This window comes from Camellia sinensis, unplaced genomic scaffold (assembly GCF_055761805.1).
Source record: "Camellia sinensis isolate YWXY unplaced genomic scaffold, ASM5576180v1 Unanchor1, whole genome shotgun sequence".
Taxonomy (NCBI): domain Eukaryota; kingdom Viridiplantae; phylum Streptophyta; class Magnoliopsida; order Ericales; family Theaceae; genus Camellia; species Camellia sinensis.
Window position 1 is genome coordinate 25,770,711 of NW_028128987.1, and position 144,179 is coordinate 25,914,889.

At 39.3% G+C, this 144,179-nt stretch overlaps 1 protein-coding gene across 4 annotated transcripts; it reads right to left on the reverse strand.

The window, feature by feature from the left end:
• Positions 1 to 32,273: 32,273 nt before the first annotated feature.
• Positions 32,274 to 85,445, reverse strand: LOC114256119 (putative CoA ligase CCL12). Of its 4 annotated transcripts, none has more exons than XR_003627063.2 (15): positions 85,033 to 85,349; positions 67,360 to 67,489; positions 67,029 to 67,288; positions 66,317 to 66,518; positions 56,391 to 56,645; positions 47,474 to 47,514; positions 45,955 to 46,083; positions 45,800 to 45,873; positions 45,489 to 45,709; positions 44,429 to 44,523; positions 44,039 to 44,350; positions 43,693 to 43,818; positions 41,791 to 41,889; positions 35,945 to 36,151; positions 32,274 to 32,674 (listed from the first exon to the last, which is right to left on the reverse strand). XR_003627063.2 is itself a non-coding variant. In XM_082910904.1 (15 exons), the coding sequence occupies exons 1-15, from the start codon at positions 85,305 to 85,307 to the stop codon at positions 32,561 to 32,563; spliced, it is 2,445 nt and encodes an 814-aa protein (XP_082767030.1). In that variant the 5' UTR covers positions 85,308 to 85,345; the 3' UTR covers positions 32,274 to 32,560. The 4 variants fall into 4 exon arrangements, 3 of the variants coding, with proteins under 3 accessions (XP_082767030.1, XP_082767032.1, XP_082767031.1); XM_082910904.1 differs by having other exon boundaries at positions 44,134 to 44,350; positions 85,033 to 85,345; XM_082910906.1 differs by lacking the exon at positions 85,033 to 85,349 and adding an exon at positions 69,516 to 69,983 and having other exon boundaries at positions 44,134 to 44,350.
• Positions 85,446 to 144,179: the final 58,734 nt, after the last annotated feature.

The following is a 144,179-nucleotide window of genomic DNA, read 5'->3' on the forward strand; positions in this document are numbered from 1 at the left end:
CCTTTGTCGGCACCATCGACCTTCGAAGGATGATTTTGGTCTTCTATACCACCTTCGAAGCTTGTTACTAGTCATAATTCAAGACATCTAGTCATAATTTCATGCTCATTCGAAGCACTTTATTGGTGTTATTATATCATTCTAAGCACTTTGTTGATATTATTCGAAGCATTTTGTTGCTTAGATTAGTCATGTGCTTGGTTCGACCCTTCAAAAATTCAAGTAAACATCATTTTTAATGGCTGAGGGGGGTAATATTGGCATTATAAATCTGTAATTTTTATTATTTATTATTTATATAAATAATAAGGACATGTGGCACCTCTTACTCATTTTGGAGATTATGAGAAGTTATGAAATGTGGAAAGATGATGGAGAACAAAGTGGAGAACATGGTGCATGAAGTGGAGGTTAAAGGAAGTTATAGAAGATCATGGAGTATGAAATGGAGGAGGTGGAGGAGTGGGTAGTGTTACGTAGTTTTAGGTAGTTTTTTCCTACAAAATATTTTTCTATAAATAGCCATTAATGGCTACATTGTAAAGGACACAGACTCAGATCCAAAAACCAGTTTATTTTACTTCATTTTCTTTCTAGTTTTACATTTCCAGTTCTTTACATTTCTAGCACTTCAATTCCTGTACTGCACTTCAATCCCTAAGAGTAGTTTTTTTAGTGGTTTGTTGCTGTGAACCTCGTTGAGGCTGGATCATTGTAACTTCATTGTAAGTTTTCATTTGCGTAATGAAATTCGATTTCTGAATTACATTTATATGTCACTATTCATAATTTTCTCTTAAAATAAGCCACCAGTAAAAGTCCTCTTCATTGAGACTGAAAGAACTTCAACACAGTCGCTTGATAATTGGTTGGCAATTATAAAATCTGTAAGGACTGCTTGATTCTTATTGGCACGCTTAAATTTATATTATTAACCTTCGAAAACCGAAAAAGCCAACAATATTACAGACGGTTTATGGAAGGATTCTCCCATATTGCTTTACCACTTGCCAATCTCTCCAGGAAAGGGGTAAAGTTTGAGTGGAATGATGATTGTGAGCGTAGCTTCCAAGAGTTTAAATAGAGGTTGACATTAGCTCCAATCCTTGCCTTACCTACAAATGGTGGTAGTTTTGTGATTTATAATGATGCTTCATGACAGGGTTTAGGATGTGTGCTCATGCAGCATGGGAGGGTGATTGGTTATGTGCCACGACATCTGAAAGTACATGAGAGAAATTATCCTACACACGACTTGGAGCTAGCAGTAGTGATTTTCGCTCTTAAGATCTGGCGACATTATTTGTATGGAGAGTCATGTGAGAGTTACATTGATCATAAGAGTTTGAAGTATATTTTCACATAGAAGGAACTAAATATGAGGCAAAGAAGATGGCTTGAGTTTCTAAAGATTACGATGTGAATATTTTGTATCATCTGGGAAAGGCAAATGTGGCGGCAGATGCCTTGAGTAGAAAAGTCGCAGTTGTTGATGTAGATGCTTTGTCTACTGAGAGTTATTTGGTGGAAGAGATCAGGTGTTTTAGGCTTGAGGTTCTTACGCCTGGTGATAGGGCTTATTATAGTCAATTGGCAGTTCAGCCGACCTTGAGAGAACGGATTCGTTTAGCTCAGGAGATTGACTCCCAATGTGAGCGTATTAAAGGAGAGATAGTAGAGGGTAAGCATGCAGACTTTGTGGTTAGTGATGATGGGTTGCTTAGATTCCGTAGCCGAGTTTGAGTTCCTACTGCTAGCAATTTGAGGAAGGAGATTATGATAGAGGCACATAGTTCTAGTTACAACATTCATCCTAGAAGCACTTAGATGTATCGAGATCTTTATGAACATTTTTGGTGGAATGGTATGAAGGGAGATATTGCAGAATTTGTGGCTCAGTGTTTGGTGTGTCAACAGGTTAAAGTAGAACATCAGAAACCCATGGGGAAACTACAACCCTTAACTATACTAGAGTAGATTGTTAGATCATATTACCATGGACTTCATCTGTGGGTTACCTTGTACTAGTAGTAATCACGATGCAGTTTGGGTAGATGTTGATAGATTAACCAAGTCAGCACATTTTATTGCAGTACGGATGAACTATTCTCTAGCTCGATTTGCACAACTATATGTGAAGGAGATTGTTAGATTACATGGTGCACCTGTGTCAATAGTATCATATAGGGACCCTTGTTTTGTGTCTAAGTTTTAAGGTGTGTTACAGTCAGCTATGGGTACTCGGTTAAATTTTAGTTCAGCTTATCACCTTCAGACAGATGGGCAATCGGAGAGGACTATTCAAACCCTTGAGGATATGTTGAGAGTTTGTGCTTTGGAGTGGAGAGGTAATTGGGATGATTATTTGTCGCTCATGGAGTTTGCATATAATAATAGTTATCATTCTAGTTTGGGAGTAGCTCCTTATGAGGCTTTGTATGAGAGGAAGTGTAGGTCTCCTTTGTGTTGGTATGAGATTGGTGAGAGGCAAATGTTGGGACCTGATTTGGTGAAGGATACTACACAAAAAATTGTCACCATCAGAGAGAGATTATTGACTGCTCAGAGTAGACAAAAAGTTATGATGATCATCGTAGAAGAGATTTAGAGTTTCATGTGGAGAATATGGTATTCTTGAAAGTATCACTATGGAAATGAGTCACCAGGTTTCGAAAGAAAGGAAAGTTGAGTCCTAGATACATCGGACCATTTGAGGTATTGGAAAAGGTTGGTGAGATTGCGTACTGTGTTGCTCTACACCTTATGTTGGCAGGAGTGCATAATGTGTCTCACGTGTCTATGCTGAGGAAATATGTGCATAATTCGTTGCATGTGATTGATTATGAGTCGCTTCAAATTAGAGAAGATTTTTTGTATGAGGAGACGCCTGTTTAGATCTTGGATTCAAAAGAGAAAATGTTACGTACAAAGGTCATTAAATTGGTTAAGGTACTGTAGCGTAATCATCTAGTTGAAGAGGTGACTTGGGAACACAAGGACGAGATACGCGAGAAGTACCCACATCTATTCTCATGATTTACTTAGGTTAGTTTCGAGGACGAAACTTTTCTTTTAGGGGGAGAGAATGTGAGAACCCGAATATAAAAATTAAGTAAATAATTAAATAATAATAATTTTACAATCTCAAATTTTTTGATGGTGAATCCTAAAGTGCAAATTAAATATTTGGAGGGTTAATTTTAAACCTAAAATAAATTTATGGTGAAATTCTTTAATTTAGAGGCAAGATTTATTATTTAAAAAAAAAATAGAGAAGAGGGTGTGACTTGAACTCTAGACTACAAAATTAATAAATAAGGCTCTTACCATTTGACTTACATATAACTTTTATATATATATATATATATATATTGTATATTTATCTATTTATTTGACCCATGCATTATGTGTGCCTACCACTAGTATAAAATAAAATAAATACAAACCCTACTCTCTTATTTGTTCACCACATATAGCAACAGCAGCAGCCACACTACCATGAGAGAGAGATTGAGAGTGAAGAAAAAAAAAGTTGCAATAAAAAAAGAACTTTTGAGTGTGTGGTAGGTTTCTAGCTTTCTTCTTTCTTTTATTTTTGTTCTTTATCCTTATTCTATTTTATAATTTAAATCATTGATGGAGTGGCTGTAGGTGTATGCATTTTGTGTATATATACTGTTAAGAAATTTGAGGAATTAAATTTATGTATAAAGAATGGGTGTAATTCTTAGTCCAAACATTCTGCACAGAATCACAAACTTTACAAATCAAGAAATCATATCAAACGGATGAATTTTGAACTGAAATTTTTACAGTAGATTAATTACATATTGACTTACATACCAGAATTTGCTTATAATTTTTGGGAGTCAAAATCCATATAAAATGATGCGTTCAATTCTGTCCAGAAAACTAGTACAAAACAGTAACTTCGAAAGTGTCGTTCTCTTTGGGTATAAATCCAAAAATTATCAAATTAGTGTCATTAGAACCGCTTACGAGTCTAGTTTCTTAAATTTTTGGCATTGCATTGATTTATCATGTATACTAAGAGAACCATTAGTTTCTTTAAAGTGCTGCAGAAAGCGACGTGTTTGGATATAATTAATTGTAAATAATTATTTTGACAAGAAAATCAAGTAAAATCAATTGGGTTTGAAACTTAGGATATATTAGTTGATATCTGGAGGGTTTTAGAATTTTTTGAACAGTGTGGAGTGGGTTTTGTAATTTTCAAAGTTAGCGAATAGATTGGGAAAGCCTGTTTAAAATTTTATTTTATCTTAAAGTTATTTTTAATTAAGTTTCGATTTGAACCCATGTCTTGGGTAATTTTAGACCTTGAAGAACCTGAACTTAGGAATTATTTAAGAGTAACGGTGAGTGGGGTTGAGCTGTATTAGTGCGCTTTAGTGTGGGGTACTTAGTTTATTATTCTCTTTTGTATTTTTAAATTAGTAATGACAGATGGTTCAGGGCACTAGTTGGACTTTCATACTCTATTCGATGATTATATTATTTCGTTTTCAAGTGAATAGTTGCATGCTACATATCTTTATAAATGTTCCCCTACCCTGAACTATTAGAAATTTAAATTGTTGTTTCAAGACTAAACTGTTTTGATAAATTATTATATTATCACTGGAATTAAATTATTTCTGAAACATATGTAAACTTAGTATACTATAAACTATTTGTTATGGTCTCATGTTTATAATGGTGAACTACTATGTTTTGCGAAACTGAATTGTATTGATTATCGGGACCATCTATATATTTTAGTCCAAGGAAATTATTCCATTGTGTATGGTGACTCTGGCTACCAGGGAATAGATACGGGTTGGGTCGTGATGACTCTAATGCTTAACGATTGTAAGGAAAAGACCTAGGCTAGGCTAGATGACTTTCAATTGGATCGTCTTAGAGAAAAGGAAAAGACCTAGGCTAGGCTAGATGACTTTCAATTGGATCGTCTTAGAGAAAAGTCCGGGATTGCCACTCGAGGATGACTCTTGGTTTGATATTGGATCCTACGGGCATACTGCCTTGAGAACTTTGTGGCATGTTACTTGTCATTCTTGGTACCCAGAAAATTATTGGTGTTCATGTTGTAATCTATTTTAAGTGGAAAATGTCTTTTATCATGTTCTTGAGAGACATGAATATTTTAACTGTTGAACTGTAGAACCTTCTTTTTGAAACAGATTATCTTTATCAAAATTCTATGTCAATCTTGTTTCTGTGATATATATCTTATTTTGAAATTGAACCCTGTTTTCAAAACTGTATTTATTATCCATGTTGCTACTCACTGAGCTATTAGCTGACTTAGTTGTTTATCACTTCCAGGTGTTAGAAGGACTTAGAGTGGACTCATGGCGTAGCGGGGTCTCAATTGCATGGACCTCTAGGACATTCATTATTTTGTTTTAGCTTGTTATGTCAGTTTTGTGCATACATTATGGTTGAGTTTTATTTTTGTGTTCCATTTAGTATATATTTTTGGAAGTTGGTTATGGCTAGTTTTACCATTTTTACTTGTGACTTGTCACTGATTTGGGTTTTGATTTATTTATTTATGGGCTATCGTCACATTTATTCTTTGTGATTTTGGGTTCTTGTTTAGGCTTACATGTGCCTTGGGCTAAGTCCCTATGGGCCATGGCTGATCATGCTTGGATTTTGGGTGTGACAAGAGCCATCATTGAAGCCAAACCTCCATCAAGTAAGAAAGAATTGCAAAAATTCTTTGGTCAGGTTAATTTCCTTCGAAGGTTTATTTCTAACACTACAAGAAAAACTAAAGTATTTTCTTCCTTGTTAAAGCTAAAAAATGAAGAAGAATTTGTGTGGACAGCTGAGCATCAGGTTGCTTTTGAAGGGATCAAAGCCTACTTTGCCAAGCCTCTAGTGTTGATACCACCAAGGAGAGACAAACCCTTGAGGCTATACATTGTTGCAGCTGAAGAATCATTGGGAGTTTTTCTAGCTCAGTACAATGAAGAAAGCAAAAAGCAAGCAATCTATTACCTTTGTAGGTTTTTGAATTCTTATGGATGTAAATACTCAGCTGTAGAAAAGCTATGTTTAGCATTGTACTTTGCAACAATGAAATTAAGATATTATCTTTTGCCTACTGTTGTCTTGGTAATTGCAACCACAGATTTGGTTATGTACATGTTATCTAGACCTATGCTAAGAGGAAGAATTGGCAAATGGATTTTAGCTTTATCAAAATTTCATCTAGAATATGTTCCCCAAAAGGCTATAAAAAGACTGGTTCTAGCTAATTTTTTGGCAGACCATCCATGTCAAACAGAGAGCCAAGAGATAATGGATCTTGGCATGGTTAATGTTGAACCATGACAAATGTGGTTCGACGAATCAAAAGCCAATGGTCTAGTTGGAATTGGTGTTGTGATCAAGTCACCACAGGGGGTAGAAACCACACATGGTTTCAGAATTGATAAAGCTACTTATTCTAACAATCAAGCTGAATATGAAGCTTTGGTAATGGGACTGGAGATACTTATTGGGCTATAAGCTCACGCAGTTGATATATTTAGAGACTCTCAATTGGTAATCAACCAAGTAAAAGGAATTTTCAATTGTCAAAGTGTAAGCATGTTACCATATTATGTTGCCACAATACACTTGCTTTCTTAGTTTCAAATAGCAAATGTGATTCATATCCCTAGATTCATGAATCACAAGGCCAATGGTGTGGCTCATAAGGCTTCAAATTTCAGAAGAAGATGTGATATTCAAATAGACATAAGTCAGGCAACATATCAAAAGCTAATACCACCTTTGGCTAAAAGGGTATCATAGTTGAAGCCAACCAAAATAATTTGGAAGAACATGATTGGAGACATCCAATCATCCAATATTTAATTGGTCTTTCTTTGAAGGCCAACAGAAAGCTTAATTTGCAATCAATGTAATTCATAGTATATGGGAATGCTCTTTACAAAAGATGAGCAGATGGATTGCTATTGGAATGTCTAGGGCCAAAAGAGGCATTGACTGCCATGACTGAGGTGTATGAAAACATTTGTGGTGCCCATCAGCCTGGTGTAAAGATGAAATGGTTGCTTCGAAGGCATTCCTATTATTGGCCAACCATTCTTAAAGATTGTATGGAGTATGCAAAAGAATGTCAGGCATGCCAAAAGCATGGCATGATAAGACATGTGCCGATAACTGATTTGCATGCAGCTGTGAAGCCTTAGCCATTTAGAGGTTGGGCAATGGATACGATAGGAAAATATATCCACCTTCTTCGGAGCAGCATTGTTTCATTCTAGTGGCCACAGACTACTTCACTAAATGGGTCGAAGCTAAGCCTTATAAGGCTGTGGATCAGACTGAAATCATTGAGTTTATTAAAGAATGGATCCACAGGTTTGGCATCCTACAAACCATAACTGTAGATAGTGGGACTGTGTTTCATGGAAGGATGGTAAGATCTTTTGCAGCAGAATTTGGAATTAGTCTTGCTCCACCCCTTATTATGCACAAGAAAATGGTCAAGCTAAATCATCTAACAAATCCTTGAAAAAAAGAATACAAAGAGTTGTGGAAGACAATCATAGGGATTGGCATAACTTGTTGCTAGATGTGTTGTGGGCTTATAGGACTTTTCCAAGGTCAAGTACATGAATCACTCATTATGCCTTAGTATATGGACATGATGCAGTGTTGCATGTGGAAATTAATATCAAACCCTTGAGGGTAAAATGCCAAGACTAGCTAACTACTGAGCAATATCGTCAAAACATGTTCTCGGAGTTAGAGAATGTGGATAAAACTAGAATTTTGGCATTAAATAATATTCTTTTCCAAAAGAAAAAGGCAGCCAAAAGTTATAATAAGAAAGTCAAGCACATTAGCTTTGATAAAGGTGATTTGGTGTGGAAAACAATACTTCCAATAGGAATTAAAAGCCATAAATTTGGCAAATGGTCACCTAATTGGGAGGAACCATACCAAATTCATAGAGTCCTGCCTGAGGGAGCCTACCATTTGAGAAATCTAAATGGTTATGTGCATCCCAAGAAAATTAATGGCAGATATTTGAAGCCTTATTATCCAACTGTGTGGGAAACACAAGGAGTGTAAGAGATGCCAAGAAAGAGTAATAGAAAAACATGGAACATTACATAAATAATAAGGATTTCATTTCATAAGGAATTAAGTACATTATGTCGCAATTTTGCCCAGAATTCATTACAATGTTTCAATTATTTCCTTACAATAAGTTCTCTACTCCTAAGGGTTGTGAACAGTTGGATGGCATTACTCATCCCTTGTTTGTGGTTAGATAGTCCCTGGTGCAAGGAATGTAGTGCCTGTGCATTCTGCTCTAATGTCAGGTTGACTGCTGCCAGCTCCTTCTCCAATGCAGCTTTTCTATGTTGAAGTTGAGTCTGGAGTTGTGTGGCAAAGGAGTCCCTTCAATATTGAAACCGTAGTGTGTACTTTGGAGACAAACTCCTTGTCTTTCAGGACTTCCTTCTTTGCAACCCTAGCCATTTGCTGAATGTTGGCATAAAATTCAATGGTTACTACTGTCTGATTCAAGTAACCTCTGAAAGAGGCACTGAACTGTGCAAATAATTGGCAGCATTTAAGGAACCCATTCTTGATGGTTGGCTCGGCTAAAGCTTCAAATGGGACCCTTGAGAAAGTCTTGATCAACTCCAGATAAACTTCCAAATCCACCTGAGGAAGAAGGGTGAAAGATTCAGCAACAGGTGAGCCTCCAATTATCTCTGGGAAAGAGGCTGTTAAATCCAAAGTCTCAGCCTCACTATCAGATGGAAGTATTGGCATAAATATGCCAAACAAACTAACTGATTGGGCTTCGAAGACATCCATTTCTTTCTCTAACAAAGATAAAGTGGAGGAGCCACTAGTGAATACTGAAACAGTGGGTGGAGAAAAATGAGAGAATGATGCCTCAACAGCATCGATGGTCCTAGCCACCAACAGATCCTGAGAGAGATGGCTGGGGCAGGGTAGTGAAGGAAGTGATAGTAAGCTGCTAGTGCCATCCTCAGAAGTGCTAACTACTAGATTGGAAGATGGAGTAACAGGTGTACTCTGAGGAACTAAGGAGCTGACTAGGACCCTGGGAGGTGTAAAGACAGGCAAGGGTGAAGAGATGTCCACCAAAGGCCAGTTGAGGAATTCAGCAGGGTTTGGAGAAGGAGAAGAAATGATAAATGGCAAGTTAAGCTTCAAATGAGGCAGGGGATAGGCCACAGGGAGTGTAGAGGCTCGGATTGGAAAAATCATCTACAATGGCTCTACACTCAATGAAAGGTCAATGTCTGCCCTTCCTTTCCCTTTCAAAACACTCTTCAAATCCTTAGGGCTCAAGAATGGTCCTTCAATGTTTGGAGGAAGCAAAACAGAGAATAACAGGGAAGCAGGGAGGCCAGCTGTTGCTGCATATCAAGAAATGAGTATGAGAATAAAGCTAAATGGGAGAATCAAGACAAGAAGTTTTGATAGAAATAAGAGGAGTTACCAGCAGTTGTAGTAATGATATTTGGGGAGCTATGAAGGGTGTGATGTTCAGTAGCTTTAAGCTTCTTTGCAGCCTACTGTTGCTTTGCTTGAATAGCAACAGCCTCTTTCTTGGAAATTTCTTGCTGCCTCTTCTTCTCAGATCTTTGGAAAACCATGATCTCCTTGGCCTGCTCTTGTTCTACTGCCTTCACAGCTGCTTCATGAGCTGCATTTATAAGAAGTTGGGCAGCAGAGGAAGTTGTAATTTTCCTTCTCTCCAGAAGGGCTTTTTCTTCTTCTGGTTCAGATGGGACTTCAGAGGCTTCATCCACAGGCTCGGGGCCTAGTATGGACTTGTCTTTTCTATTGCTTACCCTTTAGTGTGGCCAGAGCCTTTGCCCTCTAAGGTGATGCTTCCTGTGAAGTCCCTATAATAATGAAAGAGGTTGTAAGGAGTAGAGCTTTAAAGAAAAAAAGTAGTATAAAGGAAGACAGAGGACAGGACAGATACCCTTTTTAGCAGTAGCTGTGGTAGTTCCAGTTGGAAGGGTTGCAGTAGGAATAAAAGTCGTGGCAATACTGGTCTCTATAGATTTAGTATGACCTCTCTGAGATGGCAGGTCTAAATTCCGTAATAAATCAAAAGTGGGAACAGGAAGCTGCACCTCCATGTTAGCAGACCACCAATTTTTGAACCTAACCATAGCCTTGTTGTGATAATGAAAGGTATGAATTCGAAGCTGGCAACGTCTCTTCTGAATTTGAAGGTTGCTTCATCTAACCTGGATGTGGGCACCTTCAAGTCCCTGGTGTCAAGGTCAGGGTTGGAATGACTGCAAAGTGGTACAGGAATTCCTTGGCTGAGCTCAAATTATCTCATGAATTGGGCAGGACAGTAGGCCTCAGAGACGCATTTGTAAGCTCTGGGATTCAAAGTCCCAATGAAGAATTCCCTTGGTAGTAGAATAGAAGCCCACATATCTTGATCAATGGGTTGGAAGCAAGTGAAGTCGGCCAAAAAATCCCTGACCCATACTGGCCCTGTAGCAGCATCAAATGGACAGAAAAATGAGGGCTGAGTGGCTAAAGTAATCAATGAAAGAAGGTAAAATAATATATGAAGCTGGAGGGGTCTAAAGATACTCTGGCATATTTCTCTCCGTAGGTAGTGGGATCATGCACCAGAAATCTTAAGCTACAAGAGTGAAGCTGAGTGAAGTAAGCAAAGAGCCAGAGTTAGAGAATCCAAATTGGACCCCCTTGATTGGGTTCCAGGGGCCTCTCGCAAAATTGAGAGCAAACCCGTATACATGCCCCAGAACATATGGAGCCAAGGCTATTCTCTTTCCTGAAGCTAGAACTTTGGCCAAATGGAAAAATTCAAGCATTATTCTCTGGGACGAAGTGCAAAAAAGAAATTTACAGAGCCAGTAAAGAAGGAAAGCAAAAAGCTCATGATCGGTCGTGAGACCTTTCTTATTCTTAGAAGCTATGAAGTCACTATAGGAGGAGTTAAAAGAAGAAAGAGAGAAAGAGACCTTAAGGTCTAGGTAGTGGAGGCCAAAAGTAACACCAGCAGGGGAGAGCCCTAGAAGGTAACATATGTCTAGAACGGTAGGGACCATCATGCCACACTAGAATTGAAAGAAGTTCAATGTAGGGTTCCAAAAGCAAAGGGCAGCAGGAATAAGAAAGGGGTCTTCAAGGATAACAAACCTCGAAAGTCGAAGGGTGTTGATAATACGGAGATCCTCTAAATCTTGCTCCCGAGCTCCAACCACTCTATTATACCACTCCTGCCAATCGGTCTTTAACGTGGGCTAGCATCGGTGAGGTCGATTGATCATCCAGTTTCCCCAGTTGAGAATTCCTTTATAGAGAAGGTAATGTTCCTCCAGACGTGGGTATAAGAGAGGAAGTGAAGTTGGAGCTTCCTTGAAAATAGGGCTAAGAATGTATTCTCCTTGCTCATGATGACAAGGGATGAAGATCCGTCCATCAATCACACTTTGACCCTCTGGTGCCTTGTATTTGTTTACTTCTTCATCGATATATCTCCTCAAAGCCACTGATGGATGTAGATGCTCAACAACTAGTACTTTCAAGAAAGAAGAAGCCATCAATAAAGATTTCAAGGGAGAGTGAGGAGAGTAAGTGTACAAGAGGCGAATGGTTGAAGCTTCATAACAAGAGAAGTAAGGAAAAGACTGGACAAGTGAATAGGTAAAAGTGCAAGAAGATGGGGTTTTTAAACCTATCTGTCCAAAAATTACCCATTCAACATGACGGGTCAAATAAGCCCAAGTTTGACCCATGTGTGCGATTAAGGCTTTTATTTTAAAATTCCTTAAAACACAAGAAAGAGAGTTACTTTCAAAATAGGATCTAGGTTCATCATAAGGTAGGGAAACATATTTCAAAAATACCTAGCCTAACTCCGAAAATAGTTAATTGGCTTCGAAACCAGTTTTCCAAATGCTTAGCTTGGCTTTGAAAACAGGTAGTTGGCTTCGAAGCCAGTCTTATACCGTAAACTCAAGTGTAATTAGGGTTTGCTTACTTCAAAGGTTTTGAGGGTATTTTCTTAGGCTTTCCGTAACAGGAAATTTCCTTCGAAGGAATCTTTGTAATATTCTATGATTAGAATATGGTTCTTGCCTGATTTTTGAGTTTCAAAATAAGTAAGCACTATGAATCCAGTACTTGGTCAAGCCATGTGGAAATTTCAATGACCAAAAGACTTACCCATATATGAGAGTATTTTCTTGAACTTTCTGCTAGAACAAATTCGTTCGAAGACAAATATTGTCATTCTTAAGAGAAACTCAATGCTTCGAAAACACTTAAACCAGGCTTCGAAGCAAAATTGGTTAATTCGAAGTAGTTATTTACATAGATTATGTGAACACAGTAAGAAATAAAGTCATATTAACCATAGAATTGGAATATGAAAAACCCAGTTATATTGATATAGATATTTACATTGGGAGGGCCTATTTGGCTACAAATTCTATTTCATAGTAGTAAGGAATAGAAAAGGTAACAAGTTCATGAAATTTAGCCCAGCAGTGCTCTATGAACTTGTGTTCTTTCTGTATTCTATCTTCAGTTCTATCCAAACTGGGTTTTTACAGCTGATATGCTCTTATTTGGAGGAAAAACTACCCAGCCTTCACTTCGAGCTTAGTCTCCTTCAAACTCTGCTCCATCTCTTCCATATCTACGTCATCCCAGTATGTTGAGTCCTTGTTCTTGAATGTATCATATTCTTCAAGAAGGTTCTCTGCTTCATACTGAGTATGAATTCAAAAGGCAGCAATTTCATCCAAAGGGTCACTAGTGGCCAGGGAGTTTTTATGCCAGTTGAGTAGGAGAGAAAGATGGTCCAAGAAGGTATGGAGTTTTGTTTGGGCTATGGGGTTAAGAACATAACCTCGAGATACAATATCACAAGCCTATAAAAATTTCTTGTGAGGAACATCATCTCCAAGGACTGTAAAAGGTAAATGGGAGAAGGCAGCAAGCAGGAGTTGAGCTTTATACTGCTAAAATGCAGTAAAAGGAACTGGAGGTTGGTAGGAAGAGAAATGTTGACCCTCGTAGAGAGTGAGTTTCAATTCCTCCATCTAGCTAGGATTCTGAGGGAGAGGGGATGCAGAAGGGTCCATCCCAAAAGAAGAAGGAAATTGGGGGTCATTCACGCACTCTATCCAGTCAGAAGAATAATATTTGGCTTTTTTAGCTAAAAATGAGGGAATAAATCCCAATACTTCGATTGGATTGGAAGTCCTCTGCACTATCCTCGTTGACAGGGAGGAAGAATACCACGCCGAAAGCAGGTCGTCCTCCAGACAACAACGACGATCAATCGGTACGTAAGGGTATACCATTGAGCTGCAGGAAGAAAGAGGCACTAGAAGGGGATCATCGAATTCAACAATTCTATGATGAATCCGCTCCCTTATTTAAGATTGAACTGGTGTTGACCAATTATCCCAGCCAGTGTTTCCAGAGGAAGAGGAACTAGCCTCGTCCCATGCAGAAAGTTTTAGAGCAGAGGAAGAGTTTACAAGATCCATTTTTGCAAATTCTTGGTCCAGAGGTTTGTACTTTGCAAATTCTTCATCTAGAGGCCTGTAGTCTGCAAAAGCTTCCATGACTTGTATAAATTGAGGCAGATAAATGTGGTCAATAAATGCATGAAGGTTCTTTCGGGGTCGATCATCATTGTCTAACACCTCCTCGTATGCTTGATCGATGTAAGAAAGGGTTTGTTTGGCCATGAGAGATGTATTAGTCCCTTCGTATACTCAGATAGTGGAGAAAATGTTCAAGCGTAAGGGAGAATTTAATGAAGTTCAGTGCTTCATTGCTAGAAGACGGTTGCACTTCTAAGATAAGTAAAGTTCATGCACGTCCTAGGACGTGGGCAACGTGCATTGATCCACTAATATCACCAAGTATTAGGTATATTAGTGTGGGGGGTCATGTTCGCTACATATTTTGTATAAGCCAATCACAGCTTAACACGTGGTTCGTAAAGGGTAATTAAGAGAGTTAATGCAAGTCTCCAATCAGCAACAGACACGTGGCAGTTCATATTGGTAATGATGGATTTGCGTAGCACTGGAGCAGTTAGAAGGTACAAGATGACGTGGCTCAACAGTTATTCATAATTCAAATTCAAATTCATGAGGGAAGTTTAACTGAAAGAATGGCGTAGTGGAAGCTAATTGTGCAAGGCTATGCCCAAAGATCTTAGAAGTGCATTTGATGGTTAGAAGTCCACTTCAACAGTTACCATTAGAAAGTATAAATATAAGAGAAGGCCAACAGAAGAGGGACCTAGACTCAGATCTAGAAACCAATTTATTTACTTCATATTTCTTTCCAGTTTTTACATTCCCAATTCTATACATTTCCAGCTCTTCAATTCCTGTACTGCATTTCATTTCTTAGGAGTAGTTTCAAGTAGTTTGTGGCTGTAAACCTCTTCGGGGCTGGGTCATTGTAACTTCATTGTAAGTTTCTATTTACTCAATGAAATTCAGTTTCCAAACTGTTTTTTTTTTTTTTTTTTTTTGCACTTGTTATTATTTATAAATTTCTCCTAAACAAGCCACTAGTAAAAGTCATTTTCATTGAGGCTGAAAGAACTTTAACACAGTTGTCTGATAATTGGTTGGCAATTAAAATTCTATAAGGACTTGTTGATCCTTGCTGGCACGTTTAAAATTACATAATTAACCTTCGAAAGTGAAAAAAGCCAACAATACTCAAGTGGTGTCTAAGGGCGAATCTTTTATTTGATTATGTTTAAATATATATGATGTTACATGTATGTATGTTGTTTATTGCAAAAACAGATTCGTGAATATCATTTATATTATAATTATATTATATATATGTATATAAAATATAATATTCAAAGGTATTAATTGCAGGAGAATGATTGAGTTCTATATTATATTGACATAACCAAATCAATCCCTTGGTGAAGTGTTTGAATTTGCCAGCTACAAAACTGGAAAGTTAGAAAAAAGTAAAGTTAGCCAAGTTTGGTGAAGCTCTAGTGGTGTATTGATTCATTTTGATAGTGAAGAAATTCTCGAGGAGGATCCTTAAAGAATGGATGTAGGCCTGGCGTACCAAACCACTATAAATCATTGTGTTTGATTTTCTCTCCATATCTCCTTTATTTTTATATCAATTATTATTGTTCTATTTTTTTATTTGTTGAAAATTCGAATATTTTGACTATTATATTTAATATTGTGAATTTTTTTTTAATCACCCAATCCACCCCCTTCTTGGGTTGCCTACCTGGGATAACACATTTGTTTCGTGATTTGGAAACTAGTGTGATGATAACTAGATGATTTTGATGATTTGTTAGATTGTGTAATGGGAATGGTGTTAATTGCGAATAAACTGAGGCACTCTTGTATTATGATTTGTGTTGTGCTATATAGAGGTATCGAGTTCCTTCCAGTTAGCACCCAATAAAGCGGGGTTGTGCCATATATAGGCACCACATTTCTTCCAGCTAGTAACCAGTAAAGTCGGGGTGAGCTATAAATAGGTACCACATTTCTGCTATATAGTGGTACTGCGTTCCTTTCAGCCAGCAACTGACAAAGTGGGGTTATTTTGTGGGACTTGGCAAGACCACAGATGTGTGCAAATGTTTGTGATTCATCGTTTGTATGTATATATGTGTATATTAAATTATTTTGGGAGTTATGAATTGTATGGAGGAAATTGTTATGAATCATGTAAGTGTTTGGAAGGCATTGTGTTTTGAGTAAACTTGTGCTAAATAATATATATATATATATATATAAGTTTTGGAATGGAAATGAAGGAGTTATGGAAATATTTGAGTGTTTTAGATTGAAAAACTTAAGTGATTCGTGATTAGATCGAGATTTAATTGTACCAATTCCTAAATAATTAAAACTAACAATCTAAATCATCAAGCACGTACGAAAGTGATTTAGATAGTTGTTTTAGAAAAAATAAATAGACAAACGATTTTTACGTAGAAAAAAATACTATTGGAGCACCTCCAATTGTGACTAAAAAATCACAGGCGAAACGCCACATATCAATCCACTATGAAGGAAAGAAAGAATACAAAATACCCAAACAAATTACCCAAACTCTATCAATTTGTCTTCAACGCTTTGTATATCTTCCACTGCAACCTTCGTCTCAGAATTGATTAGATTGATGTTGATTCCACAGCATCCATGTTGACTCAACGACCACGCACAGCTTCGAACACCTTCGAACACTCCACGCTTGAATCTCCAGATTCCACCGAAGAAGAACGCTCTTGAAGATGATCACTCAAACAACCCTTTGATGTGAATTATCAAATCATGTGAGTTTAGTACTCAAGTAAACATCAAAGGAAAACTAGCAAAATAGCCCTAAAAGAAAACCCTAGAGCCCCAAAACAGATCTGGAAGCCTTAAACTTAAAAACGGACTTAAACACATATATATAGAAAACAGGGGCCGCATACCCCGCTCGAGCGCAGGACTTGCCGCTCGAGCGAAGTCACTAAAACGCATGATATAAAACAGAACTATGCTCAAGCGCAAAAACAAGCCTCCTAGTAGTTTTACAGACAAGCCAAACTACTGAGAAGGTGCATACTCCGTTCGAGCGCATCTTTGCCCGCTCGAGCGGGACAAGCAAAAAACAAGAAAAAATTACAACTCAATGAAACTAAGTTTGTTCACGGAATTGGCAACAAGTAGAGACCTAACAATCTCCCCCTTTGTCAATTCTTGGACAAAACTTTACCAACAATTTTTCCTAACAAACACACACACTAGACACACTAACAAACATACGAGTCAGGCTATTAGACACAAAACAAAATCCGCAAAACCACAAAAACCGATTTGATGGAAAAAAAATCAGTTTGAACAATTTAGAACCATCCACCTATGAAACAACAATCAACATACCACAAAAACCAAAACTGCGGAACTCAAAAAGATAATTAAATCAATAAGATAATTAAAAAGCAACAGATATGGAAGAAAAAAAAATAGCAAACGCCATTCTAGCAGTGCTAAACCAAAGGAAACAAAGTATCCAAAAATTCTCCCCCTTTTTGGCCGGGAGTCAAACAAAACATTCCAAAAAGAAGCACAATCAAGGATCAGCCAGTAGTGGAGGAGGTGGCTGCAACTGAAGCAAGGCAAGAATCTGATCCAGCTGTAGAGTGGTCTGAGCAGCGAACTGCTCAATATGGCCAAGCCGACCATCGAACGCATCCAGATAGGCATCCATGTGAACTAACCGCTGAGTCATGGACTGCTCAAAGCAGCGAAGCTGGTCACGCGTAGTTTAGGGAGGTACATCTGGCTCCTCTGCTCCTGCTGTGGCTGCATCAAACTTAGCCTCCTCGGCCATACGATCATCATCACTAGTAGAAGATGACCTGCCCTAGAAGACTTCCCCTTAACATGTGCCCAACTTTGGGAGACGGTCTTTTTGGTGAAAGGTTTAATAGGAAAGGTAAACTCATCATCCTCATAAACAGGGACCTCAAGACTAGACAGAATATGGTTGATCAGACAACCATAGGGCAACCCTAACTGTTTGTTCCCTATAACGACAATCATTTTATGAAGGATAAAGGTAGCAAGGTTAATAGGAAATTGGTGATCAATGCAATATAGGGCATAACCTTATTCTTGGTTTATTTCAGAGCTATGGGAAGTGACAATGAGATTGGCACACACTATGAGATTGAGCAAACCTAATCGAAATGGTCTCAAAAGTATTAGGTTGTACATTATGCTCAAGATGGACTATTCGGGATAGGTAGGCTTCCCTATAGTTTTTGGCTTTGGAAACAGAGGGAAACTTGTCAGAGTTAAACTGTGGACTGGTAGCGGTGGACTTTCGGCATTTAGAGGTAGACATGACTAAACCAATCACACCCAAACCAACCAACAAAAATCCCCCCCCTCTCCCCCATCTAAAAACAAAAACAAAAAAAAAAATAAAAATACAAACCAAAAACCACAATAAGAATAGAAAACCATTAGTGAACCAATTCAGCAATAAAGAAATAGCAAGACCCAGAGCATAATCCAACAGAGCATAATGTAATGAAAAATTGTATATCCCAACAGTGCATAATCCATAAGGAAGGAAAAAATAATCACACTAACTCAGTAACAGCAAATGAGCACGTAATTATGTGAACAAGCTTATCATGGATCAAAAACATGCTCAATCTCACCAATATAGCATAGAATGACATTGCCAAGTTCAAAAACCTACTGTGTAAAGTGTGTGAATCAAGTGAATGAAACACAAAACCAACATGACCAAGTCACACACGATAGAAAAAAAAAAAAAAACACCAAAGCACTTGTAGTAAACAAACCCCAAAAACATATCGAGAGAGAGAAAGTAAACAAAATGAGAAAAAAAATTTGAGGGGAGAGACTTACCAGAGATGAATCAGAGGAGGAAAAATGACAAGATCAAACCAAATCACAGCCCAAGGAGTCACAATTGAAACCCTAGGGGAGAGAGAGAGAGAGTGACAATCACGAAAACAGGAAAAAAAATGAGACTGAAAGGACGGGTTGCAGAATATATACTAGGGCATGCCGCTCGAGCGTGAGACTCAACTCTCGAGCGAACTCACTTATGCGCGTCCCTCCGCTCGAGCATAAAAAACCTACTCTCAGAATTTCGCGCACTCTGCAAAAAAGCTGGATGAAGTGAAAAAGCGCTCGAGCGCTAGGAGGTCCGCTTAAGCGGACAAGAGAAAACACCAAAGACCAAAAAACACCCTCCTGAGCAGTTAAAACCACAACTCACACTTCCAAGTAGGACCTGAAAAAATTAAAGCTGAGCACAATAGCCAGAATGTGACACTAAGATGTGATAATCCATAAACAATGAAGCCCATAAACTCGTAATTTGACATTATAAACCATAATAACATGAGCAAATCAGATAAAAATTGATCGATGAGCATAAGCTACATGGAAATGCACAACCCGAAGGCAAACATGAGAGCTAACATAATGAATGTATGTGTGTGTGTGTGTGTGTGTGCAATCCATGAGAGGCCACAGAGCTAGAGTTAATCCTCGTAGTGATCTGATGGTTGGACCTTCGGCAAGAGTAACTAAACATCACTGAGAAAAGTCAAACCACTAGGAATCAAGAGGTATTTGCTGAGCAAATGCCTCAATCAATGAGTTCCTTTTTTTTTATATTTGACTTTTCTTTCCTATGGGCACTCACTGGTAGCATGCACACTCAAGAGTATGGAGACCAAACCAGAGAAGCATGAAATCAATAAGGATGGTCTGATTGGTGCCTTTGAGGTAGCATTTTCCTAATGCTCGGACTTCAATGAACCGATGGAGGAATCGTGGAAGTGAAAAACGATGGTAGATGGTTAAGAGACTCAACATCACCCATGATATGCTAGTATAGGTCAATTCCTCTGAAAATGTAAAAGTGACACTGTTAGAGGTCTATAGAGAACTTTGATCACTTATACGGAAACCCTTGCAATAGCTTATCTCAAGAATGTGCACAGAATGAGGTCATGAAGTCAATGAGCATAGGTATTTAGAATGAGCTATGAACAAAGAAGAATGAAATCTTGCAAGCAACATGAGAGGTGTTCATATGAGTCTAAATGCAAAGATGACAGAATCAATGACAATGAGATTATAGCATCCAAGCACACATAAAGCTAATCACTCACGCCCACTCAAGTAACAGGTAACACCCTAGTGACTGAGCACTACACCCAAGGTCTTTCTAAGGAACTCAAACCTAAGAACATCAAAGGGTTTTGTAAAAATATCAGCTTTTTGAGGCTCAATGGGTACATGTTCAAGAACAACAAGGCCCACTTCCACTAATTCTCGAATGAAGTGATGCCGAATGTCAATATCTTTGGTGCGAGAGTGTTGGATAGGATTTTTAGAAATGTTAATGGAACTTGTGTTATCACAGAAGAGGGTGAGAGTGTTCTAGTCTATATCATAATCATGAAGCATTGGCTTTATCCACAACATTTGGGCACAATAACTCCCTACAACAATGTACTCAGTCTCAGCGGTCGAAAGAGAGATGGCATTTTGCATTTTTGCTATGCCAGGCGAGCAAATTATTCCCAAGGTAAAAACACCCCCCAGATGTTCTCTTACGATCATTAGCACACCTTGCCCAGTTGGCATTAGAAAAACCAGTGATTTCAGCTATAGTGTCGGTCGAGAACCAAATCCCATAGCCCAATGTCCTATTAACATACTTAATGATGCGTTTGACTGCAAGAAGATGAGACTCTTTAGGACAGGCTTGGTAATGGGCACAAACACCTACACTAAATGCAATGTCAGGACAACTGGCTGTGAAGTACAAGAGACTCCCTATCATACTCCTATAAAGGGTAGGATCAACATTAGTACCCGATGAATCTTTGGAAAGGTGAAGACTAGTGCACATGGGAGTATGAGCATGTTTGGCCGACTCTAAACCGAACTTTGACACAAGGTTTTTGGCATACTTAGTTTGAGAAACAAACATACCCGAAGGAGATTGTTTAATTTGAAGACCTAAGAAATAAGACCACTCTCCTATCATGCTCATCTCAAACTCATGTATCATGCAATCCAAAAAATATTTCACAGGATGATCAGCAGTAGATCCAAACACAATATCATCAACATAAATCTGAGCAACAAGTATATAAGACTTAGTATGTTTCACAAATAAAGTCTTGTCCACACTACCCCTTTGAAAATCATTATCAAGAAAAAAGGTAGTAAGTCTATCATACCAAGCTCGAGGGGCTTGCTTCAACCCATACAAAGCCTTGTCTAACTTGTAGACATGGTTTGGACATTTAGGGTCCTCAAACCCTTTTGGTTGCTCAACATAAGCCTTTTCTTTCAAGTACCCATTCAAAAATGCACTTTTCACATCCATTTTAAACAATTTGAACCCAAGAAAGCATGCAACACCAAGTAAAATATGAATAGATTGAGACGTGCAACTGGGGAAAACTTCTCATCATAGTCAATACCCTCTACTTGAGTATAGCCTTGAGCAACTAACCTAGCTTTATTTCTAACTACAATACCATTCTCATCAGATTTATTCTTAAAGATCCACTTGGTACCTATCAAATTCATATCTCTAGGTCTAGGGACAAGAGTCCAAACATTGTTATGTTCAAATTGACCTAATTCTTCATGCATAGCATTGACCCAACTATCATCTAGTAAGGCCTCTTTTATATTCTTAGGTTCAATTAATAAAACAACACATATGAGATACCTTCTCCCGAATTTGTCTTTGGGTTTTCATTTGATCTGAGACACTTTCAATCGCCTGTTGAGCCAAATGATTCAGTTTCACCCTTGCTGATGGTTTGAACTCTAGACTTGTGGTGACAGAGGCATCAGAAGTGGTGTCTCTTTGTGCACTCTTTGGACTCTGACTTACCTTAGAAGTTGGTGCTGGCTCACCTTCTTGTGCTTGGACCTCAGCTTCTCTTTGACTTTGTGGTTCAATATCCAAGATTGGAGACTCACCATTTTCTTCTTCATTTATTACTGAAGTAGGAAAACCTGTGTCATCTATAATCACATTGATCGATTCCATTAAAGATAAAGTTCGTAAAGTTATAAACACGAAAAGCTCTACTAAAGGTTAAATACCCTAGAAAAATACCTTCATCACTTTGGAAATCAAATTTGCCGAAAGGCTCTCTATCTTTGAAAATGTAACATTTACTCCCAAAAGTTTTGAAGTATTTTACATTAGATTTCAATCCCTTCCACAATTCATATGGAGTTTGTAAAGTGTCAGGCCTTAAATACACACGATTCACAACATAAACAACGGTATTTAAGGTTTCAGCCTAAAACTTTAGAGGAACTTTCTTACTCAGAAGAATGACCCTAGCCATCTCTTGAGCAACCCTATTCTTTCTCTCAACAACTCCATTTTGTTGTGGAGTAATCGGTGCAGAAAATTCATGCTTAATTCCATACATATCACAAAAATCCGAAAACGAACTTTTTTCAAACTCACAACCATGATTAGTTCGGATTGTTATGATACGCCCAATAGAAACACCTTGTTCATTTTGGATTTTAAGGACTAAGGCCTGGAAAGCATCAAACGTATCAAAATTTTCTCTTAAAAAATTTACCCATGAAAAACGAGTATAATCATCAACGGTTAAAAAAATGCATCTTTTACCTCCAATGCTTTCAGTGCGAGTGGGTCCCATAAGATCCATATGAACCAGTTCAAGAGAACGTTTGGTTATGAAGCTGTTCACCTTTTTATGAGGGGCACGGGTTTGCTTCCCAAGTTGACATGGTCCACACACATGGTTCACATTCTTACCTAGTTTAGGTACTCCTCTCACAAGCTCTTTGTTGGCTATCTTAGTTAGGTCCTTGAAATTCATGTCACCTAATCTTTGATGCCACAGATCAATATTACTTATGATGGCCGAGTGGAAAGTGAGATCATTAGTGGTAACAATCCCATAGCAGTTATTAGATGTGCAAACCCCATGCATGACAGTATTTCTCTTCATATCTAAAATTTCACATTTATTTTTTGAAAATAATACTTCAGGGTGGGATCACACATTTGACTGATGCTCAAAAGATTTGCTTTAAGGCCATCAACAAGTAATGCATTTTCGATCTTGGGAAGACCAGCCACACTTATAGAGCCCTTACCAATGACTCTAAAGTGCCACCATCTCCAAAAGTAACAATTCCTCCATATTTTTCAAGAGAAGTGAAGTAGGATTTCTCACCAGACATATGACGAGAGCACCCACTATCAAGATACCATATGTGTGAGTCACGTGCTTTCAGAGCAGTGTGAACAATAAAACAAGTCAAATCATCATTTCTCACCCATATCTTTTTAGTCTTAGTAACATTAGGACTGGTAGTCTTGGTAAATGTCTTAACGTTGTGAACACCCTCATGAATTTTGGTGTTCTGCCTAGACATGTAAGGTTGTCTCCTAACCCAAATAGTATTAGAATTTCTACCATTTTAAGACACCTTACCAAATAACTCAAAACAATAAGGACGAATGTGGCCATACCTACCACAATGATGACAAATAAAAATAGGTTTTACCTCCCTTTTGTTGATCTTACCCCCGTTAGGCAGATGAAAAGAGAGATCACCCCATTGCACCTTCAGCTTTCCCTTTGTTTGAGTCTTCAGATCATGTGATGTAGAGGCCTATCCCTTTTGAAGTGTTGTAGCAGTATAGCCTATCCCACTTTTATCTCCACTCATTTGTTGAGACCCAATGATGCCTTCAAGTGTCTTTGACCCTTTGTTCCACATATCAATCGTGGTTCTAGCAACTTTGAGTCCTTCCTCTTTCTGACCAATCAGCTCTTCCAATGTGGCTTATGACATCTTAAGGATTCTAATCTTCTCTTCGAATGTGGCATAGATACTCAGAAGTTCATTCCTTTCAGTTTTACAAGCTAGAAGCTTTCCGCAGAGGTCTTGCCTGTCATCTGAGATCTTTATGACATCCCTTTTTGCAGCTTCAATCTCTCCTTTTAGCTTGACATTCTTGCTTTCACATGCTTTGAGCTTGAGAGTGAGTTTGTCATTGACCTTGGACAAGTTCAGAGATTCATCGTAAAGCTTTTCATAGGCTTGTTGTAGGTCATCACCATCAATCTCATCATTGTCTTCCGAGGTTTCATCATCTTCTTTTTGCTCCTCTTTCTCCTAGACCTCATCCAGTCAAGCAACTAAGGCATGAAAGTTGATAGATGGTGGTGAAGATGACTTTCCTCTTTTATGAAATTGACTCAGAATGTCCCATGCATCTTTGGCCTTTGTTCAGTGAGCAACCCGTTGCTGTTCATTATCAGAAATTGTTTCACGAATAGTAGTCTAAACTCTCTGATTGCTCGGGTTGTCAGTACTTTCAACATCCTCTTCAATGGCTTGCCAGCCCTCAGGGTCGTAAGCTCTCAGAAACATCATCATTCTGATCTTCCAGAACAAGTAATTACTCCCATCAAAGGTAGGAGTACGGTGCAAATTCTGACCACGAGCAAATTCCAATATCTTTGGAGGAGGTTGAGTAATAGTAGACCAGAATGCCATGTAAATACTATCTCCGTCTTCATCGGATCCGGTTTCTTCGAGTTCTTTCTTTGACCCGCTTTCATCATCCCATGTCACTATATAGACTTTCTTCCGGTTCCTTTTCGATGGATATTCAAGAGCAATATGTCCAAACCCTTGACATTCGTAACACTTTACACCTTGCCCCTTCACAGTCTTCTTTTCAGTTTTTGGAGCAATTTTTTGTGGAAAAGTTTTAGGTTTTTCATTACTCTTATCATTTGAAATAGGGTCCTTGAAATTAGACTTCTTTTTCTTTAAAATTTTGTTGAACTGTTTAGTAAACATAGCCGTCATTTCAGACTCTAGATCAAACTTAATCTCAGGGGTCTTTGCAATCTCATGAGCACTAGTAAAAGCCACACTATTTTTTTGTTTTTTCTTAGAAATTTGGTGGGCTTTATAAGTCTGTAAATTTCCAACCAACTGATCAAGCTTGAGGGTATCAACATCCTGAGCCTCCTCAATAGCTGTTACTTTTGATTGGAACCTCTCGAGTAAAGACCTCAAAATTTTTCCAACAACCTTAGCTTCAGGGATTTTTTCACCGAGTATGAAACAAGAATTCACAATGTCACTAAGTTTAGCATAAAAATCATCAAACGTCTCATCATCAGGCATAAAAAGAGTTTCAAAAGAAGAGGTGAGACGTTGAAGTTTTGACCTTTTAACAGAAGTAGTACCCTCGTGAATAGTTTCAAGAATATCCAAAGCCTTTTTTGCTACCTCACAAGTACAAATACGACGAAACTCTTCAGGTGTGACGGAGCAAAAGACGGAGTTGAGAGCCTTACTGTTCCAACTCGAATTTTGATAATTGAATGCGTCTCATTTATTAAGAGGTTTAGGAATATCAACACCATCAATAGTGACAACAGGTTCACTCCATCCATAGATCACACAGTGCCAAACGTTTTCATCGATAGATTTTAAAAACGCTCTCATACGAGCTTTCCAATAAGAATAGTTTGTACTATCAAGTAACGGAGGTCTATGGGTCGAGTTACCTTCACAAATTGAATCCATATCACCAATCACACAAAATCACACTCCTATAGTTTTGATAAAAACAAAGAGTGACCTGATCTGATACCAATTGAAAAACCTAAGTGATTCATGATTAGATCAAGATTTAATTGTACCAATTCCCAAACAATTAAAACTAAAAATCTAAATCGTCAAGCACGTACAAAAGTGATTTAGATAGTTGTTTCAGAAACAACAAATAAACACAAACGATTTTTACGTGGAAAAAAAAATCACTATTGGAGCATCTCCAATTGTGGCTAAAAAATCACGAGCGAAACGCCACAAATCAATCCACTATGAAGGAAAGAAATAATATAAAATACCCAAACAAATTACCCAAACTCTGTCAATTTGTCTTCACGCTTTGTATATCTTCCACTGCAACCTTCGTCTCAGAATTGATTAGATTGATGTTGATTCCACAACATCCACGTCGACTCAATGACTGCGCGCAGCTTCGAACACCTTCGAACACTCCACGCTTGAATCTCCAGATTCCACCAAAGAAGAACGCTCTTGAAGATGATCACTTAAACAACCCTTTGATGTAAATTATCAAACCATGTGAGTTTAGTACTCAAGCAAACATCAAAGGAAAACTAGCAAAACAGCCCCAAAAGAAAACCCTAGAGGCCCAACACAGATCTGGAAGCCTTAAGCCTAAAAATGGACTTAAACACATATATATAGAAAACAGGGGCCGCGTACCCCGCTCGAGCGCAGGACTTGCTGCTCGAGCGGAGTCACTAAAACGCGTGATATAAAACAAAACTACGCTCGAGCGCTGGAACTTATGCTCGAGCGCAAAAACACACCTCCCAGTAGTTTTACAGACAAGCCAAACTACTGAGAAGGTGCATACTCCACTCGAGCGCATCTTTGTCCGCTCGAGCGGGACAAGCAAAAAACAAGAAAAAATTACAACTCAATGAAACTAAGTTTGTTTACGGAATTGGCAACAAGTAGGGACCTAACATGGATAAAAATGATAAATGTCATATTATATATATATATATATATATATGTACAATGCAAAGCATCATGATCATATACATGTATAGAATTACATCAATTGAAATTAAAGATTTTGCCTACTGGACTGTGTTCATTCCACGTTAAAATCTTTTCAGGTACCAACGCCGCACTATGACCACAAGTTAGCATCAGAGATGAGACGAGCTAGAAATGCTTCTTTAATTGTGGCCATGGGACCTTTATTTGTAGGTGGAATGCCATGTGTGTTTTAAAAGGGTTACACCCTTATCTTTTGTTGATATAAGCCTAAGGGCATTTAATTCCAGTTAATCGTCATTGTTTTATATTTCATAATGTACTTAAAGATGTAATGTACTTAAAGATGTAATGCATCAAATGATTATTATATCTATATTTATATGAAAGAGACTTCAATTTATCATGCTTATTAATGCCTCGTTAACGTTATTTAATTATTTATTGTGGGTTAGATTGTAGATTTTGGGGGTGTTACAGAGAGAATTTTCAACTAAAATGGAAAATGAGGCTCAAAATACTTGGTTGAGGCTACCACGTCGCTCAAAATACTCTAATCCCACACAATCCACTTGTGTTGATCTTTCCAATAAATTTTTCTTGCGACCTTTCATAATAGGTTCGTGCAAAACAAATTTTCTACACATGTGGATTGCCCTAATCAACTTTACTGTGTAAACTTTAAATAGGCATATCTCCTTTTTCTAGAGTTGGAATTTGGTCAAATATGTGTCTAAATTGAAGTCCCGAAAGTAAGTTTTCTAATTGTTTCAACCTCACATCAAAATTCAAAATGTGGAGAGAGAGAAAAGAATAAAAGAGTGAAGATTAGTCAAAAACAAAAATCCAAATTTGGGGCCTTTGGTCCAATCTTGCCTAAACACCACTTTAAGACATTAACGAAGGTTTCAAACATCTAGAAAGGATCTCAAATATAATAATAAAAGGATTTAAATGGCTTGGTCCTTACATGGGACTTTTTGCTAAACCTCAAAAAGTTTAATCTATGCCTTATTCTAAGACTTTTGATGTGAAGAACATAATTTTCAAACAACTTTAGATTTATTTATATATTTATTTATTTATTTTAAATCTTCCAAGTGTTGAAAATTTGAGAAAAATAATTTAGTTAGACTAATTATGGGTTTAAATAACCTAGTTAAAAAGATGGTTTGATTTAGTTGAGTTTTGATATTTGTCTCATATTTTTCAAACTAGTTTTGGTCACTAGTTTTTTGAATAAATATGTTTTCATGATTATTTTAATGTTTAATTTTTTATGGATTTGTTAGATTATTTAATGAATTTAGAGATTACAAGGGTTAAATGATAAATTTGGCCACTTAGGAATAATTAGTCCATTAAAAGTAATTTGAGTGAACTTTTTGAATTTATCATATAAGAAATTAACTTAGGGCTAATTAGAGTAAAATGGTAAATGATGCCGTCAGGGCATTTTGTTAATTTGTGCCTGGGAGAAAATTTGGTGATTTAGGTCTTGATGGCATCTTAGTACTTTGTGCCCTAAGGACATTTAGATCAATTATGCCTTTGGGGCATAATTGCAATTGGACCATTAAAGGTGGGAAATTCTATTTCCACTCACCAAATTATCTTTGTATACATCTTGTCTCGATCCATACATTTAGTAATTTGATTTTTACTTCGTTATCTCAGTCCACACACTTCACATTTTAAATATACCATCACCTTCTCTGTACACATCCTCTCTTCCATCATTTCTCACTCCAAAAACCTTAACCCTAACTACACTAACTACCGGCGATGGCGGCAGTGATGACATCAACCACCGTCCTTTCCCAGCCTCTCAGCCATTCTCACATAGCCTTTCACGCTGTCGTCAAGTCCATCACGATCATCACCGGATGCCGTCACCTCCATCGTGATCATCACCGGTCACCGTCACCTCTACAATCCACCTCCCCACTATTCCTCCATTGTGATCATCACCAGTCACCATCACCTTTGCGATCCACCTCCCCACTCTTCCTCCATCGCAATCATCGTCGGTCGTCGTCACCTCTGCGATCCACCTCCCCACCCCTTCTCTAGTCTTCTCCGCCGCCTCCCCAATCCTTTCCTCATTCTCCATCGTGACGCAACCTCTCTTCTTCACCACGATCGATCAATCGATCGATTAACAAAGAAAGAAAAAGAGATAGAGAGAGATTCGATGGTTGATGCTCAAACAAACCCTATAGATTCGATAGTTGATATCTGTACATACTCAATTGATTCAGTGATTGATATCCGAACGGCGGCGATCTGTTCAGCACTGGTTATCCGATCGATCGCGATTTCTCTAGCGATCTACAGAGAAAGAAAAAAGACGAAATGAGAAGGTTAGGGACTGAAATGAGTGGGGAAAGTGAAAGCAAATGTTGTGTATGGTTGAGGTTTGGGCATGGAAGGCGATGGTTGGCGGTGAAATGGCTAGTGAGATAGTGGTGGGTGAGATGCGTAGGTGAGATGGTGGTGGGTGAGATGGTAATTTTGTTAAAGGATAAAATTGTGATTCTGAAAAAATTCATTAAGTGTGTGGAGTAAGGAAACTTGGTGTGTGGAAATAGAATTTCCCACTAAAGGCGTTTCGGTAATTTGGGTCCTTTAGAGTATATTACATGTCAAATCCCAGCTTTCAAAAGATCCAAATCACGGGGAATAATCATAAATAATAAGGGAAAATATAATAATAACATAATCAAAAGGATTCTCTCATATGCATATATTGATATCATTCAATACATGAGATTATCCAATTATATACATCATATATTCAACATCTACGTGGAGTGAATATATAGTATGTAATTTAAAAACAACAATGTCATATGTAAATAAAATGCCCTTGGACTTACATCATGTAAAAAGATTCAACTCTTATTAAAATGGCACTCGGCCTACAAAATGAAGGGACTTAAGGCCTACAAGTCAAAGAGCTCTCTCTCAGATCATGCATATGTCCTATGCCTCGCCTCAAGGTTAGGGAACACCATCAATACCTGAAAAAAGAATTCAGCCATGTAGAATGAACATATAGTCTAGTAGGATAACATTTAACAAGTGTTCAAAGTTTGGGTACCTAAGTTGTCAACATAGTTCCCTCGAGTGAACTTTTGACTGCTCAAGCGGTTCGTAGACCCAGACAACTCTAATTTTTAAAAACTTAGATCCTGTAAGCACCCAATCACCACTCGAGCGGTCTGTTCGACTTTGGTGCATGAAATTGCATTTTTGGCCAAATTTGTGGGACCCAAAGCTACTTTTATGCTTCTACCATATATAGGGACCTTAGTCATTTACACACCACTCATTCTCTCTATATTTCTCTCCTCTCTGTACACTTTCTCTCTCTACTATTACTCCCTTCATTAAAGCTTGGATTTCACCAACTTAGAGTGAGAATCTATCTCTGATCCAAGGTATTATGTTGTAGAGCTCAACGAGGGTTTCAAGATCATCAAAGCCTAAAAGTCCATCTGACTCCTTTTCAATTTTCAAACTTCTCGTCTCCTCCATTTGAGGTAGGGTTTTCATTCATTGGTTTAATATGAGTTTATGAATATATGTGTGATATTTTGGTAGAAAAAATTTGAGAAAAGGCATGATAGGGAGTTAGGGTTTGATGATTGATTGGGTATTTCTCTATAATTTTCTTTGTAAACCTATTTTCATTGTATAAAATTGCATGAGGGTGTTATAAATTGAGAAAGCCTCAATTTTGTGAAAAATCATAATTTATGAAATTGTGCAAAACTTGAAATTGGCAATATTATATTAAAATTGATGTTGAATGTATATAATTTATGGAATTATATCATTGTTAGAGATAATTGTATTGGTCATTAGTGGAGAATGTCATTGCTGTAGACTTTTATACAATAGGTTGACAAAAACCCATTCATTTATTACATTATTGGAAATGTTGATGTTATGAAAATAAAAACTCGTTGTTAAATAGAGGTACTGGAGTACATTTTATGAAAATCAGATGGTTACATGTTTTGCATTAATTACTTTAAAACATTATGGTTTTAATCAAACAATGGTGGTGAATCCAGATCATGTATACTTGAGGTTGGGAATAATTTTGCTTGATAGTCTATGGTGAAAAACCAAAAATCCACACGGTGTAGGTGTCAAGGTCCTTCAGGTTAGAAATCGGTAAATTTGGTGGGCATTTAGGTGACACTTAGTGATGGTTACTTGCAGAGTGTTGCTTCAAATAGCTCACTAGATTAGGTGGTGCTTAGCGATGACTACTAACATATACATATACTTCCGAGAATTCCCCAGATTAATAGTAATGAAATTAAAGAATGATAACTCAATGAGAACATTTGGCATTGTTCATTGGAGTTGACATAAACCCTTTTATAGAATGAGGAGCAGTTTGAGCATATTATACATTTGTAGAATCATGATCATGTACACATATAGAAACATTGCATAACTCCCACGTCCGAACTCCACTTTAGATCGTTCTTGTGTCTAAATCGAAGCCCCGTACGTAAGTTTTCCAATAGTTTTAGCCTCACTTTAAGATTCGAAGTGTGGAAAGAAAAAAAGAACAAAAGAGTCAAGACTACTCAAAAATAAATATTTGAATTTAGAGTATTTGATCTAATCTTGCCTAGCCATCATGCTAACACCTCAATCAAGGTTCTAGACATCTCAAAGGATGTCTCAATTATAATAATTAAAGGTCAAATGAAAATATGTCATTACCATGAGTCCGGAAATAATACAAGTACTAAGTAATGGGTACCCATTAACATAAACAAGTCAGGTTTACAACCCAGGACAGTACATTACTATTGTAGCCCTAGGGGCAAATTGATAAAATTGGCCAGAACAAACATTTTTGACAAAAAAATAGCTAAGTGTTGAAAATTATTTGAAGTATGAAAGTGAAAATTCAGGTCGTAAATAACCAGTGTTGATATTTACTATACTTAATTGTTTCGGGCATGTCCCGATATTATTAATTTTATGGGCTTGGCCTAGGTTATAAGTTTATAGTTGATATTATGATCTAGTATACTCAAGAGAGATATGCATCCAACTATTTGCTAGTTATACCCTCAGACACTACATAGTTTAGAGTACTCTCTGGTGATTTAGGATGGAGCCTTCAGTATTGTGGTCCAATACTCAAATTTTTTTTTTTATTTATTTATATAGAATATTAACAGATAATTTAATATAAAAAAATATTATATAACTAATATTGTTACTAGTAACAAAATACAGGTTCTCACACCCTTAGCCATGAAGCTTTTTGCAGTACAAGGACATCAATGCAATATCAAGGGGGTGATGTCGAAAATTTGATTTTAGACAATCTCCATAATTATGAGTTTTAGAGATTTATGTTTACAAATACATTCATAGTTTAGTTAATGTATGTAATCCAAGAGCCATTTAAAGGGTCATTTGATGTCTAGATAAATGTACAAGACCGTATTCATGTTCCTAGGAGCCTATGAATATCTATGTAAGAGTAGTAAAAGAAGTGTGACAAGGGAAGTGAGATGCATGACAAGGTAGTCTCTTCCTATCAACTTCTCTCCCTAATTGTGTTTTTAAGTAATATCAAGCCTGCCATGAATTTTCAACAAAAGTTTCCTGAGCTTAATTGAAGTTAGACCTGGTCTACTTTACGGATTTGAGTCCTGTATTTGATTTACTCAAATGAGAAGTTGATTTATGGTGTGTTTGGTTGGGGGATTTGGGGAGGGATTTGGAAAGGGAAAGGGAAAATGTGTGTGAAACTATGTGAAATGTAAATATATTTTATTCACATTTCACCTAACTTTTCCTTTTCCCTTTCCAAATCCCTCCTCAAATCCCTCAACCAAACACAGCATTAAGTGAAGTTTGAGTGAGAAATTTGTGTGACCAAACTAAAAACTTGCCTAAAATGCATGTTTCATCTCATCGGTACAATACACATTGTCCACATCATCCTATGTGGATTCAGTTATCAAAAAATAAAGAATAAAAAGCTTGAATTACATGACTTATTCATAACATTGTTTGCATTGTTTGAGCAATTGGTCACATGTTTTACATCAAACCACAACAAATCATACAATCACTATAATGATAAATGATTCACCCAATGAAATGAAGATTTTCTTCTGGCTTTTCAGATAGAATCAATTGGCTCTCAAAGGAATTTAATGACCCCATCATTCTTATTCATCCATCTCAAAAAAATTAAATGCAAGCACAGATCAAGGTGAAAACCTTCATATGCATAATTAATGGTGTTGCGGTTACATTTTACTCCAAACGTGAAGCTCGTGCTTTAGTTTGTCCCTCAAAACTCGCCTGAGTAATTTGTTGGAAGCTGTTCGAGGAAACTCTGGTACATTCTTTACAAAGTTCACCTGTTAACCAGTAAAAAGAAAAAGAAAAAAAGAAAATCATATGCTTATCAGGCAGATTCAGGTTTTTTTTTTTTTTTCATGAATTCAATCCATTTTTGGAAAATGTGGTCACTCCCATAATTGACTTGCCACAAATGTTGGCCTAATATGTAACTGAAAGGATTGAGGCAAATGTACAGAGATCTTATTGCACAAATATTTGCGTATGTTACATCTACATAATTTAATACACAAAATTTGGAAGAGCCTATAATCCATCATATTAAAAAATTAACAAAACAATAGACAAACAAAAACAAAATCAAAAAATCTTAGGCCAAACAAGTTTTCTACAATTGTGACCAAGGTTTTAAAAAGCGGCTGCAACCGTTACGTAACGATTGTGGTAGTTATCGCCACCCATTATAGCCGCTATAGCGGTGTGATGGAAATTCACGTGTAACAGCCGTTTCGATGTTACATAACAGCCGTAGTGATATCGTAACGGTCCGTTAGACACCATTACACCCTTTTATAATATTCTGAATAGTCTCATTTTCCCAAAAAAAAACAACAAAAAAACAAAAAAACAAAAGCTTACAAAAAAAGAACAAATACTCAAGTGATCCAAGCCTAAAGAAAAAATCTTACATGAATTTTTTTCTTTATGATTTTTATTTTAAAAATTTATGGCACAATATTTATTTTATAATCATTTCATTTAGTAATCATGAATATTTTTTAATTCAGTTAGTTCAAGTATTAGTAAAAAATAATTTATAGATATTTAAAATCAATTATTCTTAAAATCATTAACTAATAAAATAAAATATAAAAAGTTTCTTTTATAGTGATTCGAAAATATGAAATATATTGGGTCATACTTAAAAATTAAAAAAAAAAAATTGATCAAAATGTATTTTAAATCTCAATAAATGTGATTTTGGAAAAATAAAAAATAAAAAAAAATAAAATTTAAAAAATGCGTATTGGTAAGTTTTCTTCAAATCGTGCGAAAAAATAAATAAATAAATAAATAAATATCACAATTCCGGTTACCGCAACTGTTACGCTACAGCCTTTACACCCCACAATCGCTACCGCATCACTGCAATCATTACGGCGACCGCAATCGCTTTTCAAAACCTTGATTGTGACAAATCCACAACTGAAGGTATTGGTGTATTCTTAAACAGTTCTGCACTTCAAGGTTTAAACCAACTAATGAACTTTTCAGTTTTCTGCATATTTCAACGTTGTTTTGTATTTACTGATATTTCTCTATAATTAAAAATGATAATAAGAGGAATACACAAACAATTACTTTTGCATCCCATGCATATTTGACACAGCCGATTAAATCTTTCTCTAGATCTACCTTGAATCCCAAAAAATAATATTTCCTTGGATGCTCACCTAATGCTAACAGAAAATGAATTGGATGAAGATTTTTATAATATTTTCTTACTTAATATTTAAGAGATTTTATTTTTTATTAGTGGAAGTGTCAAGAGTCCCAATGACCAAACAATAGTTTCATAGACCATCTAAGTGGTGTTGTTAACCATGGAGGTCATCATGTTCAACTTGTCTAGTAAATATTTTAAAAGAGTGAGGTTCGACTATATATACCCAACACTACCATTCAGGGTATTGTTTTATCAGATAAGGCACCTAAAAGTGTATATACACCTCTTTTGCCTTTACAAACACCTCATTAGTGTTGTTCAAACCATTGGAGAGTAAGAGTAGCCTTTATTCATTTGACGCAAGCTGTTAAAGAACTTGCTCCAGGGGATTCTCTAAATTTTTTGCTTGTAGAAGGTAAATATCTCATGTTAATAGTGATATACCATATGTTAGTATTAATCCACCCATATGATATATGTGGGTCACATACAATCTAGATTGGTTTATACATGTATTTGAGTTAGATAGTAGAGTCTGGAATCTACTAAAAAAACTTAATATATGTAGGAATTGATTACCTAATTGTATAAAACTAGGATTCTTTTCGTAGACTATTATAAATAGTCATGAGGGCTGTAAGTTTGGTGACATTGAGGGAGTAGTGAGGTAAAATAGAGATGAAGGGGTGAGAAAAAAATACTATGAGACACCAAGTGAGCAAGGGCTCGACTCTCCTTAAGCATGGGGTTCGAGTAGTAGTGTGAGTTTTGAGTATTTTGGTCATCTCACATGTAATCTCTATTTTATTCATATAGTGGAATATCTCTCTCCCGTGGATGTAGGTAATTGATGAACCAAGTATATTTGTGTGATCATATATTTTATCTTTTGTGCGTTCATGATGTGCTTCCGTTTGTGTTGGTGGGATGTGGAACAAATCCCAACACTATAAACCATCGGACACTACACTTGCCTCACATGAATACGTTCTTGTGCTTGAAGGTGTTGGTTCCCTTCTTTAATTGTAAGTTTTAGATTTTATTAGGGTTGTGATTGGGTGGTTGTGGTTTTGGATGAGCCTAAATCCATTTTTGTTGTTATATATATGTGAAAGACGTTAAAGTTATGTTTGGAGCATGGATTTGGGTAGGGATTTAGAAAATGGCAAGGGAAATGGAGAGAAAAAAAGAAGCTTGTATTTCATTCACATTTCCCTCATCTTTTCCTTTATATTTCCAAATCCATGATCCAAACATAGCCTAAGGGTGGATCATAGTGAAACCACTCGAAGAGTGATTAAAGGCTTTGGGCAGCCCTAGTGAAAACCTATTGTGATTAGTGGGTTAAACAAGATAAGGAGGCCAGAGGCTAATGTTCGCAAGTAACTGAACCACCATACAATCTAGGTATACATCTCTTTTTATTTTGCACTTTAATCTGTTATATGCTATATGATGAATGTGATTCATGTGTGGAATTGATTTAAATGTTATAAAAGATTCACTATATGTACTCTTGCCACAAAAGTAAAACAAATTTGATAATTGAGTAGAGTCCCTTAATTTTACCCAACTGAACACTTGAATTGTACAAGGTAATTAAGATAGTAAAACTGACTCAAGTTACAAATCTATTTGACGCTCAATAAAAGATATTAAAGGTGAATTAAGGTGAAGGATTAAACTAATTTATAAAATTTAGGTTGTCCTATTCAACCCACCTTCTAGGACACTTCCATTAATAATGTCCCTTCATATCCTATGCCGAACCAGAATAAAATAGTAACCATGATAAGGAGTACGCTCAACTTGTAGAGGCATACAACCTAACCAAAACAATATATATATATATATATTCAGGATCTTAAAAAGAGGCACAAACCTTAAACAACGGGTTAAGGTTTCTCTGAATGGCTCTTGAAAATAGCATCTTTAGCTTGTCTGGTTGTGTGTTAAATCCTTTCTTCAGTACCACAAATATAGCCAACTGTTCTGGACCACCATTTGCTGGTGCAGCGCTGACAGCAGCAGTTTCCATGATACTTTCATCGGCCTGGTCACATACTCGCTCAATTTCAACTGAGCTTGTCTGCATATCAGGTAATCTCAGTTATTTTTCTCATTTAAGAAATTAGTCCAAGCAAAAAGAAACTAACAGATGTCATGATAAATGAAATTAAGCCTATTCAAAAGTCAAACACGAGCTTATTTTGGGAAAGTACAGAAGTCAGGAAGTTAATTTTGTCAAGTAGACTCCATGGAAATTTTATTGTCAAATGGTTTAATGTTCTTTGGGTAGTTTACCACCATACGCTCATGAAAAAATAGGTAGGCCCAAACACCTTTGGTATAGCATCAGCATGATTCAACACTGTTAGAATAGTCATATGTTATTATGTAATTATTTTATTAGTTGAAGGTACTATGGTCATATTGTAATATGTCTTCATAGAAATATATACTGCTGGAGTAGGGTTGATTTTCACAACTCTAAACCAATTAATCACACCATCTTCTCCTCTCTCTCTTCCTCTCTAACCCTAACCATAATATTCAACTCTTGTGCATTCTAACTTGGTATCAGAGCAGAGTTCTTGCCTTTTCGAGTGTTCATCAGAATCTAGAGATCATTGTGAGGTGACAGCAATGTGCTGATGTCATCATCCGTACGATGACATCAACGTGACATCATCATCCGTACGGACGAGTTGGGCTCTCAAGGATAGTCCTTCTGAGTTCAATGGTGATTTTTGTGAAATTTTTTGGAGCCATTTGATGTAAGTTTGGTATTTTTTAATGATTTTCGAATATTTTTGGTGGAAAATCGGAACTGCTGCTTCTGCTCTACTTGTGCGAGTTCTACCTAGTAGGCTCATCTCTATAGGGGCCGAAAATCATCCAGGAGGTCTTCCTTGAGGTTTGTTTTGAGATTTGGTACTGTTTTGTTGGATTTTTGATACTTTTTTGCCTCCTTCCCTGTTCGGCATCTCTAGGTTTGGTCCCAAACTTCTCTGTTTGGTATTTTCTTCTGTTATTTGGCTGCTTTGGCCGCTTGGGTTGCTTTGGCTGTGTTAGTTTGGCTGTTTTCTGTTTGGCTTGGTCACAGACTTCTATTTCTATTGTTTTCTGCTGTTATTTGGCTGATTTCTGTTTGACTACTGTGTGTTTTCCATGGCTGACATCAAACCTCCTGTGGTTAAAGATGATGAGTTGCCTAAGTCTATCACTACCAAGAAACTTAATGGCTCAAATTATCTAGCTTGGGCTCATGCCGTTAAAATCTTTTTGCCGGGTAAGAAAAAATCATGTTTTCTTACTGACTTTCTGCCTGCTGTTGATGATAACACCGTTGATGACTGGTGTAGTGAGGATTCTTGTGTTATGGAATGGCTCTGGCATAGCTTGGAACCTCATGTTGCTACTACTGTGGAATTTTGTGACACCTCGAAAGAAATTTGGGACTCCCTTGTTGAGTCATTTTCGAATCAAAGTAGTGTCTCCCGGGTCTATGAGTTATATGAGCGGATTTTTGCTACTCGACAATCTGGTCGTTCTCTTTCGGATTATTACAATGGCCTTAAGAATTTGTGGGATCAGTTATTACAACACCGGCCTTTTACTACTGATTTAGCACAACAAAAGTAAAATTGGGAGGAGTTTATGATGACCTCTTTACTTGTGGGCTTAGATTTTGATTTACGGGGTTTCAAAGATCAGATCCTTGCTAGTGAGACGTTACCTTCCGTTGCTAATGCCTATTCTCGGCTATTGCGTTCTTCTTTGGGACAGGGTTCTCCTTTATCTAGTTCTGCCTCTTAGACTTTGGCCTCTTCTGCATTGATCTCTAGTAGTAGCGACCGTTGGTCTTCCCGTAGAAGTTTTCCAAGCCACTCTAGTCACCGTGGCTCGCACACTGGTTTTCGTGGTTCTCGCGGTGGTCGTTCTTCTTATGGTTCTCATCATGGTGGTGGGTGTGGAAATGGTTTTGCGTCCCGTGGTGATCGAAAGTGTACTCACTGTGGTTCCTTAGGTCATTCTGAGCCTTGGTGTTGGCAGAAGTATGGTAAACCTAATCATGTGAATCAGGTTATGGATTCTCCATCCTCTCAGTCGACACTTTTTCCCTCTGGCACAGTTGCTTCCCTAGCTGATTCTCATGATGCACTCACTACTCAACTTAGCGAGCTTACTGAGCTCGTCCAGTCTCTTCGTACTGCTATCCCTTCATCCTCCCCAGCTACAATGGCTGGTTCAGGTAATCTTGCCAGTGTGGCTCAATCTCCTCAATCTTGGCTCATAGACTCTGGTGCTAGTTCCAATATCTCCGGTAATTCATCTCTTTTCCATACTCTTCTTCCTGTTACACATAATATTATTCTAGCTGATGGATCCTCCCGACCTGTTAGTGGCAAGGGAATTCTTCAGCCCAGTCCATCTCTCTCCTTACCCTCTAGTCTTTATGTTCCTACTTTTCCATTTAATTTACTTTTTATTAGTCAATTGACTAAAGCTCTTCGCAGTTCCACACCCTTTTCTTCCACTTCGTGTGTTTTGCAGGACCTCCAGACTAAGAGGATGATTGGTTCGGGGCATGAGAAGGATGGCTTATATTTTTCTGGACACTGATAGCTTGTCTCGTTCTACTTATGCTGTTTTGAGTGCTACCTTGTCTCCTCTGCAATGGCATTTTCGCTTAGGTCATCCGTCTTTAACCAAGCTTAAGTTAGCCATTCATGGCTTGAGTCATGTGTCTAAACTTGAATGTGATGCTTGTCAGCTTGGCAAGCACCACCGTAGTTCCTTTCATAGTCGTGGTGTTAGTCGCGTGTCCACATCTTTTGATGTAGTCCATACAGACAAATGGGGTCCACCTCGGACTAACACTGTTAATGGCTTTCTTTATTTTGTTAGTTTTGTGGATGATTACTCTCGAATGACTTGGTTATTTTTAATAAAGCAGCGGTCTAAATTACCCCAAATAATTTCTAAATTTTATAATGAAATCTTTACTCAGTTTGGAAAACGTTTTAAAATATTCCGGTCTGATAATGCCTTAGAATATATGCAGTCTACTGTGGATCTTTTTGTGCTAATCGTGGTATTATTCATCAAACTAGTTGTGTCCACACATCCCCCCAAAATGGTGTTGCTGAGCGGAAACACCGCCATTTGTTAGATGTTGCTCGCACATTACTGTTTAACATGCACGTTCCCAAATAGTTTGGGGGTGATGCTGTGCTCACTGCTTGCTCTCTTATTAACCGCATGCCCTCGATTATGTTACAAAACCAGTCTCCCTTCTCTCAGTTATACCCTGATTGTTCCCCGTTTCCTCTTTCTCCTCGTATTTTTGGTTGTGTGGCTTTTGTCCATGTCCTTGATCCAGGCCTGAGTAAGTTATCTCCTCGTGCTCGTAAATGTGTGTTTTTAGGCTATTCTCGTACTCAAAAAGGTTATCGATGTTATCACCTTGAGTCCCGTCGGTTCTTTGTCGGTGCTGATGTTACCTTTTTTGAGTCCACCCCTTTTTTTTCTTCATCTGGGCAGCAATTGTCAGTCGATCTTATATCTTGTCATAAGGGGGAGCCAGCATCTCCCACACCTACTCCCACACCTACTTTTCCTGTGCCTTGTGTCTCCTCCTCCTCTGTTTCACCCTCCACCAATGTAGATCCCTCTTCTTCACCTCTATCTCCTCTTCAAGTTTATCAACGGTCCCAAAATCGTCACCTTGTTTCTTATGGCCCGAACAGTTCATCTTCTTTGTCAGAGGCTCCTGGCCCTCTTACCGTTCTGGACTTTGATGATCTTCCCATTGCTTTGCGCTGAGGTAAACGTGCTTGCACCCAACATCCTATTGCCCATTTTGTTTCTTATGATCGTCTTTCCATTAGTCTTTACTCCTTTGCTTGTAGCTTGTCTTGTGTTTCCATTCCTTCTTCTTATGAGCAGGCTATGTCCATGTCGAGTTAGAAGCATGCTGTGGATGAGGAAATGAGTGCTCTTCATTAGAATCAGACTTGGGACCTTACTCCATTGCCTTCTGGGAAACCTAGTGTCGGTTGTCGTTGGATTTATACTGTCAAGTATCTTCCTGATGGTACTGTTGAGCAGCTTAAGGCCCACTTAGTGGCCAAAGGCTATACATAAACTTATGGCATTGATTATCTGGAGACCTTCTCCCCTGTGGCTCACCTCAACTCTGTTCGGATTCTTTCCTCTATTGACATTAGTCAATCTTGGCCTTTATATCAGCTTGATATAAAGAATGCCTTTCTTCATGGCGATCTCCAAGAGGAGGTCTATATGGACCAGCCACCTGGCTATGTTGTTCCCAGCAATAAGCATGTGGTTTGTCGATTGCAGAAGGCCTTGCATGGTCTCAAGCAATCTCCACATGCTTGGTTTGATAGCTTCAGTGCAGTTGTGCTTTCACATGGGTTTCGCCGTTCCGCTTCTGATCATTCTGTTTTTGTTCACCACTCGTCTACTGAGAGTATTGTTCTTCTTGTCTATGTGAATGACATCATCATTTCTGGCAGTGACTCCACCGGTATTGCTGATTTAAAATAGTCTTTAGGTCAGCACTTTCACACTAAGGACTTGGGTCATCTTCGCTATTTTCTTGGGATTGAGGTTGCTCGGTCTTCTCGGGGGCTGTTTCTTTCGCAAAGCAAGTATGTGCTTAATCTTCTCTCTGAGGCTAGCCTCCTAGGCACTCGTCCAAGTGATACTCCAATGGACTCTTGTGTTAAACTAGATGGTGATACTGGGGACTTATTTCTTGATATTGGCCGTTATCGTCATTTAGTTGGAAAATTGATTTATCTCACCGTCACTCGTCCTGATATTACATATGTTGTCAATGTGGTTAGTCAGTTTATGCATGCTCCTCATCACCCTCATTTTGAAGTTGTTTGTCGTATCTTGCGTTATCTGAAGCGTGCCCCAGGTTATGGTCTACTCTATCGTCCATCTTCTTCCTTATCTGTCACTGGTTTTAGTGATGCTGATGGGACGGGCAGTCGGACTGATCGTCGTTCTACCTCGGGCTATTGCACCTTCGTTGGCGGTAATCTTGTTACTTGGCGCAGCAAGAAGCAGAAAGTTGTTACTTGTTCGAGTGCCAAGACTGAGTACCGTGCCATGACCCATACTGCTTCTAAGATGTTGTGGGTTCACTCTCTTCTACAGGATTTTGGTATTCTTGTTCCCACTCCTATGAGTATGTGTTGTGATAATCAGGCTGCTATCTTTATTGCTAATAATCCAGTATTTCATGAACGTACGAAGCATATTGAGGTTGATTGTCATTTTATTCACGACCTCTTACTGAGAAAGCAACTTGTGACTCCTTATGTTCGTTCTGAAGATCAATTGGGTGATATCTTCACCAAACCCTTGGCTCGGTCTTCCTTTTATGGCTTATCTAGCAAGCTGGGCATGTTTGATCTCTATGCTCCAGTTTGAGGGGGAGTGTTAGAATAGTCATATGTTATTATGTCATTATTTTATTAGTTGAGGGTACTATGGTCATATTGTAATATGTCTTCATAGAAATATATACTGCTGGAGTAGGGTTGATTTTCACAACTCTAAACCAATTAGTCACACCATCTTCTCTTCTCTCTTTCTTCCTCTCTAACCCTAACCCTAATATTCAACTCTTGTGCATTCTAACTAACACGACTTCAAAAGCGGAGAGAGATATGAGAGTGTGGTTGGTACCTTTACACCACCAAGATTCATGGTGTCATCAGCCCTTCCCTGTACAACAAAATATCCTCCAGCAGTTCTCTTGATGATGTCTCCGTGTCTCCTTAGTTGCTGTGAGTAGCAATCAAGTTAGAATAAATATTATGAAAGCCACTTCTATGCACCAGATCATATAGCATTTGTACTCACCAGATATTCTGATAATTATTCACTACTTATTTATGGACAAGAGTTCAACTTTCAAAGTAATCCTAACAAACAATTACATCTTATAATTTTTATCCCAAGTAGCTTCTATCTGGAATTATGATTTATAAAGAGGTATGGTAAATGAGAAGACAAGAAGATTTATTCAATTCAGCAATTGTTCATGCCAACAGGTTAGGTGAGGACATTGGCCTGATTGCTTTAGTTCTAGAAGACTAAATTTCATTCTTAAACTTTTGAAACTGAACATAATGCAAATTTTGAGAACACATGCAATTCCAAAGCATTCATGTTTAAACAAATCCCCTAGAATTTTTTAAAAGAACAGCTCTTATGCTACCTGAGTGACATTTATCCTTCAATTTCCAAGAACAGTAAAAAAAAAATTCAAAAATGAAAAGAAACAGGTTCGCATTCTAGAATCTTATAACTTTCATGAAATTCTCTCTTTTACAAAACTGATACTTATTAAAACCACTGTTTTGAAATATTGATACACATAGAACACCATTAATCCTGGTCAGGCACTCTAAAAATCTAACTCGACCCCATTAATCCTGGTGTTGACTGATCACCTGAAATGCATCGTGCGCATCCATTGTTTTATGGACCTATTTATTTGGGCAATCAGCTTGGTCACAGGAAGTTTCTCTATGAATGATCCAATGCTAAGTTACATGGACACAAGTACAGGAGTCAAATATGGATGCATATTTAGGGGACAAAACCATCAAACCTCTAATCTAAGAAACACATACACTTCTATGAAGGTGATGTGTCCGTGTCGAAATGATGTTGGAAACCAATAATCATTGGACACTTTCTAATACGTGTTGGACACATATCCAAACATTTTAGACCTCAACATGCTTCAAGCACTTGGGGACACATGTCTGTCATTTAGACATACATGAAACACATTGAGTTTGAACAAAATAATTGAATAATAAAAGAAAAACAATATGAATTATATCTATTAATCTCTTATCCAAGTATAAGAATTAGTGGTATGTTGCAATTTCTATTTAGATGAAATATTCATATATATGACACAATTTTTCCCCTCCCAAACACACATTAATGTGGACTAATCGGATGCTATTTTTTTTATTTATTTATTCATATATATGACACATACTAAGTATAAAAAACCACATATTTTGAGCATCTGTCACATGCTGTGTCCTATATTTTTTGAAAATTGTAGTGTCGGCGTGATTATCTAGTATCCGTGTCATGTCGTGTGACCGTGTCTAGGCTTCTTAGTCCCTAATTGAAGGATATGAGGACTTCGTAAAAATATATATAAACTCTTATATTATCAATCTATTTTATGGAATAAAATGGTATTTTATGTAACATAGACTGTCAAAAAAGGTATTTTACTCATTTTACAACAATTTTGCAACCCAAAATAAATAAATAAGTATAATGACTGTTAAATAAAATAACATACCAAAATTAAATTGATGGATATGCTTGATAATTGCATATCTGATGGAAGTATCGGACATATTTTACACCCTTATCTACGTGTCAAGTGCCTGACACTACTTGATTTATTTTGAAGAGTCCATATAACATATATCTACAGTTCTGGAATGAGATTTCTAACTTGTTTCTACCACTGTAATGTCTAATGTGCATTGAACTTGACAAATAATTATAACTAACAACTTAGAGCATGGTGTCTCCACGTTAGCGTACCATTCCTTTGTACATGGGCATTCCTTTGAAGTACACTTCTTCATGATCAGCATTAAGCAATCTATCAGTAGCTCCCATGTATTGAGGAAATAAACCCACTTCACCAACACAAGCTTGATCATCCAGCTGTCACATATGTCAAAAATATCAAACAAATGCAAATGCAAATGCAGGAATCTCCAAAATGACAATCAAATAGATTTGACTTGTCTAGATGGTTAAATTTGTTATGAGTCATTGTATCCATTGTAACTAGTCACTATCACACAGCCATAGCAGGGCAGGTAATATTGGATCCATTACAGTTGAGAAGGCTTAGCAAGTGATTTACCAAAATAATCCTCACCTAAAGGTGCAGCAAAAACCCTCCAGCCAATGGTGTGATCCAGTGAAAGAATTCTTATAGCAACAATTTTCAAATTTAGTCAGATAATTTCTTACATAAGGAACCCCATGTTCATCAAGGATGACAAAGCCTGTTGTCATTGACGCAGAGCTAAATGTTCCAAATGCTTGAGGTTGCAGAAGACTTCCCTGGATGTAGGATGATGCGAGTTCAGTGCCCCCACAACATTCAATAATGGGTTTGTAGTAAGCCCTTGAAGAAAGCCAAAGGTCATCATCAACATTAGAGGCTTCTCCAGTAGAACCAAATGACCTGCACATATTCATATTTAAATCCATTTTCTAGTGAATGATGCAACCATGAATATGTGAAATTTAAATGGCAGATTACCTTATTTTTGTCCAATCTAGGCCTTCCATGCAATGTGTACTCTTCCAAGCCTTGACTAAGCTTGGGACTGTGCCCAAAATAGTCACACCTGCATCCTAAACAAACGTAACAAAGAAAAAAGAGGTGTTTGTAGAGCAACTGTCAATTACTTGAAAGCATAATAGAGTCGAATTATACCCTTCGGCATGTATTGAAGGGGAAAAAAATTTAAAAAAAAAATAAAAAAATGTAGAAATTCCTTTTGAACCTTTTTTCCTAGTTTCTTATCTTCTCCTGCGTTGCCTATTAGACATATTCAAATAGCTTGATATACATTGTTGGGCCCATTTCCTAATAACTTAAACTTTTGAGACAATTGGTGACTTAACATGGTATCAGAGGTCATGGGTTTCAAGTCTCTCTTAAGTATGAATGTTTTCATCTCCACGTGCAAGATGGGGTTGCATGTGAGGGAGGGTATTGAATGGCTTGATATATACATTGTTGGGCCCATTACCTAACAACTTAAACTTTTGGGACAATTGGTGACTTAGCAAGCAATACAAAACATGAGTCCCTTTTTCATTCTAGTGTAGGAATGAGCAAAATTCTAGAAGTAATCTTTTTGTTTTTTTATAACCATTACCCAAACAGAAATAAAAGGGAATACAAATCCCAAGGGCACACAATACTCCCCCCATCCCAAAATATTAGTCCCTTATTCCATTTTTCATTGTCCCAAAATATTAATCCCTTTTCAAAAATCAAGGACTAAAATAATATAAATTTACTATTTTGCCCTACTTCAAATTCATTAATAACATAAAAAGTACAATATGACAATTGATATTCCCAAAAAAAAAATGTACTATCAAAGGATAATTTTGGAAAATTAATATTTTTAAAATGCAATAATTGAACTATCAAAAAAAGTTGGATTCCCCAAAAGGGACTATTATTTTGGGACGGAGGGAGTAGAAGAAATAATTTATTTCATAAATTCAAAAGGTGCCTCATGAATAAAACAGTAAAAGACTATTTCATTCTAAATGAACATAAAGGAAAATCAGTATTCGGGAACCTGAACAAATTGTCCAAAGCCACGGCCGAGAGGAGATCCATGATAAAGAGCAAGAGTTGCCCCAGTTAGAAAGCATGAATACAGCAAAATTGGCCCCATCACCCATCCTAAATTTGTGGGCCAGCATAAGACATCCCCAGACTGAACATCAACATGTGCCCAGGAATCAGCAGCACATCTAATTGGAGAAACCTGGGTCCATGGTATAGCTTTTGGATCCCCTGATAAAGGAAAAATAAATTACAGAATCAAGGGATGAGAAAATCCAGAATTAAACTGTAAAAAAACAATGTCAGACCAGAAAATTTTACCTGTGGTTCCGGATGAGAAGAGTATATTAGTCGTGGAGTCTATAGGTAGATAGACTGGAGAAAAGTAATTTGATCTGGCAGAAAAGAAAAATATTGTTAAACCAAAGTAAATAAGTCACTAGGAGAAAATCATATATACACGAGTGTGGCATTACCTAGGGTGGTAATCAACACTGGAAAGAAAATGTTTCCATGACAAGTCCTGTTTCCTCAGTTGAACATCCACGTCCTTTCCAGATGCAGGAATCACAATAGCTTTAGGTGGAACAGCTTCTACTACTCGACTGCAAGGGAAGAGGAGAAAAAAACACAAAAAGCCATGATTATGCTAGAAGTTCATTTAGAAGCATGTCTTGTGAAATTTAATTACATATTTTTAGGATAGGAAATTATTAGGATATTAGTCAGAGCTACTAAACTAAGTGCTTCAAGTAAATCTCACAGAAACAATGTTAGATGGACTCGGGCATAAGTATCGAGTGCGAGTGTGTATCCAACTCGTCAAAGCTTCCTAAACCTAAATCTTAGGATATTGCGATATGCATCCAAAAGTTGGGTATTGGTACAGGGAGATATCCTGAACACTTGTATATTTTGCATACTGTATGATATTGTTAGATAATCTGATGCAAATTATTTGAAATGTATTTGAAATTAAATAAGATTTAGGAAAAATATAGAATTTCTACCTCTCATTCCTGTGAGAGGCAAAAAACATTTTTTTACTAGCAAATGTGAGATGCATCGTCAAACATCATACAAATTTAGAGGATTCAAGTGTCTAAATTGTGTACGTGTGTCGGACAACTATCCCACACATTTATCCTTATCATATCCGTTGGAAACGGGTACTGTGGAGGAAATAGAAAATTGGTGTGTGACATTTTTTTAAGAGAAAATTTGGCCTTTCTACACAATTGAAACTTTAACTGCAAATCGTTCAAAAAACTGGGGCAGCTTGAGTGGGGGAGTGGCCAATGAAGCTACATTCAACGAATAACTGAATTTGGATCTTTGAATGAAATTGATTCAAAGAGTCCTCCTCTGCTCCATTTCCCAAGACTTCTGGTGCATAATGCATTCAAATTTTGCTACCAAACATACATTCCTGCCTCAGAGGGAGTTTTGGGTCTTAAAGGTCCTTCAATAGGTTTATGAACCTTCCCCATGCACTTTTGACTCAATTTTTTTTTTTTTTTGTCAATATGTAAGAGGTGTATGTCTGTGACCACCAGGCACTTAAGAACTGCACTGTCCTTTTCAAGGAAGTAGAAATTACCACTTTAACTAACATCTGGTTGTTCTCAACAATTTCCACTCATCCCTGAGCCACTGGGAAGAGCTTATAACATGTAAAATGACATTACATATGCTATTCAAATGTAGTTAACAATAATCTTAATTCTCACTTATGCTGCACACAGAGCAAAATTTCCATAACAAACATGGGCTCTATGGCCTATGAAACAGGAAAAGCCAAGGACATGGATATGGACTTCAAAAGTAGTTAACATTAATCTTAATCCTCATTTATGCTGCACATAGAACAATATTGTAGTAATAACATGGCTATATGGGATATGAAACAGGAAAAGCCAAGGAAATGGATATGGACTTCAACAGTAGATCATTGCATGCAGTATTCACTCAATCTGTTTTAAGTGAAACCCTTACCTGTATAAAGGAAATTTCCGACCCCCTCGTACTATAAAATCCTGAATTCAAAATCAAGCAAGAAGCAATTTCAAAATAAAGCAAATTATATGCAAAAGTAAAATTATTCAACTAGTTTATAGAATTCTATCAGCTGTGAAGTAACTACAATAGGAGCAGCTCAAATAGTTTTATTTGAGAAAAATCAGTTTTATTAATGTTGAAGATAATTTTTACCAAAGGTATATAATTGAAGGGAGTCGATATGAACGGGGCATGGCCTGGACTTGGCCAAGCTCCCTGCATGGTCCAAGCCCATTGAACCCTATAGATGTGCGCCAAACAAGGAGATGGGCCAAGCTTACTAGATGGACCAAGCCCAATCCAGTGAACATACTTGGGTTGAGCCAAGAAATGGCTAAGGCCAGACACCTCAAATCACAACTTGGGCCACGTATCAAGAGCATTAGGGTCGGGATGACCACCCATTGGGCCGAGGCAGGCATGAGCTGAACATCTGTAAACTAGATCGGTCCACCTAGACCATCATGTTGGTCAAAGCCCAAAGCACAACGCTGCCAGGCTGGAAGAGCTCAACCAGACACCTTAGTGAGCACTCCCTGGGAGAGCAACCTCGTAGACTAAGTAACAAGGCCTTGACCTTAGACTCAACTCAAGGTCACAACAAAGGATTACACGTCATCACAATCACCAGGAGCCAAATAAAATGGTTAAGAATATTGCATCACATGGAGGGAAATAGATGAGCTCACATGGCAGACATACCTAACAGAATTGTGGTCCCCCCCACTCAGGTGTAATGATAACCTGAGCAAGGGGGCATAGGTTACTCTCTCTCTCTCTCTCTCTCTTCCTGAGTCCTTGACTTTAGCATTGGAGGGGTTTTTCAACCAATCCCAACCAGGCAGCTCTCACTGTGTTCTTAGTCTTGTAGGTCTCAATTCCTGGATAGCCCAGCTTGGTCATGGAGCGCTAATTCATTAAACAATGAGAGATTCATTCTCGCACATCAATAACAAAGTATAAATATACACATTTATGCATGGGTCAATTAAGATAGTTGGAGAAAAGGTATCTTTCCATTTTGTTTTTTCACAGAAGTTAAGGTGCATAAGCACACAGGTGGAGCTATGTTGGGGCTAGTTAGGAAAATTTCCCTCACTAACTTTCATGGAATCACTAACCAAACCAAACCAAATCTTAAGTCCCATCAAATGGGGTCAGCTGCATGAATCCTTCTTCTCTATTCGAAGATTCATATATCTATTTACTACACTAGTCCACGTCAATCTAGGTTTACCCCTTCCCCCAAGACTACTATCTACCTTCACTGCATCGCATCTCTTCACTACGGCCTCTGTTGGTCTCCGTTGTATATGATCAAGCCATCTTAATTTATTCTCTCTCAACTTATTTGCTATCGATATTGTGAGAATATATGTTAATTACAGAAATATATCAATTAGGTTGACTGTATATTTTAGATTGATTGTGTGAATATTAGATTGATTGTATGTGGTTATTATTTCCTATTACAGATTAGGTTTAGGTTTGCTATATATATCGGTTATAATCTCTGTATTAGAAAAACAATTGAATATACGATTATTTAGAAAGCTTACATGTACTACTACCTGTTAGAATAGTATATTATTAGTTGGGTTTTTATTCAGATGTAATTATTCTATACCTTAGGGCTCCCTTGTAATTATTAATCTTTATTAATATAAAAATGGGATAATATCACAATCATTTCCCAATCTTTGTATTCTCTAAAAACATCATGGTATCAGAGTCATAACACAACCCTAAACCCTAAACCTATACCCCACAGCCACCACAAAGCTAGGTTTGACTGAACCTGCCAGAGTCAGCCCTCAGTCGAACACTGTCGCCAGTGCCCAGTCACTGGTTGGTCACTGCGATAGTCCATCTTACCTTGCCTAGTCACACCCTTTCGTTGCACCCTTCGATCACTGTCGCAGGTCCCCAATCACGTGTTGGTCCCTGCCGACAGCCCTTCTAGCCTAAGTCGACCACTATGGATGTGTGGTCTTGCCTAGCCGACTGCCACTGGTAGTCTCTCAGCCCTAGTCGACAGCCCCGAGGCTTCCTCTGGCTTCCTTCATCTCTCTCTGTGTCGTCTTGGCCTTCGGCTACTGTCTGTGATGAGGTATTGACCTCGGTTTGCTTCTGCTTCTGTTTTCTTCGTTTCTTCTACACATACAAATACAAATACAAAAAAAATACAAAACAAACAAAACAAAACAAACAAACAAACACACACTTATATGAGTGTTTAATTCTTTAATATTCTTAGTGGTCTTCGTGCTTACTATTCTTCCACCATATTTCGGGTTTGTGATTGGCACTAGTTTCTGTTGAGGGTTCCGTAGTATAATATCCATGGCAGATTCCACCAGTGGGTCCACTACTTCTTAGACACCTAAGAGTGAGAGTTCCAGTATACCTACTACTATGACTGATAACCCCAACCATAGTCTTAAAATCATCACCTCTCTATTCAATGGTTAAAACTATCTAGCGTGGTCACAAAGTTTTGACTATTTTTTTGAAGAGCAAAGGCAAGAGGGGATATGTTGATTGGTTAATACATTCTATGGCCTTGAAGATTAGAGAGGGCTATCTATCTATGGACACTGCACAGGATATTTATGAGGCAGTGGCTACTACTTTTCACAAAGGGAATTTCTCACAAGCATTTGAGTTGCACCACTCTATTGAGAGTTCTGTTCAGGGGGAGCAAACTGTTCTTCAGTACTTTACCTTCCTCACTAACGGATGGAAACGTCTTGATCACCTGCAGGATTATAAACCTGTTTACACTGCTAATTTAGTTGGGTACAAAAAGTTCATTACATAGGAAACAGTTTCTAGCCGGTCCCAATGTGGAGTATGATTCGGTTCGAAGTCGGGTTTTGGGTATAGACATTCTTCCTTTACTTCCAGAGGCATTTGCCTATGTACAGAATGAGGAAAGTCGCCGGTCTGCTATGATGTCACCTATTTCTACTGACCACTCCACGTTATTGTCTACCTCTAGAGATGGCCACAGTCTGACTCCCATCCCTCTGTCTGCTGCCAAGGAGTCTGTCTTATGTGATTACTGTCGCAAGCCACGGCATACTTGTGAGACGTGTTGGAAGCTTCATGGGACTCCATCCAGGGGTTGAAGTGATCGGCCTAGTTCTAGAGGAGGTAGGTTAAGCCAATCTCGAGGACGTGGCTCGCATCCACAGGCTCATCAGTCTAGTGTCGTTAATACACTTGATTCTACTTCCACTTTCGTTAGTTAGGCTTCTGATGGTCTCTCTGGCATGACTACTCATAAGCTTGCGGATGTTCTGCGTCACTTGTTAGACCGCCAGTCTTCTACTGCTCTCAGTACATCTTCCTTGTCGTTTGTCCGCTCAGGTAACTTAGTCTCTTCTCCTCGTGTTTTCCTTTCTCATAAGTCTTTGCCCTAGATTATTGATTCTAGTGCCTCAAATCATATGTCTGGATCCTCTGACCTTTTCTCTGCCTACAAGCCCTCTTTAGGTCAGGATAAAGTGAGGATTGCAGATGGTACTATTTCTTCCATTTCTGGGAAAGGTTTAGTCCATGTCACTCCTATCATACCCCTATCTTCTGTTCTCCATGTTCCCAATTTTTCTGTTAACTTGTTATCCTTGAATCGTATTACAAAGGATTTGAATTGTAGTGTGACTTTTTTCCCTGATCATTGTCTTTTTCAAGACCTTGTCACGAGGAGGACGATTGGCAGTAGTAGTACAGAAAATGGTCTCTACTTCCTAGATCAACCAGACAAGCTCACTCATTCTTCCACCACAAGTCCTACTACCCAAGATGATTTATGGCTGTGGCGTCGGCATCTTGGGCATCTTTCTTTTTATTTAATTAAACATTTATTTCCATCTATTTTTGCAAACAATAATGTGTCTGAATTTCTTTGTAAGTCTTGTCAACTTGGAAAACAACACAGAGCTTCTTTTGCTCCCAGTTTTAATAAAAGTTTAGTTCTGGTCTATCTCGTGTTTTGTCTGTTAAAAGTCATCGATGGTTTGTTACATTTATTGATGATTTTTCTCATACTACTTGGGTGTATCTCATAAATGACAAGAGTGAGGTTTTCTCTGTGTTCTGCAATTTTCACAAGATGATTTGTGCTTAGTTTGGGGCCACCGTCAAAATCTTCCGTTCTGATAATGGGAGGGAATACATAAATTCTGGGTTAGGACAATATTTTTCTGCCCATGGCACTATCCATTAGACCTCTTGCACCAATACCCCTCAACAAAATGGGGTGGTGGAACGCAAGAATTGTCATCTTCTTAACATGGCTCGATGCATATGTTTTTCTATGTGTGTGCCTCAGTCCTATTGGGACGACGCTATTCTCACCGTTGCCCATCTTATTAATCGTCTTCCTAGCTAGGTCTTGCAAAAACAAGCTCCCCTTCAAGTTTTCCCAGGTTCCGAGTCCTTATTTTCTCTTCCTCCAAAAATATTTAGCTGTATGTGTTTTGTCCACAATCACTCTCCTACTCGTGGTAAGTTAAACCCTTGTTCCTTCAAATGTGTTTTCCTTGGGTACTCTCCTACTCAAAATGTGTATAAATGTTATCACCCTCCTTCTCGTAAGTGGTTTGTGTTCATGGATATCACCTTTTTTGAGTCCTAGTCCTATTTCTTGTCCTCTCCGGTGTCGCAGTCTTCCCTTCAGGGAGAGCCTTGGTGTGAAGAGATTCTTGTGATTCCTATGGTGGAACCAATTGTTTTTGCACCACCATCTCTTGCTGGGACTACAGAACCCAATGTCACCAAGGATAGGGAAGGGGAAGGGGAAAGGGAAAGGCAAGTTTATGTCTGGGCTAAAGACAGACAGAAAGTTGACTAGATATAAGAAACTACTTTTGCTCTACCAGTGACATCTCCTGCTTCTGATAAAAGTCCAGATAACTTCAAATCTCTTGAGTCCACTGATCTTGATACTCCTATTGATCTTGATGTTCCTATTGCCAATCGAAAGGGTATGAGATCTTATACTCAACATCATATCTCAAATTTCGTGTCCTACTCTCATTTGTCATCCTTATATAGAGCTTTTGTGTTAAATATTTCATTTGTTAGCATTCCTAACCATTTTCAGGATGATTTTGCTACCTCTAAGTGGAAATTTGCCATGACTGAGAAAATGAAAGCACTTGTGAAAAATGGCACTTGGGAATTGACTGAGTTACCTAAAGGCAAACGACCTGTGAAACACAAAGCGGATGGTTCTATTGAGCGTTACAAGGCTAGACTTGTGGCAAAAGGGTTCACTTAGACATATGGCATTAACTATCAAGAGACCTTTGCACCCGTTGCTAAGATGAATTCAGACAGAGTACTTCTCTCTCTAGTAGCTAATCTAGATTGGTCACTTCATCAGTTTGATGTAAAAAATGCCTTTCTCCATAGTGACTTCGAAGAAGAGGTATATATGGACATTCCTCCTGGTTTTGAGAATCATCAGACAAAAGGTAAAGTATGTTGGCTTAGGAAGTCATTATATGGTCTCAAACAGTCTCCAAGGGCTTGATTTGAGAGATTCACTCAGGCTATGCTTAAATATAGCTTCAAACAAAGTCAGGCAGATCACACCTTATTTGTAAAACATTCCTCACATGGTAAGACTACAGCGCTCATTGTTTATGTGGGTGACATAGTTTTTATAGGTGATGATAGTGAGGAAATACCTCTGTTGAAGAAATATTTAGCAAGTGAGTTTGAAATCAAAGACTTGGGGAGCTTGAAGTATTTTCTGGGAATTGAAGTTGCTCGCTCTAAGGATGAGATATTTGTCTCACAGCGGAAGTATGTGCTTAACCTATTGAAGGAAACTGGGATGCTTGGTTGCAGAACCTATGACACTCCATTGGAACCCAATCAGAAACTGGGGGATGATGAAGAAGAAGCAGCTGTTGATAGGGGGAGCTACCAATGTTTAGTGGGTAAGCTCATCTATCTCACTCCAGTCCTGATATTGTTGTTTCTGTCAGTGTGGTTAGCTAGTTTATGCATGCTCCTCATCAGATTCACTTCGAGACTGTCATAAGAATTTTGCGGTACTTGAAGTCTGCTCCTGGTAAGAATCTTTATTTTTCAAAGCATAATCATCTTTGTGTGGAAGCCTATACAGATGCTGATTGGGCTGAATCAGTAACTGATAGGAGATCGACTTCAGGGAATTGCACTTTTGTTGGAAGTAACCTAGTTACTTGGAGGAGTAAGAAATAGAATGTGGTTGCCAAGTCAAGCGCAGAAGCTAAGTTTAAAACTATAACACAAGGGGTGCGTGAACTCTTATGGATCAAGTTATTGTTGGGTGATCTAGGTATTGATCAGACAGACTCCATGCAGTTATACTGTGATAATAAGGCCGCTATCAACATCACTCACAATCAGGTTCAACATGACAGGACAATGCATGTTGAGATTGATCGCCACTTCATTAAGGAAAAACTCACTAGCGGCACAATATGTACTCCATTTGTGCAGTGTGGTGAACAACTCGCTGACATCCTCACCAAGGGAGTTGGAAGTAAGCCATTGCATGACATCCTAGGCAAGCTAGGCATAAGAGATATCTTTGCACTAGCTTGAGGGGAAGTGTTAGAATAGTATATTATTAGTTGGGTTTTTATTCAGATGTAATTATTCTATACCTTAGGGCTCCCTTGTAATTACTAATCTTTATTAATATAAAAAGGAGATGATATCACAATCATTCCCCAATCTTTGTATTCTCTAAAAACATCACTACCCATTCTCGAATATACTCATTCCTAATTCTGTCTTTTCTAGTCTTGCCACAAACCTTAGCATCATTATCTCAGCAACACTCATCTTATCTACATGTTTCTTAGTTGCCCAACATTCCGTCCCATACAACATCGCTGGTTTAATAGCTGTTCCATAGAATTTCTTTTTTAGTCTAATGGGTACTCGTTTATCGCCCAATACTCCAGACGCACTCCTCCACTTAAGCCACCCCGCCTTAATTCTATGGACCACATCCGCTCCAATCTCCCCAGTCGTTGTGATAATCGATCATAAATAACGAAAATATGCACTCTTAAATAGTTCTTGATTCTCAATCTTCACTTCTCATCTGTTTCCATTGTGACAGTTACTTTCATGACATCACTATTTACACATAATTTTTTTTAACAATACAAATGTGGAAAAATTCCTATACTATTTTTGATTTCTAAACAAATAACAACACATCAATCAGACTTGATCTAATACCACTGAAATTCTCCCTAGAGGAAAAAATACATGTTGGTGCAAATACTCTGAAATGACAATGTTGTTGAACTTCCGTAAAAAAACTAGCTTGAATAATAAACACTTTGAGTCGTGTTATGTGCGTCGCTTTCTTAAAGACTATGTGTTTCCACCAAATGGTGTGCATCGGGCTACCAACAAATCTTCCCTCAAGATACAACAAAACTTGATCTAAGGATCTTTTGTTTACATTTGCATAAAGAAAGATCAGAATACCCTTGTAAAAATTAATGTAAGAGAACTGGGGTTCTGATATTCTATTTCTGTAGAATAACAGAATATCATAAAAGAAGAAAGCTCCTGATTGAAATAACAGAGAGAGAGAGAGAGAGAGAGAGAGAGAGAGAGAGAGAGTGAGAGAATTTCAGACTTGCTACTGAATTCTGAAATTGGAATGATATAAATGGCTGGATTCTGCCCCTATTTATAGACTTGTAAGCATCCGATCGGAGGGATTGTGACCCTTGATGGCACATGTACAACAACGGCTCAAATCTGGCCACTGGATTTGGCTTCAATGATGGGGATCTTGTCTCACACTGAATAGGTGTAACAAATGGACACACCCTATCACGATTGGGTTTCATCTGCACTCACTAGATCAACAGCCACGATCGCATCTTATCATAATCAGACACGCAACTGTCTGATCAGTTGCACCAACTCACTGCCACATGGTGTTGATTGTACTACACATCAGCGCCACAACCTACCTACCTAGATCATGCCATGTCACTGCCACCAAGGTTTTTGTAGCAAATAGGACACCGCCTCCATGGAGCCTCATGCCAATATGTTAGTGCTAAGTCTTAAGTGCAAAGTGTGCCACACAGCCCACATGCCACACGGTTGCATGTGCGTGCATACTAGAACTCAATGGCTCTGATGCCCACCCAATGCCCTAGGAATAGGATTTTTGTCTGTCCAAAGGAGCACGAGGAGATAACCTAAGAACACACACTTGCGTGCACGAGGAGATAACTTATCCAACCCAGGGTCAAGAACATGGACAAAGAACACACACCCAAAAATGCGAGGAGGCAAGGGAAAAAGGAGATGTGGTGGGATATAACAGAGAATAAGGAGATGTGTGTACAACACTAGAGGGCATGCGATTGATAAGCAAACAAGCAGTGAGAACAGCATCGCCCCAAAACTGTTTGGGGACATGCATATTAAACATCAGGGTGCGAGCAACATCTAGCAAATGGCGGTGTTTCCGTTCTGCAACACCATTTTGTGGGGATGTATGAGGACAACTAGTTTGATGAATAATACCATGAGCATCACAAAAGGTAGTTACATTAGATTGCACATATTCTAAGGCATTATCAGACCGAAATATCTTAATACGTTTACCAAATTGAGTAAAGATTTCATTATAAAACTGAGAGATGATGGAAGGCAAATCAGATCTTTGTTTCATTAAAAACAACCAAGTCATCCGAGAGTAATCATCTACAAAAATAACAAAATAAAAGAACCCATTAACAGTGGGAGTTCTAGAAGGACCCCAAATATCTGTATGGACAAGAGCAAAAGACTCAGACACACGACTAACATTACGACGAGGAAAAGAACTACGATGATGCTTTCCAAATTGACAGGCTTCACACTCAATTTGAGAAACATGACTCAAACACGGAACAGCTAACTTGAGCTTGGCCAAGGAGGGATGACCCAAGCGAAAATGCCACTGAAGAGGAGATACACTAGCACTCAACACAGCAGATGGAGGAGGAGACGTCTCAGCGTCCAAAAAGTATAAGCCATCCTTCTCATGCCCCGAACCAATCATCCTCTTGGTCTGGAGGTCCTGCAAAACACATGAAGTAGGAGAAAAGATTATCGAACAATGGTGAGCTTGAGTCAATTGGCTAACAGAAAGCAAATTAAATGAAAATTTAGGAACATAAAGACCAGAAGGTAAGGACATGGATGGAGTGGGATGAAGAGGGCCTTGACCACAGACAGGCCGAGAAGATCCATCAGCAAGTATAATGGTATGATCAACAGGTCTAAGAGTATCAAAAAGAGAGGAATTACCAGAGACATGAGAACTAGCACCAGAGTCTAGGAGCCAAGGCTAAGAGGACTTAGCCACACATGCAATATTACCTGAACTAGCTATGGTAGCAGTAGAGGAAGAAGGTAGACTAGGTCGGAGAGACTGGACAAGAGTAGTAAGCTCACTAATTTGAGTAGTGAGTGTCTCATGCGAAGTAACAGGAGAAACATCCGAGCCAATGGACAACAAGGAAGACTGTGAGGAGGGGACATCCATAACTTGATGGACATGATCAGGTCTGCCATGCTTTTGCCAACACCAAGGTTCAGTATGACCTTGGGAACTACAATGAGTACACTTGCGATCGCCACGTATACGAGAACCAGGTCCACTATTACTTCCACCACGGAAACCACCATGTGAGCCACCACTACGAGAACCACCTCCACGAGAGCCCCGTGAACCAGAAGAAGAGCTCCGGGAACCAGAAGAACTATGAAAACGCCCGCGAGTAGACCCATGATCACCACTACTAGAAACCAATGCAGAAGATGATAAAGAAGAGGACCCAGCAGTGGATTGTGCTTGTCCCAATGAAGAGCGTAACAGCCTAGAATAGGCATTGGCAGCTGAAGGTAGAGTGTCACTGGCAAGAATCTGATCTTTGAACCCTCGCAACTCAGGATCTAAGCCAGAAAGTAAAGAAGCCATCACAAACTCCTCCCAATGTTGTTTCTGGGTGGTCACGTCAGTAGTGAAAGGTCGATGCTGCAGTAACTGATCCTAGAAAGTCTTGAGACTACTATAATAATCAAGGAGAGACCGGCCAGATTGACGCATAGCAAAAATCTGTTCATATAACTCGTAGACCCGAGAGATATTACTTTGATTTGAAAAAGACTCAGCAAGGGAGTCCCTAATGGCCTTAGAGGTATCACAAAATTCCACGGTAGTAACAACCTGTGGTTCCAAACTATGCCAAATCCAACCCATCACACAAGAATCCTCACAACATCAATCATCATAATCCTTATCATCAGTAGGAGGAGGGAGTTCACTAATATAGCGGGACTTCTTCTTACCTCGTAAGAAAATCTTGACAGCATGGGCCCAAGCCAAATAATTAGCACCATTCAAGTTCTTTGTAGTAATAGATTTAGGCATGTCATCATCTTTACCCATAGTTATAGCCTTAGCCTCAATCTCAACCATAATGATCAACTAGACTTGCAAACAGCCAAAACCCACACCCGCAATCACCAATATAAACACAGAACTAGCTCAACAACCAAGTTTGGACCCAAATGAGACCAACACATCAACTCAACAGTAACAATCAATAAAGAGAGGACAAATATCCCCTGCTAGAAGGGTTTTAGCCCTTATATAGGAGCCTTCAATAGGTAGAACCGAAGAACACAAGGTGGCTGAACCAGAAACAGCCAAAAATCGAATAGAATATCAACCCAACAGGAGTAAAACGACAAATTAAGATCAAGGACCCTTAGAGGGGTGATTTTCGGCTCCTAGGGAAGTGAGCCCAGCAAGAAAAACCAGGAAAAAATAGTCCCAAAGGCAGATTCAAAAAAATAGTCCCAAAACACGAAATAGTTTCAAAAATCAAAAACTCACATTAGGGATGATCAAAAAATTCCACAAAAATCACCATAAATCTCAGGAGGCAATTTCGAGTCTAGGGGTGAAGGACCCGTCCGTACACTGCTTACGTCATGCTGACGTCATCGTACGGCTGATGACATCAGCACGTCTCGGTCACCTCAGATCGATCTTTAGAATCTGTAGAACCCTTTCTAATGAAGAAGAGATTGCTCTGATACCAAGTGAAAATGTAAAATGGAGAAATTAGGGTTGAAAGTTAGGAGAAAGAAGAAGAAGAGAGAACTTTTGTATATATTGAAACCAATTAATTCACTCAACTTTACATCACTCAAATATATATAAAAAACCTAAAGTAGCAATATGACCATCGTACCCTCAACTTAAGTAAATATTAACAAGAGAACAAAAATAACTAAAAGAACTATTCTAACAAATAAAAAGAGAGAATAAGAACACAACATCAAAATCCTAATCTCAAAATAAAAAAAATAAAAAAATAAAAAAATGGGCCACAACCTTAAGTCAATATTATTATTTCAAAGCTACCATAAAATTATTACATAAAGCCATATATATATATAGCCAATGTAGGAAACCCTAATTAAGTTAGCAAAATAGAATACTACTCTAATAAAACTCTAATTTAAATTAAAACTTATAAATAAATAAAAGGGTAATTCTATTTACACACCCTCAATCCTGTCAGTATACACCATCTTCTTAAATTTTTTTATTACAATTTTATCCTTTTAGTCAATTACATTTTTAACCTTACACAAATCAATCAAGGAGAGATGTTTGAGACAAGGTAGTTTCCATAGGAGAAGATTTGACATATAAAGTTGAACTGTAGAGTGCCATATCAGGTAGAGATGTTTGAGGCAAAGCAGCTTCCAAAGGAGAAGACTTGACATTTAGACCAGAGGTTATGATCACTTTTGGATGATAGAAACATGCATAGGCAACATGAATATCAACAAATAGTCATGATACTTGTCAATAGATTAAGTGTGTAGATGACTGGATGAAGTGACCACATATTTTCCTAATATTGACCCACTTTGGCTCAAAAGTGAAGATGTGGATCACATAGCCTAACAATTTCCTTTTCACAAGAAGTTTCATATTTACCAAGTTCATGAGTTGAGGGTTCATATTTAGGTCTTATATCTCTTGAAGTACACTTAGTTCGTATCAACTTTATTTTCTAGTGACCATCCTTAAAAACATAGGTATTCTCCCTAACAGAGTGTTGGGATTGGGAATCTACATCATAAATCCAAGTACAACCTAGTAGCACATGAGCTATAGTCATGGGTAAGACATCACACATAATTTTGGCCAAATAACTACCCAACTGAATGGGTGCTAGACAATACTTAGAAACAAGCAATGATGTCTAATCTATCCATGCAATCAATCTAATATGGCGGACTTGGACACCACATTAATGGAGCAACCTCCATCAATAACAAGTTGACAAATTTTATCCTCATTTAATAAATGCAGGAAAGATACTCGGACATACCAAGCCTCAATATCAGAATGGGTAGGAGTAATATATTGCATCACATTAATGCAAGCATATGGGTTCTTAACTGTTTCCTTAAACCCCTCTAAGAGACTCATGGTAGACACTCAAACGGACTCGAATTTGATCAAATCAAATAATAGACTTCTTGTAAATTTCACAAATTTCCAATGAATAAAAATATTAAAAATAACTTTTGAATGGAAGTATGCATTTTTTTTTTTTTTTTTTTTTTTTGGTAGTCTAGTCCAAGTTGCCCTTGATGCTCCAATATATGTGCAATTGGTCTCCATTCAAAAATCCAAACTCTTCGATTGGCACAATTCCCAATAAAAAAAATTTCACTACTGATTTTTTCCCCTTGCAAGATCTTTTATTAAAGGATCAACCAAGTTTTGACTTGACTTTACACATCCAATGGTTATTACCCAATCTTTAATTCATTGTTTGACATAGCGATGTCTGAGTCCTATATCTCTAGACTTACCATTGTAAACCTGGTTGTATACTCATGATTGCTTTGCCTCAGTATCACAATGCAAAGATATTTGTGGCATAGGTTTAGGCCACATCAGAATCTCCATTAACATATTCCTAAGCCACTTTGCCTATGCACTACAAGAAACCAAATCCACAAAACTCTGATGTCATGGTTGAGTTTGTAAATTATTTTTTGCTTCTTTGAGGCCCAGTGGATGCTCCTCCACTAAGTGTAAAGACCCACCCACTTGCGAACATGTGGTCATCACCTGTGTTACATGGACTCGTTGGCTTCAGCTGCGACACGACACGACACGACACGACACGGATACGGGTGTGGGACTCGAGTCGAACACAACAACCTTGTGATGGACGCGGCTGACCATAGATGAAGATGACGATGAAGACAGAGAGAAAAGTGAAGACGAAGATGAAAGTGAAGACAAAGGCGAAGGAGAAGAAGGAGAAGGGGGATCAAAGATATGCTTACCTGTATGTCATTGCTTCGGAGCCGATGATGAACTTCACTGGTGGCGCTAGGGTTTTGAGATGATGAACTTCACTGGTGGTTTCGAGATGATTTCACATGTGGCTAGGGTATTATTTGTGAACTCCGCTTTTATTTGAATGGGCCCTATTTTAGTAATGGGCTAGAGTTTTATGAAAATATATATATGCTTAAGCCCAAATACTTAGCCAAAAATAATCCAATATAAAATACCAATGGCCCCGTTTGGTAGAGCTGTGGGAAAGTGATTATAACTTATAGCCTAACAGCTTATAGCTTATAACTGTGAACATAAGCTGATTTTTTACTTATAAATTAAGCTTCTCCTCCCCCACTCAAAGAATAAGTTGATTTTTGACTTACAAAAAGCTATAAGCTGTATTATTAAGCTGAACCAAACACATCAAAATAGCTTAAATTAAGCTAAAAGCTGAAATAAGCTGGAAATAAGCCCTACCAAACAGGGTTAATGTTGAGTTCTCATTAAGAAAAAAATCTCAACCAATAAAAAAATAAAATTTGGGCCCTATTAAATCTTATGTGGAAATTATTCTTTAAATCTTGTGTAATTATTCTTTAAAACTCATCATATATTTTTAAATATATATATATATAAATAAATGCATCCCCATACCCGTATCCAACATTTTATTCGTGTCCCCATATCCTAAAATTAAAGAAAATGGAGAATCTAACTCTTAGACACGTATCAGTGTCGGACACATTTGTCGAGTCCATGTAACATAGGTCATTACACTCAATTATCCAACTGGCATCCATGCACCCTTCAAGTACAGTTGGATAATCGCTATAGATTATTCCATAATCTATAGTATTCCTCATATACTTCAATACTTTATTCACTACATGCCAGTGAATATTACTCGGGTTATTAGTATGTATACCTCCTAAGTTTTCCCACAACATATGCTATATCTGGTCTTATGCAGGTCATGACATACATTAGGTTGCCTATCACTCTAGAGTATTCTAGTTGTTCTACTGCTTTGCCTGTGTTAGGTTACAACTTAAATCTATGAGTCAAAAGGTGTAGACGCAAATAAAGTGATTAAACTTTTTAAGAATTTTCTCAATGCAACGAGACTGGGTAAGAATCAAATTACCATCTTGTCTCTTGATTCTCATTCCTAATATTATATCAGTAACACCCATGTCTTTCATGCTAAACCTAGATGACAGAAGATCTTTAGTACTTTGAATGCTATCTTGGTCAGTGCCAAAGATGAGAACATCATCCACATTCTAGCACATTATCACACCTTATTATTGCAAAATTTGCTATCTATACATTTGTCAGATTCGTGCATCTTAAAATCATTTGATAAAATTACGTTAGCAAATTTCCCATGCCATTGTTTAGATGCTTGTTTAAGGCCATAAAGTGACTTCATACTTTATGTTCTTGCCCTTGCACAACAAATCCTTTTGGTTGCGTCATGTAGATCTCTTCGTCTAACTCACCATTTAAGAATGCCGTTTTGACATCCATCTAGTGAATTTCCAACTTATTGATAGCTGCAAGAGCAATTAGTACTCTAATTGCAAAGATCATTGCCACCGAAGCATAAGTATCGAAGTAGTCAATAACCACTTTCTAGGAATAACCCTTTGCAACTACCCTTTAAACTTATCGATTGTACCATCCACCTTCATTTTTGCTTGAAAATCCATGTGCATCCAATGAGTTTAGAACCCGGAGGCAAATCAACAAGGACCCATGTATCCCATGATAGAGTCCATCTAATCTTGTTTGACCTCTTTCCAAAAGCCTACATTTTGAGATTTCATAGCCTCGTCAAAGGTTAATGAATTTGATTCCATTTAGTGGGATCACTGTTTGTTTTATGGTGTCTCTAGTGCCTTAAACTAGATAAACTACATAGTCTGCACCAAAGGACTTCTCTGTTCAAGCCCTTTTACTTCTTCTAAGTTCCACCTCTTCGGCAAGTTCACTGTCTTTATTAGAAATTAATGGAAGAGGCTCAATACTTTCATCCGAAACATTTCTAGGGATAGATGTGAACCTATTCTCATAGAACACTGCATCCCTTGATTCAATGATGGTATTGACATCTATTGAATCATTTGGCTCAATAATGAAAAACCTGTATACTTTACTATATAAAGCACAACCAACCTACAGCCCCAAGTTTTAAAATAACTTAGGTTAGGTGTCTTCTTTTTCAATCATATAAAGTAATACATGTTTTCATAGTAGGTACTCTATTTAAGAAATGGCAAGCCATACATAGAGCTTCGCCACAAAAACCACTACTTAAACCAGAGTTACTAAGCATAGCATTAACCATTTTGGTTAGTGTCCTATTCTTTCTTTCAACTACTCCATTTTGTGATGTTGTACAAAGTGCAAACTTTTCATGTATTATCCCTACTATTTCACAGTACTCAAGAAAGTGGTATTCACAGTTGAAAAGCGCAGCCCACACTTCTCCTTAAAACCCAAGTATTAAGGAGAGGGAAACTAGAGCCTTATAACTAGCACAGATGGGGCAACTCCAAGCGATGTGGGACACATTCCAACACACCCTCCTGGACCACAACACACACTAGCTAGACAAATAGCCCACCAGTCACAGGCCCAACCAAGCTCTGATACCAAGTTGGTCTTGAAGGTGACCAATCTAAGATTGAAGCTGATGAAGATCAATAGAATGAGTCGGCTGAGGAGTGCTAGAGGTGTCTGCAATAGCAGTATGGGAAGAGCCTGAAGGGAGTGCCTTTGCAAAGCGTTGCTTCAACTCAGGATAAAGCTTGAAGCACCGTGCTTGGACATGACCAGCTGCACCACAATGGTGACAAATAACCTTGCTACTAGAAGCACGAGAACTAAACTTGGCAACAAGAGCCATCTGGTTTGAAATGGAAGATGAGGCAGGAACAGAGGAAGGAAGCGGAGCCACCGGTTGAATCAATTGACGACGGCGCTCCTCCCTATCAATAGTAGAAAAAGCCTCATATAAGGATGGCATAGGTGATGTGTTCAAAATCTGAATACGAAGAGACTTGAATTCAGGTTTTAAACCCATCAGAAATTGATAAGTGTGCGGGCGAGCAAGACGAGCAGACACAATAGAAGTGGCAACAGCTGGAAAACCACTCAATGGCTCATATTGTGCTAACTCCTCCCAACGAGACTGAAGATACCTAAAAAATTCAACAATGGTGTAAAACCCAAAGCTTCCTAAGTGGCATGAGAAATATCCTGATAGAGCTCGAAAATCCTAGCATCATTGTAGGCATGTGCGTACATCTAGGTAAGAGAACTCCACAACCGAGGAACTGTATCATAGTACATAAACATGTTGTAGATGCATTCTACCATAGAGTTGAACATCCAACCAAGTAAGGTGCAATTGTCAATATCCCATTGAACCCGCTTAGGATCATCAGCGAGAGGTTGCATCTCAGTTTCCAAAAGCCATCTAGATTTGCCTCTACCCCCAAGGTAGAGACGTATAGACCAACTCCAAGCCGCAAAGTTGCGACCAGTGAACAACACTGGTAATCCGATGAACCGGAACATGGGAGGCCAAGGATACATCTGAACGAGGCATAATGCTCTGAGTTTGTGTAACAAAGTCAGACATGCTGAAACACCATGAAGCCGAAGTAGCGACGTCACACAAAAGAGATCCTACCGAACACACCGGTAGCCCAACACAACAGAAAATCAAACTAGAAAGTGCTTATCACATCAGCACATGAACCCTAGAAGGGTAAGGAGAGAAGAATAACACCCAGGAGGGGAAACTGCACTAGACCCAAGGCAGGGAGGGTCTAGTCGGCACCTAAGGAAGCTGCGGCAGTGTTGAAAAGGGACTGCCAAGGGGTTGAGAAGAAGGAGGAAAACTTTCAGCTAGGTGGAGGGAAGAAGGGCTGTCGGGTGGCTGGGTAAGTGGTTTGGGGCTGCCGGCAATAGAAGACAATGATGGTGGGTGGCTAGAGTTTGGCTCTAATACTATGTTGGAATGTGTCCGACATCGCTTGGTTGGGCCTGTGACTGGTGGGCTATTTGTCCAGCTAGTGTGTGTTGTGGTCCAGGAAGGTGTGTTGGAATGTGTCCCACGTCGCTTGGTTGGGCCTGTGACTGGTGGGCTATTGTGGTCCAGGAGGGTGTGTTGGAATATATCACACATCGCTTGGAGTTGCCCTATCTGTGCTAGTTATAAGGGTACACATTCCAAGCAATGGAGCAACTCCAAGCGATGTGGGACACATTCCAACACACCCTCCTAGACCACAACACACACTAGCTAGACAAATAGCCCACCAGGCACAGGCCCAACCAAGCAATATGGGACACATTCCAACATTCACTACCTCTGTTGGACCTAAGCCATGCGATCTTAGTTCGACCTTGATTTTCTACTTCAGCTTTGTAAGCCTTAAACTTGTCCACAACTTCATTTTTTGAACGCAACAGATATACACAACAAAGTTTTGAATAGTCAATCTATGAATGTAGCAAATTACCTTTTACTGCCTCTAGTAGAGGTACTATGCATATCATACACATCACTGCTCTCAAGTTCCAACAAAGTATTGCTTTCTATTTTAGGAAATGGCATTCTGGTTATCTTAGTTTGCATACATACTGTAGATTTATGAACTAAGTAGGAATTAATTTTTATTTTACCATGTCATTCATTTTCCTAGTATTAACATAAGTGAGTATGCCATAAAGAAAGAGAGTCAAGCATATAAGTTGAACTGTGAATTTTATTGATACTTATTAGTTTAAACATCCTTCATGGATATAACCTTTTCCAACAATGGTACCACCCTTAGACAAGACAAATTTATTTGACTCATGGTGACGTCTAGGGATTGAAGTTACAAAAAAATATTTAGTGATCACATCGATGATATTACTTTATTTTTTGGCTTTTCATAATGAAGAATTTTTACGAGGACGGAGACCATCAAGGAAAACAGGACCTTGTATGGATTTTCTCCATGTATATCTTTATATCATAAAATATACATGTTAATGTTCAAGATAGAGAAAGCTCCTCGCATTCCCTCAAATGAGAGAATGAAGATTTGATTAGCTTGTTTTTTCACTAGAAAGGGGGATCTATTTCTATTCTAGTTTAACAATCCTTCCTTGTCCATTTATTCTTTGTTGTTGGTTTAATGTTTAATGCATTAACCATTCACAAGGAAGATGTGCCTGCTAATGTAGCAACAATGTATCCAAGAGGGAAGGAATAACTTAGTAATGACATTGGGTAAAATCATCAACTTCCCCTTTGCAATGCAATGTTCTCCATGTATGGGTAAATGTAAGTAAATTACCTGAGTAAAGATAGCCTTTGCTCTAGACACACGCAAACGAGTCGCAATTTCCTTTGCTGCAAAGCTGTCAGCTATTGATACAACAACAAATCCTGATAATACAATTGCCAAGTATATAATGACTGCAGTGACTGTCATGGGCATATCAATTGCAATTGCATCTCCCTTTGAAAATATTGCGTCTAGTGCACTAGCCACCGACCTGTTCAGTATTTGTAAATGCATCAACAAAGGGAGAAAAACTAAAGGGATAAGGATAATGTATGCTAGAAAGTATAAAAAGAGCAACAAGGTATGTGAAAGTGAATGATATGTTATTACTAAAAAAAATAAAAATCATTCATTCTACATTTGTTAGTGTATGTAGCAAACTACAACTTGCATTTAAAGTGAAACTATGCATTCATAGCATTACTGCTTTACTCATACCCTAACACTGCTAAAAAGTCATGCAACGTAATATACGAATAATTACGATGAAGATAAAGGCAGAAAATTTTAAGTATATATTACCTACCTTGGAGTTCTTATAGTTTGATCCGATTAGTGTAGAAATCATCACAAGCTTCATCACTCCATAGAATGGATTGGTCTGATAGCAAACAACAATGGAGTAATGAAGTTTGTGATGATGTTGACATGTAATGCAACTCTATGCAACAAAATATGAACGGTCAACAATGGAGATAGAAGTGGTTAAATGACAGCATACATTACTTGCTCACGGAGCTCTTTTAATGTCATTTGATTGACATGGGAATCATCACAATCTTCATTTCTCCATACAATGGCTAAACTGTCGTCCTGCTTTCTTGGATAGTTGGTTGCTTGTAAACAACATTCAGCAATATTCAAAACTGAACCAGGAAGCCATGTTCCCCCGTGTTTAGATTTGTCAGAAGTATCCAAAATGCAATTTGGGACTTCACGAAATTGAATAGAAAGCTCTTTTAGTATAAATGACCAGTAAACCTGAAAATTGTTGACACTATTAATTTAAATGAAATCGGAGTCGAAATGTGTACATGTAAACAAAGACTTGCCTCAGGATGCTGAACAGTGAACTTCTGAAATAGGCTAAAACTTGTTATGGGATCCTTGTATGATGCACCTAAAAGCTTTGAACCATGAGTTTCCATGAGGCGGCCCAAGTTTGTGTATTTGGACTGATTTCTGACAAGTAATGAACATTAGGATTAGTTGCAGTTGAAAGCAGAGACGCATACTAGAGGTTAACTATTTCAGTAAAAAGTTATGACTTATGATAAATTAATACATGATCTCAGAACATAAAATAAAATAAATTCAAAATGCATCAAATCCACATTGTGATGAATAACTGAGGGAAAAAACACTATTTATTCAATATCATTTGAAAAAATGAAAGTATTGCCAGTAAATAGTATCCTTTACTACTTTATATGATAAGGGATTCAAGTTGAACGTGTTAAAAAGGAAATTTGGTAAGTCAAAAAGAACATCAACATGCACCAAGGATCTAGGAGATGATAGCTTTGGATTTATTCCTAGGTATGGGTTTGCATATAGTTAACCAGAAAGCCATTACGCTCTGTTTGGATGGATGTGCATTTGAATTACATGGATTTGACATTAATTATTCAAGAAGAATAACTCAAATGTCAAATTAAATTAAAAAACTTTATCATGATGAATTTGAAATAACTCTAGAAAAGTAGTTATTTGAAGTCATGGTTAAGGGATCCTTGTAGCTACAAAGATCTTCCTAAAATACATCAAAGTTTTTCAAGGCGAATGTGTAACGTGAGGCATTTTACCTCTCATGAGATGAGGTGTAAGCCTTAAAGCGTTGAGGCGTAAACATTTCAAATTCTGAATTTTTATATTTAGTAATAATTTAAATATTTTAAAACAATAAATAAATTCATCAAAATTAAATATAAATGTGTAAATACTTTTATGCTCAAGGCTCATTGCAAAAAAGGAAGCTTTGCTTTTTTTAAAGTGAAATTGGTGTTCTTAGCTGTAGTGATTGAGCTTTTCAATGAGCGTTAACTATGTTTTTTCTTGATTTGTCATTTACTTTAATTTTTCCTATAGATCGCAAAAGGAGTTCTTTTTTATATTTAAACCATCTACTAGACTAAGTTTAACAAGAGGCTAAGACAAACTCTTCATATGCGTACTCCTCACATGCTTATGCATAAAAGACGTACAAGACGCACCTAAGGCGCATGTCTCAAGACTGTGTGTGCAAGCCTTTGGAGAGTAAAGCCTACGAATCAAAGCCTTGAGGTGTTTTGCCTTAACCTCGCCTCAAGGCGAGCATCGAGGCAAGCCTCAATAAAGCCTTTTAAAACTTTGAAATAAATCTCTTTATCTCAATTTATCTTCATCTATAGCTTTTCTCTACACCTATAATAATTAAATCTCCAATATTTTTAACCTCAAATCACTTGATTTGAAATCCACATACGGGGGCCTTAATACCTAGTTGGGAGTTAGGTTAAGGCTTTTTAAGTTTGTATGAACATTTTACCTTCCAGCATAGTTTCTTATTATAGTATTCGATGGTCTGTTTAGGCTTGTTCCCACTCTAGTTATTGCTTTATCAAATTCACAAGTAAACAAAGCAACAAGACATATGCACGACATTATGGTAAGCAGATTCTAAAGTAACATTTCAAATTTTTCTTCACAATCAATAATGAAATAAAAGTCAATTGTGTCAGCATTGTGCAAAGTAACCACACTAGAGAAATCATACACAGCACTGTGTGTTAGCTGGCCCTATCCTAACAACATGGCTCCCTTTTTTTGGGTCATGAATTATATAGTTTCCTAAATGATCTTGCTTGCTTGCTGGGGGTGGGCAGGCATCATGCCCTGGACCAGACCAAATGAAACCACAACCCCAGACCGGGTCACATAAGCCTAGCCCTCAGTCTATTTCCACAATAAATGTTATATATGTACTTAGAAAGAAAACTAATCACACCTAGAAAAATAATAATTAGGGTCTGAAGGGGGACCAATACTGCGAAACATGTATTTTATATTATTGTTATTTTGTCTTTCACTTAAGGGTAGTTTAGTCCTATTCTATGCAATTAGAACTTTAGGGTTCTGGCAGTTTACTTATATATATTGTACTTCAGTTTGCTAATCATTGAATAATACACAACATATTATCTTTGTTAATATGGTATTAGAGCCATACATCAACAGCCTTAGCATGTAGGTGTAGCATCTCTGAATTTGTCCTCTTCTACCTCGCAAGCATGTGATTGCAGACCCAAAGATTTGTCTCCAGCAATTCAAACTCCTTCGCAGGTCCAGTTTCGTAGTCGTAGCTTTCTCGCGACCCTTCACGAGCCTTCTTCAGCCATCGCAACCCTCACAGGAGTTCTCTCCAGCCACTCACGAGTCATTCAGGTATTTGGGTTGAAGATTTCGATCCATCTCTCTATGGGTATTTGACCCACTAATCAGTTGGCAATTTTGCCGGGGTTGCTTAACAACCCCGCCGGTCCCAAGCCCAGATAAAGGAGAAGGATTGTGTGTTAGATAGCCAACAACCAACACGTAAAAAAAGCCGCTTGGATCCTTCATGACATGAAGCCTAATACTCTGAATCGATTAAATGCTAGGCCATTCCCCTTAATTGACGCGTTGCGCCTGCCTCCGGGTGCTTCGAAAAGTGAGCAAGAGGTGCCGCATCGACGCCTGGGTGTGGTGAAAAAAAGGCAAAGGTTTTCACGTTTTTCTAGACGAGTGCGGATAAAGAAGGTAGTCCAAGATTATAGGTTTAGGGTAGCCACATGGAATATAGGAACTTTAACTGGTAAGACTATGGAATTGGTAGATGTCATGATTAGGAAGAGAGTTAGTATAGCTTGCATACAAGAAACTAAGTGGACGGGTGAGAAAGCTCGGGAAATAGAGGATACCAATTTTAAGCTATATTACAGTGGCAAGAATAGACATAGGAATGGGATAGGAATAAAAGTTGCCAAGGGTCTTGTAAAAAATATAGTTGTGGTCATTAGAAAAGGTAATAGGATTATGTTAGTTAAAATAGTTATCTGAGAGAATATACTGAACATTATTAGTGCATACGCCCCCCAAATAGGATTAGATGATCAGACTAAAAGAGTTTTTTGAGACCAAATGGATGAGGTATTACAAGAGATACCCGTAGGAGAGAACCTAGTTATAGGTGGTTGCTGGAAATTTGTGTTAATGCATATAATAAGATAGTGGCATATGATAGTGGTGTTGGTGGTAGATAGTGGCATGTATAGAATATGATAGTGGTGTTGGTGGTAGATAGTGGCATGCATAGAATATGATAGTGATGTTGGTGGTAGATAGTGGCATGTATATAATATGATAGTGGTAGATAGTGGTAATATGTAATATGTAAGTGGCATATAATGGGTTATAATGATGTTTGTAATATCTCCTATATAAGGAGTGTCATTTGGTCTTGTAAAATAAGAAGTTTTGAATATAACAGAAATATATTCCTTCTTCCTCATATTTTCGGAGTTCTTCTTCCTCATATTTTCTAAGTTGGTATCAGAGCTACAAAAAACACAGCAGCCTTAAAACCGTCATAGCCATGTCGGAAGTCACGTCCGAAACCACTTCAACCCCTGCCGCTGCCATTCCGGTGAAAACGTCAAACTCTCACTCTGTCCAAATCACCACCATCCGCCTAAATGGTGATAATTTTCTCCGCTGGTCACAATCTGTCCGGATGTATATCCGTGGGCAAGGAAAGATCGGTTACATCACTGGTGACAAGAAGGCTCCTGCTGTTAATGATCCGCTGTTCGACAGTTGGGACGCTGAAAACTCCATGGTTATGACATGGTTGGTCAATTCCATGGAGGAGGATATAAGCTCTAATTACATGTGCTATCCTACTGCACAAGAATTGTGGGATAATGTTAGTCAGATGTATTCTGACCTAGGAAATCAATCTCAAGTTTTCGAATTAACTTTGAAGTTGGGAGAGATTCGTCAAGGAGATGATTCCGTCACCAAATATTTCAATTCGTTGAAAAAGGTTGTGGCAGGATCTTGACATCTTCAACACATACGAATGGAAATCGGTTGACGACTGCAACCACCACAAGAAAACTGTGGAAAACAGCCGTGTTTACAAGTTTCTTGCCGGCCTCAACATTGAGTTCGATGAAGTGCGAGGAAGAATTATTGGCAGACCTCCTCTCCCATCCATTGGCGAAGTATTTGCCGAAGTCAGAAGGGAAGAGAGCCGAAGGAGCGTCATGCTTAAGAAAAAAGGTACTGGTGAATCAATTGAAATTTCTGCTTTAATTAGCGATGCTGCGGCCAACAAGGCTGCAAATTACCAGCGCAGGTTTGATGATAAGCCACGGGTCTGGTGTGATTTTTGCAACAAGCCTCGCCATACACGCGAAACGTGTTGGAAGATCCATGGCAAACCTGTCAACTGGAAAAGCAGCAAACAAGGAGAGAAGAATCGTGGCTTTTCTACCGCTAATGAAGCCGATTCAGGTCCCTTCAACAAAGAGCAGATTGATCAACTCTTAAAGCTGATAAAATCCAACTCCTCATCCGGTACTCCTAGTGTTTTGTTGGCACAAACAGGTAGAAATCCTAAAGCCTTCTCTTGCCTAAACTTCTCTCCGTGGATCATAGATTCCGGTGCCTCCGATCACATGACTAGTTTTTCCCATTTATTTAGTACCTATTTCCCTTGTTCTGGTCATGACAAAATCAGAATAGCCGATGGTAGTTTTTCACCTATTGCAGGAAAAGGATTTATTAAACTAACTGAGAAAATTAATCTCAATGCTGTTCTTCACGTCCCCAACTTAGCCTGTAACCTTTTGTCTGTCAGTAAACTATCTAAGGATTCTAATTGTCGTGTTACATTTTTTGAATCCCATTGTGAATTTCAGGACCAGAACTCGGGGATGATGATTGGGCGTGCTAGGATGCTTGAAGGTCTTTACTACTTTGATGAAGTACCTGTTAGTAATAAAAAAGCTCAGAGCTTTAATAGTACTAGTTCAATCTCTGTTCGAGAAAAAATAATGCTATGGCACTATAGGCTAGGACATCCTAGTTTTCTTTATTTGAAACATTTATTTCCAGAATTATTTAAAGGGATTGATTGTTCTTCTTTTCATTGTGAAAGTTGCATTTTTGCAAAATTTCATCGCTCTACTTATTTGCCAAAACCTTACCAGGCTTCCAAACCTTTTTATTTGATTCATAGTGATGTTTGGGGCCCTTCTAAAATCACTACTCTTTCTGGTAAAAGATGGTTTGTTACATTTATTGATGACCATACCCGCTTATGTTGGATTTATTTGATGAATAAAAAATCTGACGTGAAAAATTTATTCACAAATTTTTACAATATGATTGAAAACCAATTTCAAACCAAAATTGGTATTTTACATTCTGATAATGGAACAGAATATTTCAATGAGCAGTTGGGTGAGTTTTTGGAAAAAAAGGGGATTTTTCATCAATCTACATGTCGGGATACCCCTCAACAAAATGGCATTGCAGAACGAAAAAATAAACATCTACTTGAAGTAGCACGTGCTATAATGTTTTACATGCATGTTCCTAAATATTTATGGGGTGAAGCAATTTTAACAGCCTCTTATTTGATAAACAAGATGCCTACAAAGGTGTTAACATACAAAACACCTTTCGATTGTCTCAAAACTTTTTTTCCTGACACGAGGTTGTTTTCTGATTTACCCGCCAAAGTTTTTGGATGTACTGCCTATGTTCATGTTCCTAGTCAATTTCGTTCAAAACTTGACCCTCGTGCTATAAAATGTGTTTTTTTGGGTTATTCCTCAAACAAAAAGGGGTATAAGTGTTTCGATCCTCAAACCAAGAAATTTCATGTGAGTATGAATGTGTCATTTGTGGAAACAAAATCCTATTTCCCCAACACTTCTCTTCAGGGGGAGACAAGTGGAGTAGAAGACCGTTTTTGGGATATTTCTATCCCGCTCCCCAATGTCATTTATCCTACACAAAAACCACATCTGTCTGATAATGATCACTTAGGAGAACCAAGTTCTATGGTGCCTAGTCAAGAAGATTCTTGTTTAGGGGGAGAAGTACTACAAAATGATCTAAATCCTGAGCTTCAGGTTTATACTAGGAAGCGATTTCATCTGAGGAATAATGACCCGAATGTCCATCCTAATGACCCGAATGTCCACCCGAGTTCTGGCATCGAAATTTTAGGTAATCCTATTCCTTCTATTTCCGACCTTGATGTTCCTATAGCAATTAGGAAAGGTGTCCGAAATTGCATTAAACATCCTATTGCAAATTACCTCTCCTATCAAAGACTGTCTAAAAACCATAGAGCTTTCACATCTAGGATTTCACACTTGTTTGTTCCAAGGAATATACAGGAAGCATTGGATGATCCGAATTGGAAATTAGCAGTCATGGAGGAGATGAATGCTTTAAGGAGAAGTGGTACTTGGGAGATAGTTGATCTACCCAAAGACAAGAAAACAGTTGGGTGTAAATGGGTGTTTACGATAAAATGTAACGCAGATGGAAGCGTTGAGAGATACAAGGCGAGACTGGTGGCTAAAGGCTTCACTCAAACTTATGGGATCGACTATCAGGAGACGTTTGCTCCTGTTGCTAAAATAAATTCCATCAGAGTACTGTTATCTCTTGCAGTAAATTCAAATTGGCCTCTACATCAACTTGACATTAAAAATGCATTTCTCAATGGTGATCTTGAAGAGGAGGTGTTCATGAGCCTACCGCCGGGATTTGAGCAGAGACTTGGAAGCGACAGAGTATGCAGATTGAACAAGTCATTATACGGACTCAAACAATCACCAAGAGCATGGTTTGAACGCTTTGGGAAGGCAGTTATCAGTTGTGGCCTCTCGCAGAGTCAAGCAGATCACACAATATTTTATAAACATTCAAAAAACAGTAAAATTGCAATTTTGATTGTTTATGTTGATGACATCATTTTAACTGGTAATGATGAAGCAGAGTTAGCAGCCCTCAAAGAGAAACTCGCAAAAGAATTTCACATTAAGGATCTGGGAGCCCTCAAGTATTTCCTCGGAATGGAATTTGCAAGATCCAAGGAAGGTATATTCGTTAATCAGAGAAAATATGTTCTTGATCTCCTTGGAGAAACAGGTATGCTTGGTTGTAAGATGGTGGAGACTCCGATCGAGCCTAACTTGAAGTTACAAGCTGCTAAGGCTGAAGAAGTCAAAGAGAGGGAACAATATCAGCGACTTGTCGGGAAATTGATTTACTTGTCTCATACGCGGCCTGATATTGCCTTTGCAGTCAGCATGGTAAGTCAGTTCATGCACTCACCAGGGGCAGAGCACTTTGAGGCCGTTTATAAGATCTTAAGATATTTGAAAGGAACTCCAGGGAGAGGCTTACTGTTCAAGAAACATGGACATCTTCAAGTTGAAGTATACACAGATGCAGACTGGGCAGGAAGTGTTACAGACAGGAGATCAACATCCGGATACTGCTCCTTTGTAGGTGGGAACCTAGTTACATGGCGGAGTAAAAAACAGAATGTGGTAGCTAGAAGTAGTGCAGAAGCAGAGTTCAGAGCTGTTGCCCATGGAATCTGTGAAGTAATGTGGATTAAAAGAATTCTTGAAGAATTAAAGCTTTCTCACCCGACACCTATGAAGGTCTATTGTGACAACAAAGCAGCTATATCTATAGCTCATAATCCAGTTCTACATGATCGCACAAAACATATAGAAGTGGATAAACATTTCATCAAGGAGAAAATCAATGCTGGCATAATCTATATGACCTACCTTCCAACAGGTGAACAATTAGCTGATGTGCTAACGAAGGGACTACACAAGAAGCAATTTGATAAGCTGACTAGCAAGCTGGCTATGGAAGATATTTTCAAACCAGCTTGAGGGGGAGTGCTGGAAATTTGTGTTAATGCATATAATAAGATAGTGGCATATGATAGTGGTGTTGGTGGTAGATAGTGGCATGTATAGAATATGATAGTGGTGTTGGTGGTAGATAGTGGCATGCATAGAATATGATAGTGATGTTGGTGGTAGATAGTGGCATGTATATAATATGATAGTGGTAGATAGTGGTAATATGTAATATGTAAGTGGCATATAATGGGTTATAATGATGTTTGTAATATCTCCTATATAAGGAGTGTCATTTGGTCTTGCAAAATAAGAAGTTTTGAATATAACAGAAATATATTCCTTCTTCCTCATATTTTCGGAGTTCTTCTTCCTCATATTTTCTAAGTGATTTCAATGGCCATGTAAGAGTAGATAAATTAGGTTATGAGAGGGTGCATGGTGGGTATGGTTTTGGTGATGAAAATGAGGCTGGAAAGAGTATTTTAGATTTTGCGTTGACTTCTGACCTAGTTGTGGCCAATACTATGTGTAAGAAGAGAGAGGAGCATTTGATAACCTTCAAGAATGGGTCAATTAGGAGCCAAATAGATTACTTTTTAGTAAGGAAAGGAGACCATCTAAAATGTAGCAACTTTAAGGTGATTCCTAGAGAGAGCTTGATGTCTCAACATAAGATTTTGATACTAGATTTATGCTTTAAAGGGCAATACCAAACTCGGAAAGATAGTAGGCATCGCAAGACTAGATGGTGGAACCTAAAAGGGGATAAACTAAACACATTTAAGAATAGAATGGATAAAGAAGGTACTTGGACTTGGAATATGATGTTAACATTATGTGGAACTTGATGGTCAATTGTGTGAGAAGAATCTTAATGGAAGTTCTTGGAGAGTCTAAAGGAAAGAAACCCTAACTTTAGATAAACTTGGTAGTGGAAAGAGGAGGTCCAAGCAGTAATAAAGACGAAAAAAGAGAGCTTTAAAAAGTGGCAAAATGATAGCACTGAGGAAAACCTTAAGCGCTACAAATTGACCAATAAGGAGGTCAAAAAAGTAGTGAAAGAGACTAAGTTAAAAGCCTATGATGACCTATACACTAGACTAGATAGTAAGGAGGGAGAAAAGAGGATATACAAACTTGCTAAGATAAGAGAGAGGAAAATAATAGATTTTAATCAAGTTAAATGCATCAAGGGTGAGGACTCTAAGGTGTTGGTGAAGGATGAAGAGATTAAAGAGAGGTGGAAGAACTATTTTGATAAGTTGTTAAATGAGGAACATGGAGGTAGGTCAAAAGGGGAGGAAGTAGGCAATAATAAGGAAAACCATGACTAGAGGTTTTATCGTAGGATTAGGGCCTTTGAAGTGGAGTTTGCACTTAAGAAGATGAAATTGAATAAGGTTTTAAGACCCGATGATATACCTATTGAAGCATGAAAATGTTTGGGTAAGAAGGGGGTTGTTTGGTTGACTAGGTTATTTAGCAAGATTTTGTTGACTAGAAAAATGCCAAAGGAGTGGAAGAAGAGTATTTTAGTGCCAATATATAAGAATAAAAGAGATGTCTAGAATTGCAACAACTATAGAGGAATCAAGTTAATGTGTAAAAGTGTAAGAGAGAGTGATGAAACGTCGATTGCGAGATATAACAGAGGTATCAGAGAATCAATTAGATTTATGCCTGGTAGATCAACAATGGAAGCGATCTATCTTTTGAGGAGAGTAATAGAAAAGTATAGAGAAAAGAAAAGAGACATTCATATGATTTTTATCGATCTTGAGAAAACATATGATAGAGTACCTCGGGATATAATTTGGTGGGTGTCAGAGAAGAAATGGGTAACAAAAGGTTACATTGATGTGATTAGGGATATGTATTAACGTGTGATGACCACTATTAGATTGCCTGTTGAAGAGATGAGTGAATATCCAATTACTGTAGGGTTATACCAAGGATTAACCTTAAGTCCTTATTATTTCGCGTTAGTTATAGATGAGTTGACGCGCAATATTCAGGATGATGTGCCATGGTGTATGCGTTTTGCAGATGATATCGTGTTAGTGGGAAGACTAGAGAAGGAGTTAACACTAAGTTGGAGATTTGGAGAAAAGCACTTGAATCTAAAGGATTTAGGATAAGAAGAATTAAGATAGACTATATGGAGTGTAATTTTAGTAACAGTCACAATGGAAGCAGACAAGAACTACATAAGAGTGAACATTTTCGTTATTTAGGATCGATTATCACAATGATTAGGGAGATTGGAGCGGATGTGATCCACAGAATTAAGGCGGGTGACTTAAGTAGAGGAGTGCATCTGGCGTAATGTGCGATAAACACTACCCATTAGACTAAAAGGGAAGTTCTATAGAACAACTATTAGACCAACGATGTTGTATGGAACGGAATGTTGGGCCACTAAGAAACAACATGTAGATAACAACGTATAGATAAGATAAGTGTTGCTAAGATGAGGATGCTAAGGTGGATGTGTGGCAAGACTAGAAAAGACAAAGTTAGAAATGAGCATATTCGAGAATGGCTAGGAGTAGTACTGATAGAAGATAAGTTAAGAGAGAATAGATTGAGATGGTTTGATCATATACAACAAAGACCAACAGAGGCAGTAGTGAAGAGATGCGATACAGTGACGGTAGATGGTAGTGTTAGCGAACGGGGTAGACCTAGATTGATGTGAACTAGTATAGTAAACAGAGATATGAATCTCCTTAATTTAACTAACGAAATGGCCTTGGATAGAGTCAAGTGGAGAAGAAGGATTCATGCAGCCGACCCTATTTGATGGGATTTAAGGTTTGGTTTGGTTTGGTTTGGTTTTATCAATCGGCTTCTCCTGCTCTCTCCTTGGTCGGAAGATTTTGACCTATTTGGTGTGCGAGGGAAAATTTCTACTTCAGTTTCTTCCCTAGTTTATTCAACTTCTGCTTCAGTGGTTTTGTTTTCTCTGGTTAGTTCTTCATTGGTTAGTATTTTGGGCTAGTTATAACTCTACTTTCGTTTTGCAATATATCTAATGATAAGATACGTGCATTAGTATTCGATTGGATGGGTTTAACTACTCGTATTGGTCTCATGTCATGAAGAATTTAATAGTAAGCAAAGGCATGTAGGGTTATGTTATTGATTCCACGAAACGAGCTGATTAATCTAATGAAACCAAGGCCGAAGTTACCAAATGAGACAAAGAGAATGCTCAAATTCTTACTTGGTTTCACAATTCCATGTAACCAAGCATTGGTGTGAACACTAGATCATTACTTCCTAATTTAGCAATATCTGATAAAGTGGTATGGCTGCCTTCCAACACTGGAGATTTCACTGTTAAAACTGCTTGGGAAGCTAGTAGAGTGAAGAAAATGATTCAAACTTGGCATATAGTGGTCTGGTTTAGTAAAAATGTGCCTCGTTGGAGTTTTGTGGAATGGCTAGCTATTTTGGGTAGATTGACTACAGGGATAGACTGGTCAAATCAGGAGTTACTACAGAATATTTTGTGCGCTGTGTGTTAATGGTGTGGAGTCCCATTCCCCTTATTCTTTGACTATCCCTAATCTTCTGTTGCATGGAACTTGATTTTGCAAAGAAACCAAATTTCTAGGGGTCATATTGGGAAGTGGTGCAGATGTCTGCTCTTCCTTTCTAGGGGTCAGAAATATCCCTAATCTTCTTTATTTTATATTTAGCATTCTAGGTTAGGTCATCTGTCGAGTGATCGTTTGAGGATATTAGTTCGGTCTGGACATTTAGGCAATTTTTCTATTGATGATATTTCTGAGTGTCGTGGTTGTAAATTGGCTAAAATGTCTGCTCTTCCTTTTAATAAAAGTAGTTCTATTTCATCTTCTCCTTTTCAATTGGTTCATACTGATGTTTAGGATCCTTCCCCCATAGTTACCAAGGGTGGTTCGCAATATTATGTGTCTTTTGTGAATGATTATGGTCGGTTTACCTAGGTTTATTTGATGACTCGAAAATCTGATTTTTACAAAATATATTCTAATTTTCACTCCATGATTCGCACTCAATTTTCCATCACCATTAAAGTTCTTCGTTTTGATTTTGGGAGTGAGTAATTCTTGTCTGAGTTTGAAGTGTTTAGTTACTCATGGCACTATTCATCAGTCTTCGTGCTCTAACACTCCTGTCCAAAATGGTCGAGCTGAGCGCAAAAGTCACCATCTCCTTGACATGGCTCGCTCTTTGTTGCTCTCGTCTTTTGTTCCGTCTATTTTCTGAGGAGAAGCTGTGCTCGCTGCTACATATCTTCTCAATCGAATGCCTATTCCTCTTCTCTCAGGCTCATCTCTGTATGAGCGTCTTTTTGATGTTACTCCCAATTATTCTCTTCTACGTATTTTCGGGTCTGCATGCTTTGTGCTCCTTCCTAAACGGAAGTGCTCTAAGCTTAGTTCTCGTTATGTCCTATGTGCCTTTTTAGGGTATGCCATTAATCAAAAAGATTATCGGCGCTATGATCCTGCCACCAAAAAGCTATATGTGTCTAGACATGTCACCTTTTTAAAAAAACTACCCTACTACACGATACCTTACACCCCTGTCCCTATTACCAAGGATGAATTGGTTCACATTGACCCATTTCCTCCTGATGTTTCTTCCGATGAGTTTGTTTCTGATCGTGAGGTCTCTACTTTGCCTCTTACTAACACTTCTGATATCTCGCCAGCTATTTCCTCTCCAGCTTCCACTTTCCCTGCTCCTCTTCTTGTTTATCAGCGATGCAAAGCACTTCCGAGCTCGCCTGTCTCTAGCTCTACTGTCCCTCCAGTTGTTTCTTTGGATCCCGCTCCTCCTGCACATCGCTTTCCAAAGCGAGACCGTCATCCTCCAAACTAGTATAATTTTGGTAATACATGTTTTTTCCTTTCCTATCAGTCTTTTCTTTCTTGTCTTCATACTTATTTTATGCCCAAGTCCTACGAGGAAGCTTGTTATGACCCCAATTGGATAGCTACCATGAATGACAAGTTAACTGCTTTGGCAAACACTCAGAATTGGGATTTGGTTCCATTACCTACTGGTAAGAATATTGTGGGTTGTAAATGGGTCTATAAGGTCAAAACCCTTTCTGATGGTTCTTTGGAACGGTACAAAGCTCGTTTCGTTGCCCAGGGCTTTTCTCAGGAGTATGGGATTGATTACAATGAGACTTTTGCCCCCATTGCCAAGATGACTACTATTCGTACTCTTATCTCTATTGCTGCTGCCCATCACTAGCCTTTGTTTCAACTAGATGTCAAAAATACTTTTCTGAATGGGCATCTTGCTGAAGAAGTGTATATGTGCCCTCCACCGAGTCTCTCTCACCCTTCTAGTATTGTTTGTCATCTTCGCCGCGCTCTATATGGTCTCAAGCAGTCTTTTCATGCTTGGTATGAGCGATTTCACTCTGTTACACTTCAGTTTGGTTTTCGCCCTAATCATCATGATTGTGCTCTCTTTGTTCGGCGCACTTCTATTGGCCTTGTTCTCCTTCTCTTATATGTGGATGATATGATCATCACTGGCTCTGATTATAGTACTATTAAGCAGGTTAAGCATCAGTTATTTCAAGAGTTCGACATGAAGGATTTGGGGTCTCTTCGGTATTTTCTTGGTATTGAGGTTGCTACTTCTCCTACTGTGTATCTTCTCTCTCAGACTAAATATGCCCGTGATATTCTTTCTCGTGCCAATCTCACTGATGACAAAATTGTCGACACTCCTCTTGAGTTGCATGCTAAGTTTTCTACTTCTGATGGCGTTCCTTTTGAGGATCCCACTTTGTACCGCGAGTTGGTTGGGTGCCTTGTTTATCTCACCGTTACTCGTCCGGATATGTCCTATGATGTGCACATTCTCAGTCAATTTGTTTCCGCTCCTCGTGCCACACACTGGGCTACCTTACTCCATACTCTGTACTACCTTCGTGGCACCTTGCTGCAATGTCTGCTGTTATCTGCCTCTTCGGACTTGACTCTTCGTCCCTATGTTGACGCTGATTGGGCAGGTAACATCTCTGATCGCAAATCCACTTCTGGTCTTTGTTTTCCTCGGCGATTCACTCATATCTTCGAAGAGTAAGAAACAGTTTGTTGTTGCTCGTTCCACCGCTGAGGCTGAGTATCGTACCATGGCTCATGCTACTTCTGAGATCAATTGGCTTCGGTGGCTTCTTTCTGATATGGGTGTCTCTCTTTCTCATCCAACTCTGTTATATTGTGATAATCAGAGTGCTATCCAAATTGCCCATAATTCAGTCTTCCATGAGTGGACCAAACATGTTGAAATAGATTGTCACTTTGTCAGACAGCATCTTCAGGTTGGCACTATTACTCTCCCTTTTGTTCCCTCCTCTCTTCAATTGGCCGATTTTTTTATGAAGACTCACACTGTTGCTCGTTTCCGTTTTCTTCTTGGCAAACTTTCGATACTTTCTACACTCGCATCCTCAGTTTGAGAGGGGGTGTGAATTATATAGTTTATATTATTCATTAAGGATAGTTTAGTCCTTTAGGTTGTTAGGATTTGATTCTATTAGATTATATATTTGTACTCATTTGATTGATGATTCAATTAATTAATACACAAGTTTATTATCACATGTATCTTGAATCCAACTTTGCCAAGCAATATGAGCTCGAGATGTCAATCCGAAACTCTACACTGCGAGATTCAAGAATTTTATAATGAAATGACTGCATACTGGGACCAATTGGCACTCATAGAACCCGCTGATCTCCAAGTACTTGATAGTTATGTGAAACACAGGGAGAAACAATGCCTTGTCCGATTCCTGATAGCTCTTTGGGATCAGTTTGAGCCACTTCAGGGGGCTATTCTACATTAGTCTGCCTTGCCTCTATTGTGATGCCATTCGAGAGCTTGTTGCAAAGGAAACTTGGTTTAAGGTTGCGCATGTGTTTCAGTCTTGAGGATCCTACTCCATCATGAGTTGGTTAGGTGTCTTGCTCATCCCACTGTGACTTGTTCAAATAACTCTTATTATGTTCACATTCTCAACCAATTTGTCTCTGCTCCCATTCCACCCATTGGGCTGCCATGCTACGTGCTCTTCGCTACATTCATGGTACTTTGTTGCAATGCCTACTGTTGTCTGTTTCTTGGAATTTGACCATTCATTCCTATATTAATGTTGATTGGGCCAGTGATGTCTCTGACCGCAAATCTACCTCAGATCTTAGTGTTTTTCTGAGAGATTATCTCATCTCTTGGAAAAGTAAGAAACAGTCTGTTGTTGCTCACTCCACCGCCGAGATTGAATATTGTGCCATGGCTTATGCCACTTCTAAACTAGTTTGGCTTCACTAGCATGTTTCTGATATGGGTGTTTCTCTCTCTTCCCCGACTCCTTTATATTGTGACAATAAGAGTGTTGTTCAAGTTACCTATAATTTGGTTTTCCATGACCGTACAAAGCATATTGAGATAGATTGTCACTTTGTTCAGTAACATCTTCAGACTAACATGGCGCTATTACTCTCCCTTTTATTCCCTTTCTCTCCAATTGGTCGACTTTTTTACGAAAACTCACACTACTGCCCGCTTTCATTTTCTTCTTAGTAAACTTTTGATACTTTCTGCGCTCACATCCTCAGTTTGAGAGGGTGTATGAAATATATATTTTATATTATTATTATTATCTTTTGCTTAAGGGTAGTTTAATCTTATTCTATGTAATTAGGACTAAGGTTTTGGTAGTTTACCTATATATATTGTACTTCAACCTTTTCCTAATCATTGAATAATACACAACATATTATCTTTGTTAATAAATACAACCGAGGTAAGGCTTAGACTGAGCCAAGCTCCTCAATTGGGCCGAGCCCATCTAGCCCCACCAATGTGGGCTAAACCCTGAAAAGACCACGGATGTGGGCTGAACAAGGTCTTGGATCAAACGAAAAAGTTGGGCCAAGCCCAGTCTAATGAAGACACTTGGGCCAAGTCAAGCAATGGCTAGGCCCAGTTACATAAGTGAAGGTTGGCTGCTTGTTGGGAATGTCAGGGTTGGACTGAACATCGTATGGGCCAAACACACAAAGCAAAACAAACCCGATAAAACCACCATTTAGGCCAGACTGAGTTGAGGAGTGGCCCAAGAACAAACGCTATGGACCAGAACTTGACCTATGTGCCAAAAGGCTCTGGAGCCGAACAAACCATTTGTTAGGGCTAAACAAGACCGGGAGAAAGGCTCTGACCTTGGGCACAACTCAAGGTTGCAGAAGAAAATACACGTCATCATGATCCCCATGTGTTGAACAAAACGGTTAGGAACGAATATTGCGTCACAAGGATACGAATCATTCACATTGGCATGCGTGCCTAACCGATTCGTGGTCCCCCACACCCAAGTGTAATGATGGCCAGCGCAGGGGAACCGCGTGAGATGTTCCACACTCACCTTAGGGAGCAAGGCAGCGCTACCTATATAAGGTAACTATCTTCTTTCTAAAAGAGGATTCCATTCGACTCTCTCTGCACTCAAACTCTCTCCCTATATATATATATATATATTCCTTCTATTTTCCTTCCTATGTGCCTGACTTTAGCATCAGAGTGGTTCTTTGGCCAACCTCGGCTGAGCAGCTTTCACAGTGTTCTTGTTTTTGCAGATCTCTGTTCCTCGATTGTCCAGTTTAATTATGGAGCTCCAACTGATTCAACAGTGTGAAATCCCCTCTCACACAAGGTCTAATAATTTTCTAATGTGATAGAGGTTACACATACACAACATATGTGGGGTGGATGGTGAAATACTAAATTCATACTGCATATATAAAATCCCAAATTGAAAATATCAAAAAGCAATGTTATGCATTAAATTAATTTATTTATTTAAATATGGAAATCAGTATTTATGGCACATGACATGACAAGGAAAATGGCCTAAAAATAAAATTTAATCGATATGTTGTTGGGGCACACCGCAAATGAAATAGTCTAAAAATTAACTTCACATCAGCCGCAAATTCCTGGCCCACCCAAGTATTGGGGAAAAAAAAAAAAGAAGAAGGCGATTGAGCTGCTTACTTAGGCCATTGTCAGTATAAAGTAGTGGATGTGGACCAAAGAGAAGACAATGCCAATTGGCCTAAAAGCAGGGCTGAAATAGAAATATGCTAAAATATAAGGAGTTACAGTACAGTGTACTAATTAAGAAATGGAAATTATTTTTAGGTAAACTACCAATAATTCTTAGACTCATAAATGGCTAAACATAATTTTTTGTTATGATTTTTTATATACCTCGTTAAAAATTAACAGTTTAATTATTTTTATAAATTGTCACTAAAATTTATAATTATTAGTATTTTTGTATAACGAATTTTTTAAACTCTTGCTGCACGTTCAAAATTACGAACTTTTTTTTGAAGATTTTTTTACATTATCGCTAAAATTTATAATTAGTGATATTTTTTGTGATAAAATTTTTAAATTATCATTAAAAATTAACTATTAGTATCTTTTTTAAATAATATTTGATAAAAAAAAATACCATTAATTATCATAATCATATTGGATCATAAGTCCAGATAAATCCCCTTACTTTTAAACGTGTAGCACAAAAAAAAAATTTATACAATCATATAGAGGGGTGCAAGTTGCACCCCATAATTTTTCAATCCCACCACAGAATCACTTGCAATTACAGAATCGATTGCACCCCATGTGTTTGTAAGAAATTGGTTAGACAGAGTAAAAGTAGGTGAGAATGAGATGCGAGATGAGAGAGAGAGAGAAAGGTAGTACAGTGAAGGGAAGCAATAGAGAGGAGGGCCATTGGCGGAGGAATCGTAGTGAGCGTAGACAGAGTGGTAGACAAGTTGGTGTAGCTGATGTGGGTGCGAAGGTCGCAGCAAGCGCCGAGCAGTGATCTGGCGCCAAAGCTCTCTGGGGTCCGATCCACCTCCTCCTGTTCCAGCAATCGCGTCTTTCAGGCCTCTCTCCACCACCTTCGCCTCCTCCAAATCCAAACCAGCTTTCACCAATTCTCCCACTCCCACTTCGCTTATGCCCCTCCCCATCTCTCTCTCTCTCTCTCTCTCTCTCTCTGTATTGACGTTAATAATCGTCTATCTCTATTTATATACATATATGCCACATGGTGAGTGAGTTGTTAGACTTGAAAGTTGGGTCGCACAACGTGATGCACAATTGCTATTAGCAACTGAATTTCACCTAACCATACTGTTATCTTCAAATCATTTTACTCCGGAATTTGGCAATTTATTAATCTTTTAATTTAAAAGTCAGAAAATTATTAACAAATTTAAAAATTAATATTTTATATCAAAAAATTAAAAAAATAAATTCTTTTACTTTTTGTATATTTTTTCATAAATAATTAAAAAATTATTTCAAAAAATCATTTCAAATATATTAATTATTTTTATTTCATATTTTAATTAAAAAATTAAAACATTAGTAAAATAATATATTAGTAAACGAGTCCTCACTAAAATTAGGAAGACAATGTATAACGATTTTTTTCTTAATATTCTAAAAAATGATACTCCTATTTATGAATGTGTCTATATGACAATACTAAAATTTTTTATTTTTTATTTTTTTCTTGTAAAATTTTTATTTATTTTAAAATATTGGCAAGAAAGTATATTTTCTTTTTTATTTTATTTTTTTCACTCACTTTTTATCAAAATCTGATTTCAGCCTGAAACCACAACTTCAAGATCCAATTTCATTACACAACCATATCTCAAAATTGTGATTTCATAGTGAACAAAAAAGAAAAAATTTAATCAGCTTGTTTGGTTTGGTTTTTCAAGATTCACTTTTAAAAAATTGATATTTTTTACTCTTCATGTTTTTTTATCTTTATTGAAATTTTTTAATATTCTAAGTAGTTTTTTAAATTCTTAGATACACCTAACATAAATACACTTAAAAATTATAATATTTGTAAAAAAAAATTTAGACAATTCACTAAATACCAAAAATACAAAAAAAAAATACAAAAATTTAATATATTTTTCGTATTCTTGTATATTTATTAATTTTTTAAAATATTTTTTTACAAATATCTTACTTTTTAGATAGATCTAAGTAAGGTGCATCTAAAAAAGTAAAAAAAAAAAGCTTAAAATTTTAAAAATATTCACTAAAAACAAAAAATATATATATATAAAATAAAAAACTTAATTTTCAGAAAATTAAAACCAAACTTAGTGATAATATCTTAATAGTGAAATTGCATCTTCAAGTTGCGATTTTAAACAAAAAATACCACTATAATTGTCGCATAACATAAAAAATATATTATTATATAGGGTTTGAATTTATATTAGAGATGTGAATTATATATAATAAAATATTTTTATGATACGTGATTATTAATGTATTATTTTCTGTCTAATTTTTAATAGAAGTTAGTTTTAGGAGTAAACTGAGAAAAACTTAAAACATGAAAGGTCAAAGTGGGAAAAAATAAATTTTAAAAGCCAAAGTAGGAAAATGGCCAATTATAAAGGGGGAAAGTGTAATTTACCCTAATTTTTATGATAAGGATAAACCACACTAATCTCTCTGGTATCTTCTATTTACACATACTCAATCCACTCTATACACACACTTAATGATAGTTATTTTTATTACAATTTTATCTCTAAGTGAAATTACTATTTTGGACATCATACCCAATTCAAATTAACAAACGTTCTCATTCCACATCCAGACTTTGCATCCATCACGTTGAAGCTCTAAGTCCATTGTAGCTACTCCTTCTTCCATTGAAGCTGTTGAAGCTCCAAATCCATTGAAGCTGTTGAAGTTGTTGAAACTCCAAGTCCATTCGTAGCTTTCCATTTCCATTAGTTTACACACTAACCGCATCCTCATTCATAATTGTTATGGAGAATTTCTCTTCTAAAAATTCAGATTTTCAAAAGCAAATAAATGTTTATGAGAAAGATAGCCAAGGAAATGTGAGTTTTGCAATGTAAAAGTCTTCTCTTTTTATTTCAACGTCTTTCGGATAACCAGAGTCGAAATATATCATTTTGTTCGGCATTCTACTACCGAAATAATTATGTAATTTCAGAAGTTGTTGTACGAAATAATTTAATTTTTACGACATTCAACTTCTGAAATTTTAAAATTAATTCGGACAACTACATTCGAAAATTAGCATTTTGTTCGACACTGTACTTCTGAATGAAGTAAATTTTTTTTTTCCTCATTTTATATTCCAAATTCGTAAACTGCATACTAAATTTACAATTTCAAATTGCAAATTAATCTTTATAATGTCATTTCAAATTTGTAATGTTACACAAAACATGTAGGAATATGTGTCAACTCAAGGAAATCAAGTTTGCGCGGATAGTGTGTTGGATTACACTACTCAATTCATAACTGAACAGGTTCACTCTACGAAATTATAACTTTTATGTTTTGAATTGCTCAATAAATGTAAATGTTTGATAATATTTATTTGACTTTGTAGGTATTCAAAACTAAGGATGAATTGCTCAACTGGGTACGTGAAGTTGGAAAGAGAAATGGTTTGGTCATTATAATCAAAACATCAGACTATGGTGGAGGAAAAAAAAGACCCAGGATGTATCTTGCTTGTGAGAGGAGTGGCCAATGTAGAGCGACAAAGAAGTTAAAACATGATGGCAACAATACATCAAGAACAACCGGTAAGAAGAAGTGTGGTTGTCCTTTTGATATGAGGGCTCACAGGTTTACCACCCATGATGAATGGACATTGACCGTAGTATGAGGATTGCATAACCATCCACCTGCGGAACACCTTGATGGGCATTCATATGCGGAGAGACTGTCAAAGGATGAGAAAGCATTGTTAATGGATATGTCAAAGAGCATGGTTAGGCTAAAAGAAATCGTAGTAATCTTGAAACAGCGAGATGCCCTCAATGTAAGCACACTTAAAACCATTTACAATGTACGCCATCGAAACAGGGTTGTACAGAGAGCTGGAAGATCACAGATGCAACACTTATTGGGTGAATTGGCCAAGTATAATTACATTGAGCGCCATCGATGTGAAGAGTCCACAATGACTGTGATAGACTTGTTTTGGGCACATCCTACCAGTTTTGACTTATTTCGGTCTTTCCCACGTATATTAATTATGGATTGCACATATAAAACCCACAGATATCATCTTCCTCTTCTTGAAATTGTGGGAGTGACATCAACTGAAATGACTTTCTCTGTAACTTTCGCATACTTGCAGTATGAGAGGGCCGATAACTATGCATGGGTGTTAGCTACATTGCGTGATGTCATGGATGGTTTTGTTTTGCCCGCGATTATTGTTACTGACAGAGAGCTAGCCTTGATGAATACCATACAGAAGATATTCCCGAGTGGCAGACATTTATTATGTCATTGGCATATCAGTAAGAATGTATTAACCAAATGCAAGAAAATGTTTGAGACACAGAAGAAATGGGAGAAGTTCAACCATGAGTGGATCTCTTTAGTGTATTCATCTTTTGAAATTCAATACGATGAGCGTCTTAAATCATTACTTAAGGAATTCAGTAGTTATCCTGATGCAATCAACTACATCATGGATACTTTGGTTGGTTCCTTACAAGGAGAAATTTGTGGCGGCATGGATAGACACATGTATGCATTGTAGCAATGTTATAATCAGTCGGTCCACCTGGAAAAGCATGAGTAAGGTCCTCTTCCTGGACAGTAGGAGAATCGGGTAAAGAGGTATCCTCCACAACAATGTCAAACATATTATCACTTTCAACTCGTCTTTGGCTTCGGCTCCGAATTTGACTGGCACTGAGGATATCATATTCTACCAAAACTGGATCACAACCTCGACCACAACCCCGACCTCATCCTCGCCCACGCCCTCGTCCCCGTTCATGGTCAACATCTAATTCATGATGTCGTCTATTTGAAGCAGTAGATGGGACACATTGTTGACATTTAGAATCCATATTATCTGCAAAAATTAATATATTTAATGACTATACAATTGTAAAAAGAATATACAAAAGAGGGGGGGAAAAACTGTTCAGAAATTGAAAATCAAAAAAAAAAAATTAATTTCGAAAGTTGAATGTCGAAAGAATGAAAACATTTCAAAAATCTACTATTGAAATAAATGATAATTTTCGGATTTCTACTTCCGAACAACTTGTTTACTTTTGGAAAACCAGTTCCGAATGAGGAATAGATTGCTCATTTCGGTGGGCTATGCGTTTGTTCGTTTCGAAAATGGTAAAAACAAAACTCTACATTACAAATTAAATAGGAATGAGGATTGAAATAAGTAAACTAACCTAAGTTCTCCAAATGTGAAGAATTCCTTCAATGGTTCTATGAGATTCTTCAATGCTTCAATGAGATGTCTCGGTGGATGCAGCTTTAAGGATGAAAGGTGTGAGAGATGAACTTGTGTGAGAGACGTGTGTGAGAGATGCAGCTTTAATGGGTGTGTATTTGCACCGTTGGGAGAGCTGGGTTTGAGGGTCTGGATGTGTGTGTGTGTGTGTGTGTGTGTGTGTGTGTGTATGAGGGTAGATGTGGAATGAAACATTTGTGCAGTGAGTAAAATAATTAGGGATTAATTTTTTAGGTGTGTGTAGTGAGAAGGATGTGCAAAGAGTGGATATTGTGTGTGTAAATAGAAGCTCCCAATCTCTCTTGAGATTTTAAAAAATACAAAAAACTATACAAATTTGACATAATTATACTAGCTCTTCTTAAAATTTTAACTCACATAACATTTATCCCAATTCCATTCGTAGTCCGTTAGTTGTATAGATAAAAAAAAAGGGCAAAATTTATTTTATCCCTTTACAATTTGAGATCGAAACACTTTATCTCTTATGGTTCAAATGTTATTAGAAAGCCCTCATGTAATTTTAGATCAAAGTATAATCATTAACTCTGAAGTGTAACTATTAAGATTTTTTTTTTTAGTTATTTCATATTGTTCTAATAGTGATGATGAATTTTTCTCAAATTCTAATCCAATTTTTTTTTTTTAAATTCTAAACAAATATTTATATATTGTCAAGATGAAAATAAAGAGTTTACAAATTTTGCGAACCTGTGAGCTAGCTCTACTACCCGTCTATCCACCTTGGATACACTTAGAAACACAAAAGATTTACATAAAGAGAAAATATATTTAACTACTAAGGTCTCGTTTGTCAACTATATATTTTAGTCAAAAAGTCGCTATAAGCTGTTACTCTCTTTACTTTTCTGCACATCTTTTCATAAAAGTTCAAAAAGTTACTAAAATAACATGTTCCTAAATGAGGCCTAAGTTTACTTCCTAATCCAACTCACATTTGTGTGACAAACAATTCATCAAAACCTTATAATCTGTGAAAATAGATAGACATTCTATGTTCATCGTGACAACCCACTTGATAGCTTCATGCATAGCCCTTGCTTTTGCGCTTAATGGAGAAGAAAGGTTGATCTGAGTAGCATGTTGACACACCTTATCTTGATTTTCATCATAGCACACCCATGCCAATCCTGCTGCTCCATCCCTACTCTGTCATGATCCATCTACTTCACAAGTAAAAATCTAAAAAACAGAATCTGATGTGAGATTATTAGCAAGTATACAACAATTGTTTAACAGAACATTGTCAACCCTATGTCTACCATATTCTGGCATATTATCATTGGCACTACAAGATATCTTTTTGCTATTAATCCATTGTCTATGAAGCTCATCTACCAATCCTAAAGTTTGCTCTAAGGGCATTTCTTCATTCTGAAAGACAATGCTATTTCGTTGTCACCATATAGCCCATAGAATAGTTATTGAACGAACATTTTCCTCTTTAACACTCTTCATCCATTTAGACCACCACATTTTAAAACAAAGTGGCCTATCACGAGTGAAATCCAACCCCAACACTGAACCTCTCCACACTCTTTGTGATACACGACACTGGAAAAAGAGATGTTCTAAAGTTTCTTCAGCTTTTCCACACCTTTCACAATGTACATCTAGTTGTATACCTTTTCTCCTTAGTTGTTCTCGCACTGGAACAATGTTGTGAAGACATTTCCAAATATATAAACCCCATTTGGATGGAATTCTAGTTTTCCAAAGAATTTTCCAAACATGACAGTCATTTTCAAAGTTCCTATTAGCACCATCCTGCCTTTTACTGATCACCACCAAATACCCTGACTTAACAAAATATATACCGTCTTTTGTTTTACTCCACACTATCTTATCATGACACGGGATTAAAGGAAGATAAATACCTAAAATTAATTGTACTGTGTTCTTCGAAAACAACCACCTAATCAAATCCTGCCTCCAATAATGATTAGGATGGTCAATTTAATGGGTAACCCTCATATTTGAGAAAAACAAAATAGACATTCCTAGACCCCTCACTAGATTGATTCTCCCTGGAATCCATGAATCCTCAATAGGGTTATTGATTGCCCATCCGCAACTCTCCACACTATCCCTTCCTTCAATCCCATAGAATACTCTTCCAACCCTATGAAGCTGTCACTGGTTGACCAACTTCCAACAAACTTTTATTGAAACTATACTTACCTAATAAAACTTGTGCTATCAAAAACTTATGCTAATCCATTATGGTTGCAAATTTAATATCTACAATTCTTAACTTATATGAAGGGAACTCACTTGAATGCAAAAATAAAATATATTTCAAATTGTTAAACAGTTTAAAACTATAGTTCATCGGTTAAAAGAAAAAAAGAAAGGTAAACAGGTTGGATTGGGTTATCGAGTCAAATATTCAAAAGTATCAAATTTAGATTCAGGTGATCTATAATCAAATATGACTGATGCAAATTTAGATTAAATTTGGGTTGTGCTTAATAGCATCCGATCACTTTTGATGAGGAAGATTTTCCAAGAGTTGGCAAATGGATCAATTTAATTAAATAAAATTGAGTTATGCATTTATATGAGTTAACTAGAATTAGTCTAATAAGAACATGGGTTAATTTTGGATGGCTTATCTACCCATATAACGACTGTGGGATCTCTCAAAAGGATGTCTGATGCGCTTGGCAATTTGCTCTCTATCTTGTCCACAAATGTGCAGTGCGAAACAAATAAGGGTCAAAATCTAAGAAATCCATAGAAAATCCACTAATTAAACAAAATGCCAAATAATGATCACATCACCAGACTTTGAGAAACTAAGAAATGCTGGCCCGTACAAATATAGGCCACTGCTTCTCAGAATCAGATAGTCTGGTCCGAGAATTTAGGTATAAGAGAGAAAGGTTATGAATTGAACACTCTTACTCACCCGATCAAAGATCGAGGATATGAGATTTATTACTAAAATATGTCCATATCCCGATTATTAACACTAACGTTACTATGTGGAGCAAACAAGTATAAACCAAATCACCTACTTTGGGATATTCAAATCTCTTACATTTTGAAAGGGTTTTTTGAAACAAGAATCTCAAGAAATGGGAGATAACTCATACGCAAAGAGATTGAAATGATTCCAACTTAGGCAAAATGCCCTCCAAGCAATAAGCAAACATAGAGATATTTTAAGTAAGCACATAACCTCATGGTAGCATGCTAGATATAGTAAAAAAAAAAAAGGATGCACAAGCAAGATGTAAAGATAAGAAAGAAGCTTATCTAGTACTTATCAGCAGCAAGCCAAGGGCAAAAGGGGTTAAAAAAACATGCATTATCCTATATACAAAGATCTAGAAAAATGCAATGAAACTCATAAAATAAATCTTGTGAGTCCAGTTGCTACTAGAATGTCATGTGAATCATTTCAAGCATGAGAATACGCACGATCCACATTGTTGCGATATCGAATAAACATAATGAACCGGACTCAAATGCATGAGCTAAACTATGATCATAGATGCAGAACATGAATAAAGAATGATAAAGAAAACATGATAAGCAAAAATGAATGGAAAAGAAACAAAATAAAAGGGAGAAAGAAAGATAGAATCAAAGGAACTACATCTAATAAGAAAAAAAGATAAGCTAACACGAGTATCAAAGGAGCTAAATGAAACAAAATAGCAAGTAAAAGATGTAAATAAGTGTTAGCATTATATATTATTATTTGGGCTACTATTTTGTAATTATTCTATGCCTTAGGGCTCCCCTTATAATTATTAATCTTCATTAATATAAATAGGGGATGATATCCTAATCATTCCCTAATCTTGGAATTCTCTAAAAATAACATGGTATCAGAGCAAAACCCTAAAACCTAAATTCCTCACCTATACAGTCGTCAATCGCCACTACAAAGCCAGGCGTCACATCCTTTCGACACACACACAGAGCCAGTCGTCAACAAAGCCAGTCAACACACACAGAGCCACCACAGAGCCAGTCATCGTTGGGCTCTCCCAGTCCAGTCGGCCACCACAAAGCTAGTCGTTGGGCTCTCCTAGCCCAGTCGACCACTACTGTCAGGCCTCCTGGCCTTAGCGTCATTGGCGAAGGATGAGAAAGGGTGAGTCGTCATTTGTCCCTGTCATCCGTCCCTATCGACACCTAAACCTCTGCTTCGCTGAGTTACGTGATATGTAAGCTGAGTTACATTATGTGGTCTGTATTCAACACACTAAACCTCTGCTTCGTTTTTCCCCTTTAATCTATAAAATAATAATAAAAAAAAAGTTATGCAGAAAAGAAAAAAAAAACAAAAGAAAAAAAAGGGTTGATGAAATTTTTAAGCCTTGAATTTTTCTTAGTGGTTATTGTGTTTGTATTCCTCCACCTTCCAGGTTTGTGATTGGCACTAGTTTTGTTGAGGGTTCGGTAATACAGTATCTATGGCATATTCCATCGGTGTGTCCACTATTTCTCAAACACCTAGGAGTGAGAGTTTCCTTATACCTACTACAATGACTGATAACCCCAACCCTAGTCTTAAAATCACTACCTGTCTATTTAATGGCCAAAACTATCTCACGTGATCGCAGAGTTTGACTAAGTTTTCAAAGAGCAAAGGGAAGATGGGGTATGTGGATGACCGGATACAGGCACCCAGCACAATTAACCCGGGTTATGACCAATGGGGGACTACCAACTTTTTAATTATGAGTTGGCTTATTCATTCGATGGTGCCAGACATTGGCAAGGACTACTTATCTATGGAGACTACCCAGGATGTTTGAGATTTTGTGGCTACCACTTATTCCCGCAAAGGGAATTTCTCACAAGCATTTGAGTTACGTCGCTCCATTGAGAGCTCTGTTTAAGGGGAGCAGACGGTTCTTCAGTACTTCACCTTCCTCACCAATTGTTGGAAATGCCTTGATTACTTGCAGGACTATAAGCCTGTTTGCACTGCTGATTCAGTCGGGTACCGAAAGTTTATTGCACAGGAAAAGGTCTTCAAGTTTTTTGTCACGCCCCAAATTTTAACTACTCGAAAACATTACCAAGGGCTTGAAATTTAGGTCCGTTTTTTTTTATTTAAAAATATCTATTACCCTTGAGTAATAGAAACATAATAGTACATGTTCTCTCTCATGATGAGTACAACAATAATAATAAAAATACATGCCAAGCTCCCACTACGGAGTTACAAATAAATAATTACAAACATCAAGGTACAAAGAGATTACACACAAGATATACATGAACTTCCGAATCCTTCAACCAATCAATTCGAAGTCTCTTTCTGTAAAAAAAATGAAACAACAAGGGGTGAGCACAATTGCCCAGTAGGAATCTCATAGTTCTAAAACAATAACCATCCTATAGATATAAATGATCACGCATGCAGGGTGGTACCATATAGTAGATGACATTTTGTAATTTCAAAATATCATACGTGGAGTATCTTTTTCTCAAAGTTTATTTGAACATTTAAGGGAAACCTTCGACCATAAAAAACTATCACTTTTCATTAGAAAATCATAAATCTTTTTTGAAACCAACATGTTTAAGGAATCACATAATTTTATATTTATTAACCCATTCCAAAATATTCCTCTATTTATTCCCATTCTCCCATTTTCTAGTTACATTTATTATAACGTCATAACCTCAAGTTCAAGTTCCCTTAATACTTCAAAACATCCCACATACATGTTATTCCCACCAATCTATTCATATTTGCTGTAACTCCTCAATACAAAAATCCAAATCTCTTTTATAGTCAATAATTGTTATCTTATACTCAACTCCTACTTATCTAACAACTACATCACATCCACACTTGCATTATCAACTATAATTCAACATATCACAACTACATCATATCCACATGTGTGTTATCAATCATAGTTCAACATATCACAAGGATAATAAACCCTTTAATTCAGTTTCTCAATTAATCACAAAACAAAACTCTTAATTTTTCCCTATAGATACAAACAACCCGGTGAGTTCTTTATCACCAATCCCTTATCCAATTACCATTTCATTATCCATTCTTTTCAAATAATTTCTATATGCATTTCCATTCCATACCAATTTACATATCAAATGGTAATTTCACAAGTCACATATATCATCACTGACCTCAACATACTTCACAACACATTCCACCTTTTGCCGGCTTGATACAGCAAGATAGCGGGCACCCAATTCATAACACATTCCACCTTTTGCCGGCTATTATACGGCTGGAAGTGAACTCCCAAAAATCGTTTTCTCAAAAACCATATCTTTTTCCGAAACCATTTTTAACTTTTTTTTAAAAAAAACCATCCCCCACATTTGCCGGCTATTACATGGTAGGACGTGGGCACCCAAAAGATTTTTAAAAACCATCCGTTTTTTCACTTTTGCCGGCTACAATACGGCAGGACTATGTAGACACCCAAAATTATTTTTCCACTTTTGTCGATTACAATATGGCAGGACTGTATGGACACCCAAAAACACTTTTTCCCCATTCTTCTAGCGATAAGCATAGACATGGCAATTAGGCACCTTGAATTCAAACCACCCTCATATTTACCGGCTATTATACGAACGGTTGTGGGCACCGAAAAACCATTTTTTTCAATTTTTAAAACAATCCCCCACATTTACTGGCTATGATACGGACAGTCGTGGGCACCTAAAAACCATTTTTCAACTCCTCGCGTGGGTACCAACCGCAACACAACCCAACTCAACTCAGCTCAACCTAATATAACTCAATTCCACACAACACAATTCAACCAACTTAACACAACATAACCCAAAACAATTCACATAACACACAACAAGATTCAACACAAAGCTCATATCATCCATAACATTAGTAATTTCCTTTCCCCTAAGTTTGGTTTACATTATAACATAATTTAAGACATGAACATTATGAGTTCAATCGCAACTTTTACATACATTTCTCAATTTCTTTAAAATTTCAATTAAACTTGTATATGTGTAATTTAACACTTTAATTTCATGATTCTACTATTAATTGAAGCAAAACCATTAACTATCTTCATGAGCCAAACTAGGACTTTTAAGAGAAGTTAAAGCTTTTAACAAAAACACATTTTATTCCAACCCTTCTATTACTTTTACACCCAAACTCATGACCCAAGATCATAACCCAACAAATAAACCCAACTCTCTTCAAACCCTAACCCCCAATCTCGTGATTCATCACAATATGCATAAAAATATAAAATTTTGTGTTTATATAAGGAAAATACCACAAATCTATCCATAAACGAGGGTATTGAAAGAGAACTAGAAACCCCTACCTCTTGAAACCAAATGATAACGACCCAAAAATCAATAACGACGAAACCACGAACCAATCGGACCAAAAGGAAGCCCTCAATGAAATCTACACTCTTTCTCAAAGGACCATGGTGAAAAGATCACTCCATGTGAGTAGATCTAGAGATTTAAGTGAAAAAGTTTGAGTTTTAGAGAGAGAGAAGAGAACTCACGGTTTGAGAGAGAGGAAAGAGAAGAAAAAGTGAAATGAAATATGCTTGGAGCCTATTTATAGTAGTAGAAAAGTAGCCCTAAGGTCAATAAAATAATAGGCCCAAAACCCCCCAAAGGTAGGGCCTAAACCAGCCTAAAAATCTGGAAAAAAAAAAACACGCAGGGGTCGACCCTTAGACAAGAGGGGGTCGACCCTATTTTCCAGCAACTTACACAGAAATTCTGTAACATAAGAGGGTTGACCTTCCCTAGACTGGTGTCTACCCTATTTTCCAGCAACACCTCCAGAAACTTCACCAACAGGTAAGGGTTGACCCTTAGGAAGGTTGGTGTCTACCCTATTTTCCAGCAACACCTCCAGAAACATTACAACATGCAAGGGTCGACCCTTAGGAAGGCTAGTGTCGACCCCAAGGCAAAATTTCTAAGTTTCCAAGGAACTTTTGACAAGAACAAATGCGAATGAACAAACCCAAAGAGTTTAAATCGGATTGTACTCCTTCAAAACCAATAGACAACAACTCCAAAGATTCCCAAAAATGAAAATAAGGGAATTAAATACACTCTCCAATGGGTGAAAGGATGCGGGTGTTATGTTTTTGGCCGGTCTCAATGTGGAACATGATCTGATTCGGAGTTGAGTTCTGAGTATGGACATTCTTCCTTCACTCCAGGAGGCATTTGCCTATATACAGAATAAAGAGAGTCACCAGTCTGCTATGATGTCCCCTGTCTCTACCAACCGCTCAGCATTACTGTCTACCTCTAGAGATGGCCTTAGCCTGACTCCTATCCCTCCGTCTGTCACCAAGGAGTCTGTATTCTATGATTACTGTAAAAAGCCGCGATATACTGGTGAGACATGTTGGAAGCTTCATGGGATCCGGGGGTCGAGATGATCGGTCTGGTACTAGAAGAGATCGGTCAGGCCAGTTTCGAGGACGTGGCTCTCATCCACGGGCTCATCAGTCTAGTGCCATTGATACACTTGATGCTACTTCCACTTCCGTTGGCCAAGCTTTTGATGATCTCTGTGGCATGACTACTCCTAAGCTTGAGAATGTTCTACGTCACTTGGTAGATTGCCGGTCTTCTACTGCTCTCAGTACATCTTCATCGTCGTTCACCCTCTCAGGTAACTTAGCCTCTTTTCCTCGTGTTTTCCTATCTTATAAGTCTTTGCCCTAGATTATTGATTCTGGTGCCTTAGATCATATGTTTGGATCCGCTGACACTTTCTCTGCTTATAAGCCATCTTCAGGTCAAGACAAAGTTAGGATTATAGATGGTACTATTTCTTCTATTTCTAGAAAAGGTTTAGTCCATGTCACTTCTACCATACCTCTATCTTCTGTTCTCCATGTTCCTAATTTTTCTGTTAACTTGTTATCCTTGAGTCATATTAACCAGGATTTGAATTGTAGTGTGACGTTTTTTTCCTGATCATTGTCTTTTTCAGGACCTTGTCACGAGGAGGACGATTAGCAGTGGTAGTGCAGAAAATGGTCTCTACTGCCTGGATCAACCAGACAAGCTTGCTCATTCTTCCACTATGAGTTCTACTACCCAAGATGATTCATGGCTATGGCATCGGCATCTTGGGCATCCCTTTTTTTATTTACTTAAGTATTTATTTCCATTTGGTTTCGCAAACAATAATGTGTTTGAGTTTCTTTATGAGTCTTGTGAACTTGAAAAACAATACAAAACTTCATTTGCTCCCAGTTTTAATAAAAGTTTAGTTCATTTTTCATTAATACATTCTGATGTTTGGGGTCCCTCTCGTGTTATGTCTGTGAAAGGTTATCAATGGTTTGTTATATTTATTGATTATTTTTCTCGTACTACTTGGGTGTATCTCATGAAAGACAAGAGTGAAGTTTTTTCTGTGTTCCATAATTTTCATCAGTTGATTTGTATTTAGTTTGGGGCCACTGTCAAAACAGTCCGTTCTGATAATAGAGGTGAATACATAGATTCTGGGTTAGGGCATTATTTTTCTACTCATGGCATTATCCATCAGACCTCTTGCACCAATACCTCTCAACAAAATGGGATAGCGGAACGCAAGAATCGTCATCTTTTTGACATGGCTCGGTGCATGTGTTTTTCTTTGAGTGTGCTTCGATCCTATTAGGACGACGATGTTCTCACCGCTGCCCATCTTATTAATCGTCTTCTTATCCAGGTCTTGTAAAAACAAGCCCCTCTTCAAGTCCTCCTCGGTTCCTAGTCCTTGTTTTCTATTCCTCCCAAAATATTTGGTTGTGTCTGTTTTGTCCATAATCACTCTCCTACTCATGGTAAGTTGGACCCTCACTCCCTCAAATGTGTTTTCCTTGGTTACTCTCCTACTCAAAAGGGTATAAGTGTTACCACCCTCCTTCTCGTAAGTGGTTTGTGTCCAAGGATGTCACTTTCTTTGAGTCCCAAGCTTATATCTTGTCCTCTCCGGTGTCACAGTCCTCCCTTCGAGGGGAGCCTCGGTGTGAAATGATTCTTGTGATTGCTATGGTGGAACCAGTTGTTCTTGCACCACCACCTCTTACTGGTGGGACTATAGAACCCAATGTCACCAAGGATAGGGAATGACAAGTTTATGTCAGGGACAAAGACAGACAGAAAGTTAACTAGATACAAGAGACCACTTCTGCTCCTCCACTGCCATCCCCTACTTTTGATGACAGTCTAGTAACTTTGAATCTCTTCAGTCCATTGATCTTGATGTTCCTACAGCCAAGAGAAAGGGTGTGAGATCTTGTACTCAGCATCCTATCTCACATTTTGTGTCCTACTCTTATTTTTCATCTTCATATAGAGCATTTGTGTCAAATATTTCCTCTGTTATTATTCCTAACCATTTTCAAGATGCTCTTGCTACCTCTGAGTAGAAACTTGCCATGATTGAGGAAATGAAAGCACTTAGGAAGAATAACATTTGGGAATTGACTGAGTTACCTATGAGCAAACGACCTGTGGGATGCAAATAGGTGTATACTGTGAAACACAAAGCGGATGGTTTTATTGAGCATTACAAGGCAAGGCTTATGGCAAAAGGGTTCACTCAGACATATGGCATTGACTATCAGGAGACCTTTGCACCCGTGGCTAAGATTAAATCAGTTAGAGTACTTCTCTCTCTAGAAGCTAATCTAGACTGGCCACTTTATCAGTTTGATATAAAGAATTCCTTTCTACATGGTGACCTCGAAGAAGAGGTATGTAGACACCCCATTTTTGACCGTCCACAAGACTTGGACGTCACTGTTTAAATGCTCGGTGATCATCCATGTTCGTATTCGTTTTGAGTTCCCGGATGCCTCGACCGTGTGCTTTATCTCAGGATCTCTTAACTTGTCTATTCTGTGCTTGGTTTTGCACCAAGGACTTGTGTTTTGTACTTTTGAGGGTGGGAAGAGGCTTGTTAGCCATCCCTGAAACCCACCGACCGTGGCATGATGCCACCGGCCTTGTTTTTTTTTCTACCGACCAAATGTTTGGTCGGTCGGTATTCTCTTAGGTGTATCGGCCTTTTTGTGTGGTCGGCCGACCATTTATTTGGCCGATTGACTCCTTTTCTGGCCGATACCTCATTTTCGCCTTTTTCAGGCATGGTGCATGCCAGCTGTGCCAGCTGGAGTGCACGGACTTGTCCTCCATACACGTGTATGGAGGATTTTCCCCTTTTGTACCCTTTTGTTCTAAGCTTCTTAGAGAAGCTTGGACCTTTGAGTTAGCGTCTCTTAGAAGCTTGACCTCCGTGACCCTTTTGCCTTAGCTTCTTTAAGAAGCTTAGGCCTTTGTCTTCCTCTATAAAAGGAAGCCTTCCTTCTCCTTTGAAGAGGTTTAGCAAATCAGAGTTATATAGCATATATACACCACTCTCTCTATATATCTCCCTCTCTCTCTTCATTTGTGTGTGTGAGAGGGCCTAAAAGAGTGTTTTGTTCTTAGTTTTGCACTAAGGCACCTAGTATTACACCATACTTGGGTTATTGGGGTCTTGAGAGTTTGTTCTTGGAGTTTTGAGTTGATTTTGATCAGAGGAAAGGGCCTGAGGTTGCTGTTCTTCAAGTGTTCTTCAAGGGTGAGCATAGCTACTTTATATTCTCCATTCTTGCACTACCTTTTAACCCACTTTGCATGTTGTTTTGAGCTTTGTGTATAACTGATAAAAACTATGATTTTTCATGCTTAAGATGTTTCATTAAGGCCACTTTGGTGTTGGGGGTCGACCTCCCCCTCTTTGGCCTTGTTTGGCCCTTTTTTGTGCCTTCCTCGTTGAGCCTTTGTAACTTTCTTGTATTGGCCTTCTCACCACTGAAATCTAGAGGATTTTCAATGGTAATGAAGAGGTTTTGAAGTCTTGCATAGGGGAGGGACACCCCCCTCCCTTTGTGTCTCATTTGTTCATGTTTTTGACTCATAAGGGTAGCATGCATGCTTAGTTTTGTTTGGTCTTGTTTCAGAGGTTATTTGGAGTTTATTTAGCATGTTTTACCTCTGTTCTATGTTGGTTTATTGACCCCTTGCATGCATAATATACTTGCCTTGTATTCCTCCATTTTCTCTAGAAATGCATCTTGCCTTTAAACCTCCATGCTTGCATGTTCTAGCTTGACTTCATGAAGCTTTTGGTCATATTTCATCATGCTTAAGGTCTGTTGGGTGCTGATTTGATCATGTTTTCCATGTTTGGTATAGCCTCTTTTCATTTTGGCTTGTGAACCTTGAGTGTGTGAGTCATTAGCTTGCATTGCCTAGGCTATTTCAGTAATTTGGAATCACTTATTATGCCATTTCAGTCCTTGTTTTGTGCTTACATGCTTGCATTTGCTACCCTTTCAATGCCTTGAAGAGATGTGATCTTATGATCCATGTTAGGGCCTTGGTGTATGCCTATGTGTTTGAGGCTTTGGGCTGTCATATCAGTGGGTTTTGGGGTGCATTTTGATGTATTGAAACTCTGTTTTTCATCACATAATCCATGCCATGTTTAGTTGGGGTGGGTGTAGAGTAATGCTCCCTTTCGTGGCTTTGAATGCCCTTTGTTTTGGGTCCATTTCTTGGCATGTTTTGATCATGTTCTATGCATGCTTTAGTCTTGTTTTGGAGTGCCTTAGGACTATTTTAAGCCATTTTGGTCCTTTGGGGTTTGGTTGACATAGCTATGGTTTGGACCCCTTTGTTGGCTGCAAGTTTTAGTCATTATTGCATGCCTTACTTGCATAACATGGTTGATTTAACATCATCCTCTATGCATTTTCAGAGTTTAACATGTTGGTCTAATGTCCATGTTTATCATCTTTTGAGTGTTCTTGAAAGTTACCTTTTGTGCCTTAGCTTTAGGCCCATTGGTGTGCATGTTTGCATGAGCATTTGTCCATCATTTGCATCATCTTTGGCCATTGTTTATGGCAAGGCTGAGGTCTACCCTTTGCGGTTTAAGTCCACCATTGCATGTTTTGACATGTTGCATTACTTTGGTTTCATGCTTGCATTGTCTCATCTTTGCACATTTGCATGTGTAGACACCCCATTTTTGACAGCCCATAAGACTTGGGCGTTACTGATGGTTTACTTGGTGATGAAAGGTGTGCAGGGCAAAGGTTCAATTTCTTCGGCAATGAGAGGGTCAAATCCCAACTTCACACCCCATTTTGGACCAAAGCTATTTTGAACGGTTTTTAGACCTTAAAACCCTCTTTTTCAAAACATTTTTGAAATAAAGTTTCTGCGTTGTTTCGAGACTCGCATTTTGTCAAAAAAATGCGCTTTTCGATAAACCGAGCAAGGACAAAGTGGAAATGAATGAAAGAGAGATGAAATCTTTGAAAAACCTTTCAAAACACCTTGCTTAGGGGTTCGAAGTTGAAGAAAGGAGGGGAAGAGAGAAGAAACCAAGTTGGAGGAGAAGACGGGCATGAATCCGGGTAGAAGGGAGTCGAGCAGTCCTCGCTGAATCGGGCTTATTAATCTGTATACTTGGATTTTAGCTATGAGGCCACCACTGTTGGAAAGCTTACTTTCGGGGCTTCATTTTTCACTCAAGAATCTCCTAGAGCCAAGTCCGGGTGGGGGAGATATGATCAGTTGAAGTCGGGCATCATCCCGGTTGGATCGAATCTGCGCGGCTTCACGAAAAAGGGCATAACTTTTTTCACAGAAGGAATTTTAATGCAAGGTTTACGCCATTGGAAAGCTAACTTCTGGGGCTTCAATTTGGACACCAACTAGACATTTTTTGACCTTGACAGCATCTATCGGCAATCTATTTATCCGGCCAGCAATTTATTATGCCGACCGGCACTTTATTGTGCTGACCGGCCATTATTGCTGGCCGACGACCTTCCGGAGTTTTCTACAGATTGAGTGGATGCCAGCTGTGCCAGCTGGAGGGCACAGAATGGATCCTCCATACACGTGTATGGAGGATCTTTGCTCTTAGTTTGAAGCTTCTAAGAGAAGCTTTAGTCTCTTGGCTCTATAAAGGAAGCTCTCCTCTTCCTTATACTAGGTTAGAAAAAAACCAGCTGGAGCATTACATACAATCCTCCATATATCTCATCCAAGCCTCCAAACCCTAAAATCCTTGCTCCATTTGCACTACACCCTATAGCACCACACCACCACTTCCATTTCCAGCAGCTGGAGGCTGTTCTTCAAAGCCTAAGGAGCCACAAACTCAAGCCAAGAAGCCATCAAAGTTTGGTCTTCAAGGGTGAGTAGCATTCCCTCTCTTTTGAGCTTATTCTTGTATCATTTCTTAGCCATATTTTCTTACTATTTTGGGTTCCGACCCTAACTAAAATTAAGCTCATTTTGAGCCATTTTTCATGTTTCATTAAGTGCTCAACACTGTTTGAGCCCCCCCTCTTGCACTTGCTTCATTGTCCTTCTTAAATGCCATAATCTTGCATGTATTTTTTGGCCTGTGTATGATCTGTTTTAGAGCCTGATGTAAACTGAAAATAGACTTATTTTGAGCCCCTCTTCAACATTGAAGAAGGGCTCAACACTGTTTGGGACTTCCATGTTATACTTGCCTTTATATTCTCTTTTTGGTCCCATTTTTGCATGCCTTGGCAGCCCCTGATGTTGCTGTTTTTGGACTTTGGTCCGAACTAAAAACAGCCATATTTTGCCCCCCTTGTCATGTTTCATTAAGGGTCTTTGGCTGTTTGTTGAATATTTTGTATACTTTGTGTTATAGCCTCTTTTGAGCCTCATCTTGCATGACATTTTGAGTGTATTTATATACTGTTTTTGGGGCTTCCATAAACTGTAAGTAGTCATATTTTTGGCCCCTCTTCAGTGTTGTAGAAGAGTCTTTTTCTGTTTGGGCTTTGTATCTACCACTTACTTCTTTGTCCATCTTTTGGTCCAATTCTTGCATAAGAGCTTAGCCATACCTATGTTTGTTTTTGGGGTTTTTACAGTGCTTTAAAATGTCATATTTAGGGCCCCTCTTCAATGTTGTTGAAGGGCCCTAACCTGTTTGGGGTCAGCAGCTGTGAGTTGCTTCATTATCTCACACTTAGGGCCATTTTTGCATGCTAGTTTTGCCCTATTTGTGTTTGCTGTTTGGCCATGCTTTGAACTGTAAAAATGCTTATTTTGGGGCTGCCTTACTTCTGTCTTTTCATTCCATGTACCAATTATGCATGCTTTGTATAGCTGTAAGCCATTTCATGTACTTAGTTTTTTATTTCGGGAGAAATTCCATGCATCGGGTGTCATTTCGCCTCGTTTCGGGGCTGTTTTGCCCCTCATTTTGCTACTGATTTTTGCCTGTTTGCATATCATATTCCATGTCTTTGCCATGTCTCATTAGAGTGGCATTTTGGTGCCTGAGGGTCAGTCCTCGGTTTGCGTGCACACGTGCACGCATTTCAAGTTGTCTTGTTTTCATCTGATGGCCACTGATGTGGGTGCGGCTGAGGTCCACTCACATTGGTGTAAGTCCATCTTGCATTGTGTATGCCATGTTTTAATGCGTTGTGCATGTTATGTTGTTAGCATTGTGTGTGCCATGTAGTTATATTGCATGTTTGTATGTTTGCTTGCATGCTTAGGTCGCATGTGCATTGTTATGCATTGCCTCGCCTCTTGACCAACCATGATTGAGGTTGGGTCCCTTGTATGTTTTGTGTGCATTGCATTTGACATTGAAATGCACACTTGACTCTTTGGCCATCATGTATCGAAATGCGTGATTGGTGGCCCGAGGGTCGAGGGCCATGCTCCCTTGAGTCCATTACATGATAGGGAGTGTGTCCATGCATATATGTGCTTGAAATCCCATGCCATATGCTGTCTGTCCTCTGTTGCTGTCAAAACTGTCTCCTGCAGGAAATTTCTGCCGGCCGGTATAATACATTGCCGACCGGCCGTTGGTGAATAGCCGGTGACTAAATCAGCAGCCGATGGGAATTATACACTGCCGGTGGGAATTTCCCCCAGCCGGTGGTATTTTGCAGTGTGCAAGGAATCTGTCCCAGAATTTTGGCATTTTTCAGAAAAGCAAGGCAGTAAAACAGAGGCAGCAATGGTATGGTGCGGGCTTTCCGGACGAGACGGATTCGAGCATGCATCATTCGCGTATCCCGAGGCGGGGGCTGTGGCCACCTTCCCTTTTGTTTACATTCATTCTGCTAAGTAAATTAGAAATTCTGTAATAATTTTATTTGCTTATCATTCAGACTGTAATATTTATTTGGTCCCTCCAAGTGAGGGCGGTTATGTAATAAGTGTGCGTGAGTGTGTGTATGTCTTCCAACCTCACGTCTTTCTTCCCTTTTATTTACCTGCTTATAATGGTAGATTAGGGCATTTTTCGAATTAGCATACCTCATGCTATGCATGTGTGCATTCATGCATTCGTATTGCATGCACCGGGCTCGGTACATCATGCTAACTGCATTCGAACTTCAATTCCAAATTGAATACGTGCATCAATTGACCGCATTTCACATGCCATGCTTAGGTTAGCCGAGCCTACTTCGATTGCATCCTGTGTGTGTTGCATTAGGCAAATTAACATGAGCTAGGACATGCATGTTTGCTAACTAGTTTATTGTTTTGGCACGGAGTACGATGTAAGTATTTTTGCTTTAGCATACCGCATGCGTGTGAACGCTATCATGACAGCATGCTTACCATGTGGCTAGATGCTTACGTGATAAACTATTTGAATGCCTGTGGATGAAGGTCGAATTGCTTAAATTGGGATAGTTCATTAAAACTGTGAGTTTTAAGCCCACTAGATAGTGGCAAAACCATCTTTTCTAAAAGCTCACTCGAGGGTGGCAAAACCTACATTTTAGCCTACTTGCGAGTAGCAAACCATTTTCAAAACGAGCATGAAATGTTTTGTTCCAATTTAGGCGATTTGGTCTATACTTGTTTGCTGTGCGCACAACATAGTAATTCTAGGCTAATAACCAGGATAAGAACACATAATGTTTTCAAAAACGGATATCACGGTTAGTAGAGGCCGGTCTTCGGACCGGGCGAGAGGGGGTGCTCATAGCTGACCTTCCCCAATCGTACCCTAGCTCCCGAGCCGAGACAACTCCGGTGATGACGAACATGTGGCCTTCGGCACCGAGTCAGGGTTTCCTAAATTCTCCCATTTTAAAATATTTAGGTGGCGACTCTGTATCTAGCAAAGCAGTCCATGTTTGGCACTTCTTTTAAAAATCTGTTTTCTCAAAACGATTTGCCAGATTTGGACTCTTTGGTTCAGATTAAGAACCGTGACAGTTTGAGAGTCCGAGCTGTAGTGACCCCACAAATGAGCAGAACGGGACTCACCCTCCCGGGGCGTTCGGGGGACGTCTACAGCATGTTGTTTAGCTAGTTACATTCCATATCCTAGCTTGCATGATAGGTTGCATTGCATTGTATCTTGCATGTTTGGCACATTGCACTTAGCATGTTTGTTACCTTAGCCTCATATTGCATGCTTGAGACATGTTGCACACTTGAGTCACATTGCATACATGCATTACATTTTGCTTGGTTTGGGGTGTTAAACCAAGCATGAGGAATGAGGGGCGTTCGTACTCAAAGTGACATAACGCGCCTCAATCCTCGGTCGCCGATGTCCTTGATCTCAACATGATGGGGCATGTAGCACTCATGTGTTTTGTTGCATTCATTCACATTGAAATGCATACTTGACTTCTTGGACCATCACGCATTGAAATGCGCGATTGATGGTCCGAGGGTCGAGTACCAAACTCCCTTGAGCCCATAGCATGATAAGGAGAGTGGCCATGCACACATTGCTTTGAAAATTCCATACCATGCACTGTCTGTCCTCTGCTGCTGTCAAAACAGGGCTCTGCAAGAAGAAATGGCCGGCCGACCACTTTTTGTGCCGACTGACCATCAGTGTCCAGCCGGTGGTTCAATATTTGGTCGATAAGCCTATTCCCATGGCCGGTGGATTTGAATTGTGGTCGGTGATATTCCACAACACTCAGAGAGTGATTCAGAAGGATTTTGGAAACTTTCATAAATTTCAGAGAAGCAAGGCAGTGTAAACAGAGGCAACAGTGGCATGGTATCGGGTTTCCAGGCGAGGCGAACCGAGCATGCATCATCCCATCATTCCAAGGCGGGGCTGCGACCACTTTCCTTCTGTATTTAATTTGTTAATTAATTAGAAGCTTTGTAATATTTAATTAGCTATAGTAGTTAATTATTTGTTTAATTTGTATTATTCTTTCGGACCCTCCGAGCGAGGGCAATTGTGTAATAAGTTTGTGTGAGTGTGTGTATGTCTTCCAACCCCCACTTCTTTCTTCCTTTTACTTACCTGCTTTCAATGGTTAGTATTAGGGCATATTTAAATTAGCATAGCTTATGCTATGCATGCATACATCCATACATTTGTCTTGCATGCACCGGGCTCGGCGCATCATACTAACTGCATTGTATTTCAATTCCAAGTTGAATACGTGTTAGTTGTAGCATCATCATATGCCATCTTAGAATAGCCGAGCCTATTGTAGTTGCATCTCGCATGTGTTGCATTAGCCATCTTAACATGAACTAGGATCATACATATGATTATTAACTAGTTTCTGTTTTGGCTTAGAATACTCGGTACGCATTTATGTTTTAGCATCCTTGCATGAGTGTAAGTGTTGCCATGATAGCATGCTTACCATGAAACTATGTGCTTATGTGTTATAACTGCCTGAATGCCTGTGGGTGAAGGTTGGGTTGCTTGAATTGGAATAATTCATCGAAACCCGTGTTTTAGACTACTTGCGAGTAGCAAATTTCAATCCATTTTCAAAATAAACGGATATGCGATGTTTTGTTCCAATTCAGGGAATTCAGTCTATACTTGTATGCTGTGCGCATCACATAGTAATTCTAGGCTAATAAACTGGAATAAGAGCACATAATGTTTTCAAAAATCGATATCATGGTTAATAGAGGCCGATCTTTGATTGGGTGAGCGAGGGTGCTCATAGCTGACCTTCCCCAATCGTACCCAAGTTCCCGAGCCGAGGCAACTTTGGTGATGACGGACACGTGGCCTTAGGCAAACGAGTCAGGGTTTCCTAAATTCCTCCATAAAAAATATTTAGGTGGTGACTCTGTATCTGGCAAAGCAGTCCATGTTTGGCACTTCTTTACAAAAAAATCTGTTTTCAAAAACGATTTGCTAGATTTGGACTCTTTGGTTCAGATTTAGAACCATGACAATTTGAGTCCTGAACTGTAGTGAGCCCCAAACGAACGAAAATGGGATTTCCCTCCCGGGGCGTTCGGGGGACGTCTATAGTTTCTGGCGACTCTGCTGGGGAGTTAGAGAACTTGACTCGAACTCATGATATCTTGTTTTGACTACACTTATGTGTTTCTTTGCATTTCATTTACATTGGTGCGCCTAAGTCATAGTGTTTGCCGTCTGCTATTCCTGAACGGTTTGCCGGAGGCTCGCTTCGAGAAGCGTGCCATAAGGCTGACCGGTTACGAGCTCTGCCACGATGGGAACACAAACGCCGGTTGTCACCGGGGCACCCTTTTTGACCATTCAACCTAGTGCATATTCGGAATCCATAGTGACCATCCCAAACTAGGACAGATTGCTTACCCGATTATAGGTTATTTGAAACCGCTGTGTGCGTAGTGAAACCCTAGTTCCTGACAAAATAGGACAGGGAAATCCTACCCCACCATAGGGGTGTTTTGGCTCTCATTTGCTTGTTATGTGCTTTTAGAGTGCGTCTCTACAGGAATGCATGTATCAGTTTGCAAGTTCGGGCATCAAGCCTGTGGGCATCAGTATTTGGGGAATCAGTTTTACCTGAGGGTATCAGTTTACAGGCAGAATTTTGGGCAGAATTCAGTAAAGAGCACAGTCGTTCAGCTATGTGTATACCTGTTCTGGTGAAAGGTAGTCGTGGAACTATAGCTTTAGAGGGCTCCAATATCTCCCGGGTATATTGGATCCGTGTTGATAGACTTTGTCAGGTCGGAGATTCAGTTCAAGGGCAAATCAGTGTTCCTTCGCCAGAGGCAGGGTAAAAGGGCCAGTCAGGCACAGATTACTAGTTCAGCAGTTACTAGATCAGTGGTCCTTTTCCACCCCACCAGTGAACAGTCAGGTTGAGGTCTCAGTTTTTACCACAGAGATAGAAATACCGGTCAGTCAGCCGGAACAGCAAAACATGGCAGGGATGGAGGAAATGATGCGTCAACTCCAAGAGAGCATGAAAACCATGTAGCAAGATGCTGCTCGTCAAGCAGAATTTGTCAAACAGCAGGCTGAGATCATGGCCCAACAAGCAGACTTAATTGCCCGGCTGCAGCAGCAAACAGAAGCATCTGCTTCACATAGGCTCCTCCCCCACCCAGAGTTCCAACACTCGGGGAGACAGTTAATGTTCAGGAATATACGGACATTCCGACAGGGCCACCTCCGCCTCCGATCCTACCCCAGCTATCTAAAGCATCGATCAACCTACCGGATTCACTATTTGAGTTCGAGTTAGACCCTACAGCGCTGAAGGTGAGCAAGCTGGAAAAGATGTTCAAGAAATCTCAAAGAGTGAAGTCTATCCCGGACATCGAGGATGTGTATACCGACGCAGCCGTAACGCTGCCAGACAGATTTAAGATGCCGCATATTGACCAATTTGATGGATCTGGGGATCCCATGGTGCACCTGCAGCTGTTTTCAAACATACTAAGGCCGATGGGCCTCACCAGACTACAGAAGCTTTCTTTATTCGGCCGGACCTTGTCAGGTGCAGCGGCCATCTGGTATGCAAAATTGGAAGACGATGTCAAGAGGAATTGGGATGAGATGGCCGAGGCTTTCGTCGTTCAATACTCCTATAATACACAGATCGAGATTACAACCCGTGATCTTGAGACGACTAGGCAGGAGCCTAAGGAGAGCTTTTCTAACTTTATGACCCAGTGGAGGGCCAAGGCCTCGATGATGACCATTAGGCCAATTGACAAAGATCAGATTCGGATGGTTGTGCGCAACCTCCAACCCAAGCTCATGCAGAAGATGATCGTTCTCCCCTTCCCCACCTTTTCAGATTTGCATGAGATGGGAGTACAGATCGAGGATACTTTGAAACAGGGCCTGATTGACAATGATAGAGAGCAGCCCAAGAGGGCGTTTTTCCGCAGTTCGAATGCGACCACCAGTGGTGATGCAGCTGCGAGATCTTCTGAAGTTGGAATGATCACCACCAAAACAGCCACCCCCTTTGTTGGTACACCCAATCCAAACCCCCGAACCTCAGACTATCTACCCCAAGGCAAAAGGATTTTCGTTCCGCTTTATATGCCTTTGTCTAAAGCTCTGGGGGTCCTACTCAGGAAAGGACATCTGAAACCGTTAGAACAACGGCCTCTACCCGATCTTCTCCCTCCAAAGCATGACCTGACTAAGTACTATGCTTTTCATCAACAAATCGGTCATGACACCGACAGCTGCGTTCGTCTCTGCCACGAGATACAAAATTTGATTGACAACAGGGTCATCCCCGCACCAGGTCCTGCAAAGTCTATCGACACTTGATCAGTGAACTTGTGGGGGATAATGTGATGTGATCAGGGGATGAACCACCTGCGGGCAGCACTCAGTTTACTCCAGATGTGGCGTATGGCATGCACTGTTTTGAGCATTTGTGAATGCTGGTTTTTGTACTTTCTGACTCGGGTATTGAGTCAGTTTTGTTATGTCGTTTAGAGTCTGTCCCGTTGTATAGAGTCAGTCTTTTCATATTGAGTTAGTTGGGCCTGTCTTGTTGTATTGAGTCAGCCCTGTTTTGTTAGAGTCAGGTGATTTCAGAGGTGTTACCTCGGACATCACTTGCTTATTTTGTGTTTGTCTTTTCGTTTTCTTTTGAGTCTGTTTCTGCCTTGGAGCCAGTTGTGCCAACAGATCTGAATGAAACAACAGTGATTTTCACACTCTTGTGTTTGCTTCTGCCTTGTGCCAGTTGTGCCGAAAGTTCTGAATGAGATGACAGTGCTTTTCACCTATTTTTCTGTGCCTTGAAATCATTACATTGACCTAAGTTTTTTCAAAACTTTTTTGAACATTGTGATGAAAACAAAGAGGAAGGAATTCCTCGGGATTTGCACAAATTTGATCAATTGAGCGAAAGAAAGGCATGCTAAGCCCTTAATGATTGAAATTATGTTTGTTAACATGAGTACTGAAGAGGACCCTGGCTTGATCCAGATTGGTTTCGCACTATCTTCAGCACGAGCGATTTGTCGCTTTCTTAAAAAAATTTCAAAAACAAAATGTTTTGCGTAGTCCTACGAAGACCTGTGTGGAATCGCTCTTGAGATTGTGCAGCTTAGGATCGCTCTCAGCCTCAAGACTTGAGCCCTTGCTTTCAAACCTTGGACCTTAGTTCAGAATGTTCAACGGTCAACTACAACATGAGGCCTGTGTGGCCAAATTTGAAGCAGTCCTCAAACAAGAGGCCAAGAAAGTCAGATCAAGAAGATCAGACCTCATCAGAAGAAGCTTGCGAAGCTAGAACAGAAACACCCCTCGAATTAGGAGCAAAAATGTCCGATGTGCTCGAAGAGCCGAAGATGGATCCTTCTGCAAGTCAATACAACAGCCATCCTCTTGGATACGGATGGCTTCGAGATCCTAAAACCATTTGGCATGGACTTGTTACACTTTTATCCTTTGAGAGGCTCGCTGGGCCGAAAACCCGGAAGGGCGACCTAGGCAAAAGTTAGAACAAGAAAAAGAAAAGAAAAGAATACAAAAAAATGCAAAAAAAAAGAGAATGAAAAGATTTGAAAAAGAAAAGAAAAAAAAATGAATAAAAAAGAAGGAATTGAAAAGAAAAGAAGAATAAAGCTCGCAAGGTTGAAAACCCGTAAAGGGCGGCCTTGGCAAAAGTTAGAGCCTAAAAAGTGAGAGTTAATACACGAGTGTACCTTAACCGGAACTACGTAAGGCTTGATTCCCATGTTTGGGATACGTAGGCAACTTCATTCTGAAGTCCAGCCGAAAAACACTTCAAATTCGACTATGTCCATGTGATGGTTCTGGTCATCTTTGTCTTTTTTGTATCCGAGAATTTGGTTGTAATTGTCACTGTGAGGACTGGTTGCCACGTGCTGCGGCGCTATTCAGACTACGGGCAACTTTCCGTTGCCGTGCATTGCTGTGGTGCTATTCAAACTAGGGGCAACTTTCAGTGGCCATGCTGTGCCGTTCAGACAAGGGGCAATTTTCCATTGTTATGAATCTGAGGTTGTATATCTCTAGAGTAGGTTCCGTGCTCGTTGAGCAGTGGCCGTTTGCGAAAATAGTTTTTGAGAATTTTTACTGAGGTTGACTAATTTCTCGAAAATTATTTCATTTTCCAAAACTAGACCATTTTCTTGGATCCAAAAAAGGCAAATTTTCAGTGCTCATAGCCTGACTTACATGATTTTAAATCAGAAAATCGAACAAGCGTGTTAATCTAACTCCTATTTTGGTCAAAATTGTTTTAGTAGAAAACAAAACAAAAAATGGTCAAAATGATGAACTAAGGGCAAAGTTAAGTCAGGTGTTCTGTCTTTTCCCCGTTGTCAACATACTTGGCAGAAAAGGGCACTCTACTTGCCAAGAAAGGCACTCTACCCGCCAGAAAAGGGGACAACTGAAGCTAACAACAAAGGGCTGAAAGCTCTTAACATTCTCCAAAGCATGAACTGGAATGGATCAAGATATTCCACTCTCTCATCTGGACACATTTGATCATGTCCAAACTCCCCAGCAGAACATCGTCAGCCGATGTCAGCTGCAGATTTGCTACACACCCAGTTGTAGCACAACCCCTCTGCGGGAAAGTTCACTGTTGTGAGCAGAAGAAGAGAATCTAGCAAAATGCTAGGGACAAGAGCCCGCAACTTCCTGTTTATCCATCAACCACCCGGGAGAGGGATGATGTAACAACCCACATTTTTGGCTTAGTCATGGTTGCATGCATTTATATGTTTTTCCATGTTAAGATTGCTGTAGCGACCCATATTCATGTTGTAGTCATGTTCACATTCATTTACATAACTTTGTCTTGCTAAGTTTGCATTCATGAATCTTGACTTGTTTTGCCTAAGTAAGGTCCATGCCTTGTTTTGTGTTTATGAGATTTGCCTGTGTGTGGTGTTTATGCTTTGTCCCTTCCTTGATGCCAAGCCTAGGTTATGTTAAGCCTAAGTCATGCCAAGCCTAGGTCATGTTACGCCTAGATCATTCCAAGCCGAGGTCATCTTCAGTCTAGAAGTATCTTGGAACCCCTTCGTTTGACCTCCACCTTTGCTTTGACATATTGGCCGAGATGTCATTATCTAGGCCGAGGTGTGAATCACCAAGGCCGAGATGTGTCTTATCTAGGCCGAGATGTTACCTTTGCACCTGAGTGATCTTGTCCTGGAGTGGTATGACCTAGACCGAGGTGTGGCACATCTAGGCCAAGGTGTGGCACAGCTTAGTCAAGTGTTGTCCTTCCTAGCTGAGGTCATTGTCACTTTAGTTGCCGAAGCCTTGTCCTTAGCCGATGTCATCATTTGCCGGAGTGCCATTCCGAGTAGCTTGTTAGATACGCTTTGTCATAGTCTTGTTTTGTCAATCTATCACCTTTTTGAGGAGAACCAACCAGCCATTGTCACGTGTCCGAGCTGAGAGTTAAGTCAGCCGATAGAGAGAGAGAACCCATCATTTTGTTGTATACTTGTTTTGAAGAGGAGAGAGAAGCTCTAGGAGAGGAAGAAGAGTTCTTGAGAAAGAGTGGATTTCTAAGCTTGATCCCTAGAGATCGAACCGTTAGATCCGTGTTCAAAGGTTAGATTCTTCATCTGCTCACGTTGTTCTTTATGTTCATGTTATTGCATTGCATGATTGAATATGATTTATAAGCCATGCATTGCTTTGAAGTTCGGTTTTAGAAAGAGAAAATGGCATTCATGTGTTCTTCGTGAAAAGTCATGTTTTGATCCGAAAGTTCATGCCTGGATTCATGTTTTTGTGTTTGTTAATGATTTCAAGTATGGGTACCTAGGTCCATGTTTTCGAACTCATAGCATGAAACCCCAGATTTTGTAAATAAAGAAGTTATGATTTTGGCATCCATGTTCTTCATGATCTTCATGTTCATGTTCTTCCTGTTCTTCACGGGTGAAAACCCAGATCTCCAGACTTCACTTCCCGAGGTGTAGTCGCCGAGATCACTCTCACCTAGACCTCACACTTAGGCCAAGCATCGTATCTCACCTTGGCCTACCTTGCATGATCACTTACACCTTTAGTTGTCTTGTGCGCACCTCGGCATGTAGCCGTATGCCGAAGCCTAGGTAGCCACACCTCGGCCAGGAGGTGTGGGACCTCGGCAAAGACCTGGTTGGTACCCAGCATGTCTTCCTGACATGTAAAACAGTGTTTTGACTTCTAGCATGTTTTCCCGAGATCATTTACATGCATGTTAGACTTGTTTTGAGAAGTATGTTCAGTATGCTTTGCCATGTGTTGTAGGACTTGGACCTTTGCCTTGATCCCGACGTCCTAAGAACTATGTGAGTGGTATTTTTAATAAAGTTATGTTCTTAAGGTTTTAATAAAACTTTGCCTTGTTTTGATAAAAGTATTTGTTAAGCATGAATGATATCCCCATTTTATGTATCAAGTATAAGCTTCGTTTTGAATGGCAATGTATCAAGTAAGCTTTGTTTGACGATATTCACCAAGTGTTAAAGGGCTACGGGCTCTTGTAACAGAGGTCCCTTGTGCTGGAGGACTCTAAACTTGAGCAGCACCCAAGTGTTAAAGGGTTACGGGCTCTTGTAACATAGGTCCCTTGTGCTGGAGGACTCTAAACTTGAGCAGCACCCAAGTGTTAAAGGGCTACGGGCTCTTGTAACATAGGTCCCTTGTGCTGGAGGACTCTAAATTTGAGCAGCACCCAAGTGTTAAAGGGCTATGGGCCTTCTTGCTTGGTCTTGTTTTGCCACTGGCGGTTTACCGCGTGGGTCTTCTAAGTAAGTAAGTAAGTTTTGAAGGACCAAGGTTATGCCGAAGTTATGTTATAAGATTTGACGCATGTGAAGTATGTAAGTTTTGCAAGATCAAGTTTGATGAACAAGATTTATCTCATGTTTTGTACAAGCTATGATAAGTATGGTTTTGACAAAGATATATTATGTATTGTTTTGAAAGACCTCGGGAATCATTCATTTAACCCCTTTATTACTTGTACCATTCACTGAGTATCCAAGCTCACCCTCCCTATGTATATATGTAGGTGTAGACACCCCATTTTTGACCGACCTTAAGACTCAGACGTCACTAATTGAGCGCTTGGTGATGTTGCATAATGTGCTCGTTCAGAAGTTTCAGAGTTGCGGCCGTGAGCCCTGCCTTCGGACTTCCGAACCCTCTTTTGTGCTTTGCCTCGGTTTGCGAACCAGGCTCGGTTTTCTTTGTTTCTTTTCCTGAGGGAAGGGAGAGGTCCCGTAGACCATCTCTCAATGTCCGTGGGCTACATTTGGTGGCCGTAGGCCATTTTTCCCATTTCGGAGTCCGGTTTCCGATTTTTCGGGATCGTTGGCCGTGTGCCTCGGTTCGGGACCGCCTAACCATCTCCGTTTGCTCTGATTTTTGGCATACTTCCTATTTTCTCCCTTTTGAGGGACACTGGGGTCTGAGAAACCCACTTCGTGGCCGAATGCCACTTTCGGTGCTTAGCAGCCCATTTTCGGGACCCCGAACTGCGTGTTTTGGCCCCCGAACATTCGTTTTGCAACGATTTTCGTTCATTTTTGGCAGGTACCTCTGTTTTATCACTAAGAAGGTCACTGAAGGGTGGGAGGCCAGTAATTGTTGCAGCAACCAGTTATACATCCTCCGACGCCCTCCGGCGCCCATTTTTCGCACTTCCAGGCTAATGTTGAACACCTTGGGGCCATCTTCTTGAACTTTCAACCACATATTTGTAATATACACACTTGGGAGGATCCTAAAAAGTGGTGGCCGGCCATTAATTCAATTTGACCCTTTTGAACCCCTCCTTCCGGGCTAATGTTGAACACCTTGGGGCCATCTTCTTGAACTTTCAACCACATATTTGTAATATACACACATGGGAGGACCCTAAAAAATGGTGGCCGGCCATTAATTCAATTTGACCCTTTTGAACCCCTCCTTCCGGGCTAATGTTGAACACCTTGGGGCCATTTTCTTCAAACCCAAACCACATATTTGTGATGTACACACATGGGAGGACCCTAAAAAATGGTGGCTGGCCACTAAATCTGCTTGACCCTTTTGACCCCTAGCCGGCCGGCTAGGGGGTGTGGCCGGCTGGCCACCTTCAGCAAAAGTAACTGGCCGGCCGAAATCCTTGCACTGTTCACTTTACAGCTGTATAGCTTTATCCCCCAGAAAATATCAATATCCGGGGGATATTTTGTGGGGGAAAGTTGCCCTCCTTTTCCCCCACCTTTACACCCCCTTTTTGGCCCTTATAACCAGCAAGCTATATCACATTCAGGGGTTGGAAAAATTGTTCTTCAAGTCTCAAGAGCCATATCTCCCTCCATCCTTCTCATTTTCCTAAAAAACCTTAAATCCTATACCTTGTGTTCTTCATCACCACCAAGCTCTACCATCACCACTTCATTTCCAGCAACAAGGAGAGCTTCTCAAAGGCTAAAGGAGCTGCAAATTGGTCCAAGAAGCAACAAAAGCTTTAGTCTTCAAGGGTAAGTGACATTTCTCCTCTTTTGCCCCTTTTTCTTGATCCATTTGTAAGCCCTATATGCTTTTTGTTTCAAGCTCCGGCCCTAACTGAAAGGGGCCCTCTTTTGAGCTCATCTTCACTTTTCATTAAGGGCTCAACCCTGTTTGAGCCCTCCATGATGCACTTGCTTCATTGATCCTTTTATATGTCATAATCTTGCATGCTATTTTTGGCCCATGAGTAATCTGTTTTTGAGCATGTTGTAAACTGATATTAGGCTTATTTTGAGCCCCTCTTCAACATTGAAGAAAGGCTCAATACTATTTGGGACTTCCATGTTGTACTTACCTTTATACTCCCCTTTTGGTCCCATTTTTGCATGCAATGGAAGCCTACCATGCTTTTGTTTTTGGCCATTTTACAGTTCTGAAAAAGTGCTTATTTTGGTCCATTCTTCATGTTTCATTTAGGTCCTTTCATGGTTTGGGACCTCCATATGCCACTTCATGTTATATTTCTCTTTTATTCCCCATTCTTGCATGCAATGGCAGCCTACCATGCTTTTGTTTTTGGCCATTTTACAGGCCTAGAGATGGCCTTATTTTGGCCTATACTTCATGTTTCATTAACATTTTTTTTCTGTTTGGTGATTATTTTGTATACTTCATGTTATAGCACCTTTTGAGCCTCAATCTTGTGCCTCTTTTTAGCATGTTTGTATATTGATTTGAGGTTTTCCATATACTGTAAACATTCATATTTTTGGTCCCTCTTCAATGTTGTAGAAGGAAATTTTTCAGTTTGGATTTTTCTTATATCACTTGCTTCATTACCCCTCTCTTGGCCCCTATTCTTGCATGCCATTTTTGCCCTACCTATGCTTGCTGTTTGGCCATGTTTATAACTGTGAAAGTGTCTTTTTTGGGACTGCCTAGCTTCTGTCTTTGCATTACATGTCCATATTGTGCATGTTTGGCATAGCTATAGGCCATTTCGGGTGCCTAAATTCGCATTTCGGGACAATTCCATGCATTTAGTGTCATTTCGCCTCATTTCGGGACTGTTTTCCCCCATATTTTGGTGCTGAAATTCTATTAGAATGATTGCTTTCCATTTCTATGTCATTGCATCGCATTTTGTCATCGCCTCGGTTTGTGTGCCCGTGTGCACACATTTCGAGGCGCCTCATTTTCATCCATCGGCATCCTATGTGAGTGTGGCTGAGGCTCTCTCATGTTGGTATAAGCCCATATCATGTTTTCATGTCATTTGCATTGCGTATGCCATTGCCTCGGTTTGCGTGCCCGTGTGCACGCATTTCGAGGCGCCTCATTTTCATCCATCGACATCCTATGTGAGTGTGGCTGAGGCTCTCTCATGTTGGTATAAGCCCATATCATGTTTCCATGTCATTTGCATTGCGTATGCCATTGCCTCGGTTTGCGTGCCCGTGTGCACGCATTTCGAGGCGCCTCATTTTCATCTACCGGCTTCTTATGTGAGTGTGGCTGAGGCTCTCTCATGTTAGTATAAGTCCATGTTACATTTTCCATGCCATTTTAGTCACTTGCATTGCGTATGCCATTGCCTCGGTTTGCGTGCCCGTGTGCACGCATTTCGAGGCATCTCATTTTCACAGCATAGTGCATACTAGGTTGTATCTTAGGTTGCATTCTGTCATTTTCTCGGTTTGCGTGCCCGTGTGCACGCATTTCGAGGCATCTCATTTTCATAGCATAGTGCATACTAGGTTGTATCTTAGATTGCGTTCTGTCATTTTCTCGATTTGCGTGCCCGTGTGCACGCATTTTGAGGCATCTCACTTTCATAGCATGGTGTATGTTAGGATTGCATCTTAGTTGCATGTCACGCATATTGCATCGTGTTCGAGATAGGAGTTAGCCCGGGCACGGGAAACGAGGTACATTTCGTACTCCGAGTGACGGAACGTGCCTCAATTCCCCAGTCACTGACACTCCGGATCATCCATGATGGAGTTAGGTTTTAGTTGTGTTTTCATGTGCATTCATCCTATATTGAATTGTGCAATTCGACTCCTCGGCCATCATGCCTCGGTATGCGTGATTGGTGGCACGAGGATCGAGGCATGCATATATTTGTGAAATACATTGCTATGCCCCTTTCCTGCTCTCTGTTGCAGCAAAATGAAGAATCAACAACTTTTCGGAGCTCGGCACGCTTTCCAAGAATAACTGCTAAACAGAGGCTAATTGGGGCATCCCGGTGGATTTCCGCGCGAGCAACCCGGACATGCATCATCCATCAGAAGCAAGGCAGTCCCTGGCTCGCATGCCAGTTTTATTAAGCTTTCTTAGTTAATTTGTTAATTAATTAGGAATTTGTATAATATTTGGACTGTAATATTTGGACTGAAATATTCTTTTATTCGGGACTGTATTATTTATTCGGACCCTCTGCGCGAGGGCATAATTGTAATAAGTGTGCGTGTGTGTGTTGTATGTCTTCCAACCCCACGTCTTTCTCCCTTTTATTTATCCGCTTATGATGGTTAGATTAGGGCATATTTCAATTAGCATACAGTATGATAGCATGTTTGCATTCATTCATCTGTTTTGCATGCACCGGGCTCGGCGTACCATACTAACTGCATCGTACTTTCAATTCCAAATTGAATACATGTTAGTTGTAGCATTTCATATGCCATGTTTAGAATAGCCGAGCCTGCTATAGTTGCATTTTTGCATGTGTTGCATTAGGCATTTCTGTATATTTAGGATCATGCATGATTTCTAATAAACTTCTATTTTGGCTTGGAGTACTCGGTGAGTTTTATGCTTTAGCATCCTTGCATGCGTGTGAGTGAATGCCATGATAGCATGCTCACCATGAGGCTATTTGCTTGTGTGATATAACTGCCTGAATGCCTGTGGGTGAAGGTTGGGTTGTTTAAATTGGAACAAATCATTGACTGTGAGTTTTAAGCCCACTAGATAGTGGCAAAACCATCTTTTCTAAGCCCACCCGAGGGTGGCAAAATCTGTATTTTAAGCCTACTTGCGAGTAGCAAACCATCTTTCAAAAACAAACATGAAATGTTTTGTTCCAATTCAGGCAACTCAGTCTATACTTATATGCTGTGTGCATCACATAGTAACCTAGGCTAATAACCGGAATAAGAACATACAAAGTTTTCAAAAATAGATATCACGGTTAGTAAAGGCCGATCTTTGATCGGGCGAGCGGGGGTGCTGACGAAGTGACCTTCCCCAATCGTACCCAAGTTCCCGAGCCGAGGCAACTTTGGTGATGACGGACACGTGGCCTTTGGCACCGAGTCAGGGTTTCCTAAATTTCCCATTAAAAAACATTTAGGTGGCGACTCTGTATCTGGCAAAGCAGTCCATGTTTGGCACTTCTTTCAAAAAAATATGTTTTTTCTCAAAACGATTTGCCGGATTTGGACTCTTTGGTTCAGACTTAGAACCATGACAAATTTGAGAGTCCTGAGCTGTAGTGACCCCAAAATGAACAGAACGGGAGCTCGTTCCTCCCGGGGCGTTCGGGGACGTCTACAGTAGGTAACAAGCAAGAAGTCAGCTACGCCGAGATGTGTGTTTTGCATGTATGTTTATGCCGGCAGTGAGGATGTCGGCAAACTAGAAGATTATGTTTCATGATTTGTGGCTCAAGTGTTTTTGTTTATGTCGGCAATTTTTGAAGCTTATGTATTTTGAACATGTCGGCTCGAGAAGCCTTTTTCCAAGATATAATATGTATTTTTGTACTTCATTTCTATTTGTATTCAAGTTGTAAAGCTATGCAAAGATGTATGCCATTTCATTTGACTTATGCACTACTCTTATGGACCACTTGTATTTTAGATTATTGCTTCCGCACTTGTGAGCCTCCTATATCTATACTCTAATTGTGTGTGAATTTTGGAAGTTGGCCTTCGGTAATCACGGATTACTGGCCATCACGGCACCAAACTACTAGGGGCGATTTGGGGTCGTGATAAATGAAAAATGAGATATTAAAGAATAGAGAGATGTGTGCTGAGAGGAAAAGCGAGAAAAGGGTTTTGAGAGAAAAATCGAGCTTGAGGGCCGAGTGATGTGAGAATCACAAACGGAGAATGGGTGGGAAACAATACCCGGAGAAACTGGCTCCTCGCAAACTGAGATGTCTCTCGTCTTTGGGACACGTCTGTGTGTCGTGTCTTTTGTTTTTTTTGTCTCGATTCTTGCTTTGAGTCATTTTGAGTGTTTCTCGATGTGTTTAGGTTGTTTACCTTTTGTTCTCCGTTGTTGAGTCTTTTTCGTTGAGTTCAGTCGTAGGCTAAATACCCGGTTGAGAACCCTTCTCTCAGTTAAAAAAAAATGAATCGTTTTGTGCTCAGAGTGCTGTGCCATTCTCCACATTTGTGCAAAACAGTATTTGTTCTTTTATAAAACTGCAGGGTTCAACCCAGGTCATGTCAGAACAGTAGAACCAAGACCTATCTGAAGCTATATGGGTTCCAGACTACAAAGCAAAAGAAAAGAGGGAAAATCGAAGCATCTGAGTGTGTTTCACCTTCAGCAAATTCCGTGATTGTACTCCGGATGTACCTCTTCAGGCCTTGTTAATGCTACCAAAGTATGAGTGCGCCTCTACCTCAAGTGTAAGCCTGCTTCAAGTCAGAATGGCAGTCCAAGCAGCACATGTGGTCTTCACATGTAGATGTCATCTCTTGCCAATATGAACAAGGTGTGCCCTTTTTAAGCTGAGTGTGTTGCAAAGTCCTCTGAGAGGTAAATCAGAGGCACCGGAGTACATGTTTGATGCCCCTCTATTGCATAGGATGTGCACTTTCATATACACTTTTGTTACATGCGTGCCGCGCATCGTTATGATTCATGCATAGAATATGCTTGCTTTCGATTCTGCATAGAATATGCTTTGCTTTCAATGTTGCATAGAATATGCCTGTCTTATGCACAGAATATGTCTTCAATATTGCATCGAATATGCTTTCCATGATTGCATAGAAAATGTCCCCATACTTGCATAGAAAATGCATCTTATCGCACTTCTTTTGTGCACCTCACTCGCACTGTCTTGTGTACCTGTATTGCATTGTTTTGCACATCTCTAACATGCGCTGTCACGCACGTTCTACTTGTATTGTTATGCACGTTTCAATCGCATTGTTATGGACACTCTTTAGTTGCGTTGTCACGCACACTCTAGTTGCATTGTTATGCATCGTTCCACCTGCATTGTTATGCACGTTTCACTCGCATTGTTATGCACCCTTTCAATTGCATCGTTTTGCACGATTTCTTCCTTCCGAAACACAGGGATACGTCCCTATGTTTCTCCTTCCATTTCGAAACGCCGGGATACGTCCCTATGTTTCTCCTTCCGAAACACAGGGATACGTCCCTATGTTTCTTCTTCCTTCTGAAACACCGGGATACGTCCCTATGTTTCTCCTTCCTTCTGAAACATCGGGATACATCCCTATGTTCCTCCTACCTTTCTGAAACATCGGGATACGTGCCTATGTTTTCTCTTCTCATTTTGAAACACTAGGATACGTCCCTACGTTTCTCCCTCTTCGGTTAAAAGCATTTGGAATACGTTCCAATGCTCACACCATTCCGAAACACCGGGATACGTCCCTATGTTTCTCCCTGCTTGGTTAAAAGCGTTTGGAATACGTTCCAATGCTCACACTATTTCGAAACGCCGGGATACGTCCCTATGTTTCTCCCTCTTCGGTTAAAAGCATTTGGAATACGTTCCAATGCTTACACCATTCTGAAACACCGAGACACGTCCTTCTGTTTCTCCCTTTTTGGTTAAGAGCATTTGGAATACGTTCCAATGCTTATACATTTCCGAAACACCGGGATACATCCCTATGTTTCTCCCCCTTTGGTTAAGAACATTTGGAATACATTCCAATGCTTATACCTTCCCGAAACACCGGGATACGTCCCCATGTTTCTCCCTCTTTGGATCAGAGCATTCGGAATACGTTCCAATGCTTATGCCATTCCGAACACCGGGATATGTCCCTATTCTTCTCTTTCTTTGGTTTAGAGCATTTGGAATACGTTCCAATGTTTGTACCATCCCCTTTCCTCTATCGCGTGTGCTACGCTGAGAGGTTCTCCCTTCCCTTACACATTTTCAGCGTGTTTGCATTGTTTTGCATCCATCCCGCATTATTATGCATCGCCCTTAGGTTTCATTGTCTTGCATTCTTCCACTTGCGTTGTTACGCAGCTTTTCGCTTGCATTGTCATGCATATTTCTAATGATATTGTACCTGTTAAGTTCTCTTTCTTTTTCAGATACGATATTGTATGTACGGTTCATTTGAAGCTGGCACGACCAGACAAACCGGACAGGAACGATATTGTATGTACGGTTCATTTGAAGCTGGCAAGACCAGACGAGCCGAACAGGTATTATATTCTCCGCGTGAAACGTAGCAAGAATTACATAATTCTCTTACATCCTTTCTGCATTGTAATGTAGTTGGATTTATGTCAGATTGCTTAAACTGTTGCATTTATTGTATGTATATGCTTCGTTACAGCTTTCTTTGTATAATCATAAGTTATGCTCGGCTTTGTGCATTGTCTTGCATTTTGCACTTGCCTTCGGGTGCATATCTTTATCTGTAGCTTGTATGCTTTGTCTAAGTCTTCAGCCTTGTCAAAAATGGGTCGTCTCTAGGCTTTGACATTCACTGCCGTCATTGTTATGACTTTCGAGTTCTGTCAAAGAGGGGCAACTGTAGACACCCCATTTTTGACCGTCCTCAAGACTTGGACGTCACCGTTTGAACGCTCAGTGATCATCCATGTTCGTGTTCGTTTTGAGTTCCCAAAGGCCTCGGCCGCGAGCCTTATCTCAGGATCTCTTAACTTGCCTGTTCTGTGTTTGGTTTTGCACCAAGGACTTGTGTTTTGTGCTTCTGAGGGTGGGAAGAGGCTTGTTAGCCATCCCTGAAACCCACCGGCCGTGGCATGATGCCACCGGCCTTGTTTTTTTTTCTACCGACCAAATGTTTGGTCGGTCGGTATTCTCTTAGGTGTATCGGCCTTTTTGTGTGGTCGGCCGACCATTTATTTGGTTGATTGACTCCTTTTCTGGCCGATACCTCCTTTTCGCCTTTTTCAGGCATGGTGCATGCCAGCTGTGCCAGCTGGAGTGCACGAACTTGTCCTCCATATACGTGTATGGAGGATTTGCCCCTTTTGCACCCTTTTGTTCTAAGCTTCTTGGAGAAGCTTGCACCCTTTGCTCAAGCTTCTTGAGGAAGCTTGGACCTTTGTCTTAGCTTCCACAAGAAGCTTGGACCTTTGTCTTAGCTTCCACAAGAAGCTTGGACCTTTGAGTTAGCTTCTCTTAGAAGCTTGACCTTCGTGACCCTTTTGCCTTAGCTTCTTTAAGAAGCTTAGGCCTTTGTCTTCCTCTATAAAAGGAAGCCTTCCTTCTCCTTTGAAGAGGTTCAGCAAATCAGAGTTATATAGCATATATACACCACTCTCTCTTTATATCTCCATCTCTCTCTTCATTTGTGTGTGTGAGAGGGCCTAAAAGGGTGTTTTGTTCTTAGTTTTGCACTAAGGCACCTAGTATTACACCATACTTGGGTTATTGGGGTCTTGAGAGTTTGTTCTTGGAGTTTTGAGTTGATTTTGATCAGAAGAAGGGGCCTGAGGTTGCTGTTCTTCAAGTGTTCTTCAAGGGTGAGCATAACTACTTTATATTCTCCATTCTTGCACTAGCTTTTAACCCACTTTGCATGCTGTTTTGAGCTTTGTGTATAACTGATAAAAACTCTGATTTTTCATGCTTAAGATGTTTCATTAAGGTCACTTTAGTGTTGGGGGTCGACCTCCCCCTCTTTGGCCTTGTTTGGCCATTTTTTGTGCCTTCCTTGTTGAGCCTTTGTAACTTTCGTGTATTGGCCTTCTCACCATTGAAATCTAGAGGATTTTCAATGGTGAAGAAGAGTTTTTGAAGTCTTGCATAGGGGAGGGACACCCCTCTCCCTTTGTGTCTCATTTGTTCATGTTTTTGACTCATAAGGGTAGCATGCATGCTTAGTTTTGTTTGGTCTTGTTTCAGAGGTTATTTGGAGTTTATTTAGCATGTTTTACCTCTGTTCTATGTTGGTTTATTGTCCCCTTGCATGCATAATATACTTGCCTTGTATTCCTCCATTTTGCCTAGAAATGCATCTTGCCTTTAGACCTCTATGCTTGCATGTTCTAGCTTGACTTCATGAAGCTTTTGGTCATATTTCATCATGCTTAAGGTCTGTTGGGTACTGATTTGATCATGTTTGCCATGTTTGGTATAGCCTCTTTTCATTTTGGCTTGTGAGCCTTGAGTGTGTGAGTCATTAGCTTGCATTACCTAGGCTATTTCAGTGATTTGGAATCACTTATTATGCCATTTCAGTCCTTGTTTTGTGCTTACATGCTTGCATTTGCTACGCTTTCAATGCCTTGAAAAGATGTGATCTTATGCTCCATGTTAGGGCCTTGGTGTATGCCTATGTGTTTGAGGCTTTGGGCTGCCATATCAGTGGGTTTTGGGGTGCATTTTGATGTATTGAAACTCTGTTTTTCATCACATAATCCATGCCATGTTTAGTTGGGGTGGGTGTAGAGCAATGCTCTTTTTCGTTGCTTTGAATGCCCTTTGTTTTGGGCCCATTTCTTGGCATGTTTTGATCATGTTCTATGCATGCTTTAGTCTTGTTTTGGAGTGCCTTAGGACTATTTTAAGCCATTTTGGTCCTTTGGGGTTTGGTTGACATAGCTATGGTTTGGACCCCTTTGTTGGCTGCAAGTTTTAGTCATTATTGCATGCCTTACTTGCATAACATGGTTGATTTGGCATCATCCTCTATGCATTTTCAGAGTTTAACATGTTGGTCTAATGTCCATGTTTATCATCTTTTGAGTGTTCTTGAAAGTTACCTTTTGTGCCTTAGCTTTAGGCCCATTGGTGTGCATGTTTGCATGAGCATTTGTCCATCATTTGCATCATCTTTGGCCACTGTTTATGGCAAGGCTGAGGTCTGCCCTTTGCGGTTTAAGTCCACCATTGCATGTTTTGACATGTTGCATTACTTTGGTTTCATGCTTGCATTGTCTCATCTTTGCACGTTTGCATGTTGTTTAGCTAGTTGCATTCCATATCCTAGCTTGCATGATAGGTTGCATTGCATTGTATGTTGCATGTTTGGCACATTGCACTTAGCATGTTTGTTACCTTAGCCTCATATTGCATGCTTGAGACATGTTGCACACTTGAGTCACATTGCATACATGCATTACATTTTGCATGGTTTGGGGTGTCAAACCAAGCATGAGGAATGAGGGGCGTTCGTACTCAAAGTGACGTAACGCGTCTCAATCCTCGGTCCCTGATGTCCTTGATCTCAACATGATAGGGCGTGTAGCACTCATGTGTTTTGTTGCATTCATTCACATTGAAATGCATACTTGACTTCTTGGACGATCACGCATTGAAATGCGCGATTGATGGTCCGAAGGTCGAGTACCAAACTCCCTTGAGCCCATAGCATGATAGGGAGAGTGGCCATGCACACATTGCTTTGAAAATTCCATACCATGCATTGTCTGTCCTCTGCTGCTGTCAAAACAGGGCTCTGCAGGAAGAAATGGCCGGCCGACCCCTTTTTGTGCCGACCTACCATCAGTGTCCAGCCGGTGGTTCAATATTTGGTCGATAAGCCTATTCCCATGGCCGGTGGATTTGAATTGTGGCCGGTGATATTCCACAACACTCAGAGAGTGATTCAGAAGGATTCTGGAAACTTTCATAAATTTCAGAGGAGCAAGGCAGTGTAAACAGAGGCAACAGTGGCATGGTATCGGGTTTCCAGGCGAGGCGAACCGAGCATGCATCATCCCATCATTCCGAGGCGGGGCTGCGACCACTTTCCTTCTGTATTTAATTTGTTAATTAATTAGAAGCTTTGTAATATTTAATTAGCTATAGTAGTTAATTATTTGTTTAATTTGTATTATTCTTTCGGACCATCCGAGCAAAGGCAATTTTGAATAAGTGTGTGTGAGTGTGTGTATGTCTTCCAACCCCCACTTCTTTCTCCCTTTTAGTTACCTGCTTTCAATGGTTAGTATTAGGGCATATTTAAATTAGCATACCTTATGCTATATATGCGTGCATCTATACATTTGTCTTGCATGCACCGGGCTCGGCACATCATACTAACTGCATTGTATTTCAATTCCAAGTTGAATACGTGTTAGTTGTAGCATCATCATATGCAATCTTAGAATAGCCAAGCCTATTGTAGTTGCATCTCGCATGTGTTGCATTAGCCATCTTAACATGAACTAGGATCATGCATATGATTATTAACTAGTTTCTGTTTTGGCTTGGAGTACTCGGTAAGCATTTATGTTTTAGCATCCTTGCATAAGTGTAAGTGTTGCCATGATAGCATGCTTACCATGAGGCTATGTGCTTATGTGTTATAACTGTCTGAATGCCTATGGATGAAGGTTGGGTTGCTTGAATTGGAATAATTCGTCGAAACCTGTGTTTTAGACTACTTGCGAGTAGCAAATTTCAATCCATTTTCAAAACAAACGGATATGCGATGTTTTGTTCCAATTCAGGGAATTCAGTCTATATTTGTATGTTGTGCGCATCGCATAGTAATTCTAGACTAATAAACTGGAATAAGAGCACATAATGTTTTCAAAAATCGATATCATGGTTAGTAGAGGCCGATCTTTAATCGGGCGAGCGGGGGTGCTCATAGCTGACCTTCCCCAATCGTACCCAAGTTCCCGAGCCGAGGCAACTTTGGTGATGACGGACACGTGGCCTTAGGCAAACGAGTCAGGGTTTCCTAAGTTCCCCTATTAAAAATATTTAGGTGGCGACTCTGTATCTGGCAAAGCAGTCCATGTTTGACACTTCTTTACAAAAAATTTGTTTTCAAAAACGATTTGCCGGATTTGGACTATTTGGTTCAGATTTAGAACCATGACAATTTGAGTCCTGAACTGTAGTGAGCCCCAAATGAACGAAAACGGGATTTCCCTCCCGGGGCGTTCGGGGGACGTCTACAAGGTATATATAGACATTCCTCCTGGTTTTGAAGATCATTAAATAGAAGGCAAAGTATGCAGGTTTCGGAAGTCATTATATAGTCTCAAACAGTCTCCAAGGGCTTGGTTTGAGAGATTCACTCAGGCTATGGTTAAATATGGCTTCAAACAGAGTTAGGCAGATCACACCTTATTTGTGAAACATTCCTCACATGGAAAGACTACAACACTTATTGTTTATGTAGATGACATAGTTCTTACGGGTGATGATAATGAGAAAATAACTCTGTTAAAGAAATATTTAGCCAGTGAGTTTGAAATCAAAAACTTGGGAAGCTTAAAGTATTTTCTGGGAATTGAAGTTGCTAACTCCAAAGATGGGATATTTATCTCACAGAGAAAGTATGTGCTTTACCTATTGAAGGAAACTGGGATGCTTGGCTGCAAGGCCTGTGATACTCCACTGGAACCCAATTAGAAATTGGGAGATGATGAAGGAGGAGAAGCTATTGATAAGGGGAGCTATCAGCGATTAGTGGGTAAGCTCATTTACCTATCTCACTCCCGTCCTAATATTGTTGTTGCTATCAGTGTGGTTAGCCAGTTTATGCATGCTCCTCATCAGATTCACTTCGAGGTTGTCATGAGAATTTTGAGGTACTTGAAGTTTGCTCCTGGTAAGGGTCTTTATTTTTCAAAGTATGATCATCTTCGTGTGGAAGCCTATACAGATGCTAACTGGGCTAGATCAGTAATTGATAGGAGATCGACTTCAGGGTATTGCACCTTTGTTGGAGGCAACCTAGTTACTTGGAGGAGTAAGAAACGGAATGTGGTTGCTAGGTCAAATGCAGAAGCTGAGTTTAGAGCTACGGTACAAGGGGTGTGTGAGCTCTTATGGATCAAGTTATTGTTGAGTGATCTAGGTATTGATCAGATGGACTCCATGTAGTTATACTGTGATAATAAGGCCGCTATCAACATCGCTTACGATCTAGTTCAACATGGTAGGAGAAAGCATGTTGAGATTGATCGCCACTTCATTAAGGAGAAACTCACTAGTGGTACCATATGTACTCATTTTGTGCAGTCTGGAGAACAACTTGTTGACATCCTCACCAAGGGGGTTGGGAGTAAGCCATTTCATGACATCTTAAGAAAGCTGAGCATGAGAGATATCTTCGCACCAGCTTGAGGGGGAGTGTTAGCATTATATATTATTATTTGGGTTACTATTCTGTAATTATTCTATGCCTTAAAGCTCCCTTGTAATTATTAATCTTCATTAATATAAATAGGGAATGATATCCTAATCATTTCCTAATCTTGGAATTCTTTAAAAATAACAATAAGTTACGAGTAAAAGAAAGCAGGCTAATAAAAGAATAAAGAGAAATCAATGAGCTTAAGATTTACTTCATTATACATAAAATTGAATCAAAATCTGTCCATAAAGGGAAATGAATAATCAAAATCATGAAAAAGGGTTTGGAAGAAAGTAAATCTTAAAGCATCATCAATAATTACTACTATAATGCTAAAACAAGCTAATCAAGAAGGAATGGTTGGAATTTACTCCAAACACATGGAAATAAACATGAGAGTCCAAATCCATGAAAATGAGATTATAAGATAAATTCCAACATTCCTTTAGAAACTAAAATAAAGAAGAAGCAAACAAAAGCTTCTCCACACAGTAAGCAAAAGGAATGGGGAAAGAGAGAGAATTGGGAAAATCTACTTCAAAAGGGACATGAAAAAGGCATATGACAAAGCAAAGGCCTTCATCCGTGAAAAGTAACATGAAAGAAGTAGATTCAATACATAATTCAATGAAACAAAGCTAGTAGCTAAGAAAATGAAAGCTAGAAGATAAAAAATGGAAGAAGTCTACTCTCTACTCATGGAAATGAGCATGAAATGTTCAAATCCATGTAACAATGGGTTGAGAGTGTAGGCTCAACCATTCTCTAATGGAAAATAAATAATTCAAAAGAGCTAATCTAAGAGAGATGATAACTCAAAGAAAATATAAAAATCTATCTTACTCACGAAAATGCTCAAATCCATGTAGAAACGAATTGAGAGAATGGATTCTAACCATTTTTTAGGAAGAAGTCATGTTTGGCTTCTAAGAAAGCTACTATACTAAACAAGGAAAGAAATAATGAAAACCAATGAAAGTAGAAGAAATCTATTTCTCTACATCAAAGAAATAAGCATAAATTACCCAAATCCATATAAAAATAAGTTAAGAGAATAGATTTCATCTACTTTCAAGGGTATGACTAGGATTTGGATAGAATCCACTATACAAGTCTTTATTCAACTAGAAAATAAAAGAAAATGAAGCAATAGATAGTGTTTGGTTACCAAGAGAGAAAGAGCTAAGAAAATTGAAGTAATTCAATCCAACAAAATGTATGAGAGGTATGGTGTGGCAAGGGCCCCCAAGTAATCTCAATAGAAGTAATATATAAGTGGTGTTTGGGAAAACAGAAAAGAAAAGAAAAGAAAATAGCAAAAGTAGAGAATACCTCAAGCTAATAGAGAAAAGGCTCAAGTAATTTGAATTGTCTTTTTCAAGTTTCCTTCAAATCTCTAATAGGGTCTTAATGCTTCAGATTCCAGCCATGGATGAAGAGAGAAAAGAGCTTCTATATATATTGTACAAGTACGAAATAATTTTCTCATATAATCCTGTTGATTAAGTTTACACTTCTCCAAACGTCGTCGCTTTAATACTTGAAAACACAAACGTGAGCTAGTCGGCGGGTGTGTGACGGAAACCTCTCCGATGCCTAAGTCAGTCAATAGACAATAGACAAAAGCTCTGTGTATTTGAGAGTCAAAGTTGTGATACCTGTACATAGGTCCTGCTATGAGCTTTTATAGATTCCGTGTAGCACAATCCTAGTAGGACTCTTATTCTCCAATGTAGAGTCCTCCTAGGAATCAGAAAGATAATGCTCATCTTTCAACACCCCCCCCCACTGTTTAACCAAGTGAGATGGTTTTACCACGGTAGTACGACAAAACAACCGAGCTATCACTAGCCTTCGGATACACTCAGCTTAGTGCATTCATGAGTAATACCTAGCTCGGTCCTCGTTCATCTATATCTCGGTTCAAAATACTCAAGCCGAGCTTAATTGCAACCATTCTTGACCAGGCTAACAGGACCCAGACGCGAAGCCCACTCACCTCGACCCATAGCTCAACCCACTTTCTACCCAGTCCTAGCTCGGCCCAAGCTTCACAAATTACCCTCTCAATTGCCTCTTAATTCCATCTGCAGCGCATGATTTTGGGATTATTCTTCTCCAGCCGAGCTAAAATATTCAAGCTGACCGAACTAAAGCAAATAATACCACTAAGCTCATTCTCTACCGGACTACTGATTCGCCCAGTCCAAAAACGTCTTGTCAATTACTCTGTACGCAAGGTTCTGAAAAGCGGTTGCGGTCGCCGTAACGGTGTCGGTGGCGCGGTTACGGTTGCGGGGTGTAAAGGCCGTAGCGTAACGGTTGCAGTAATCGAAATCGTGATTTTTTTTTTATTTTTTGCACAATTTGAAAAAAACTTACCGATACGCATATTTTTTTTCCATGATCATATTTATTGGATTTTAAAATAAATATTGATAAATTTTTATAAAATTGTAAGTTTGATCCAATATATTTCATATTTTTAAATCACTATAAACTGAGTTTTTTACATTTTATTTTAATAATTAATGACTTTATATTATACAAAAAATCAATCACTAACTACTATATATAAGATAAATAATGACAAAAGTAAGAGAATAAATAAAAGTCTAAATATATATATATATATTAATCAAGCCAAATAGATAATGACCACACTTATTATTATTATTAGTATTATTTTCAAACAATATATAGATAGACACACACAAACAAAATGATTGAGTGATAGCAGCTGAATAGAATAGCATATGTCTTACAACTTCAACAAATCAATAACATGTTCTTCATCTTCCTTATTCTCTCTCTCTCTCTCTCTATCTCTTGTTCCTCCATCTTACTTCTTCTCTCTCTATCTCTCTTCTCCCATTTTCAACTCTCCTTTTTTTTTGTGTGTTTTTTCGAAAGAAGCAATTCGGAACCGTTACGTAATGGTGCGTAACAGGCCGTTACAGCACCGTTATGACCGCTATAGCAGCCGCTACGGCCGATACACCTGTGAATCTCAATCACACTGCAAAAGTGGTGGTAACGGGTGGCGGTAACTACCACAACCGTTACGTAACGGCGTTACGTAACGGTTGCGGCCGCTTTTTAAAACCTTGTCTGCACGTCGTTCCGTTTCTCAAGTACGTCTGAATCGTTATCTATTCCTTTGGACACGTGGCTAGCACCTATTGGACAAGTACAACTGACACAACCGTCTTTGTACTTCGAAAATTTTGAACAGTCCTGCCCATTTATGTGCTTTATACAAAAACCCTTCTTTTTTAACCAAACACTCCACTGTTCATCTTCTCACACTCTTCGTGCTTCTGAGTTCTGCCCCTACTTCTGTACTCCCTTCGTGCTCGAAAACATTTGCTTCATTGCTAGTGGGTTATTATCTTCAAGCCTTCTCACTTGTAAGTTACTGATGCCTTTTTCTGATGTTCCTTTTTATCTATTTCTTCATTTTTGGTATTTTAATCTCCATATACATGCCTTTATATACACTGGAGTGTTGAGCAAATACCACAAATCCAAAACCTTATGCTCGCGCTCAAAAAAGCACACCAACTGGACTAAAAAAACATAATGTTCAATCCAGAATTGTGCTGTAACCGGTAAATATTTGTTTAGGCAACTTCTAGGCTTAAACACTACCGAACTAAGAAATCAGTTATAACCATGCATACTTATCTCCAACCGGGCTAAGGGCCTTGAGTTGGCCCTTCTTCACGACTGAACTAAGAGCTTTCCAGATCAAAAACCAATCTAGACACTTGTGGTACAACTGAACTTAAGAACGGGTTGAAACCCATTTAGCCGAACTAGGTTTATATTTATTTTGCCTTTTTGCTTAGCTCGGTCCAATTATCTGGCCATAACACTTTATTGTCACTTTGTAGACTTAACTAGGTTGGCCAGGCACACCTTTGCACCTTGCCCCTAGACGGCTTTGCTCAACCGAGCCAACCAAAGCGTCAGATACGCCGAACTAGGCTACTGTGAACAATTTTGTCATTATAAGTTATCATGGGTAAATATCGATTTCTCGTGGACTCTCCTGGGCTATAGCTGAATTCCGACGGGACTACCAGATTCCAGACAACGTTCATCTCTCCCAAGCCGATCTAGAAACAACACCTTGGGGCAAACTGGGCTTCGTCCCATTTACCGTGATATCCATTGTAGAAGCCGACCTTCAATTTCCCGTTCAGCCTCTCATTTGTGAATTTCTTAGGCAGACAAGACTCTGCCCCACCTAACTCTCCACAAATACATATAGGATAATAAATGGCATCGCCGAGCTAAACTGCCGGCTTGACCTCAACCTCGGATTGGCCGAGCTATTCCATCAATACTCACTCGGCCAAAATGATGACGGTTGGGTGTATTATTTAAGAGTAAGAAGAGGCCGAGAGAAAATAATTAAAAATACACCGGACAAAGACGTGAATGACGACGACTTCTTCTGGGTTTTTGGCAATTTTGAAGACCAGGGAACCCAGATACTGGGCTACAATATTAACTAGAATAAAGGGACAGCCGGCATGAATACCTTGGCTATTTGTCTGTTTTTTGCTATTGTTTATAACGTCTCACCGTGCTAACCGTTTGCCTTTTCTTTTTCTGCAGACTTGAATCAGCTAAAATCACACACCAATCAAGATGCTCTTCGTGCTGCACTTTGGCACCATCACTGAGGTTGGGCCGAGCTACTTGACTTTGAACTGACCTATCGATACAGTGGAAGGAGAAAGGTCAGGGTAACTAACTTTCTTCTAGAACCATCTTCTGAGTCGGACCTAAACTTGCCACAAATCAACCTCATTCCCCTAACCGAAGAACAAGAAATGGCCAAGCGCCGAGCTGTTTGAGCCCTGATCACCGAACAAACATCAACTTCGACCGTCAGGGCTCAAACCGAGACACCCTAAGCCGGTCAAACACACGAAGCCGTTGTGGCCCTTCCATCATCCCGGGCTTCGTCATCTCGGTCGAACAAACGTGCGCGCACTTCTTCGTCCGAGCAGCAGCGATTGATTGATGAGGATCGCGTGCTTCCTGAAACAACACCGTCGAGCCCAGAGCCTATACACACTGACCAAGCTAGCCCTTCGGAATGGGTACCAAAAATGACTTACAAGAACCGGGCTATTACCACCACAGACTCGGTGGTGGCTGACAAGGATCATACACTTGCTTTCAACCTCGCCAAAAGCGTGTGCCTGCCATCTGACATGGAGCACCACGACCATCTAACCGAGCTCAAGGCCATCCGCTCGACAACCAAGTCAATGGTACTGGTAAGTGCTCCATTTGTTTGTTTTCCAGTTTACGCATCTGTTTGCTCAATTTTAGTTATAATCGATATCTCTTCTTCTGTAGACCATGCAGAAGAACCACGTTGCTCATAAGCGCGTGCTGGAGCTGTGCAAGACAACGCGGCTAGCCGTGGCAGACGCCAACACTAAGACGGCCGAGCTGAACGAAGCCAAGCAAAAAATGATGGAGCTTGAATCTGAAATCGACCGACTCACCGAGCTGGTCAACTCGGCTGAAGCGGACAAGCAGAAGGCTTTGTCCGAAAGAAAAGACCGCTATTTGCACGAGCTAGCCAAGCTCGAGAAAAAAAAAGATGCTGAGATAGCCGAGCAGAAAAAGAGCGCAGAAGACGCTGAGGACTGCGGCTACAAAGAGGGGGAGGCTACGTATGTCTTGCAGTGTGAAGCTACAAAAGACATCTTTTTCAAATGTGGTTGGAAGACAGTTGTTGCAAAGCTCGGTCTGGGCCCAGAAATCGAGGTCTTTCAGAACCCTCCCCCTCACTTTATCATAAGTTATATGACAGATTATGCCAACGCCATCCAACAGAAGCTTCTTAAAGAGGGGGAGGAGGAAGAAGGATCACCTGATCCAAACAATGCCCCGACTGCTAACAATGATCACGGTCTCCAAACCAGTCAGACAGCTCGGGTGGAGCCACCGGTACCAAGCACGGTTGATGATGCACCTTTGATCGATGTACCTGCTGGAACGGGCTACCAAGTGGCGAAGCTCAGGTTGACCTGGATACAGACTTGGACGACCTTTTTGCTTGATCGTGTTTTTCTTCTTTTGATGCTAACTTTTTGAAAGAATTTGTAACCGGGCTTAAGCCCCTCCTCTTGTAATGCACATGGAATGGAATGAAATCTGCTATTTTCCAATCTTTTTGTTCGGTTCATACCCTGCTTGTGTTTGTCTTTCAACTTTAATTGGCATGTCTTGAACTTTTATGGCCGAGATAGCCATCTCGGTCTAGGATCTTTGTAATCTGTTTATTATGTGTTGGTCATACCTGCCAACCTTCTTCAGCGTAGATCCTTATCTCGGCTGAAGAGAGCTAAATGTTAGTCATACCTGCCAACTTTCTTCAGCCTAGATCCTTATCTCGGCTGAAGAGAGCTAAATGTTTGGCCATTCCTGCCAAACTTCTTCATCCTAGATCCTTATCTCGACTGACGAGAGCTAAATGTTGGTTATTCTTGCCATCCTTCTTCAGCCTAGATCCTTATCTCGGCTGAAGAGATGTAAATGTTGGTCATACTTGCCAACCTTCTTCAGCCTAGATCCTTATCTCGGCTGAAGAGAGCTAAATGTTGGTTATTCCTGCCAAACTTCTTCAGCCTATATCCTTATCTCGATTGAAGAGAGCTAAATGTTGGTCATACCTGCAAACCTTCTTCAGCCTAGATCCTTATCTCGGCTGAAGAGAGCTAAATGTTGGTCATACCTGCCAACTTTCATCAGCCTAGATCCTTATCTCAGCTGAAGAGAGCTAAATGTTGGTCATACCTGCCAACTTTCTTCAGCCTAGATCCTTATCTCGGCTGAAGAGAGCTAAATGTTGGTCATACCTGCCAACCTTCTTGATTGCCCCTTGCTGACAATGACTAAGGACAACTTTTACAATGGAAAGAACTATGCTGAAAAAACTACTTGTTTTATTTGAAAAATGAAAAATTACAAGTTTTTTAAAGAAAAGCTAAAAATAAAATAGTTTGAGATTAGCAGTGTTCCATGACTTGGGAATAGTCTTGTTGTCTTCATCTTTCAAGTGATATGCCTCTTTTCCTGCTAAACCAACCACTTTGTATGGTCCTTCCCAGTTAGGTCGTAACTTGCCATCTCCGGGTATCAAAGTGTTTCCCATTACTTTACGTACTACTCAATCTCTAATCTTGAATTGCCTCGGATGCACTGTTTTGTTATATTTTCTGGATAACTCCTGCTGGTATGAGGGAATGTGAATAAGTGTTCTTTCCCTCCTTTCTTCTGCGAGGTCGAGTTCCAAGGTTATGGCTTCTTCACTCAAGTTTGGGTCAAAATTTTCACTTCTAATAGTGGGGAGGCCTACTTCTAGTGGGATTACTGCCTCTATGCCATAAGCCAAGGAAAAAGGCATTTCTCCAATTGACCGTCGAGGTATGGTACGGTAGGCCCATAAAACATGAGGAAGTTCCTCAGCCCACTTGCCTTTTGTTCTCTCCAACCTTTTCTTCAAACCATCTAAGACGACTTTGTTTGATGCTTCTGCCTGGCCATTCGCTTGAATGTATGCTAGTGTAGAGTTGTAGAATTCTATTTTGTATTCCTCGCAAAAGCCCCTGAAAATTTTGCCATCGAACTGAGTGCTATTGTCAGATATTAGAGCCTTGGGTATGCCGAATCGAGTTATGATGTTCTGCCAAACGAACTTTTTAACATCTTTCTCTTTTATTGATGCAAGTGCTTCTACCTCCACTCACTTTGTGAAGTAGTCTGTTGCTGCGAGAAAGAACTTTCTGTTGCCGGGTGCAGTTGGAAGTGGTCCCACTATGTCCAGGCCCCACATTGCGAAGGGCCATGGGCTAGTTAATGGTAGAAGCTCTCTGGCTAGTTGATGTATTTGGTGTGCGAACTTCTGACATTTCTCGCACCTCTTGACATATTTCTTTGAATCTGCTTGCATGTATGGCCACCAATATCCTTGTGAAATTGCTCTGTGAGCCAATGACCTTCCCCTTTGGTGGCTTCCGCATACGCCTTCGTGTATCTCGAACAAAAATGCTTCGACATTACTAGGATGGGCACATTTCAGGTAAGGTTCTGTGAAGGATTTTTTGTACAATGCTAGTGATGGGGAGAGCCAAAATCGTTGTGATTTTGCTCTAATTTTGTTGGCTTCCTTCTTTTCTTCAAGCAAGATGCCATCTTTTAGAAACGTTATGATGGGATCCATCCAAGATGGGCCTAGTCTGGCACAACATGTCTCGGTTGCTTCGAGTTCTTCAATACTTGGTCTAGGTAGGAAGTCGATCAGTAATGGGTGTAGAATAGATGTATCTGTCATTGAAGCAAAGCCTGCCAGCTCATCTGCTCTACTATTTTCTTCTCGTCCAATCTGCTCTATCCGGACTACTTTGAACTTCATGATCTCCTTTCTAACTAACTCTTGGTACTTAGCCATCCTGTCATCTTTTGCCTCGTAGTCGCCTGAAATCTGGTTCACTACCAGCTGGGAGTCACTGTATACCATTAGCTCGGTTGCCTTCATGAAAAGTGCTAATTTTAGGCCTGGTAACAGTGCTTCATACTCCGCCTCATTGTTGGATGCTGGGAAGCCAAGGTTGACTGCTTGTTCGATTGTTAGGCCATCTGGTGAGATGAGGACTATGCCAAGTCCTGCACCGTGCCTGTTGGATGCTCCATCCAAGAAGAGTTTCCACATCTCTCCGACAAATAACTTCCAGCAAGTAGATGGGTCGGATGATGTCTTCGGATCATGGGTGTTGCTAATGTTTTCTTCCAAGTTGATGTCTGCTGTTGGGGGTTGGTCTTCACTGTCTGACGGCCTCAAGCCTTTACTTTTCAATGAGTCCTCACTGGGAATAGCATGGTTCGTCATTTCCTTTTGGTCCTCAAGCCTGTATGGGGGCTGCGCAGTTCCCGCGGCACTTTCCTCCCTCACTTCGGTTGTGTCGGTCAAATCGACCGGGCAAATGTGATGACTTCCTGGCGTGAACTCAGCCACAAAGTCTGCTAAAGCTTGGGCTTTTATTGCGGTTCTGGGTTGAAACTTGATATCGAACTACCCCAACTCCACTGCCCATTTCAAGATTCGTCTAGAAAAATCCGCCCTCTCAAACAAGGCCTTTAATGGAAAGGCCATTAGGACGATCATGGTATGGGCATGGAAATAATGCGACAACTTTCTTGAGGCCATCATCAAAGCTAATGTCATCTTTTCTAATGGTAGGTACCTTGTTTCAGCGCCCAGCAAGATCTTGCTGACATAAAAGATAGGCAGGTGTTGGATTCATTCCGTTCTGACCAACACTACGCTTACTGCATGCTGTGAAACTGCTAAGTATAAAAAGAGCTCTTCTCCTAGCATTGGGCTTACTAGCAATGGAGGAGAATTAATGTAGTCTTTTAAGCTTTCTAAGACGCGGTCGCATTCCTCATCCCACTCAATTTTGGCCTTCAATGCTTGGAAGAATGGTCGACATCTGTCTGATGACTGACTTATGAACCGATTGAGCGCGGCTGCGAGGCCAATGAGATGTTGTACCTTTTTTACTGTGTTGGGCCTCTCAAGATCTTGGATTGCTTTAATCTGAGAGGGATCAGCTTGTATACCTTGGTTGGTTACCAGAAAGCCTAGGAATTTGCCTGATCCTACGCCGAAATGCGTACTTAGATGCGTTTAGACGTAGCTTGTGGAACTTCAAGATCTGAAACATTTCATCAAGGTCCCTGAGATGACCCTCCTTATCCTTGCTCTTGACCACCATGTCATCTATGTAAGCCTCCATTATTCTGCCTAACAATGGTTCAAACATTTTGGTGACCATGCATTGAAATGTAGTCCCTGCGTTCTTTAGGTCAAAAGGCATGACCTTGTAACAGTACAATCCTCTAGGTGTTGTAAACGATGTGACCTCCTGGTCTGGTTCATACATAGCAATCTGATGGTAACCTCAATATGCATTAAGGAAGTTAAGTCGATTATGCCCTGCCGTTAGGTCTAGCAGTTGGTCTATCTGTGGTAGGGGAAAGCTGTCTTTTGGGCATGCTTTGTTGACTGTTTTGTAGTCCACACAAACGCGCCACTTGCCGTTCTTTTTTGGCACTACTACAGTGTTGGAGATTTACCTGGGATAGTGTACTTCTCTGATAGCTCCTACCTCCAACAGGTTTCCTACTTCTTCTGCCACTATCTTTGCGTGGTGGAGTGTCGATCGGCGAGTTTGCTAAATAATTGGTCTGGCAGTTGGGTGGACATTAAGTTGATGGCAGATGAAATTTGGGTCAATGCTAGACATGTCGTATGGTGTCCAGGCAAACACTTTGATGTTAGAGGTTAAGAATTCCACGACCTCTATTCTCTCAGTGCTGGACAAAGACGAGCCGAGCAAAAAGAACTTTTCTGGGTTCTTTTCATCTATCCTTACCTCAACCAGGTCTTCTGCTGCCTTCTGCTCTGCTGCTTTGCCGACATCTGCAAATAGTTCGTTGTTTTCTGGTTCTTTCACCATCTGAACGAACCCTTTTGCAGCACAGCTTCTGTTTACTGTGATGAAACATTACTTCGACATGATTTGGTCTCCTAAGACTTCTTCAATCATGCCGGTTTCGTTAGAGAACCGTAATGCCTGATGGTAGGTTGACGCCACTGAGCGCATGGCATGCAGCCATGCCCTTCCTAAGATTATGTTGTAGGTGGAAGGGACTTTCAAAACCCAAAACTCCATCTATTTCGTCATTGTTCCTGCTTTGACTGGCAGGATTATCTTGCCCACTAGCCATTCTGGCATTGAGTTGAAACCGACAAGGGAAGATATCGCAGGTGCCAAGTCTTTGTCCTCAAATTTCAGTTGTTTGAAGATCTCATAGTACATTATCTCGCATGAGCTTCCTTGGTCAATCAGAATATGCTTGATGTCGAAATTATTGACGCACAAAGTGACCACCAGTGCATTATTATGAGGGCAATGTAGCCTTGCTAGATCCCTGTTTGAAAATGATATGACGTTTGTATCCTCTGTTCTCGCCTTTTTGATGGTAGGTTGTGCAATTAATACCTCTCTCAAGTGCTCAGCCTTTTTGATCATCCCTCTGAGCTCACATACCGGCTCAAGTTCGACAATCCCATGTATAGCATTGATCACGCCTTGAGGTGGGCTGTCGAACGGCATCCCGCTCGGTCTGTTGAGGTCCTGGGGGGCTGGCTGTGTTCCCCCTTTCTATGTACTGGTCCAGGTGTCCAGCAGCCACTAACTCCTCTAGATGTTGCCTCAATGGTGTGCAATTTTCAATGCGGTGCCCCTTCTCATCATGGAAGGTGCAATAAGACCTCTTATCATAACCTTTTTGTGCTTCTCCCAACTTGGCTGGTCGTCGAACAAAGGGTTGATCACGTATCTCGCTAAGAATCCGGTAGATTGGTTTATTGAATACTGTAGTAATGGTAGTGCGAACTCTTAACCTTCTTTTTTCTGGGTCCTCTCTGTTGGCTCGTCTGCCTCACCCATTCTGGCTTGGTTGTTTTACCGTGTTGATTTTTGCTGTAGTCTTTTTATCTGGCATCCCTGTTGTGCCAGATTTTACTTTAACACGAGCGCTATATTCCTCTACCCGGATATGTTGATGCACTTTCTCCATTAGGGCTTCCATCGTGAGGGGTGGCATCATTGTCATTGAGTCCCTCAATTTGTTACCGACTGGTAAACCCCGTTTGTATTGTGCGATATCAAGATTTGTAGGGCAATCCCCAATCTGGTTGAAAGTCTCCCAATATTGACTGTTGTAAGACCTCAATGTCTCATTTTTGCCCATGTCAATGGAGAGTAGTTGGTCGATCTCTACTGGTGTCTTGGTATTCGTTCTGAATCTAGTCACGAACGCTTCTATCAACTGTGCCCATGAGGCTATGCTGCCTTCTGACAACCTTTCGAACCAGGTTTAACCTAGGTCGCCAAGGCTGGATGGAAACAAGATACACATTAGAGCCTCATTTTGCCGGTATACTACCATAACTTGGTGAAAGTGGCTTAAGTGCATGTAGTGGTCCGACTTCCCCTCATAAGTGGTGAATTTCGGCTGGCGAAAGCCTGAGGGTAGTGGTGTGTTCTCAATTGTCGGAATGAACGGCGAACTCTGTAACCTTGCTAATACTTTATCCGCTGGTTCATAAGCAAGGCGTGGTATTGACATTCCTGCCTCGACACTCCCATATGTCCTAGGGGCCAATCGCTGTAGGGCTGAAACTCTGTGAGGGTCGCGAGCTCTGGTGTCCTCCTTCCATCGGGCCCTTTTCTCGAGAACTGTTCGCAGGTCCCCTTACCTAGGCAGCTCCGTGTGCCTAAACGTCATTTGGTGCGTGTGCGAGGGCCAATAGCTGCTTCCCTCCGTATATGACCTTTCAGTCCTTGTTCTCTCAGACCTTAAGTAACGAGTCCTGGAAGTCCTTGATTGAGTGTCGCCCGTTCTAAGGCTCCTACTTTCAGCTTGGGATGGCGTGGCTTGTTTTCCACGATCTTCTGAATGGTAAGAGGGCGTATTACCTTTGTGCCTCTCTTTTGTTGCCACCCCTTTGCCTTTTATCTGGTGCTTCATCGTTTCCATGTCTGCCGCCATCCTTCGTATTAACTCGTCTTGTTCCCTCACGTGATCCTTCAGAACTTGAGGATCTAACCTCCGCGTCTACTTTTCAGGACTTTGAGAGTGACGAGGACTGACGCCCCGTCTCTCCCTTGTGTCCCTTCGGGAGTTTCGTCCCTGGGGCTCTAATTCTACCATGGGTGGGATAGAAGGCAAACCTTCGCGCCTCCCGCCCCCCTTCGGGGTTTGCCCATCAATAGCAGATTGCGGAAAATCTTCGTTGTGCACCATTGATTTCAACTAAAGCGAAAAACTTGATCAAAAGGTTTTGTTCTCTGTGGTGTTCCCACAGACGGCGCCAATTGTACGAGTACGAAATAATTTTCTCATATAATTCTGTTGATTAAGTTTGCACTCCTCCAAACGTCGTCGCTTTAATACCTGAAAACACAAACGTGAGCTAGCCGACGGGTGTGTGCTGGAAACCTCTCCGATGCCTAAGTCAGTCAATAGACAATAGACAAAAGCTCTGTGTATTCGAGAATCAAAGTTGTGATACCTGTACATAGGTCCTGCTATGAGCTTTTATAGATTCCGTGTGGCACAATTCTAGTAGGATTCTTATTCCCTAATGTAGAGTCCTCCTAGGAATCAGAAAGGTAATGCTCATCTTTCTACACCCCCCACTGCTTAACCAAGTGAGATGGTTTTACCACGGTAGTACGACAAAACAACCGAGCTATCACTAGCCTTCGGATACACTCAGGTTAGTGCATTCATGAGTAATACCTAGCTCGATTCAAAATACTCAAGCCGAGCTTAATTGCAACCATTCTTGACCGGGCTAACAGGATCCAGACGCGAAGCCCACTCACCTCGGCCCACAGCTCGGTCCACTTTCTACCCAGCCTTAGCTTGGCCCAAGCTTCACAAATTACCCTCTCATATATATATATATATATATGAGAGAGAGAGAGAGAAACTAAGCATCAAGGATCAAGAGAGCTCTCATCTCTATCCAAAATGGGTGTATTTATAGGCGTCCTAGCCTCTAGAACGTGCCTCATCATGTAATTCTTCAAGAATTGTGCAAAATGGTATCTTTCAAGATACTGAGGAGACCATCTTCTAGAAACTATCTCATACTGCACATTTTGTGCGGCCACACCTATTTCATGCAGCCGCAGCTTTAAGTTGCGCCCATGGAAATATTCAAAAACCATGCGATTGGAAGATTTAGTATGTCTAGCCACAAAAAAGTTGCGGCTCAACTGCTCATTTTCATTCAATCCAGCTTTGTTTTTGCTTATTTTCTGGAAAGAACAAGATTTTTTTATAAACATCTTTAGCGGGATGGTTTAAATAACATCTCTACCTACAAAAATTGTTTTTAAAAAATCATTTTAAAGGAATTAGAAAGTATTTTGGCCAAAACAAGTTTAAGGAAGGATATTCTCTCCATCCAAAGGCTTATTCTAAAGATATCAAAGTGATGCATTTTGGTTTTTCATCATCGGAAAGCTCGGGAATGTGCCCAAATCAAAGTGACGCATTTTGGTTTTTCATCATCGGGAAGCTCGTGAATGTGCCCAAATTTTATGATCAGTCAAAATGTGACCTTAGTTTGGAATAATCCATTCTATTAATTTGATTCGGCTTGTTTTGGTGATTTTATTTTACATTATTTCGTCTCACCGAACCATTTGATTGAAACTAATCCATTTCAATTCCCTTCTATGACTTTCGTCGATTTTCTCCACCTATAATAGAGATTTTATTAGACCAAACTCATTACTTGACTCGTTTATCGCGCCGTCATTTGGCCCAAACCCATATTCTCAGTGGG

Excerpts from the sequence above, each read along its gene's own strand:
- LOC114256119 (XM_082910904.1), bottom strand. The coding sequence starts at position 85,307 with ATGGGGAGGGGCATAAGCGAAGTGGGAGTGGGAGAATTGGTGAAAGCT. Across the intron at positions 67,490-85,032 it reads CTCTATTGCTTCCCTTCACT|AAATCAGTCCAAATACACAA; the intron begins GTACTACCTTTC and ends ATTACTTGTCAG. Across the intron at positions 41,890-43,692 it reads TGCCCATGTACAAAGGAATG|CAACTAAGGAGACACGGAGA; the intron begins GTACGCTAACGT and ends TGCTACTCACAG.